Source organism: Dendrobium catenatum, unplaced genomic scaffold, assembly GCF_001605985.2.
Source record: "Dendrobium catenatum unplaced genomic scaffold, ASM160598v2 fragScaff_scaffold_1398, whole genome shotgun sequence".
NCBI classification, from domain to species: domain Eukaryota; kingdom Viridiplantae; phylum Streptophyta; class Magnoliopsida; order Asparagales; family Orchidaceae; genus Dendrobium; species Dendrobium catenatum.
Genome location: NW_021319860.1, coordinates 39,732 through 182,826, shown reverse-complemented (window position 1 = coordinate 182,826; position 143,095 = coordinate 39,732). Strand labels below are relative to the sequence as shown.

Genomic DNA, 143,095 nt, shown 5'->3' with positions numbered 1-143,095 from the left:
TCCTAAATGGTATCAGAGCATCGCCATGGGAGATTAAGAATCAACAGCATCCCTCCCATCTTCTTCCTCTACCTTCTCAACCTCCCTTTTTAATCTAGTTATTCCCCCATATCTCAAATTCTTGATTTCAAACATCAAGAATCTCGTTCCCAACCCACTTACCACCGACTGATCATATGCGATCTGGCATCTTCAACTGCTCCAGCATTTCACAGCGAATGGATTCACCAGTGTCTTAACAGGCGAAACTTCGATCCCCTCAAATCCCACAAGCTCCGACTACAAGATATGGCATTTAATCTGCATCAATCTCATCTCTGCACTTTTATCTACGATATCTCACATTTGATTCTTCCGTATGTGCTTTCCGCCAACACCGCCCGTAATATCTAGTCGGTTCTTGAACATCGATTGCAACCCACAAACCTTTCTCGAGTCATCCAACTCAAGAATGAACTTCACAACATCAAGGTGAAAAATTCATCTATGCAATAATACCTAGCTCAAATCAAGACAATCGTTGATAGCATCACCGCCTCCAACTCTCAAATCGATACGGAGGATATTATTCTCTACATTCTCAATGGGCTACCATCCACCTACAACTCCTTCAAATTAGTGATTCGAACCTCTCTTCATCCCATTGACCTCGACACTATCTACTCTCTTCTTTGCAACAAAGAGATAAACATCTAACAAGAACATCTTCAAGATTAATTCCGCTTCTTCCACTGACCCGATCGCTCTCTACACTCACAATGCTTCTTCTGCTCGGGGACGAGGCCAGCGACATTCTTTCAAAGGCAAGAACAATTTCTCTCGTCTACCTATTTCCCCTCCTTCGCAACCTTCCCATTACATCTCTGGTCGTCCAACTTGCCAGATCTGTGGAAAATTGGGACACGTTGCAATCAACTATTGACATCGGTGTAACTTTAAGTATGCTCCAACAATTTCTCGGTCGCCTTGTGCTCTGATGACTCAATTTCCTTCCAATGCTACACAAGACTGGGTTCTTTACTACAGCGCCACTACCCACCTGACTCCTGACAACACAAACATGTATCAATCAGCTTCTTACTTGGGCTCTGACACGGTGTCCGCTGCTAATGGAAGCTCTTTGCCAACTCAAAATTCTGGTCAAGGCTTGCTACCTTTACCAAAAATGACTCGTAAGTTTCACCTAAATAACTTGATTCACGTTCCTTTTCTCAAACATAGTCTAATATATGTTTTAAAACTTACTTCCGATAATTTTGTTTCTATTTATTTTGATGCTAACGACTTTATGATCAAGGACCTCAAGGACAATCAACCTCTTTTCTTGGTCATCTGCATAAAGGTCTGTATCAGTTTCGTCTACCTTCCAATAAATTTGAGACCAAGTTTCAAGCCATCACTTTGTCTCCGCAACTTTGGCATGCCAGACTTGGACATCCCCATCACAGACCTCTATCCATTCTTGCTCATAAAATTCTTGAAATTTCTTTTGTTTCTTCTGATTTTGTTTGTACGTCTTGTATTGTGTCCAAAAGCCACAAATTACCGTTCAATAAAAGTTACTATTTCTTCTAAACCATTTAGCTTAATTCACTCTGATGTTTGGGGACCCGCCCCTCAACAATTTCTTGCTGGGCTTAAATACTATGTTATCTTTATTGACGATTTTACTCATTTTTCTTGAATTTATTTAATGCATTCTAAACCGGGAACATGTGTGAAATTTCAGTATTTCTGCAACCTTATTCGGAACCACTTTAACACCACTCCTTGCTTCTTCAGATCCGATCGTGGTGGTGAATTTACCAGCAACATTTTTAAAAAATTTCCTTCACAAATGAGGAATCGTTCATCAAATCAGCCGCCCCCGCACTCCTGAACAAAATAGAACTGTCTAACGTAAACACATGCACCTTCTCGATCTCACTCGTACTCTCCTACATGCTTCCAATCTTCTCAATACTTTCTTGGCTAATGTGATAACCACAACAAACTATCTTATAAACCATCTCCCTTCCAAAACCATCTCTCTTCATATTCCATATCAACTTCTTCACGGCAAGCCCCCAACCTATTCTCATATTCGCATTTTTAGGTGCATTTGTTTTCCTTGGATGCAACCATATGCCTCTGACAAACTATATCCTTGTTCACATGAATGTATTTTCCTAGGATACTCATCGATTCATAAAGGTTATAGGTGCTACAACATAATCACTGGCAAAATTCTTATCTCTCGGCAAGTTGTGTTTCATGAAAACATCTTTCCTTTCAAATCTTCCCAATTCAATTTCGTTTACCCATCTTCGATCAACAATCAATACACTTCCCCTTCTCTTCTTATCCCTTCCTCCATACTTATTCATATGCCCATAACTCCCATTAGACCTCTCGCGACTTCTACTGCACCTAATATAAATCTTCCTAGCTCTCTATCTCCCACACCCTCTCATACAAGTCCTACCTCTACTTCTATCAGCATTTCGAGCTCGTCCACCCACATTCCAACTCACCCTATGCAAACTCGCCTTAAATCGGGGATTTCCAAACCCAAGCACATCTTCACTCTCTTAGCCACCACAAAACCTCCTATCACTCCCACAACTTACTCCCAAGCCGTCAAATTCCAGCATTGGCATACAATAATGATTGAGGAGTTTCAAACTCTTCAACGACATGGCACATGGTCTCTTGTGCCTCTGCGGCCTAACAAACCCATTCTCGGATGTAAATGAACATTTAAAACAAAAATGTCTCCCAAACGGTCAAATAGATCGCTACAAAGATTGTCTTGTAGCTAAAGGACACAATCAACAATTAGGCGTCAACTATACAAAAACTTTTAGTCCTATCGCAAAAATGCCGACAATTCGTGTTCTCATCACTTTAGCGCTTCATTGTAACTAGCCAATGCTTCAACTAGATGTGTCAAAAGCCTTCCTCCATGGTGATCTTTTGAACGACGTTTATATGCGACAACCTTTGGGCTTCGTGGATGTTCAATCGCCAAATTTGGTTCATATACGGTCTTAAACAAGCACCTTGTCAATGGTTCTAGAAATTTACCAATTTTCTTCTCAACCTAGGTTTTGGGTTCAGTCATTCTGATCCTTCCTTCCTTCTATTTCAAAACAAAAATATTCAAATTTACATACTCATTTACGTTGACGACATTCTTAATACAAGAAACGATCAAACAAAAATTCAGTCTCTTATCACCAAACTACAGTCTCAATTTTATCTCAAGCAACTTAGTCAAATTTACTTATTCCTAGGTAGACAGGTTCAACGTACTACTACAGGATTCTTCCTCAATCATACTCACTATGCCACCAAGCTACTCCAATTAGCAGGATTCGTCGACTGCAAACCCGCATAGACTCCTATCACATCGAAAACCAGCCAATGCTCCAACTCCATTCAACCGTTCTATGATCCTAACCTCTATCGCAAACTCACAAGCTCACTTCAATACCTATCGATTACTAGACCATACATCGCTTTTGCCACTAATTATATTTGTAAACATATGCATGCTCAAACAACTCAAGAATTTCAAGCACTCAAATGTCTCCTACACTACATCAAAGGTACTTTATCCTTCGGGCTTCCTCTTACCATAGGCGATCTTCAGCTCCAAGCTTACGCAGATGCGGACTGGGCATTAGACTTGACCGACCAAAAATCCATTTATGGTTTTTGCACTTCCTGGGTAACTAACTAATATTGTGGTTAGCCAAAAAGCAAGTTATTGTCGCCAAATCCTCCACGAAAGCTGAGTACCGGTCGCTCTCCTCGGCTACTTCAGATATACTATGGTTTTGTTGTATTGTTCAAGAACTTTAGATCCCCCAACACTCTCCTGCAGTTGTTCACTGTGACAATATATATGTTATGGCTATGGCCAACAACCCAGTCTTTCATGCAAGAACAAAACACATTAAGATTGACTATCATTTCATTCTCCATCATCTCAATTCCGAATAAATAAAATTTGTTCACATAAACTCCATCGACCAAACAGCTGACATCCTCACCAAACCTTTCTCTTCAGCTCGCTTCACCGAACTATGACGCTAACAAACCATTCAATAAATGAGTGCTTAGTTTGAGGGAACATGTTATTGAGCTGTCAACGTCATTATATATGACGTGTCTTGTATTTACTCATTAGCTCTATATATATGTGTATTTGTAACATGTATTCATTATCAATATACGACAATTATTTCCTTCTCGTTTCTTAGCTTCGCTCTGTCCACTTGCCCTTTCTCTGTTCCTACAAAATGAAGGTAAAATAGAGAAAAAACATATCTTATTTCACCACCCCATGTTTATACAATTTTGATGATCTATATATATCTAAAAAAAAAGAGCTTTAAGGCAATTTGAAAAAAAAGGTATGTAAATATGTTGTTGCTAGTTGTGTAGCTGATGTGAAGTTGTAATAAGACTTCTCAAAAGTCAAAGCCTTTTATGCATTCTTTCTCAGATATAATTGATTTTACTAGATCCTATTTATAGCCCAAGACTCCATTGTTAACTTACATACTTCACTTCATTTCCTCACATCTCATTCATTCTAGGACCATCAATTTATCTGAAATTTATGGACCTTATCGTGTGCGTGGGAAGAGAGAGAGAGTGACTCAGACTAATCCGACGAAAAAAGGAACAGTCGAGCAGAATTTGAGTAGAAAAAAATATACAATTGAATGACTAGAATTTGAGGAGAAAAATGATTGTTTGACTAATTATTAGGTGAATATATAAGTATTTTTCATGTAATCAACACGATACATGATTTTCCGTAATCAACTAAAATCAAAATACGTTTTTCGTGTTTTTGGTCGAAAAAGTGAAATGTTTTTTCCGATATTAGTTGATTATGAAAAATCACTTTATGTATTGACTCATTCTTAAATTAATACATTCTACTAATTAATTTTTCCATGATGCTCCGTTTTATTTGGCTTTGGACTAAGACCTAAAAAGACCTATGTTGAATTTTATTTTTTGTTATTCCCTAAACCCTAAATTTATAAAGTCGGCCCACTAAGAAAATCAAGATAATCATGATATGATTTTAGAAACATCTAAAGTGACGAACAATTAAAAATTATTATAAATTTATTTGAATTGAACAAAATTAATCCCCAAGGCAAAAATAAAAATAAAATAACATAAGATAAATCAAATAAAGCTAAATCAGCGAAATTAGTTCATTTTCAGTTTGTTTTTTTATTTAAAGGTTAAAAATATATTTAAATTTCCCTTGTTCATTTAAATTTTCAATAAGGTCGGCCCAGTACTGAAGATTATTAAGTGATCCATTATCTCAGCCCACTGGAAGTTCCACTTTGGCGCCAAAATTCTCATTGTTATAGATAGTCAGACTGTATCAGTTCTGCCAACGCCTCGAGAACTCCCCGCGCTCTCAATCTCTCACCACCGGGCGAAATGCAGCGTCAGAAATCCATCCTATCCTTTCTGCAAAAACCCTCACCGGAAGCCCACAACGCTTCCGGGAAGACGCCTTGCCAGATTCCGTCGACGCTGCAGCCAGCCCAGGCTTCAAACCTCGGAGGAATCTCCGCCAAAGTTCCTTTAGCGGATGATGTCAGAGGAACCGACACTCCACCGGAGAAGATCTGTCGCTCACTTTTCACTTCGAGATTTCCTGCGGCGGTCGATTTCGATGACGAAAGCGTGGCGCAGCCCTTCTCGAGCATACTCCATAAGTTCGCCAAGAATGACCAGTCAAATAGCTCCAGTACAATGTATTTTTCAGCTAGAGTTAGGATTACACTCAAGCTTTCTTGTCCTCGATTATGAGAACTTTAGCTGTTTTAAGGATGCTATCGTTTTATTCTTCTTTGATATTCGTCGATTTAGTCAAGTTAGTTGATATTACGATTTTTTGCTGCCATCGTCACCTAATGCAAGGGCATTTAATGATAAGAGATCAATTTATATTGAGCTAGGGGGAATGTTTAGAATGTGCCTAGACGGCTTGACGAGATGAGACTGTTTTTTTGTGTTGTTTTGATTTAGTATATGGAGTCTTCGCCGGTCCTTGTTCTTCTTTCGATGCCTGAGTTTGGTCCTAGCAACCGTAAACAGTTTTTCTTCTTCTTTCCATTTCTTAGAGTATGGACGGTTGATCTTGCTTCATATATTAAAATATTAAAATCGGAACTCTTGTTATCCACATTGTTTGTAAACACCTTCCTGTGCTTGCATTGAAATAGTGATTCATATTTTATTCATCATCTGCAGGAACCAAAACGACAGTGTTTCATTTGGTTTGCTATCTAAATCCTCTATGCTTGAGGATAATTATTCAGAAAAGAGAAATGGAATGTCCCTTGAAGATAGGGAAAATAATGATAATGATTTTGTTCATGGCGTTGATGAGAAGGCGCAAAATATAAAATTTGACTTGGATTTGCTGGGGCCAGAAACCCCTGCTGTGCGGCCACGTGTTCCTCACTTTAAGCGGATACAAAATACAAGTGATTTTGACCAGGTGACTTGCTCTTTCGTTTCAGGATTTAATAAAAGGCAGAAGCTAAATGAAGAACTCCCAGGAAAAGGAGTTCATGGTGATAAATCTGATATTTCTACTAGTAAATTCGAATGGCTTAACCCTTATTCAATTCGAGATGCAAATGGTAGACGCCCTAGTGATCCATTGTATGATGAGAGAACATTATACATACCGCCTGATGCATTGAAGAAAATGTCAGCATCTCAGAAGCAATATTGGAGCGTGAAGTGCCAATATTTAGATGTTATACTATTTTTTAAAGTGGTAAGTTACGCTGAAAATTATAGTTTATGATAACTAGCTATACTTTTTGCTTCATCGCTATATGAATAACAGGTGGTATTTTACCTTATATCTTTCTGTAGACTTTATTAAAAATTGCAATTCCCATTGTGTTATACTATATGACAATTTTGTTAGACCTGCCATTGTATGAATTACAAGTGATGTTGGAGTCTCAACGTAAATGAGAATATTAAGATGAATGTGTATTTAAACTAGGAAGGGCATAATGATAGCAATATAGAAGAGATTGTTGGAATAACACTTGTGAATGAAAATCTACATGGCTTAGTGGTTGTTTTAGAAAATTGTTTCTCCAAGGTCATGTGTTCGACCCGCACCTTTTGTGGTTTATCATTTACCATTAAAAAAAAGGCACTTGTAAAAGTTATGTTTATTGAAAATGGGCATAGGTTTAGGCTACATGTAGAGCAGCAGATGCACCAACAAGGTTTTGCTTGGGACATCATTTTGTTAGCTATGTTTTTCAAACCGCATCACATTTGATGTTTATCTAACTATTTTTCAATTGTTACAAAACGTTATTGTTATCTTGAACAACTTCTCATGGTTGAGCATATCATCCCGTGTTGGTGCAATTGTGTTCCATAGTTTATTAATCTAATATCTTATAATTTTTTTGTCTAGATTATAAGGATACCTTTAAAATATATTTTTCCTATTGTAGTTTCACAATTGATCATACAGATCATTTTAGTTGCCCCAAATAGACCTTAAGTCATGTAGATAGAATTAGTGTGAAGCTATGTGCACCGACACACCTTTTGAAGAAAGAATGCAGTGTCGGACATGGACACGTGCCCGATATGGCTGGAACATGTGTCGGACACGGCAGACATGTGTCCGATTAATATAATGTTTAAATTTAACCCGACACGGCAGGGACATGCGTGTTCTAATTTTTAATGATAAAATTATTTTAAATTATAAAATTTTTATATTTTTATATTTACTAAATAAAAAAATATCACATTCGCTCGTATATGCATCAACACGATTATTGAAAGGCATGATTATTAAAGAATGATTCCTTTTTTTTTACGGGCTATAATGATAATTGAAAATTTTTATGCCTATTTGTGTTTGCAATTTTTAGTAACATAGAATAAGAAGAATTTTGATTTTGTTTGGAAGATCTTTATGTGCATGCCTTATTGTAATTCTAGTTGATGGGTTTTGTTGAAATAGGTGAAAAGTTAGAATGACATAGAAAATATTTAGAATATAAAAGAATTAAGATTAATATATGATATCCAATGAACCATTATGGGAGAGAAGTAGAGAACTAGAGAAGTACATAAAGTAAATAGATACATTCTTTGTGGTTTAGATTAGAGGTTAAAGAAACATTATGTGAGAGAACTAGTGAACTAGAGAAGTTAATAGATACAAAGAAGAACCAACTTTCATTAGATGATGTCCAATAAACTATTGCAAATCTTCTGATGTAGGATGACGTGCATATGTGATGTTATTGAATTTGAAATTACACGCTTATGAATAGAACTTCAACAATTCATTGCTTCCCACGTGTTTAAACTAAAGATTAAAGCCAACAAGATAGTGATATGGTTTATGCAATCAATTGAAGACAAGCATGGACAACAATTAGGAAATTTTGAATTTAATTCCAACATTTAACAAAATTCTGGAATTAATTTCTTGTCTAGGTGGCATGCAATTAAAGACAAGAATCAATTAGGATTGATTAGGATTTAATGGCTGCTCTAAGTGGAGTGCATGATTGGGGGGAAATTGAATTTGAATGACCCTAAAAATAAGGAGAGAGCGGAGGGGGTTGCAAATCTTGATGGGGGGATGATTGGGGAACTTAAATTGGAAAGGTTATAATGGAGGCGAGAGAGGGAGGGGGCGACAATGGCTAGGGGAGTTGGGGTTAATTAGAGGATTTAAAGGAGTTGCCAATTTTAGGATGTTAATTGAGGAAAGGGAATTTCGGGCAAATCTCTATTCAAAATTCAAATTGGTATGAATGGAGAAACTTTCCTAACATAACTTATCCTTCCTTTGGAAAGAAATATCAGATTTAAGGGAATTAAAATTTGAATTTAGGACTTTCCAAATTTATGATGCGCTAAATGTGGAAAGTTTTGATTAGATGGTTTGAAATTTTGGATGCAATGGAAAGAGGTGGATGAACGGCAGTTTGGAGGGGAAGGGTGGCCGGCGGATTAGGAGGGAGTGGGGCAGGCTGACGGTGTAGGGTGAAAATCGGCCAAGGGGAAGTTGGGAATGGCTAGCGGCTAGGGGGGAGGAGTTGGGCCGGCGGCTAGAGGAAGGAAGGGAAGGAGGGTTGGCGGTGGAGATGAACCGCGAGCCCGAACGCTTCCTGCGGCTGACGGGCACTGCCTTGCCCTCACCTAGGGACTTCATACTAGCTCTCACAAGAACTATCACAACTCACCAAGAGACAAAGTGATGAAAATTTTCTTTTCATAATCATCATTGTCTCCAAAGAGGAGGAGATGTCTATAAATAGATGACTTACAATAAAATGTCCAATGATAGAAGTGCCCCCTGGGGTCATATAAGCCTGCTCCCTTAAGTGAGGGTAAAATGAAAAAATACATAATAAAAATCAAATACAAATAAATGCTCAGAAATAAAATGGTCCAATCGTAGCCGTAGATCTTCGGCCCCTTCTCTGATATACTTTCCACGATAGGATGCCCTTATCACTTTCTCTTGATGAACCAGAGTTGGAAGCAATGATATTCAATGATGATGATATTGAAGGCCAAAAATAAACTCCTGAAGCTAATCCTAGTAGTTGAAGCTTGAATGCTTGATGTTGTAGTAAATGATTATTTGCTTATATTTTTGTGGTTGTACTAGACATTTTGTAATTATAAGCTAGACAAGTTATGATGCCATTCATTTATTATTGTTTGTCATTTCTAATATGATGTTACATTAATATCTATACACTATATAAAAAAATGTAATGCCGTGTCTGCACCATACCCGTGTTCTATATTTTCTAAAAAAGCCGTGTCCCGTGTCCTTGTCGTGTCGTGCCCATGTCGCCGTGTCCATGTCAGTGCATCATAGGCGTGAAGTGATGATGCCAATATTAGTACGCTGATAAAGCTAGTGAGGATATTGGTGATGATAGAGCATTGATTGAACATGATTATATTAGTCATTTGCTATTTGATAGCTCAATTTGAGTTCTATGTCATTTGTAATGGATTTTTCTATAGCAACTTTTAAAATTATTAAATTGCATAAGAAAAGTTCTTAGCTTCCATGATGCATGTTCATCAAAAACATATTTCCATGTTACATTTTGTAGTTAAATTCAGTGAAATAAAAGAAATCGGTCATGTTCAAATAATAAATTGTAACAAAGGAACATATGATTTTCATGATGCATATTCCACTCATAATATGTTGCCAATTTAGATATATATATATATATATATATATATATATGTAATCTAGTTCCTATTTAGAAATGGTGAATGCCATGTTCAAATTATTCAACCAATATTCTTGACACTTACTAGCATAGTGGTCAACTTGTACACAGATACTACCTGCCACAGAGAGAGTAGGCGGTATATTAATATTCATCTATCTTGTTTGAGACATTTTTAACTTGATTTTATTTGATTGACTTGTCAATAATGCAACATGAAATGACAATTAGGACCTTTTACTTTAAATTTCTCTGTGACAGTAGCATGATGTCAAACGCTATGAGATAATTTGGTCCTGCACCAATTTTATTAAAATAACACCATACTAGATGGTTTAGATAGTGATAAAAAAACATTTCTCAATTTTATGTTGTATGAGTACTTAAATTAAATGCAAAAATTTAAGTATGTATGCAGTGTTATTAAAGGTGTTAGGTGCTTTCAGGGTGATATAACTACTTAATGTATGAGAAGAATGGTGCTTGCCTGAGCAAAATAAGGCACTTAAATGCTCATCAATTTAAATTATGAGGAATACTTTTTAAGGGTATAATATAACAATATTCTCATTAAAATAGTAAACTATAATAGGTAGAAGAAGTTTTTTCAAGTTTTATTTCAGTGTAAAATCTATAATAGGAATTTTTTTCCTTTTTCTTTTCATTCTAGATATCAAAATGGCAGCCTTGCCACTCGCACGCTTTTTCCCATCAGTAGATTTGTAGCCCACTAACTCTTTTATCTTCTAGTCTTATCCTTGTTGTCATCAAAATCTATTGCTGTGAACTAGAAGCTCTTGTACTTATATTTTGACTTGAAATGCTTCCCAATAAGCATCCTTTTTTACCTCCAACTCCTGATGCTCTTTTTACACAATCCTTTGTAAAATTTTTTTTATCGAATTCTAATTTATCTTTGACATTTGAGATATTATTTCCATTTCTCCAATCGACCATTCATTATTATCATCCATGTTATTTATATAAATTGGATCAATGGAATTCCACTTGTAATGATGAGTCTCAAATGTAAGTTTTGATGATTCAATATCTATCTTGAAGGGACTTATGTAGTTTCCAAATGTTTTATCATATTTATTACTTTAATATTTGTTTCCTCTATTTATTATGGTTGCGTGCTTTGCTATATAATAAAATAAAATTGCATTTAGGAGATCATCATTTAGAACCTTACACCAAAGTGCTTTTCTAGGTGGTACCTTAGTAATAACATTTGCTTAAGAGAAGTGCGAAGTGTTGTAGCCTCGCATGACCCCTCCTGGTTTTCTAGCGAGCATCTTCAATAACACCACACCTATGAAAATGCAGTTAGAATAATTTCAATAGATTTGAATTCATTTGATTTAAAAGATAGTAGCATGACTTTTAGTGAGTCGTCCATTTCTTTGCCAAGTTTGATGGTTTGATTAACAGTTAGATCATAACAGGTGATGAAACTTGATCGATAAATTATTCTTAGGTTGTAGATAAACTTTTATAGATTTACTTCAATAAATTTGATATTTCATTCAGTGGTAGAAGCATGGAAAGTAATTGAGATGCGACCGTAATACTTGTTGCGCATTTGATTCCATTATTCCTTTTATTATCTCTTTTCTGATGATGATGAAGTATTGTTGATTATATTCACTTAAAAGCAATATCTGGATCCATTTCTTCTTTCGCCAACCTTGTTATATTTAAAGTATTTTTTTCTACTTTATTATTATCAAAGCTATGAAAATGCTAATGATATTCTTACAATATTAGGGAAAATTCTATGAACTGTATGAGTTAGATGCAGAGATTGGTCAAAAAGAGCTTGACTGGAAAATGACAGTCAGTGGCGTGGGTAAATGCAGACAGGTAACTCAGTGGTGGTTGTTGTATTCTTCCTTTAGAATTGCTATGCTTTCTGAATAGCTTGATAAGAGAATCTACATTCTTTTGTCTTTATGTTGTGTAAGTAATATATATTTTTATCCAGTTAATTAAGATTTTTTGTAGGTCATTAGCATGGGTTTCCTTAACATGAAAGGAAAACCTGACCTAGTTCAAAATTTTATAGAAATGGTATTTGCTTTGAACTTCGAAGTAGGGGTATAAGTTTCAAATCTTTTCATCAGAAAAGAATGCTTTGCTCATCGCGAATATGTATATTTTTTGCGTGTTGCTGTGAAATGAATGCTGTGAGATAATTCATTGAAGTTTGCTTCTGTTGAAATCTAATAAAATTAATTAAATTAAAATTAATCAACTATAGAAAAAAAGGGAAAAGCACGGCGTTCTCACGCATGTCGCCTCCCACCCCACATTCTTGAAAATAACTTCTACTCTGTTCATTTAAAAAGGCACGAAGAAAGAAATGGAGGGTTACGCTCATGCCCGATTGCAATTGGAATCCTCGTATGTTGTTTGCGCTTCCTCTTGATCTTGATTAGGCTGCTTGTCTTCCGTTCGTTCTTTGTGCCCGATCGAGTACTCTTTCACAGCTTTGTTGGATTTCCCCACACGTGGACACCCCCCATGTACCGACGCCCGACCGCGTTTACACGGCCAAATCTTTTGGGCCTCTCATGGGCTTACTTGACTCCCACTCCATCTCCCTTTGCGCGCAACCTGCGCCCAATCTATCTGCTGGCGTCCGATCCAAGCCCAACGTGTCTGAGTCCGCCTCCCTGCCCGGTTCGCCTATTGCAGATCTACTTGAACCGCGGTCATGACCCACCTCCCATCCTATTCACATGAGAACAAAACTAGGCTCGAGCCGGCCTCTCAAAGCCTCCCGTTCGCTTTGTCTCACGCGCCAAGGTCCTGCAAAAAGTGAACGATATCAGCTGTTTGCTTCGCCTCCTGCACCAGCACCCAGTTCCGATCATACAGTAGGATCCCATTGCTTCCCAATCCTTCATACGACTGAAATTTCGATCTCTTCTACTTGCCTTATACGAATTCCTGTCGCACAATTTATTTACTTGATTTTAAACTATGAGTATAAGGGGGGAATTATTTATATATAATAAATAATAATAATGATAATTATTAAGAAATCATGTATATATATATATATATATATATATAATGATAATAAAAAAAATAATATATATGTATATAAATCAAGAGAGATGTCGCAATCATTAATTGAAGGAATCGAAGACGTATATCAGGGTCGATTCTTCGTCCAAGCGGAGAAGCCCTCGATCATCAATTTTGATTTGATCGAGCAGATCTAAAAGGGCGAGTGCCATCCCCAACCTCTCCTCGTGGGGAGGGATAACCAAAAGATTGTTGAAATTTCGGGGAAACGCCAAATTTTAAAATTCTCTTAACAGGTACTGCGATTGCCAAATTGCAAGACTCAAAAACCAATTACGGGGTTGATTCGTCCCCCGAAGCCCCCGACCATTGAGTTCTATCCGGCTGGGCTGAGTAGAAAGGGCAAGTGCCCTCCCGACCTCTCCTCGTGGGGAGGGATGCCGGGAGGTTGCCGAAATTGTCCGTGGAGGCTACTAAAATTGCTAAATTTTTTTAGAGCTTTATCATTTGAATTAATTAACTTAAAATTAATTAATTAAGGTTAATTAAATTAAAATAATTAAGCAATTTTAAACTATATTTAATTTTTGTTAAATATATTGACGAGCTGAGCGGTTAATTTAATTTAAAAATTAAGCTTTAAATTAAATTAAATTAATAAAAATTTAAAATGTAAGTAAAAATACAGTGAGGGGAGAGCCACTATGATAAAATGCATTTTGATTAAAAAAACAAACACAGAAAATTAATGTTTCCACTATACAAATCTAAGAACATCGCACACCAGCTAAGCCCCAGTATCCTAAAACTAAAGAAAACATACAACATAAAATAGAAAACATAAAGAAAACTTCAAAAGGTAACACAAGCAAACCCAATCCCAGCTCCTAGTAAGCTCCAACCTTGTGCAAGCTCTAGCTTCTAGCCTTGAATACTTACAAACAAGTAAACAAAAGTCAACGCAGGGCGATAAATAAAACTAGTATATAAGAAGAACACCGGTACAATAGGTAGAAACAAGCAGTGAAAACAAAGTGTTGAAAGTAAAAACTAGTATAAGTAAAACTACTACTACAGGCAAGACTAGTGCTAAAAAAACAAGTAATAAAAGCCACTATTGTGAGTTAGAAGCTACTACTATAAACAAAACACTAGAACATGTGCGAGGTGATGACAAACACAAAATTAAGTATATACTGTTAAACCCCGCTAAGCTAAATCCTCGCTAACCTAAGTTTACCTTAACAACCTCTAATAGAAGTCGTAAGACCTTTTATACGGGCTGTTGCAATTCGGGATCCCAAGATTGTGATTTTGATGATAACAAATATTATTGATTGTACTTTCATTTTTTCATATCATTTTGTATTGCGTATATGTTTGTGTGTACTAACATTTCAGGTACGTTATAGATGATGCAAGAAGATTCAGGGCTTAAGTTTGGGTAGAATAGGAATATGGTTGGCAAGAGTATGTAATTCTTATTTATTTTTAAATTTCTTAAGTCAAAGTCCTGTAAAAGTTGTATGCTATTTTGTCGACCGTGCACATACACACGGGGGAGTGAGAAAATAAATTTTAAAATTTTGAACTAATCATACAGTACGATCCAGATTGTAATGTAGGATCAATTATTTTTGAGACGATTTAAAACTAAAACTTTTGTAATCAATGTCTTTGAATTAATCGTACTGTACGATCCATTTAAAATAGAAACCCTAGCTGCCAATCATAACTAGATTTAAGTAAGTATTTTAATTTTTGATTTTTAACTGATCATGCTTTACGATGACGTTTGTATAGTACGATGTTTGAAAACTTACTTAATGTAATCCCCTTGATTAGTCAATCAAATTAATGTTTAATTAATATGTTCGATCATATTGTACGATGTTGATCGTCCTGTATCATAGTCAGAGGCGAAAAAAGGTCGTCTCGGAGATTGTCCTGGATGAAATTTTGATTTTTGAACTAATTATACGGTATGGTGTCAATCATACTGGACGATAGGTAGGGACGATTTTCAATTGTCTCGGAAATCATCCTATACAATCATATGACAATTGAACTAATCATACTGTACGATCTCCAAATTGTCATGTACGATCATTATGCCTATTTTGAACAGTTCATCCCGGGACTTTCATCATACTATATGACATCTAGTTTTTTGAACTAATCGTATTGCACGATCATTGACCGTATTGTTTGAACAGTTTCGGTTGAATTGAAATTTTAAGGTTTTTGGCGACCTTATATAAAAATATTTTCTTAATTGTCTCTAAGAGAGACTTTTGGCTGTTGAAGGAATTCTGCTAGAGAGTTGTGAGCAATCTTGAAGGGTGGAGAAGGAGAAGGTGAGTTTTATGAGAGGGAGAAGTAGTGTGAGAGTTTTCACACAGTCGTTCCAAGCAAGCTTGCACCTTGATTCCTCCATAGGGCATTGTGGATTGGTAGGGGTTGCTTTGGGAAGAAAAGCTTCAAGGTTTTGGTCGAGGTTCTCTGCCTTCATCAGAAGGGTGAAAAAGGATTGCAAGGTACTCTGCCTTCACAAAGAGGGTGAAAAAGCTTCCAGGTTCGCTGCTTTCACCAGGAGGGTGAAAAGAGCTTTCAAGGTTCTCTGCCTCACCAAGAGGGTGAAAAGGATTTCGGTTCTCTGCCGCATCGGGTTGGTGGAAGTGATTCTTGTAAGGATTTCTCTGCCTTGTTGTTGGGGTTAAAGGAGAGACCGAGAGACACTAAGAGTTAGTACAATACTCGGAGAGGACTCCGTGTAGTGAACATAAGTAATTGTTTGACCGAACCACTATAAAATTCTGGTGTTCTCGTTCTAATTTTATTTTCCGCATTTTACTTTTTTGCAATTTATTTTTTCGAAAAATGCATGTTGAAAATGTTGTGGTTAATATTAGATTGATCTAATTAAATTATCATCATCATTGTTATTGTTGTTATTTTTCTTAACTTTCGCATCAGTTGTTCAAAATGTTTAATTCAAGTTTTTGAAAATATCAAAAAGACTTTCTTTGTGTTAAAGAATTTTTTTTAAATAACCATTACACCCTCTCCCCCCCTCTTGGTGTGCTTGGGGTAGTTCAACAAGGCTTAACATCCTCTATTGAACTTTCACGGGCTACTTCTAATAGAAATAGTAAGACCCACATGTTAGAGGAAATCACTAGGTAAAAATAACCTAACACTAAATCCTCACTACGGGCTACTTCTAAGTGAGGCCGTAAGACCCGAATGCTAGGAAAACTTCTAAGCGAACAATCCTAAACCCAAACCTACAGACTACTTCCAAGGGAAGCAGTATGACCCTCGTTTCAAACATAAACATACGGGCTACTTCAAAGGGAAGTCGTAAGACCCTCTATCTGGGTTACTTTCAATGAAAGATGTTTGCCCCGACCCAAATCCAAATATATGGGCGACTCCTAAACAGATTCGTAAGTCCCAATCTAAATTTAAATTACGGGCAACTCCCAAGTGAAGTTGTAAGTCTCAACCTAAATCAAATCAACCTACATCTAATCACTTCAGTTTACTCGGGATCCCTGAGGAGGCAACTCATTACTGCTAATTAGATTTCATGGTCGCTACAATCAATCATTGATAGTGTTGGTAGACTGAAACCTATGATACTCCTCAGATGAATGTACCATGGGATCTTGATTGGGTTTGCCCCATCCCCCACATCCAAAATTAAAACTATTGCACATTTTAAAGATTAATTCATCATTGATCAAGTGTTCTCTTCTATGCGTTAGGAGGGGTAATTAATATGAGGGCTTGCTTTCATAGGAAGTAAGTTGGTACCACTCTTAGGGAAATCTGGTTAATTACAATATGCCTAAAGTAGGATGGAATCTTCTGGCTGCAAAGCGAGATTCATTGTGTCACAAGCACCATCTTTTATTTTGAGCAAGAACAGCTTTGTTTAGTGCTTTCAAGTTTGAGAATGTTTTCATGGGAAATATGCTAATTAGCGTCTGACCATAAGTGAATGAATAACTCAGGGTGGTTATGTAACCTATCTTTTAGATGCTAACTTCTTTTTTACAAAATTATCCTGTGAGATTCAAGCTCAAATGTGATTTTCATATTGAGCTTTTATAGAACTAAGAATAATTGAGTTAGTTCTTTTTGTTCGGCTTATTAGAAAATTAGTCTTAAAATTTTGTTAAAGTTTATATCTCATTTCCTTGCAATTCGGTCCAACTTGAGCAATTATTGTGCTGAGCATGTGTTATTGGCAAACAATGAGCTTTTTGGCACCCTTTTGTTTCAAATATGTTTCCTTGTATATTGGCGTGAAGTCGGTCATGTGATGTATATATACTTACCACTTACCAGCTGGAATGTTTGACTACAAGTGCATACTTTTTTGGATTTACTCTTTATGTTTCGTAGCTCCTCAAGTAATGATATATGTGCTTTTCTGAAGATGCATCTATTTCTGATCATCAATCAGACTCGGGCTTCATTTTTTTGTTACCCGTGTATATATTTTCCTGATGTAGTTTCATATGGCATTTTAACCTATATTTGTTCTCTGCACCTGTTTTTGGAATCTAGACATGTATTAAACAGACTGCACACATATAAAAGCAACAATGTGCATTTTGTTTCTAATTTTCTAAACTGGTCTGACACGTCTCTGAATTTGGATATATTAAGAGAAAATGTTCATTTATGTGTTATGGATGCTCAAAACAATAACCTATGGCAGCTATGGGGTAAGCTATACGTTGAATGACTGGCTCTAAAGGGATGTCATATCCATATGCCATGTCCAACTAGCATGCACGGATATATCACGAAACAATGTCAGATACTCTATTTGTTGACACATATTCAGATTTTTTGCACTAAACATACAAGTCCCATTCCATAAATTTTAAAACAATTTTATTAAGTCAGAAATAGCGACAAATAAGAAATGGTAGTTGTATATTCACCATATTATAAGAACTTATTTATTCATTGTTTTTTATTTTTTTTCTTGCCAACTTTGGAGGCCCGGGTATATGCTTTACATGTTTTTGCATAATGTGATGAAATTTTCATTTCTGTGCGCACATTTTTACAAGCATGAATGGGTGGTTGTAAACATATCATATATATATAGGTCTATTTAGAGATTTTCATAAGCATATGCATCTACAAACATATGATTCATTATACCCAAATGTCTCCATATCTTGCTTTTTCAAGGTTTAATACAACCTTGAGTTCGTGATTGTGTCCTTGCTTCATAAGACATAATTTCTTATTCGAAGAGAATAGGATGTGAGAATGCTTGTTACACTATCCAAATTATTGTTGAAATTTTCTCGCAATTCTTTCTAAGATCCATCTACTTTTTAGTTTTAACTACATACATGTAGTTGTCACGACCGACTTGGAGACTTGAATGAATGAGGTAGGAACAGACAGTCGGATGATTAATTTATTTCTTTCAATAAAATAAAACACTTAACAGATTAACATTCAATATATAACTGAAGAGGCATATATATATATATATATATATAAGTTCTTACCTATTTTCATTTGATCTCCTTCTACGAATTCTTCTCTCTTAGTCATTTATTTCTCAAAGGATTTACCTGAAATTTGAATTTATCATTTTGAGTTTTTATAATAAACTCAATGGATAATTACAACAGTATACCATTTAATCATACATAAATACAATCATGTTCCTTTACCTTTTTTTCAGTTAACATATACATAAATATTTAATATAAATATAAATTTCAATTATATGCCTTAATTAATTTATTCTTTTTTCTACTTCATTTATTCTTTTTCCCTTTTAATTTATTACAGGTGTACCGTCAAAATTTTGTACCAATGAATGTACAATCATTTTCATTTCCTTTTACATTTAACGTGCACGGTTGCATTGCGTCCTCCCTTAGTATCATAAAGGGATGAACTCCTGTATTTACATGCATGCACATTTTTTTTCTTTTTATATTTTCATTTACATTTTATGATTCATTACATGCATATTAATCAATACATGTACTTTCACACATATCGATATACATACATATATTTATATCATTTTGTAACTTTAATTGCTTACTATTCCTCAGTTTTGATGCATAATAAACACATAAATTATAATTAATAAACATATGATATACAATGTTTAATAATTGCAATAAAATAGAAGAACTTTAAAATAAACGTGAATCACTCACTTCGCTGCTTTCTTGTTGAAATCCTTTCCGAACTTTTATAGTTTCTAAACTCTCAAGATTTTTTGTTGGCTTTAGTACTTCACCTCCACTTAATGATTTAAATCCTTCACTGTTGCAAATAATTTCAATAACATCTTAATTAAATTAAATCTAACTTGAATGATTCAAATATTATCAAAGTAACATCAAGTATTCTTATATTGCTTAAAACAACAAAAACTACTTAACTATTTATAAGGTGGACTTTTAACTAATTGAACATCATTGAACAACATTGTATATCTCTGAATCATCACCACACAATTGCTATTATATATCTTCTTTTAATCTCTAACATAATATGAAATTAAATATTCCTTAAAAAAATATTAATTACCTCAATTAATCTTCTTTTCTATCAAGTCAAAGCATTCACCAACTACATTTATACATGTAGATAAATTTTACAATACAAGTGAAATGCAAAATAATATTTTCATCTTTCAAGTTTAAACAAGAAAAAGGAATCACTTACTTTTCCCTTCAATGGAAAAGAAACTCTCCACTCCTTCCTTCTTTCTCTCTCCAAGCACCATTCTCTTTCCCCTAAACTTTCTTCTTAACCTAGTTCTTTTCTTTCTCCAAATTTCCTTTTTATCAATGCCTCCTCTTGGTCGCAGCCTCTTTCATTCGTATGGTTCCACTGGAGTGAGCGAATCATAGTTATCTCACATGAGGAGTCCTTACTTTTCGCATTCAAATGTGTTTCCTCACTTAGTTTGCTCACCCGTACTCGCCCACACTCATACTGCTTCGCCCACTCGCGCTCTGGCTTACCAGCGGGCTGTCTACTTGCCTCCGCACTGCGCTTTAGCCTAGGGCCAGTTCAAGTGAAGTGGTCCAACTGGTTATTACAGTAGTTTATATATTTTTTTCCTAAAGTGCAGCCACTTTAGTTTTAACTGCATGCATGTGGTTATTTATTTTATTTATTTCAATACTTCCTTTGTGTTTTTTGTTTGTATGTCTTGCGAGTCTATCATTCTAGGTTCTATTGTGCTTACATGCATATGCATTTACTGCAGTGCACACCTACATTTATTTGGTAATTTGTATTGAGCACTCCTAGTATATATTGACGCTGGAAAATTATAAAGGTTATTTCAATCATCCCTAGAGTTGCTCATCATGATTTCTTAATGGCTATTGTCTCTCAATTTTATCATCAATGTTCTAGTGTATTTTTTGTAAGATCTTTGTTTTTTATTGTGAACATGTGGTGGTCAGGTTGGAATTTCTGAGGCTGGAATTGATGATGCGGTTGAGAAACTTATAGCTCGGGGGTATGGACATTGATATGTTCGATTCATTTTGTTTTTGTGTCCGCATCATAATAGTGCATGCTCACAATTGTTCATGAAATTGTGATGTGCTATTGAAAAAGGTATAAGGTGGGCCGAATGGAGCAAGTTGAGACCTCAGACCAAGCCAAAGCTAGAGGGAAAAATTTGGTGAGCTGTCATGACCTTAGATGCTGTACCCGTTTTTCCTGTATAGTTTGTAGATGCGTGGTTAAATGTTATTTATCTTATTCAATTAGCTAAAGTTCTTAAGAATCCATTTTATAGTATTAGAACTTCTTTCTAACTAATGCATATTAAAGCGTTTAACTTAAAGAATAATTTGAATTTAATATTATTTTCAAGATAATTTGGATGGATAATGCAAGCTTTGTCGGATCTTCCCTCTTAGATCATGTTTCAATAATGTGTATTGTACTGAGTGTGGTCTTTTTTTTCCCCAATTGTAGAGGATTTGCAAAGCTTCATTTATGCAGTTTTAAAGTCACTTGTATTTTCTTTTGTGCTTTTAGGCAAGCATTGACCAGAGGTTTTACTTTAAACTAAATATTGAAAAATGTTTTTAAAATTTAGAAGTAAATTTTTAAAATGCTCGGATCTTTCTCTCAGAAATTTTCATGCAAGTACCTCATTTTTAGGAGTGACTTGAAACCTTCTTTCATATTTTTATCTCTTCATGAGACTCATTTTTTTATTCGATTAGGCATTAATTATTGTATTCTTTTTTTTAGCCAGTCAGTTTTTTTTTTTGTGTTGGAGAAGCTGCTAAAAAGTTCGCCCTACCTTTTTATTAAAATTCATATTTTCACCTTAGTCATCCTTCAAATTGTCATTCTTCATTCTACTCAACTTCCCAACCTCTCTCATTTCTGTCATGTCTCACCCTTCCACCTGACTCAACGAACGAGGGGTTGAAATTTTTGCAGGAAGCATCTCTTATGTTGTCCTAATACAAAAATAGTTGTCTAAGTTAAATGGACAAATTTGCGTTGTTGTGTGAGAAGATGAAAACCCAACATAGGGAATTAAAGAAGCAAGGGATCTAATTCTACTTGTGCAAAAAAAGAGGGACCTATGCAAATTTCCCTTTCTCTTTTTCATGTTTAACTTGAGAGCTTCTTGGAGTTTAGCTATTTCACACCTTCGTATTTGTCTTTTTGTAACTATATGCGGTAGAACTTATTTGATTTTTTCTTATTTTTTAATATTCGAGCTTATTTTCCACTTTTTTCAGGTTATAGAAAGAAAATTGGTCCTTATGGCTACTCCATCCACTGTTGTTGATGGCAGTATGGGTCCAGATGCTGTTCACCTACTTGCTTTGAAGGAGGTAGCTTCTTGTAACCTTGATTTCTTATTTTTACTATCACTAAGAAGTCACCCATATTTATACTAAAACAACCAATAGTACAGTTTACGACAATGAAAAGAAAAAAGAGCAAAAAATTATAACAGAAATACTAGTGTCACACAACAACATTCTTGCTGGCTAGTAAGTGTCGAGCTAGTAAACAATTGAAAGCTAGAAGTATAAGTGTCAAGCTAGCAAATAATTACAAGCTAAAACATCTACGGGTACATTCCAATCTACTCTAAACACAACCATTAGGCTTCTTTCAAAAGGAAGTAGTAAGTCTTACAAAATTTATAGGCAACTTCTGAGTTGTAAGACATATTCATCTAAAACTATTGGGCTACTTCAAAAGGGAAATTGTAAGACCCGTTTTACCCAAATAATCAGACAACTTCTAATGGAGTCGTAAGACTTGTCAATCAAAGCTAAACATGGCAGCTCCTAAGTGGAGTCGTAAGTCTCAGTCTAGAAAAATTATTCTGTGCGGACCTTGAATGGCGTCCGGAGACTAATAAAAATGCTCCAAGTCACCCTTTTATTATACCGCCGCTCGGTACTGCTCGGTACCGCGACATCCAGACATAGAGCTGTGTCCGGCGTCTGCATAAAATAATTTCTCCCCACTCTAAATTAAACACATAGACAACTTCTAAGGGAGTTATAAGACTTGTTTAACTAAAATTCTTGGGCTACTTCCAAAGGGAAGCAACAAGACTCATTCTATCCAAATAATCAGACAACTTATAAAGGGAGTTGTAAGACCTATTCTTTAAGAAATTTCTAAAGAAAACATTAAACCCTCAACCTTTTTTTTTTAATTAAACCCTCAACCAAAACCAATGGCAGCTTAGCCTGTAGGGCTAAGTTGTAAGACCCGCCAACGGACAACTTCTTTGTGAAATCATAAGACCAACATGTTAGGGAAATTGCTAAGTAAATTGTAATAATCCTAAAACCTAAATAACCAAATTTAAAACTTACGGGCATCTTAGCTTATAGGGCGAAGTTGTAAGACCCACAAGTGGGCTACTTTTAATAGAAGCCGTAAGATCCGCTTTATGAGTTACTTTCAATGAAAGCCGTAAGTCCCGACCCAAATTCAAATACCTGGGCTACTTCTAATAGAAGCTATAAGACCCGCTTTACGTGCTACTTTTAATGAAAGCCGTAAAACCCGAACCAAATTCAAGCTTCTTAGGAAGAAGCCATAAGACTCGCTTCAATTCAAATTTTTTGGCAACTTCTAAACGAAGTTATAAACCCCAAATCAAAACTAACTTCTAGGTATTCTAATAGATGTAAACCCCAATCCCAATAAAACTAAAATCTATATTTAACCATCTCAGTCTACTCGGGATTCATGAGAGGAGGCAATCTTTGACTTAAAATTAGATTCCTTGGACACTACGGTCAATGATTGTTAATGTTGGTAGACTGAAACCTACGGTATATCCTAGACAACGAAACCATGGGTTCTTGATTGAGTTTACCTCCATTTTCCCCTACAATTAAGACTAGAACATTTAAAATTACTCATCCTTAATCGAGAGTTCTCTCTTACGCGTTAAGAGGGGTAATTAATTATGAGTACTTGTTCTCTTGGAAAGTAAGGACCCATATCTAACTAAACCTTGACACAGCCATCAGGAAAAATCTGATTAATTACAATCTGACTTAAGAGAAATGTAATCCATTATCTACAAAGCAAGATTCATGCTGACGCGCCATTATTCTTGAGCCAACAATCTAATAACAAATCTATTGAAATATTTAATTTAAAGTTCATATTTGGCCTTCAGAAGCTCATGAAATGAAAATCATCATAAAATATAAGCTCTCAGTTCTCAATGTTAATACAATAACTTACGAGATCAGTCCTCGAACCTAATCTTCTATTAGCAGCCGGACATAGTCGACAATGTTAAGACAACGAAAGATACTAAGTAGCTCATTACCTTAATGTTGGTGTGTTGAATCTTAATCTCAACCATAGGAGACTTTACTCTTTAAATGCCTCCAAACTTGAATGAATTATAAATATTTTAAGATGACTTTATTGTCGCCCTGATGATGGTTGTGCTGAAAGTTAATCTCAATCAGAGGAGAATATATCTTTTTAGATGCCTCCCAACAATTATAAAATACATACATTTTCAAATAACTAATGTCACCTTGATGATTGTCGCATTTAGGGGTGTAAGTGAGCCAAGTTAGCTCGTGAGCCGACTCGACTCGACTATATTTGGCTTGGCCAGACGGCTCCACAAAGAACCCGTGGCTTGGCTAGAACGACTCCAGGTGATAAACGATTATGACTGCAGCCCTTGATTTGTTGTCTTGGTTGAACGACTCCACTATATTATTGTCATGGCTAAAGGCTCGTATGTTCCCCAATGGTTAGTTACCATTAAATAATGAATTATATGGTATAATCGATAGGGCACAAAGCCTTTTATTAGCTAAGGTTGACTTGAATTCATCCCTTAGATAAATACTCACCTCAAGTCTACAAGGTACTATTGTATGAAGCAACTCATAGCTACCGACAATGATCGTTCCTTCATGTTGGGTCAACTACCTCCTCTGACTAAGTAGATTAGAGATCATGATGACTAGGATGATGAAACCTTAAGGTCTTGATTAGGTTTATCATCATTCCACCACCATCCGCTTTAAGCGATTGGTAGTAAATTTCTTACTTTAAATTCTAAATTTGTTTCTACTATACGGTAGGTACCAAGTGTATATCTAATGACTAGTCTTAATCGAAAGTTCTCTCGCTACAAGGAGAGATAATTAACTATAAGGGCTAGCACCTATAGGAAATTGGAACTCAGATCTTAAAGTCCTCACTAAGAAGGAAAAATCTCTGGATAATATCTTATCTTTATCTAATCGGCCTTCCAAAAATTTGCCCATAAACATAATTCGTTAAAACTATCCTTGAATATACGCATAGAGGCCGGGGGGCCTTAAAGCTCAAATTTTTGGAGCCCACACTTTCATCACATGTGCGAAGTTAGTGTTCATGGGATTGTTGCCAACATAATGTCTCACTTTGGTAGTCGTCGAGCAGGCTTTGATCCAATGGAAATCCTTACTACTACTGCTGGCTTGCATCTCAGTTTTATCTGTGCATGATCGTGAATTTCAGCTGGGAGGGCTGGAAGGAAGATTAAAGGATTTGGCCATTAGATTAATGTATGAGAGATATGTGTTGATGGCTGGATTGGAATAGTATGCGCGTATGATGCAAAATAATTGGCCTCAAAGAGCATCTTTCCGAATGTTTTGTAGTACACATGTATAATGGGAAATAATTGGCCTCGAAAAGCATCTTTCTGAAGGTTTTGGATGTAACATGCAGTCTTTTTTTGTTTATTTTTTTATTTGTGAAACTTGACTAAAATATTTTACAAGCTAAACATGTTAGTTTGTCATCCAACTGTAAATAATTTTTAGTTTTTTTCCTCCTTTGAAAGCTAATCTGCTGCATCTTTAGCTTATGTTATACTTGTAGGTTAAAAAGTTACATTACTTGTTCCTTTGTTTTGAAGGGCAGCATTAATTTTCCAACTTCCGTTTTATAGGGGGAAACAAATAATGGTTCTACTGTTTATGGATTTGCTTTTCTGGATTATGCTGCTTTAAAATTTTGGGTTGGCTCTTTTTTTGACGATGGTTCCAATGCAGCATTGGGGGCCCTGTTGGTGCAAGTAAGTGTCTTCTTTTTTCTATTCTATTAGTCATATGAACGTTTGTCTAAGTACTGGATCATTTTCTCAGGTTTCACCCAGGGAAGTTCTCTACGAAAAATCTGGTAAAAAAATGTGCACACTCCTTTATACTGATTATTTCTATTGTAATTACCTGCGACTTGGTTAACATTCATCAATTCTAATGTTGCAGGACTCTCTAAAGAAACTCACAAGGCACTTTTGAAATATGCTTCAAGAGGTGGCTATTTATGTGTAAAATGTGAAATGACTGCAGCCAGTTATATTTGTTGTATTTGATTACCTTGAAAACCATTTTTGCATTTGAACCAAACATGTGCTGACTAAATTACTGTGAGAATAAGAATTTACTTTTGTGTTCCAATTCCTCATAAAACATTGCTTTTTTGATATCTAATTTGCAAAGTAGGCGAATTGACTAGCTTACACTAGGCCAGCTGAAGCCATACCTAGAACACTTTGCTTTTGGGACATAGGCCCGGACATAACCTTCCTATTTGTGGGGAGGTTTAATTTGGATGTTTCTTTTTCTTTTCCTTTTCTGCTACATTATTGTATCATGTTTATGAATTTGTGGTCTCATGTTTGTGGTTGCATCTGTGATTTTGATTTGGTTCATTTTATGACACATGGACAGTTACTTGAGAAAGGGATGAGACGAGATGAAGTATCTTTGGAAAATATAGGGCATTGACATGCCTAGGGTTTTAAATTATAAATTTATGCATAGATTCATATATATATATATATATATATATATATATATATATATATATATAAACATAAAATAGAGTACTTAAATTAGAGTGCATATAAAAAAAAAAGAAAGAATATTCATAATCCTATTGTAGAGCAGAAAAAGAGAATATGAAAAAAGTTTAAAGAGGGAGAATGACTGGGATGTAAAATAATCTTCGTTTGATGTATAATCAAGTTACATGTGCATCGTTTGTATCTGTTCTATCAAATATGCATCTATATGTCTCTGCACCATGCCCTTTGCTTTTCAAAAGGTTCTGGAAATTTATTATACAAAAAGAGATGTTCCAATGTCTTTCTGATTATTTTTTATCCTATGCAGTAGCCCTGCGCCAATGTCTTTGCTTTTTTAGGGTTCTTCAATCATTTTTTTAGTAACTGCCTTGGGCTGAAGATTTATCAAGGGGTTCTTGAACATTTTGCTGCCATGTTTATTGGCATGCATCTAAAACGGTCATAAAATATTGTTCAAGTGATTGCTAATTTTATCTGTAATTCCAAGTTTAATTTTGTGATTTAGGAGGATGTCGCTAACAGATGAGTCCAATTGCATTATTTGACAGTTATGTGTAGTTACTAATGCGTGAAAACCATTTCAGTTTCTTCATCATCATTAGTCTTTCCCTAACCATTTGTGTTGCTTTTGTATTCTCCATTCCTTCTTGTAGAGTGCTATGTGATATGCTAATTCCATTTATATATATATATATATTTGCATAATTTCTAGCCATATTATCTTTAATATATCTTCTTTTTTTTTTTCTCTTCCTAATCTTTCCACAACTGTTGGGATATATATGATGTCCCTTACCCAAGTTATGTATACAACGACAACAACATCAAGCCTTTATCCCACTACGTGGGGTCGGCTACATGAATCCTTTTTATCTATTGTATCATTTTAAGAGGCAAATTCTCATTTAAATCTAATAGAAAAGGTTATTTCTAATCTTTTCCTAGTAAGTATTTTTAGGTCTACCTCTGCCTCTCTTAACATAAGCTAAATCTAATACATCTACTACGCTAATCGAGTAATCAAAATGCCAATATTTTATATGACCAAACCATCTAAGACGTCTCTCTCTAATCTTATCTGCCACTGGAGCTACTCCAACCTTTTCATGTATATGCCAATTTCACGTTCTATCTCTAAGATTAAAGCCACTCATCCACCCGAGCATCCTCATCTTTGCAACACTTAATTTAATTGTGTGCTTCTCTTTTAATGGCCAACATTTTGCGCCATTAAGCATTGCAGGTCTCACTATGATCTTATAGAAGTTTCCCCTAAGTTTGAGGGGTACTTTTCTATCACACAACAGGCTTGATGCATTCCTCCATTTCAACAATCCAAATTGAATTCTACTAATAATATCCCCTTCTATTTCACCATCACTCTAGACAATAGACCTGAGATAACGTGTACTCTTATTAATGACTTGATCACCCAAAGTCACAATATCTCCATTAGATCTATTACTGCTAAAATTACACTCTAAATATTTGATTTTAGATATACTCAAATGAAAACCTTTAGACTCTAACCTTCATAATTCAAGTTTACTTTTGACTCCCTCTCTAGTCTTATCAACAAGAGAATATCATCAGCAAAAAGCATACACCAGGGTACATCCTCCTGCAAATATCTAGTAAGAACATCCATGACTAAAGCAAAAAAGATATGTGATTTAAGTTGCTCCTTGATGTAATCCAACTAAAATTGGAAAATAATTGGTCCAACCTCCTTGTATTTGAACACAAGTAACAGCTCATGCATACATATTCTTAATGACTTGAGTATAAGTATTATTAATCCATTTCTTTTTTAAAACTCTCCGTAGTACTTCTCTTGGAATTTTATCATAAGCTTTCTCTAAATCAATAAATATCATATGTCAATCCTCTTTATTCTTCTTGTACTTCTCCGTCAAACCTCTCAAGAAATGTAGAGTTCCCATTGTAAACCTACTCAGCATGAATCCAAATTAATTCCTCTATAATTCGTACACTATGGTGCATCACCTTTATTCTTAAAAATAAGAATCAACACTGATGTGAAACAAAGCATGCGATGGAGTTACTTTAAGAAATTAAAGAGAGCAATTTAAACAAAATAATCCAAAATAAAATTGTCACTTATGGCAAAAGTTTGATCCTTGGAATTCGTAGTTTTTAATTTGCTTAGGCAAAGAAGAGCGAGATCGATTAACCAAACAATTCAAGAAAACGCAAAGAATAATTGTACGCTACGACAATAAACAAGAATCCACGATTTAATATTGAGAACTGTCACCTTTGGAGCCCATACGCTCAAATAATCTAGGCTTTAGCGGAAGAAGAGTCTCCACATTAGAATCGAGGTCGCTCCGAGGAAGAAGGAACCTTGGATCGTCGTTCTTGGATAGGTGGCCGGAGTAGGGAATTCTGGACAGCGGTTGGGGCCTCGCGGGTGAGTGTGTGGTGCAAGGAAACCTGCAGAATTGTTGGACAGAAGCTACGACGTCATCCCGGACAATTAGACTTGCTGAATTTGATGCTAGTGGACAGTGGGCTGCAATGGTGATCTCTCCAATTCACTGTACAGCATTGGTAATGGCAGAAAACCTGAAACAGCCCTTGGAGGGCTTCGGGACAGCAACCGGGGTGGCTTCTGGCCACAGAACGGTGAGGAAACTGGGTTGGTTCTTCTTGGCAGCAAGCTGAGAAGGGAAAGACCAGCAAATTGGATATCTTGGACAGCTGGAACGTGGAACTCTTGTGCAGGAATTTGGTGGCTGCATGAGGCGTTTGGGAATTTTCCATTGGCACTTTTGATGAGAATTAACTGGGTGAACAATAGGGAAGGGAACGGGTGGGGCTAAGCAAGAATTAGGTTGGGAAATCTGAAATTAATTTCCTGGGGAAGGGCTGGCCGGTTGCTGTTGGCCGGCGGTTGGGGCTGCAGGCCGGCGGCCTGGGCAATCCAGGGAGGGGGGCGGCGGCAAGAGCAAGGGAGGGGAGAGTGTGGGGGAAATTCTTGGGATCCAAAACCTGAAAATCCAATCTTCCACTAGTGTCTTCAATCCAAATCCACGCAACGATGACTTGATCACGATAAACAAAAGAAAAGAGAAGGACAAGAAAACCTAGAACTCACAAAGAGATCTAGCTTCTCCTACGTACTCACTAAGAGATCGTGGAGGTTTGCACTCACAAAGAGAACATGAACTCTAAAATTTTCATTCATCAAAAATTAAACTATTACATAAGAAAAGGGCCATATAAATAGGACTCAAAATGACAAAGAAAGCAAAAGACTAAAATGCCCCTTGGGCTACAATAGCTACCAAATACCCATGAGGGCAAAAACAGAAAAACATAAAATAAAAATAAACTACTACAGAAAATGATGAAAATACAGATCATGATCATGGTCGTCGATCTCCGGCATCTCCTGAAGGTACATGTGTCGAAATCGCTGCTGATGTACCCATCAAACACACTCCTCCACTCATCTGGCATATTTTGTCTTCAAAATTATATTAAAAAGTTACATGAGCCAAGAAATTCTTTCACTTCCTGAACATTTTCACACCTCTATTAGAATATCATCAAGTTCAACAGCTTTTTCACACTTTATTTTCTTTAAAGTATCTCTAACTTGGTTTTGCTAATATATCGATTAAAATAAATTTTTTTTTTAATTTAGAGTGCTAAGGTCATTAAAGTTAATTGTATCCTCATAAATTTTATTAAAAATATTATCAAAATATCTCATCCACCTTTATTTAATATATTCTTCTAATAAAAGCACTTTTTGATCTTCATCCTTAATGCACTTCACTTGGACTAAATCCTTCTCCTATCTCTAGGCTAATTTATACATACATTTTTCTTCCTTCTTAATATCTAATCTATTATATAAATTATTAAAAGCTAAATTTTTTGCATGACAATTATATAATTCATATGGCTACATTTAAACTCTATGTTTTTTGCTTGGTACGTAATTGTATTTATTTGAACGAAGAATTTATTTTTTGCATTCATTTATTTTTTTCTTTTGACTATTTTTTATTAAATCCTACCTAATTTCAAATTTCAAATTTCATAGTTTATCCAGTAATTATTTGTGATTTCAGCACCATTTGCTCCTATTGTTTGTCTATTTCAAGCGGCCCCCTCTCATCTCTCACTCGATTAATCTAGTTATTATATCGAAGCATCTAATTGTTATTTTCCTACGTATGCTTGTATTGTAATAATTTGATACAATTACTATTAATTCTATCTTGTTAGATTCTAATCAATGCCTAGTAATGACTAAGTCTAGTTTTCCAATATCTTGATGCTACCAAAAAATAATTAGATTGAGTGAAATATGAAAGAAGTAAGAAGATTGAAAAACAGATATCTTGTCTGAAAGGGACAATAGATATTTTGAAAATATGCGTAAAAAAAATTAATGTAATTAACTCAAGGACCTCATAATTGTTACCCCTTACATCATTCACTACCTTTAGAAGCTTACGTTTTTTATATTCATAAATATTGGTAAGCTATCTTATTCTCACTTTGTTTGTTCGAAATAGACAGCAGTGTTTTAACCATCAAGTATTGAGTATTTTTGTTTAAGCGTGGGTTTCTAACAGTGATCATAGAGTACTCTTTTTATGTGATGTGTGTTCATCTTGAGGAAGACTATATCCTCATATCATTTTATAATATTACAGAAAAAAATCAAAGACGTTTATATATGTTGGTTCATATCATCAGAAAATATTTGAGAGCATAAATTTTGTCAGTCCCATGCAGGAGAAATTGAGAATAAGGGTGATTTATGCACATGTCACTGAATTTTATCTTATTTACAAAATTATCAACCATTAAAATGAAAAACTGGCAAAGGCATATCTTTACTCGTGCTATAATCAAAGCTTTGGGAATTTGATTAAAAAAAAAAATGGGTTGTAGTGTTATTGTGAATTTAGATATTTATATAAGAATTTGAAGAATTGAGGAAGGATTGTGGTAGTTTTGATATATTTCTTCAATAATTAATTAATAAGGTTGATTGATTTTTTGCCAAGTAAATTAGTTATTTTGTTGGTGGCTTAATATGTTAATCTCTCCCTGGATACAGGTTCGTCAACAATGCAAATGACTCCCATTGTGCTAGATCTAGGATTTTTGGATGCTAATGAAGTTAAGAAAATGATAAATAGCCATGGATATTTCCGGGGAACTTCTAATCTATGGACTACAGCGATTGAGAGTGAAATGCACTATGATCACGTTTTATCTGCTCTTGGTGGACTTATATGTCATTTGAATCGGTTGAAGGTTAGTGGAGAATTGTTTTCTGTTAAGAAGTTTCTTTTCATAGTTTTTCATACCCTCTTTTCCTCTTTTTTCTTGTTTTTAGCATTAACAACTGAGCATTTTCATGTAGTTTTGCAAACATTAATTATGTTCCGTTCATTTTGCACAAGTTAATTACAATTAGCGTTCTGGTTTTTGTGATAACAATGCCAGTTATTAACGTATCTCTACAATCCCTTGCTCTTTTTCTCCCACATTTTGTTCTTGTTCTTATGCAACTCAAGAGTGCCTTAACTCGTGCAATGCTGTATCTAGAATCAACTTGTGGTATCATAGGCTCATTTGTTAAAGGATTAAATTCATCTTAATGCTACTCTAATTGATGGGGACATCAGATTTCGACACATGTACCTTCAGGAGATGCCGGAGATCGACGACCACGATCATGATCTTTACTTTCATCATTTTATGTAGTAGTTTAATTTTATTTTATGCTTTCCGTTTTTGCCCTTATGGGTATTTGGTAGCTATTGTAGCCCAAGGGGCATTTTAGTCTTTTGTTTTTATTTGTCATTGTGAGGCCTATTTATATGGCCCTTCTCTTGTAATAGTGGATTATTGATGAAGAAATGAAATTTTCTATTGTGTGTTCTCTTTGTGAGTTCAAGAAGATCTCTTTGTGAGTTCTCTTAGTATTAGCATCCATTGATCTTCTCCTCATCCGCAAACGCCACCATCCACATCAACAAGTTGGAAGAAGTCGGCCTCCTCCACATTTGTCGTCACCTTAGAGCCCACCCGTCGGCCACCACAATCCCGCCGGCCAACCACTTCTCTCACCCTCCCACCACCACCCCTCTCTCCCCTAACCCCTTTTAGTAATTTGAATTTCAAATTCAAATTATTTCCAAATTTGGATGTTCCAAATTAGGAAAGTTTTAGAATTTTGAATTCAATTTCAATCCAAATGAAATTAGATTCATGAAGAAATTCTTTCCTATTCATCATCCCCATTTGGAAACCTCCTCCTCATTCTCTAATCTCCTCCCCATCACCATGATGCCGCCGGCCACCCTTCATTGGGCTTCCCATTAATTGCTCAATTAATCCCCCTCCCTATTTTGAAGTTCAAATTCTAATTTCAAAATAATTCCCTCCAATTTCACTTAAAACTGAAATTTCCTTCAGTTTTCCACAAACCCTAGCCCCTATTGATGCCGCCGGCCCCCCCTATTGGCTCTCCCATTGAATGATCAATAATTCCCCTCTTTAATGTGGGATTTCAAATTTAAATTCCAAAATTTTCCCTCCTAAATCTTTTGAAATTGAAATCAATTTCAGTTTCGCAACCTAATCCCTCTCCTCTCCCCTAGCTCCACTGTCGTCCCCTTCCTCCTCTCCAAACCGGCCCCTCTCTTCTCTCTTGGTTCATTGAGGGGATTGCTCGTCTTCAAGTTCATGGTGCATGGCGGATCCCGCCGTTGACTACGGAATCGAACTCGACACCTACGGCCACATTCACGTCCTTAGATCGCCTTTCTTTAACGTGGGTTTTGGCTTCGACAATACCGTCGAAGATTACTTAGATCGGATCTTACCGACACTAGTGGACGCCTTCGACGACCAATTCTCCGACTACACGTGGATCATCGAAAGTCATCCGCCCGCTTCTCCAACTCCCACTTCCTCTCCGGCGACAAGTCCTCTTGGCATCACATGTGTCTTAGTGGTATCGCTAAGTTTTCTTGCAACCCTCTTCCGCTAACCTCCACTTCAAAGAGAGATTGTCGGACCTCAAGGTGAACGGTCTAAACTTGAAACGTGTGGCTTTAGTGAAAGCTATTTGCATTATTTAGTTATCTTTTGGTTATCTTTTGCAAGACTCTTGTAACTCTCAAGTGTAGTCAAAGCCTACCGCTTAATCTCTCACGAATTTTCTTGAATCCTAATTGAGTAAGCTAAATTTTATTGTTAATGTTGCAAAGTTAAAGTTTTCACTAATCTCTAAAGTGTAATTCATGTTTCTCCATGTTTGTATCACATCACTAATGCTTAGTCAATTTTTTTAACCAGCTACAGGATGCTTTGCGCAATGGGGAGCTTTTGTCTTATCATCTGTACAAAGATTGCCTAAGGATGGATGGTCAGACCCTCTTGAATCTTGAAATTTTTGGAAATAATTTTGATGGTGGCTTATCAGGCAAGTATTGAACTTTTATACTGCCATAAATAATATGCATCTGCCCAAGCGGATCTCTCCACTTAGATGAAGATCTACATGTTTCTTTTTAGTTTCTAATGAGTTTTTATTTTTTTATTTTTAATAATAGGGACATTGTATAAACATCTCGACCATTGCAGAACTACTTCTGGTAAACGACTTTTAAGGAGGTGGATCTGCCATCCACTTAAAGAAATTGATGATATTAATGACAGGCTTAATGTTGTTGAGGGCTTAATAAATAACCCAGAAGTGATTTCTGTTATGTCCCAGTATCTGTGTAAGCTCCCAGATCTTGATAGACTGTTGGGGCGTGTCAAGGCATCTGTTGGTTCCTCATATGTGCTTTTGTTGCCTTTGATTGGTGCAAAGATGTTGAAACAGCGGGTAAGTCTGCAAGCTTATGTTATTGGAAGCGAAAGCATTCTATTTCTGATACTATAACCAACATTCTTCCTGCATTTAGTAATGAATAATTATAAATATATATGGCCTAATGATTGTATGCCTAGATTCATTAATTCCTTCAGTAACATAGAAATACATTATTTGGAGAATTTTGAATTTTCTTGGCATATTGGTTTTTAGACGCAGCATTGATTTCTTTGAAATTAGACCTAACGGTATATGAATATACAAAGTTTGTCTAAATGAAGTGTTTGAGCTAGATACCGTCTGCTATGATTTAAAAGACGGAGGCTGTTATATTTCAACCAGATGTCTTTATACTTCATAATATGACCTTGCTGCTTCTTTTTCCGTTCCTTCCCATGATTTACGTGCATTAATAAGTGCATGGTATGTGCTTATTTTGTTGTATCTCCTTTTTTTTTTTCCGGGAAGTACCCCTGCTGTGTTGATAATGTTTGTATTGGCTATAAGAATTTTTTTTATTTGTATGCATGCGGATGAACGGTTGTGTTGGTGCATGTGCATCTATCCCTGTGTATATGTTTAAGTTCACCCATTTTTCGATATGTCTGCTTGGAATCACTTCATTTATATATTTCATAAGTATTTTAGAGACTACAGAAAGCAGCATAAGTAGTTTTTCGTTTGTGGGCTGCTGCACTTCATCAGGTTTCAGAGTTAGGTGCAGTTTGGGCGCCTTTAATGGTGATTTAACTTTAATTCATAGTTGTTTTGCTTCTTATGGGTAGGATGGGTTATGACAAAAAAATAGAGTAATAGTCATCTCTATTTTTGTTACAACTGAATTTATAAGACGTAGACCTAAAAGACTTGGTTAGAAAATATTAGAAATGTCATTTCTTTATTAGATATAAATAAGAATTTGACTCTTAAGAGGATACAGTGGAGAACAAGATTCATGTAGCCGACCCCACGTAATGGGATAAAGACTTGTTGTTGTTGTTGAATTTATACACATCATCATGATTCCTAATGCGAGATAAGTAATTAGCTCAAATTTTATGAACTTTATTCTGGCTTGATTTATTTTTTCCACATTTCAAACCGCATGTTACTGTAGATTTACTTGGCTTTAAATCTAGTTTTTTGATTCAGTAGCTAATTATGTGGATAAACTTGATCTCTTTCAGATCAAAGCGTTTGGTTTACTTATAAAAGGGCTTAGGATGGGGATGGATTTGTTGATGATCTTACAAAAAGAGCATAAAGTTTCTTTCTTGTCGAAGATTGTGAATCTACCTGTGCTGAGCGAGCTTAATGATCTACTTAAACAGTTAGAAGCAGCTATGAGTGAAGATTTCCCTCACTACCAGGTTTGTTTGCATGTGATTTTCCTTATAGTGACAAACTAGCCACTGCGAAAATAGAAGGATGCATTTGGTTTGCTCTTCTATCAAAAAAATTCTGAGACATATTGGGTTATGAGCAGCTTGTTTAGTTCATGTTTTGTGATTTACTTCAGAATGTCTACTGCTAATTATAATATTCTAAGCTTTCCTTCTCGTCTTCAGTTCTTTAGGATTATCACAAATAACATTTACTTTCCTTCTTCACATACCATAGTGCTGTACGAAATTATGTTGCAAATTTCAAATTAAACAATTCACCAACTCATGTAAAAGGACATGCCCCAAAAGTGCTTGCAGATAATTATTAGTTATTTATTGTTCATTTAAATAAATGTAAATTTATTGTATTTTGAGTTATGGATCAAATGTTTTTGACTGGTAATTTAAATTTATCTCTGCAAATAGAAAGATCTATAATTTTAAAAAATCATTTGTTATTTTATGGAAATAATTTGAAATGTCCTGAAATCTAAGAAAGAAAATTGCAGATACTAGTGAACTACACAGTAGGTGATTCAAGCCGTTAGTAGAGATGGGGGTTTCACTACCGGTGATGGTAAAGAAATTTGAAATCTTGATTATAAGCACATGTTTAAATATACGCTTCTTTGCCATAAACAATTTCAAAACCGCCACTTTTACATTTTTCTCAAGTAATCTTGTTCTTAATCTAGTTGCCAAAGAAAGCGTGTGGTTGAGGTGGGCAATACATCAATTGCTTAAGGAATAACAAGCATGCAAATGAGCCTTAGGTCCTTCCCTTTTCAAGATGGATTTGGATTTGCTCATATATAGCTGAATTGGTCATTCCTTGTATTTGAACCATCATCTATCATGTCAAGTGCCTTTGAACCACTGTTGACTATGCCATGCTTCTGAGCCACATTTTTCATATATATTGCCTGTAAATCACTATTGACCATGTTCCATACCTTTGAGCCTTTTCACTTAGTATAACTAGCTTTGCCAATAAAGTGAGCCATAGGTTTCAAAACGAAAAGTCTTGTACCCTGGCATGTTATTATACTGGATTCTTAGTGAATTGCCTTAATGAGGTAGCCCATGCTTTATAATTAGGCTCCTAATAGTTATGGTCAGTGGTGGAGCTAGTGGGTGGCTTTTATCGTGAGATAAATTGTCTTATAGTTATGTATAACATAAATTTTTACTATCCTCTTGTAGCTACGTGTAATGTGGAAGTTTGGCTCCAAGTTGTAACAAGCTTGTTAACCTAATTCTAGTAATTTCACTATATAGTTTCTAAACTTGAAGTTATATTGTTACAATCAAAGCTTGTTGTTTCTTTATATTTTGGGGTTTAGTTGTAATATCTTAGACAATAAAATCATGTGACCATGTTAGAGTTTACTTATGTCCCATTAATGACTTCCCTCACATTAGTTGTAGTATCCTACTTTTTTTTCTTACCTTATGTTTTCCTAAGCCTTTTCACCTTTTAAAGATAAAATTGACTGTATATATATTTTTGATAAATAAACTCATCTTTTGATTGCAATCCTCACAATTATCAAAATAAAATAAATAAATAAATAATATTACTTTGAGGATTTTCCTTTTAGATTTAGATCCCTTATCCATTTCACTCATATGACCTAGCATTTGATATCATATGTAGAATATGAATTTAAGTGTTTGTTTCTCGCTTTTTTATTTTTCATATTGCAACTGCAGTTTTGTTTGATTACTGTTTTTTTTTTCTTGTTGCTTTTTAAAAATTTATGTGGTGGGAAGTTATTTTTTACACGCAAAGTTACTAATGTATGATAGTTTTAAGAAAGGAGTTCAATTTTTTTAAAGAAGAAATTTATAATATCCATAGGTTTTGAAAAAATTATTTTTCCCATTTTTACAAAATGTTGCAGCAATCCCAAAGAAAACTTAAGCTTGTTGTTGATCCCTTTATATAGTGTATTCTCCACTAGAAAAGGGTATTATACTATTATGTTTTGAGGTGAAGTCTCTCATACACCTCTATGTGAAGAAACTCTAAATTCAAGCATGCTTTTGATTTTTGCTAACCAATATGTTTCTGCAGCGAGATATTTACACATCGAAATCGTGAACTGAAATTTATCTGACCCATAACAGGACCATGACGTAAAAGAATCAGATGCTGAAACATTGTCTGCGTTAATTGAGCTATTTGTTGCAAAGGCTGCAGATTGGTCTCAAGTCATCCATGCGCTCAACTGCATTGATGTATTACAGTCTTTTGCTGCAAGTGTAATCTCATCGGCTGGTTCTATGTGCAGGCCTGTTCTCCTGTCAGCAAAACCTTCATCTAGTTTCGTCCAGGGAAGTTGTGGACCCAGGCTTTGTATTAAAGGTTTATGGCATCCATATGCTATTGGAAATAATGAGAATGGCCAAGTCCCCAATGACATTAATCTTGGTGAAGACGCTACTGAGCAACAGCCATGTGCATTGCTGTTGACTGGGCCAAATATGGGTGGAAAATCAACACTCTTGCGTGCAACCTGCCTTGTGGTCATACTTGCTCAGGTAATTTTTTGGTTTCATTATTTATAATGATTTAGGCAGTTTTCTACCGAGAAAAAGATTAAAATGATCTCTTGACTCTTTATAAAAGATCAAATTAGTCCCCTATTATATTAAATGATCATTTTAATCTCCCAACTTCTTATAGAGGAATCAAAATTAGTCTTACCATGGGACAATTTTAATTTTTTTTAAAATACTTGAGGGATCAAAATGATCGTTTAATATAGTTAGGAATCATTTTAATCCTTCATAAAGAGTCAACGGACAATTTTATTTTTTTTTTTCATTTTCTGCCTATTGTTAAATTGATTTTGTCCAACCCCCTTTTTTGTGCCATTTTGATGCAGTTGGGCTGTTATGTGCCTGGTGAAAAGTGCACACTCAGTCCTGTGGATGTTATTTTTACACGACTTGGTGCAACTGACAGGATCATGTCAGGTGAAAGTGAGTGTTCCTCTTATCTTTTAACAGTCATAAACCCTGTTATTGTTCTTTTTTTTCTGAGAAAAAATGAATAAGGCGACGAGTCGAAGCATTGAGTGTTTAAACAAAAGTACAAATTAAAGTAAGGCTAGTGGAGTGGTGTTGCATTATTTGGGGAACACAGAGAAGTGGTGGATCATTAAATACATTAAAGACTCCGAGTGCTAAAGACAAGCATGAGATGTGCTGTTTAAGTATGCTCCAATTAGTAGAAAACATGCACACTTAAAATCTCACTCTGAATGTTTGTGGCAATTTCAGTGCCACCTTTTTTCCGCTTAAATTTAGTACACACACTTGCTTATTTGTGATTTTTTCGGAATAAAAAAACTTGTGAAAATGTTACTGTAACTTGAGGTTTTCTTTTGTAGGCACCTTTTTTGTTGAATGCTCGGAAACAGCATCAGTTCTTCGAAATGCAACTCAAGATTCTCTTGTATTGCTTGACGAGCTTGGTAGAGGGACGAGCACTTTTGATGGATATGCAATTGCCTATGCTGTGAGTGCTCTTATTCCACTTTTTTCATCGTGCAGCTTCTGGACTTTCTTTTTAGTATGATTATTTGTGGCATTAAACTAAATTTTTTATTTTTATGGAGTTACATTTGAATATTTATTCAGGCTTGCTTATGTTAGACATAGAAGTGGGTGGATGAATTGTACTAATATGCAGCGAGCGGAAATTATAGTTACTATTTGGTGACTTATGTTTATCTAGGTTCCTAGAATAAACCCTTCTTATCTTTGGTCTCAGTATTCAACCATGCAAAAGTTGCCTTAATAAGCAGATTAAAACCTTGAATCAAATATAGCTGTTTTGTTGGAGAGCACATTTTATAATTTCTATCACTCCATGTTAAGGATTGATATCATTTACTTGTGATAAAATCACGATTTTAAATTTCAGTGATTTTGATTGTTTGAGTTTGATTTGATTGAAATATATTTGAACCACATCAATATTTTTTGTTTTGATAGTTTCAGTCAGAACTTAAGATTTTGGGTTTGAGTTTTGACAGTTTCATATGAAACGTCAAAGTTTCATAAAAAATTCATAATTTTTGTAGCAAAACAAAAATTAAATAAATTTTTTATGTATTATAACTTGAACTTTAATTAAAAAAAATTGTGTTTAGTACTTTTTTATTATTTTTTATTTTATTTTTGTGTCCTACTTCAAATATATATGTATGGAGGAGTTGTTACTTATGTTCAAATATATGGTAATTTGAGCAAGTATTTTTTCTATTTTGAGATTATATTAAGGATCAGCTTTAAGCACATATCTTTTTACATTAGTCATGGATTTTCTTATTAGACTTTATAAGAGGATGTACCTTGGAGTATGCTTTTTGCTCATGATATTATGCTTGTTGATAAAACTACATATGGAGTTGAAGCTATGATGCATCGACACTTCTCTTAAAAGAGGCGTGCAATATCCGACACGTATTTGGGTCATGTGTCAGAGACACATTGAAAACATATCCGATTAAAAAATATTAAATACAAATTAGACATTTGTCTTAAATATTTTATGAATTTTTTAAAATAGAATTTCTTGTATTTAAATTTATTTATTGTAAATATAAAAACTTAATTTCTTATTTTCTATTCACAACACCAAATCAATTGCCCGCACTCAATACCACATTTATCGAATATTCTCATTTTCATTTCTTTTTGGTGGGCCATGACTTTGGTTTCACAACAATGCCCTATGTCATCTCAACATCGAAGTCTGACGTCGTTACAACATTGACATTTCAAAATCATCTCAACATCAAAGTCTTATTCAATTTTTATACACTAGTTTTAAATATAAAAATTATAATACCGTGTTCAACACATATTCGTGTCATATTTTTTCAATAATTAGCGTGTCTTGTGTCGTTGTCTTGTCGTATCCGTGTCGTCGTGTTCGTCTATGTGCATCATAGAGTTGAAGGAAAACTTGAATTATAGAGGTTAAAGTTAGAGTCTAAAGGTTTTCATTTGAGCGGATCTAAAATCAAATATGTGGAATGTAATTTTAGTAGTAATAGATCTAGTGTGGGTATTGTGACTTTGGGCGATCAAGTCGTTAAAATGAGTACTCGTTTTAGAAATCTCGAGTATATTGTTCAAAGTGTGTTGAAATAGATGGGAATATTATTAATAGAATTCAAGTTGGATGGTTGAAGTTGAGGAATGCATCGGGCTTATTATTATACAGAAAAGTACCTCTCAAACTTAAGAGAAAATTTAATAAGATAATGGTATGACCTGCAATGCTCTATGGCGCAGAATGTTTGCCTTTAAAAGTGAAGCATAAAATTAAATTAAGTGTTGCAAAGATGAGGATGCTCGAGTGGATGAGTGGCTTCACTATAAGAGATAAAATGCGAAAGGAGTATATACATGAAAAGGTTAGAGTAGCTCTAGTGGCAGATAAGATTAGAGAGTCTTCTTGATGGTTTGGTTATATAAAACGTCGGTCTGCTAATGAATTGGTTTGGAGAGTAGGTGTATTAGATTTGGCCTATGTTAAGAAAGGTAGGAGCAAACCTAAAAAAATTTAGTTAGAAAGTATTGTAAACGACTTTTTTTATTAGATTTAAGATTTAACTAAGAAGTTGACTCTTAAAATGACACAACGGGGAAAATGTATTTATGTAGCCGACCCCATGTGGTGAGATAAAGGTTTATGTTGATGTTGTTGTTGTTGTAGTACTTCAAATATATATGTTCAATATGTTATCATAAAATATTAATATAAATCACAGCTGAAACTAAATGCTGAAACTGACGAAACCTTCAAAACTAAATTTTTTTTTATAGGCTTAAAACCACGACTTAAAACCTTTGGATAAAATTGCAGCTAAACGTATATTTGAATGTTATTGTTCTGAAAAAGTACTTAAATTTTCAAATATCCATCTTATTTTATGTGTCCGCCTTTGCCCAGGTACTGCGCCACCTGGTGGAAAATGTTCACTGCCGGTTGCTCTTTGCCACTCATTACCATCCCTTGACAAAAGAATTCGCTTCTCATCCACATGTGAACATGCAACACATGGCCTGCACTTTTGACCGGAAGATCAACGGCGAACAAGAACTGGTTTTCCTCTACCGCCTCGCATCAGGATCTTCTCCTGAGAGCTATGGCTTGCAGGTTGCTCTCATGGCAGGGATTCCCAAATCAGTTGTTGAAGCAGCTTCAACTGCTGGTGACCGAATGAAGCTTATGATTAGTGAAAATTTCAAGTCCAGTGAACTGAGAGCTGAATTCTCCACTCTCCATGAAGAATGGCTGAAATCCATATTATCTCTTTCAAGTAGCAGCAGAGACTGCTGGGATGAGGATACCTCTGACACGATCTTGTGCTTGTGGCATGAAATGAGAAGCTTATACAGGTATGATTGTTTTAATAAATTAGCTTGATATTACCATATTTGCTGCAACTTTTATTTTGGGTTTCGGTCTCTTCATAGGATAGGAAGAGAAAGCTTTTGCTTTTTAGAACGCAAATTTGCATTTGTTTGTATATGGAGGAACATATGCTATTTGGCAAAAGCTAAGGCTATATAAATGAGTAGGAGATAAGATATGTTGGGATATAGCTGAGAGTAATAATGATCATGTGAATTAGGAAATAATTTTCACTTTGGGCACCAAGGAAAGAACACAAGAGAGTTCATATGGTAGGTTTGATGCCCGCTTAGATTTGAGTCGTTTAGAGATAAGTTACCCCTATGATAATTTTGTTTATTAAGGTAATTTGCGATAGAGGATAGATTATTGCCAATGACCCAATGATAATCATCAATTTCCTTTTGAGGTCTCTCGCTTCTAATTATTAGCATATGACTTTCAATGATTGTTGTCTACTATCTAATAAATAAAGTAGTGAATTCTGCTTCATACTGTATGACAGATCGATCTCCTTTGCACTAGTTTTAAAAATCTATTCTGCATTTTCCTCCTCGCAGAAATAGGCATAAACCAGTCTTTGAACACTCGAATAAACTCATTTCACTTGATTTGCATGCTAGGTATCCCTCCAAATATATCCTAGTGCTGACTCCACTATCTTTCGGCCCACCATCAAGTACAAAATATTGCCAATGAAACTTTTCTTTCATATGGATAGAACATACCCTCTAATATTTTCTCAAATCATAGTAACTAAATATCTGTCTCAATTGGTTCTACACCTGTCGAATTCTCTCGTTTGAAACTTTCCCATGTGTTTTGTCCTTACAGGCGTGAGTGAAACAAAGATATTACTCACAAAGAGTCGTTAGTTTTCACTCTAGCATGTGATTCTTCGCTTAAATGCATGATCTGAATCCCTTCAGTAGCCGCACGAATGCATGCGGCTTGCTCGGGTCGCGGTTCTGCTTGCCTGCTTCAGCGTAAGGTACGGTTCTGCTGAACCGGACCAGCTGATTCTTACAGCAAAATTCGTTGGTTGTTTGGCCTTTTAAAAGATCTCATGAAGGCTTCGTTTGAGACGGCTTGCTTGTTGCTTCTTAAAATAGCTTTTTAATACAAAAAAAAATTATTTTTTGTAGTAGAAAGTAGCTTTAAGAAGTAATAAGAATGTTATTGCAGACGAAGTCAAAGTCTTAAGTGCTTTTGTTTAATGGCTGTTTGGACTTCTTGATATTTTTGGGCTCTACCTCGTTGCTCATTTTGATTATGTTTATTCAAATTAGAGTTTATATGATTTCTCAGTTTAGGGTAAGGTTTAGAAAGTTTCTATTTTGAATACTTTGTTTATTTATTATTATATATTTATGCTTGTTATAAAATATTTTGGTGAAATTAGCTCTTGAAATAGCATTTGACCCAAATATATTCATAATTTTTCTACATATAAAAAAAAAATGTTATATGTTCATATAAACTTTTTTCATGATAGGTTCCAAAGCCATTAAATTTATTTTGAGATTAGTGTGATATAAGATTGACTATAGAGGAATGACCTTTCTTTTTTAGATTTAAAAGAGAATTTGACTTTTAATAGGACACAATGGAGAAAAAGGATTCATGTAGCCGACCCCACGTAGTGGGATAAATTCTTGATGTTGTTGTTGTTGTTGTTGTATTAGTGTGATATAAATTCTTCATATAAAATATTTATGCCAGTAGTTTTAATAATTTTTAATATGAGTATAATATAAATTATGTCTGAATATATATATATATAAGAACTTTACTCTTAAGTAGGTTTATGAATTTAGTTTTGGTGTAAGGCCCAATTAAGTCGTACTTAATCCTATGATGGGCTTTTATCAGGAGTATTTTTGTAGCCTTTAACTTTGAAGCCCAAAATTAATAACTCTCCTTAGTGTCCTTAATACCATTCTAAGAAAAGCCCATTATAGACGTGCTCCAAGGAAGCTTCCCTATGTTGAAGTTATAGAATTGACGCAAAAAATACATTGGTTGAAGCGTGTTCATTGTTCATATTCAATTGAAGGTCAAAATTATATATGTTTATTAAACATACATGTCATAAAAAATTATCTTGATTGGCAATCTCTTGATGTGTATTTGAATTGAAAATATTCAAAATTAAATCCAATATCATATGAACTTTGGTTTTAGAAAATTTGTAGTAGAATTGAATGTCCTTATAAGATGAATCAAACAAAATCAAAAGTGTTTTAATCTACATCAAAATGAGTCAATTAGTTGAAATGTATTTGAAAACTTCATAATGTTAATTGGATGACCAAATGATTTTTAATTTATGGATGTTTGTAGTTAAATCTAGTGTCTCGACGAGATGAATGCAACTGAGTCTTGTGATTAAGGAAATCAATACAAGCCGTTTGATAGAGGTTCCATAGAGGATTCTTTTTTTTCATATTTATTTGGAATGATACTAAAAAATCAGAAAGTTCAACCTCATTCTTTACGGGAAAGTAGAATTGGAGTTGGATCTTCGACTTGGGCTTCTGATTCAAGAGAGTTAAAGGTTCTAAAAATCTTAGAGCACAACTTAAGAACCACTATTGGACCATTGCTTGCTTCTCTTTATCCTAAACACCACTTGAGCACCAATATTGGATCACTGATTCACTGCTCAATTGTCATCGTCGAACCAGCACTTCACTTTTGTCGTTAGACAACTATTTGATTATATATATATGTATACTTATGCCCATCAAAAAATTTTCAATTACCACAAACATCACACATATGCGACTATATAGTCTTCAAACCAATTATAAGCATTAGATTCAATGGGAATGCTTATGATTTTCAAGGTAGGTAGGTAGCCACTGTACGTAATATTTATTTGTGGCTAAAGTATAATTTTCATTGATCAAATGTTCTCAGTAAAACATGTGAAATTCAATAGTGCTAATTTACTATGATATGTGCTTTTTTACTCTTGGAAGATCATGGCAATCACAATCATGAGCAATCTAAATTTATTGGAGATATGATTCATCTTCAAAAGTTTCCAAATTTAATTTAAATATTTGATTTGAGGTCATTTGGAGTTAGATTGGATCAATTCTATTATCGACATGTTCGTCTCGTCTAGACGTTCAGCTCAATTATAAATTTATTGAAATTAGAGTCTGAATGATTTTGAAAAATTTTGAATTTATTCAAACCGGTTTTGACCGGTTCGTTGTCAGCCCGGTTCTTAGGAAAGACCGAACCGGCCGTAAGACTGGTTCACGGTTGAACCGGTCGAACCGGCCGGTCCGTTCCGGTTTTCAAAACCATGGCTATAAGTATACAACTAATCCACCCTCTTTATTTTGTCTTCTATTGGCAATTAAAGCTACTTTTAATTAAGATTAGCATAAGATATTAGGAGTGATTTTATTCCCATTAAGGACTACAACTTGCTTATATAATATAGTGATTATTGATTAGCTCTAATTAAGATTATTAATCATAACAACCCAAATTATGCTTTTGATAGAATGATGGAAGACAAATGCATTGCATATAGACTATAATCAAAAGCTAACCAACTCTATACTTGATTTGCCTATTTATTTGGGTTTTTTTAATTATATTTGTGGTTGGAAAAGCTGTTTATTTAAATGAAAAAATTTATATTTTATTTCTAAATTTGCTTTTGAAAAAAAAAGTAAATTTGTTATTGATAAAGTAATTTTGAGTAAGAGATTTTCATAATTAGCTATAAATTTACTTTGTACTTAAATATATATATATTAAAAAAACAGAATATCTAATTTGAAACAATTAAGCTCACATGTTCTTTAATGTGATTAGTAGCACTATTTTGATCTGTAAAGTGATTGCAAGTACTGTGTGAACAATTGGTGGCCTGAAATTAAAAAGTAAAAAAAAAATAAAAATATTTTATTTAACTTGTTCTTGTTTTAGGGAGCATTGTCATGAGATAAACACCTTAAGCTATGCTATAATAGTTTGTATGAGTAAATAATTGACAATAGGCCCCCTCTATAATAGCAATAATAACATGGCTAGCTAAGGGCCCACCAACATATTTGCAATTATTTACATTTTTGTCCAAATATATTGGTCTAAAGATTGATAATGTCAATCAAAGTAACATGCACTTTGTATGTATAAACCAACCTTGTTTAATTTAGAAATAATTGCTTTCTATCATTTGAGCTCTTCAATAAACAACATGGTTTGTGTCAAAGGATAAAAAATTGGATCAAAATATTCTTTTTTTTTTATTTTAATCATAAGAAAATTTGAAGTTGGTGAATTTAGTTTAAAATAAGAGCAAATTTTAGATGATATTTTATTAGGAGTTCTTCATTTAAATCTTTGTGTAATTACATTCATTTTTGTTGTTTATTTTTTTGTAAGTTTAGGGTTTAGGACTTAAAATATTTGATTATGTATCAAATTGATTAATTCTTCTGAAGGATATCAGTTTGCGAGTTGAAAGTGAAGTTTTTCCTCGTCTTAGGCTTCGTATGAGACGACTTTCTTAATACTTTTTAAAATAACTTTGTGGTACAAGATTTAAAATTTATGTACAAAAATTTACTTTAAAAAGCATGAAAAAAGTTGTCTCAAATGAAACCTTAGGCTTCTTTTGAGACGACTTTTTTATTCTCGTACAAAAATTAAAAATTTTACACTAGAAAGTTGTTTTAAGAAACAGTAAGAAAGCCGTCCCAAACGAAGCCTTAGACTTCATAAAGCAATTTTTTAGTACCAAAATTAAGTTAAAAAAAATTTTGTACTGAAAAACTACTTTAGAATGCTGGAAGAAAGTTGTCCCAAATGAAACCATATTTTAACCACATCATGTTCTAAACTCTTTTTCTAGTGGCTATGATATAGTTGGATGTTGAATATTGACTTCTATTATAATTTTTTAAACTGACATCTTCTGTTAAATTTTTTGAATTTCCTATTTTAATATATTTTTATTATTCTTTTACACCTCAAGCTCCTCAACTAAACTCAATTTTATAAATTAATCTCATCTTCTAAGAGCAATTTAAGCTCAATATTTAGAAATACATAAAATAATATTTAGAAATATATAAAATTAGTATAATTAAACTTGATTAATAAGTTAAGCTTCATTTTAAGCTCGAGATGCTGGTGACTCGGGCTCGGCTTAGCTTATTTACACTATTAGGTTTCGTTTGGGACGACTTTCTTACTGCTTCATAAAGCAGCTTTCTAGTACAAAAATTAAAAATTTTATACTAAAAAGTTTCTTTAAGAAGTTGAAAGAAAATCGTCTCAAATAAAATCTTAATTTATATCAATTTGATATCAATCAAGCTTTTAAATATCAATATTATGCACCATGAAAAAAAAAATGTTGGAAATAATTGCAATTTATGATTGAATGGCTAAGGGGGTTGAATTTAAGAAGATTAGGTCAATGAAATTTATTGCAAATGTAACATATTATCCAAAATAAAGTCGTTGAAGGGACCATATTATGTTGGAAACTTAGCCAATTGTCTTATCCAAAATAAATATTATTTATTTATTGTTTTTTTTAAATTATTATTGATTTATCTTAAATCAATGGCATTTTTTAATCTGATGATGTCAGTTATATCTCTTTAGTAAGTTTCAAAAAATATATATATATTCTTTTTCTTTTTTTTTTCTTTTTTATAAGAAGATAAAGAAGTGAAATATAATATACAAATAGAGCATATGCCTTGTTTTTCAAAAAGCCCCTTCATAAATTATAAATGATAACTATTGCAAATACGTTTAAACTATTTTAATTACTCATTGTAATTCTTTGTTTATTTGATGTTGATATGTCATGCGAAAATTTTCTTGATCGGACAGGAATCTCAAGGCAAAAAGCTAGTTGGAAACTTCAAAATTTAATTTCGGGAGCATCCGAACTCCGATTTCAGCGAGCTTACAGTCAAACCGAGTGTCTCGGAAATACGAACCCGACGACACCAAGTTCAACCCAATCCGAGCCCAAATGAGTCCAAATCAAGGGGTCAAAGTGCAGTCGGAAGGTTCAAACAGCAATTTGAGTTACCAAACGGTCTCCGATTTTGACGAGCTTATACTCGAATCGAACGGCTCGACGAGACGAATCCAACGAGCCCAAGATCGCTGAATTCCGACATCATTAAGGCCTCCAAATGTCCAACGAACGGTGCACGATCTAAGGGTTCACTATCGGCCGTCCATTCGAACCACTCCCTATTCGCCCTTGATCTCACACCTATTTACGGGCCATGCCACTCCAGAAAATCTATAAATAGAGCCCTCATTCTTCACAAGAGATGATCTAAGCAAAAGAGAGAGAGAAGAAGAGAATATAAGGAAGAAGAGAAGGAAGAAGTTCCTCCTCGACAGCCGCCGGACCACCGCAGAACCACCGCAGGACCACCGCCGGATCATCACAGAAGCATCGCCGGACCACCGCAGGAATCTCGCCGAACCACCACCAGAGTTTCATCGCACCACCGCCTTTAGGCCCGACACTCAGACCCGACGTCCTACTGAAGGCTCTTTGTTCTGCTCAAGGCCAGACTGTCAACACCCGAACTTCCAAGTGACATTGGGTTCAAGACTCCTATCGAATAGTTACTAATTGTAAATCTGATCGCCCTTAAAGGAGATTCAGTCCTTTGTAACCAATTCAAAGCTTAGTGGAATCATTTTCAACTGGGTTAGGCCTCGTGGTTTTTCCCTTTTTAAGGGTTTTCCACGTAAAAAATCTTGTGTTCTCTGTGTGTGAGCTAGTTATACGTACAACGTTAAGACGCAGAATTAAATCTCTATCGCCGCGTATTTTCTAGCCCGCAACAGATGTAATTATCATAATCTTATTATGGACACTTTGTGTAATTTTGATATTTCATAAGATTATAATCATGTACTTGTCTAGTGAGATTACTTTATATCATTGCTTCATAGTTAATATTTCATCATAAATTTCATTTGTTCAAGCAGGAATGTGATTTAAAAATTTTAGAACTAAATTTTGAATCATCCAAACTCTAATTCAATTTTCATGCATTAATTCAATTATTAATTAATATATGAATCTTACGTGCTTATAGGTCTCGACGAGAGAAAACTACTGAGTTCAAGTTGACTCAATTTTGATGTTATCAAAATGCTAAAAGAATAATCTATGACCAATGAAGTTAATTGTGATATCAGATGGTGTGCCCTGAAAAAATTATAAATAAGGTCTCATTCTCTATCTGAAAGTGAGTTTTGAACTAAAATTAGAATTAGGGTTTGAAAGAGCTCTATTATTTTATAAAGCAACTTTTAGTATAATTTTTTTTTTATGTCAAAAAATCTTTATGCTAAAAAATTGCTTTTAAAAGCATTAAAAAATTCGTCCCAAATAAAATCTGAGTTTAAATCATTAAATGTCAATCCTTGTCATCCCATGTCTTATTTAGAGAGTCATTCTCTTACCTCTTGAGGGACATATGTTACCTCCGAATGATAAATCAATTATCACAGTACATCCTCATAAGAGAAGAAAAATTTATCAATATATAAACATTTCAAATTTGCTTAATCTTGAATAATTTGATCCTTAATTATATTCAAGTTAAAAAAAGGGAAAGTTTATTGATCACAATTTGAAAGAAATAAAATTTACTATTATTGTGGACTGGAGCATTTGCGGCGGTAGAGATATATAGAGTTTAGCATTCAAGTTTTGGACAAAATCAAACACACATACAGATAAGAGAGAGTGGTGCATGAGTCATAAGAGACAATAAGATTTTTACGTGAAAACCCCAAAAAAGGAGAAAACCCATAGAGTATGACCCAATTGAAATGGTTTTACTAGTATTTATTGTTGATTACAAATGAGGCCCTTTCTTTGGGAAAGGGCCTTGGATTGATGTAGCAAATATACATCATATAAAGCACATTATATGGTGGGAGATGGAATAATTTAGTGAGGTGGGAGTTGTTCTCAAGAAAGTGTAGGCATGTTCATTCGGTCGGAAGAGCTGTAGTCGGGCAATGGTGGTCAGAGAGATCGTAGTCGGTGGGCGACGAAGGTCGGAGAAATCGTAGTCGGTAGGTGATGAAGGTCGGAGGGATCGTAATCAATCGGCAACGATAGTCATAGAGACCGTAATTGGCGGGCGACGGTGGTCACAGGGACTCTAATCGGCGGGTGACAGAGGTCAAAGGGACATTAGTCGACAGGCAACTATGGTCGTAATGACCCTAGTCGACGTGCAACGGTGGTCACAAGGTGTCACGACCCAACCCGACCAGGACAGATCCCGCTCGCATCGGGTCGCGACACAGCCTTTGAAAATCCAGGATCTGGTTTTGGAATTTGCTTCAGAACTTTCTTTCAAATATAACACAGACAGAAAAACACAGAGGTACTATAAACATTCAAATACAGCGCAGTTCATATATCTTTTCTTTCACCAAAATAATCATATACATATACAGTACATGGCTTCCAGACAGAAAGAACAGAACATAACAGAACAGATAAGCCATGACTGTGCAAAAAATCAAAAGTACAAAATACCTAATCACAGATCAGACTCTGGACCGCTAATCCACAACTTCCTTCCCTTTCCCAGAACCTGAAAACTACGTAGAAAACAAGGATGAGCTAACAGCTCAGCAAGGCATCAATCATCAATCAAAATCGTCAGAAACTCACATCAGAAATAGCCGTATGAAAATCATAGAACAGATGCTTATTCAATCATAAATCACATCAAATACAGAAAACGAAGTCATGTCGAATCGGCGTTCAGTACAGATATCATAAAGTTTTCAAGTCACAGAGCAGACAGAATCGTACGGAATAACCAGAATCGTACATATATCGGATGATTCATAAAACAGATCAGATAAGTCATATAACAGATTTCAGATTTCAAACATCATATTCCAGATAACATATCACATATCAGATTTCAGATTCCCAGACCTTTACAGAATCTCGACGGATTCTGGCCCCTTATGTCTCCATTCCCTGACACTTACAAAATCTCAACGGATTCTGGCCCCTTATAGCCCCTTTTCCTGACACTTACAGAATCTCAACGGATTTTGGCCCCTTATAGCCCCTTTTGATATCACACAAACACTTTAAATATTCAAATCATCTTATTTCAGAAATTTCAGAAATCGTACGAAAATTCAGCGGCATAACGGCAGTATACGGAATTTACACAAAACTCAAAGATTCAGAAAGTTACCAAATTACCACAGAACATTCACAACAACATTGTAAGACTTTCATTGTACTGACAAAATATTTTTTAACATCCTGATAATTTGCAGTTCACTTAAAACACCGCAGAATCCAAAATATTCGATAAAAATCTTCCAGAAAATACTCAAAATGTGCATAATTATCATCTCAAAGACATACCAAAAGTTACGCGGTAAAATCTTTGTCAAAAGAAAATAATACCCAAAATTCACTTACGGAAACAAAATACAAAACAGAAAACTCGTCAAAATCCTCATTTTTGAAAATTGAGAAAGGCGGAATGTGCCTTACCTCGAGTCGGTCAACTTCTTTAACTACAGCAACGGACGAAAACGGACCGGAGTCGCCGAAAAATCACTTCTCCTTTATTTTCCTTCGATTTTCTCTCTCCTGAGCTTTTCTCTCTCTTCAAAGTATCTCATTTCTATATATATCCAGACGGATCGTCCCGGACGATCGAAACTTTGTCCCGGGACGATTTGGCTCTGGGCGAATTTCGTCCATACGAGATTAATTATCGTCCCTGGACGATTTGGCTCTGTAAAATTTTCATCCAGACGATCCAAATTTCGTCCAGACGAACCATGCAGCCATAAACATTTCCCGCACAACCTGTACCGATCGTCTCGAACGATCCAACTTCGTCCCGGACGATCCTGGGAGAAAAATGGCCTTTACACAAGGACCCTAGTCGACGGGCAACAGTGGTCGGAGGGATCGTAGTCGGTGTGTGATAGTGTCGAAGGGAACATAGTCGACAACGACGATGGATGACAGTTGGGCGATGGTCTAGAGGAAGTCCGACGACGGTCAGCGGCCAGGCAATGGTCCGACGATTGTCAACGGTCGGGCAATGGTCCGACGATGGTCGACGGAAGTTCGCCGGCGATGGTACTTCGGTGGAGCTCTATATTTTTGAAGTCTCATAGTTTTCTTCAATCTCCAACAAAAAGCTCCAAGCCCTCCTCACCATGTGAGTTGGGGTCTATTTATAGATTTTTTAGAATGATATGCATTGTAGATATGGAAAAGACCCAGGACAAATTCGGAGTGCTCCATCGGTCGGCTCATATTGATCCCCTCAATCATAGAGCATTTGTTAAGCATGTATATGCGCAAATGATGTTGGAATTAAGCAATCTTGGGCTTGTTGGATTAGTCTTGCTACGCCGCTCGATTCTATTATGAGCATGTCATATTTGAATATCATTTGATCATTCACTTTATGTTTTAAATTTTCTAAATGTGCTTCGACGCTCCAATTTGGACCCATTTGGGGATCCTACTAGACAAATTTTGGTGACGTTGGGTTCTTCTCTTACAAGCTCGCTAAAATTAGGGTTCAGATGATCCAACAATTTTTTATTGATAATCAAATTTCTCAACCAATAAATCAAGAAGAGTTGTCTTTCAAAATATATCAAGGTACACATCTCACCTTTGCCTTTTGGTTGAAAGCTTAGATTTCCAACTAAGAGGTTTCGGATTTGAATATTTATGAATATATTATGTGTATGAATTTCCCTATCTAAATGTCCATATATATATATATATATAAAGGTAAGCTGCTTAAATTTGCATCATCACATAGAAAGTCGTACGCATGGGGACCACATTACTTACTGTCCCTCGCACGACTGTAAGAGAACTCTGACCTCGCTACTAAATCCTTCTCCTGCAGCGCCGCCCCCACACCCTGCTCTGTAAAAGCTCCGGTAACCTCACCGTCACCGTGATCTAATCCACTTCTATAATTCTATTTCCGGGACCCACGTGTCGGGTCGGCCTTTCTGAAGTGGGTGCGATAACCTACGTGAACTTACAAAATATTAATTCTGCTAATTCTCTAATTTTTGCTTAAAAAGAGTAAATTAGTACTTAAATAATGTAATTAACGAATGCTATATTTTTTAATTAAATGTTAATTAATTTTAAATATTATTGTGTTGGTGACCCACTACTAATGCATAGAATCTATAAATAAATAAATAGTTTTTTTAATTAAATAATTTTTGCGTCACGGAATATTTCGTATACTGCGAGTGTGAGGGTGGGGCTTCCCAGAATTATTGCATTCCTATAGAAATCTTATCCACATATAAATAATTAGCTCAATGTTTTTAACTTAGATTAATTAAGCTCAATTAAGGTTAATCAGCCGACTTAAAAAGGTTTTCGATAAGATTTTAACTTAGCTAGATCTGAATGTAAATAAAAAATTATTAAGTTTTATATTGTTTTTATTATCTCAAAATAATTATGACCATTTTAAGATTTATGTTGATAGTAATTTTGAAAAGAATATCTTGACTAATTTTTTATATTTTTTTTACTATGAATGACTATATTTAGGGTTGCAAACAAATTGAGCCGATATGAGCAAATGTTTGTTTATATTTGAGCTCATTTATTATCATGTTGTTCAAAGCTTTGTTGGAGCTTGATTTGAGCTTTTCTATTTGCATATAAGCTTGGTGCAATTAAAATGATAGATGATCATGTCTGATTTGTATTTGGTTCATATTCAATTGGTTCTGTGCTTATCGAGTTTTAAAAAAATATTAAAATAAAATTTTATAATAAGATTTAATGGATTCTTAACCATTCACAAGTTTTGTTTTAAATATTAATCAATCTTCTTAAAGAGTTTTATATCAGGCTTATTTACGAGTTTTAATTGTATTGATGAACATAAATAAACATAGTACAATATGTTTATTTAATAGTTGAATATATTAAAAAATAATTAAATTTATTTAATTACTTGAACAAATGATCATGAATGAATTGTAATTTATTTAATAGTTGACTAATGTTCGATTATTTTGAAGCTCTAAATATATTTATTTACATTGCACTATGAAATTGTCTAAAAAAATATTTCTATTGAATTTAATTATATTTTATTTATTCAATAATTTTATCATAACTGAATTTAATTTTTTTTTTTCTGCTTTTTTAGTGAAATTTAAATTTCATGATTATTATTCTCGTTGATATGTGAGCCTTTTTTTGTTTCGTATCTAACGGTGCAGTTCGTGCCACATCAGGTAGTCTACACGTGCGATAGGTCCGCCTTGGTCGGACTGGCTGGATGTACGAAAAATAGATCTAGACCGTTGGTTCTAAAGGATCTCTCGTTCTGGACGTCCGATTAAAAGAAGCATGCGCGCCTGGTGCGGGAAGCGTGTCGGCCGATACCTGCCGGACGAAATCATCAAAAGCCGAATTTCGCTAGACGACACGACGTTCTGTACCGGAAAGTAAGGATGAAGCCTTTCATTGAATTTGTTTGTAAAATTCCGATTTCTTTTTGTAAAATAAATCGTAAAACTGTTGCAATAAATTTGTTTTGAGAAATAATTTAATAACTCTATTTTAATTATGTAAAATACTTATTAAAAGTCAATTGAATAACTTTAATTTAAACAAAAAATAAGGATTTCTCGAGCTCATGAATTTTTCTTCATTGGGAGTTCCAATTAAGCTTGAATATAATCTTAGATTTAAAACTATGATTAAATTTCTTTATTAATTTATTTAATCAAAATTGAGTTATAATTGAACTTTAATGAAGCTTAATTTATTTTTCTATTTGATACTACTCATTTAAATAAATATTTTTATTTAGATATGTGAGAGAGTATATGTACGGAGATCTAGCATATAAATAGATAAATGAAAAAAAAAGTACTAGTGACACTAATGTTTTTTCAGTAAAGCCTATGAAAAGGGAAAATTACAAGATAAGGCCCAGTAGAAATGATTTCACTATGTGAAAGTTGATTATGATGTTTGCATGCATTTTAATTTAAGACGGCAAAATTACAATACTATAAGGAGCTGATTAAAGATACTATAAAAATGATATAGGATGAAGGGCATTCAAATAGATGTGGCTAAGTGAAAATGATTTGACTGACTAGGTCAAGCAACAGAGACCCTAAGATGGTGATTGGGCTGCGACAGTCCAATGACAATGATTAGGCTGTGGTTGATTAGAGGTGGTTCGACGATGGTGGTTAGGTGATAGCGAAAAAGTGATACCGGTTCGATGATGATGGTTGAGTTGCAAAGGTCCAATAGCAAATATCAGGATGTAGTCCAACGATGATGGTCAAGCAATGATTGTACAATTAATATCCTAGAGTTTTCAAATACAATTAAGGCTTTGTTTGGGAATGATTTTTTATTGCTTCTTAAAGCAGCTTTCAAGTACAAAAATTTTAACTTTTTACTAAAAAGCCATTTTAAGAAGTAGTAAGAAAGTCGTTCCAAACAAAGCCTAATTTTTTTATTTGGGCTCTTTTTTTTAACAAGAGATTTTATTTCATAAAAGGGAAAATATAGCCAACCAAAGAAAAAGAAGCAAACATCAGCTAAGGGAAAAAAAAAACACAGTGGAGCAATCGTCCAAAAAAAGAAAGGGGGAATCACTAAACACGGGCCCAGTTAGTGGCGAAACACTACAACCACCCAAACGATAAGCTGGGGTCATCCATAGGGCAAGCAACATGCCAGAAAAACCAAAAGACAAATATCTCGCACGAAGGGCAGCAAGAAGTCACCAACTGTGGTTGCCAACAAGCCTTACGATTAGATAGCTCGCAGGTTCGCCTCATCATTGCCCAAACAAAAAATCTCCGCCACACCTACCAAACTAACGAAAAACAGTCGCAAATTAAAATCCAAAGAGCCATACAACCAATCAGCCACAGCATCCAAACAAAGGAAACGCCAAAAAGCTTATTTGGATTTCTTGCGACGACGATTTTCCCCAACCAAGATAAAATCATTTTCTACGAGAGGATTCACCTGCACCATATGCGATTCATGAAACCCACATATGAGACAGGAAAAACCGCCAAATCCCCAACCAGACTAACAGGGGAAACATTCAACCCATCCGAGTCATCTACGTAATAATCTATAGACTTGCCTAATTGAGTATGTAAAGCAACATTGGAAATTAGAGGCACTGTCACATCAACAAATTGAGCAGACATAAGAACCCTCATAGGTGTAACTGAATCAGTTATAGGAGAAATAGTTGTTGACCAATCCAAATCAATGGATCCATCATCCACGACCATATTAATTCCACATTGGCCCTCAACAGTATCCACCAAAATTTCATCAGAAACACAACCACTATGAAACTTCTCAACAACAATAGGTGAAAGACCCCCAGCAAGCGCACTAACAACCTCCATCACAAAAGCATCAGCATTAAACTGGGAGCAAACCACAAAGTAGAGGAACTTCCTCTGAAACTCCAAAGGAGGAATCAAAACATCCACAGCTGCTGAAGCATCCGTTACAATCTCAGGCTCCAAGACACGAGCCACAGGCTGGAGGCCATCAACAAGGTCAATCGAAATATTAACATTATCCAAAACATGATCAACAGCCTTAGTCAAAGATGTATGAGTTAAAGCTAACTGGGGATGGAGAAATTTGCATTCAAATTTGAAGTGTCCCAAAGACTTACAATGGGAGCAATAATAAGGGAAATCTTCCATAACAACCACAGCCTAATCATATACCCTAAAGTTTTTGGACCAACCACCCCTATCAGGATAGGATTTAGTAATATCCAGCTCAACCAGGACACGAGCTACCAAAGGCCTAGAGCTAGCCGACGTAGCATGATCAATCTTAAGAGGCTGACCAAACATAGATCATAAACCATGCAAAATCCTTGAGGAAAATATATGGCAATGCATGTATGGAAAAGAAATCCAAATGGGAATAATGGATGATTCAATTTCAACATCAAAGGATGGTGTCCACTTGAAAATTTTCATATAACAATTATTAACAAAGTAAGAACGGTGAGCAAAAACACGACAGTAGTCTAGGTCATTGACAAGTTTTATTAACACATGCCTGGGATTCAGAACAGTAACATAAAACTCACCATTGAGCTTAAGATTAAAAAAAATTTGCAAATAGCCTAGAGCGGTGGTTTATGCAAAGGGAATTTACCGATCAAAGCAAACTCAAAAGGAGCCAGTAACGGTAAAATTTCTGCTTTCAAAATCCACAACAACGACAAACCACGAAAGGAAGCAATTTTGAGATCCAGAAAGAGGGAGGAGGAAGAACCACTAGATAGAGCATCACAGAAAGAGTTCGAAGAAGATTTACCAGCCAAAAAAACATGAACAATAAGCGCTTACCTGCCATCAACCAAAATCGATGTGGAGAAACCAGTCGAGAACAAAGCAAAAAATAAAATGAAGAAGAAACCATGAAAGGAGAAATCAGAACTTCCCTGAGAAGCGAAAAGCCACCAGCAGCCACAAAACAGGCATAAGACAACAGAGCTCCGAACGAGACGCAAACCCTAGCAGAGCACCCGGCATTTTTGGCCCTTGCTGATATAACAGTGTAATAGCATTCAAAGGGATCTATTTTTTTTATTTGAGCTCATTTGGATTCAAATCATCTTATTTTTAGTGTCAATAGTTCAATCTCATTGATACAATTGATTCAATTATAAGTTTATTGAATTGGAATTTGGATGACACTAAATTTAATTTTGCATATTTTTATTTTTTTAATATATATTGAGATTCATGATCAAATTGTTTTTCTTATGACTATCATCCAAATTAACAAATAAAAAAAATAAATCCAAATTAACAAATAATGCTGAGATTTATTCAACTATCTAAGTAAATAAATGTAAACATTTAATGAGTGCACCAATTTTAAATCCCAAACAAAAAAGTATTTATTTTATAATTGTTTTTATGCCACTACAAAATAGATTAAAAAAAAAAGAATTAGCAGAATTGTCAGAGAAAAAGTAAATAAATAAATAAATAAATAAGTTGTTATCAAGTAAATCAGTGGGCTCTAGGAAGGCAGTACAAGCATACAAGCACACGTTAAAGCTCAGTGGTTATCAATTTATAATTATGATTAGTGGTCTTAATCAATCATTAAAGTGTGATTTGTCAAATAAACTTCGATCTTATCGGCGGAGGAACACTATACGAAACTTCTTGATGTGAATAAGCATTAAAGTCAAATATAAATTCACATATTTCACATCAACATTTAAAAATCATGTAATAAATAATAATTATTAAAGGCAATTAAGTCTTTAATTAATAATTAAGATTTTTTAATCAGTAAAGAATTTTGCTAATTACTTTTAACTTTGACTAAAAACTATTTGTTAAATGACGATTTATAGCTCATCAGGCGATAGGCGAGAGATATATGCAATTATGTTAATTACATTATTAAAAGAATTTAATAAGAAACACAAAAGGAAATGTAAGTTTATAATTCCATTGGGCTTTGGTGCAAATTTATCTCATCGTTCCGTTTATATATCTAACCTTAACTAATAATTAATTGGATAATAATTTTCGTACTTATTCAAAATGGGCCAATATGTCGAATTTTTAGTAAAAAATTAATTATAATTAACGCATAATAAAGTGAGATATTTTTATCAAATGAGGGTGTCTATATTTATATCGCTTTATCTGTCAATCTTGCTAACAAATACTTTTTTCTCGAGCATAAAAATGAATTATATACATATAAGAAAACATGTGTTTTACTTGAAATCTTTGCGGACTTGGACATTTATGGTAGTAGAGAAACATAATTTTTTTGTCTTAGTTTTATACAAAAATTTAGTATGTATACAGATAAAAAATAGGGGTTTAGCATTCATAAGGGACATCAAAGTTTTTACTTGGAAGCCCCTAAAAATGAGAGAAAGCCAGAGGACTGGCCAGTTTAAATGAATCCACTAGTGTTTGCGGTTGATTACAAAAGGCCCTTCCTTGAGGGGGAAAGCCTTGGTTTGAGGCGGCAAATACATCATATAGTGTGCATTACATGGTGAGAGATGGAAGAATTAGTGTTGATATGTTCGTTTGATCGGAAAGACCATAGTTGACGAGTGATGTAGGTCGGAAGGATAGTAGTTGTGCGACGGTGGTCGGAAGGACCGTATTCGAGCAATGGAGGTCGAAAAGATAAAAGTTGGTAGTCGACGGAGGTTGGAAAAATTATAATTGGGTGACAACAATCAAGGAGACCATAATTTGGAGATGGTAGTTGAAGAGAGTGTAGTTGGCATGCGATGGAGGTCGGAAATATCGTAGTCGGCTGAAGGCGTTCAGAAGGATCGTAGTGGCGTGATGGAGGTCGAAGAGATCATAGTAGGAGGGCGAAAAGACATTAGTCGTGCAAAGGTGGTAAAAAAAAACTGTAGTCGGGAAACGGATGTTGTAAAGACCATAGTCAGACGAAGGTGGTTGGAAGGACCATAATCAGTAGACGATGAAGGTCATAAAGATCATACTCAGGCAACGGAGGTCGGAAAAATCATAGTTAAATGAAAGTGATCGAAAAGACCGTTGTCTGAAATAATACAATACAACAATATAATTTGTTTCAATTGTTTTAAGCAATTATAATTGGTCTAAAATATTATATTATAAGATAGACATAACAAACTGAAAACCAATGGTTATAATAAAGTTAAGTTCAATTGATCAAGATATTCAAATGCATAGCATTACTAACTTTAAACATATTATAAATTGTGAGCTAGTTGACATGAACTTACTCTTTGTGATTGTTGAATACAAAGGTGTTAAGAAAAGGACAGTTAAAGAACTCCTATGATCAAAAGGCCACTAAAATGTTTTTGTGAGAGTTTTGACATTTATTTGTAAAAGTTGGAGTAATTTGGTTCATTATAAATTAATTATGAGTCATATATTAAGTTATGATTTTCATTTAAATATTAGAGTATTATATAAATAAATATAAAAATTAAATATTATATATAACAAAATATAAAAACTTTAGATTTATGTAAATTAAAAATGAAGTGAGTTGAGATGAATTACAAGCACGTTTGAACTTGGCGTGCTAATGAGCTAGCAAGTCAATCTTATCGTGTTGTAAGCTCAAGCTCAAACTCAAATTACAACTCGTATAATATACAAGTTTGAGCTCAAGATCAATCGGATTTGACTCGTTTACTTACAAGAAGCTCAAACTGAATAACATTTCTCTCATGTTTCATATTTTATGTAAATTCTAATGTATGGTAACTCTCATTGTAGTGATTTAAGATTTTACGGTATTCAATAATTTCATTTATCTCACTTCTTATGCTAACGATGCCGTCACACAATCATCTTTTGACTCTTGTTGCATCTCGTGGTGGCCTTCTCTTCTTCTTCTTCACGCGTCACATCTTTCATCTTGAATTCTCTTTCTTCTCCTTCAAACGTTGTAGAGAACAACTTTGATGAGCTCTCCCCATCATGAACTCTTCTTCTTCTTTCTTCAAGCTCGGTGGGTCTCGTCATGACTTGCTCTTCTTCTGTTTTAACATCATTGATTAATTCTCCATTAAGCTCTCATATTGGCTTCCTTGTGAAGCTTTCTTGCAACTTTAAGCTCACAAATCGAGCTTGCGCTCCAACTAGCTGAATTTGAGCTCCATAAAGTAAGCTCTACTTGAGATCTAGCCTATGTTAAGATTAAGGAGTCGAATTCGAATTTGATGCAAGTCATTTACACCCATAAATAAATCCTTGAATAATTTTATTGAAAATTTATTTTTTCAGAAAGATGTGCCGGCCAATTTTAAAATTCATTGATGAGGATCTAAACCCATCAAAATCAAATATAACCATTAAATTTCATTAACTATTCATAGAAATTATTTATTAATTTTTGATACAGATCAATTTGACTTTAAATTGAAAACTATGACTGAGGGCGAATTATTACGTCTGGTCACCGAACGTCCGGACATCCAATCCAGACACGTCACATTACCAAAATACACCAGAGCCCGGTGTATTTGGATGATGTGACATTTCTGGATTAATTTCCGGACGAATCTGGACACTGGACGTAATAATTTGCCATGACTGAGACCCCACTATTGATTTTTTTTGTATTTGGTTTTTTGGGTTCAGTTAGACCGAACCGGATCATCCGGCTGGCTCAACTGATTTAAATATGCTTTAATAAAACTTTGAAAAATAGAGGAAAAGAAAGACTCATTAGCTTTGTGGGTCCCACGTGTCAGCTTTGTCCTTTTTTTTTTCTATCAGTGTCCTCTTAAACGAGAGCAGAGACTCCTTTCACTGCTCCACACACTTATAAAGATGCCAACCCACGCTGGACCACCGGTCCGAGATCTCGACCGTCCAATCTGTTGAACGCATCTCGTCTCTTTATCTTCAGGTCGACGGCTCAGATTCCCTTCCTTTCTCGGCAATTACACTCCTTTGATTATTTTTTAAATTTTATATCATAATTTTTTTTTGGGGTCAAATCATAGCATATATCAAATTATTTTTTTAATCGAAATTATTCCGTTCATGATGTTGGAATCTATCAAGATCTTATTAGGCAGTAAAGCTTTGAGATTAGTATTGCTGCTGAATTTATGCCAAGGATCAATATTGGTTCCTCTATGATATCTTGTATTAAAGATAATGGATTTGCTAGCACAAATCTTAAGGTTATTGGACGACTAAAAACATGAAATATCATAATAAAAATCAAACAACACTCTGCCTTTTTAAATTGACTTAGTTTTATTATTATTTTTTAAACATTGTTTAATATAATATCTATAAAAAAGTTTATTTTTCAGAGAAATAAAATATTTATGAATATATTATTAAAAAAAATTTATTTAACATAGTAATTTAATTATTAATTTTACAGATTACTTTCGTGAAAGAATTATTAAATAGTAGTAATTATGCATTCAAATAAATGTATGCGTTAAATACAATGCCATACTCTTCAAATCATAATGATTTGCCCAAAATAAAATTTATTAATGGAAAGCAATTAATTCAATGGTGGAAAATAAAGTTAAATAAGCAATAATAACCATTTGCAAGCTACAGTCATCATTTCAGATCATATTTTGCAGATCTCTTTATTCTGTAATTTTTCCTTCTAATTATTTATCAGAATAAGAAGTAAATGGATTCAATGGAGCTTTGGTGCAGGCTCGAAATCACCTTAGAATGCATAGGATACCTTTTATTTATTGTCTATGTTGTATATTTATTTCTTACTGAATAAATGGAGGAGTATTTCAGAAGCCACACTGCTGCTCTGATTTTGATGCTTGCAGTAAAAAAGATAAAAATATAGAAAGAGAAACTAATGCGAGAGAGAGAGGACTGAGGAGTACTGCGTAAGCTTGATACCTATGTCAACCTATTTTTACTCTCTTGAGCTCTCTTAAGCCAGCTCAATGTAAGTGGCCTCTAAGAGAGAGAAAGAATAGTGTGGAACTTGATAGAGAACTTGAGAGAGGAAAAGGGGAAGGGGAAGAAGAAGGTTAGCTTTCCCATTTCTCTTGTAAGATTTCTTCTGTGCTGCTCTCTACATCTCTATCTAATGCAAATTCGCGTCCTTTATTTCTATCAAGCATTCTCTTATTTCTTGAGACTCGAGATTTTTCCCTCTTTTGGTATGTTTTGTTCCTGAGTTTCTGTGTGAAGAACTAATTCAGTTCCTTTCTGATTGATTTGATCCTTCGTTTCTTTCGATGCCCCAAAAACTTGATCTTGCTTGGATGCAAGTTGATTTCAGGTTCTGATATTGATCTTGCTTGGGTGAAATTTTTTGCTTGGGCGCTAAAATTTTCGGGAAAAAAAATCATATCTTTCTAGTTTTTGGCGATTTACGAGTTTGATTTAATGCACTGATGTCAAGTTTTAGGTAAATAGGTAGTTGTAGGTCTATTCCTTCTCCCCAACTAGCATGCATGTTATCCAAGTGGCTTCAGGTCTCTTTTTTTTTTCTCTCTTTTTATGGATTGATCAATCTAAAGCAACCTGTTCTGCTTTTCCTGAAATCTGAAATCTTTAATGTTTTCTTATGTTGCATTTACTTAAAGCTTCCATCTTCTCAGGTATTTACGCAGGAAGAAGATATAATGCTGAGAAGGAGAAGCAATTTGGCCTCAGATTCCTGCTTCTCTTCTAATTCTATGGACAAGATAAAAAGCTCTACCTTGTTCAACGTTCCTGGTCTCTTTGTCGGCTTTACAGGGAAGGGATTACAGGATTCTGATTCTGCGAAGAGCCCCACTTCTCCATTGGATCACAGGCTCTTTTCCAACTTCAGTTCTTCTTTTGTTCGATCTCCGAGATCGCCGGGAAGAAGCTGGGATTGTAGTAGAGTTGGCCTTGGCTTGGTGGATTCTCTCAGTGATGAGAAGGGACTTCTTAGTCCTGAGAGAAAGAACATTCTTTTAGGATCACAGATGAGAATTGTCAACATACCAAGCTCCAAACCAACAAATTTGAGCCCAAATATGGCGAGGTCTCAGTTTTCCCCTTTTGGTTCTTATGAAAATATTGAATCTTGCATAACTGATAAAGCTCAGCAAATTTATCATAACCCCAAGCCAAGTTCGGATGTTTTTATTTCTGATTCAAAGAGCTCAAATCTCTGCTCTCTTCCAAATTTATTTTCTGGTTCTCTTCCCGTGTCCAGTGGTTCAATTAATGGATTCATGGGTTCACTTTCTGCAAGTGAGATTGAGCTTTCAGAGGATTATACTTGCATTATCTGCCATGGGCCGAATCCAAAGACTACTCATATTTTTGGAGATTGTATCTTAGAGGATTACATGAACGAGTCTCTGGATTCTAAGAATAAGCAAGGAGAGGAAGAAGGAGGCTCTCATTGGATTGTTAAGAGCTTGGAGAGTTCGCCTTCTTTCACTTCTAATGATTTCTTGAGTTTCTGCTGCTTTTGCAAGAAGAAGTTGGAAGTAGGCAAAGATATCTATATGTACAGGTTAGATATCTCTTGTTCTAGCATATCTTAGTGTATTTTAGTTGTTTGTTTAGATAACATGTTTAAAAAAATCTAAATTATATTTAATTCTTTTTTGATGATATCTAAATGTTGATCAAATCTGTCGACATGTAGATGTTAGCATATCAAATGTGTTAAATTTATCAATTTAAATCAATTTATTTTGTTTTAGATAACATTTAAACAATTTGATAGATAGATTTGAGTTGTAGAAAGCATGGTAATTTGATGATTTAATTCTTGACCTATAATGAATTAATTTTGAAACTACTCATGGCTGTCATACCTTATTTCTAGCAAATTTTTTAATCAAACTCATCAACTCAAGCATTCTTTCGGACTGATTTTCTTACTGCTTCTTAAAGCAGCTTTCCAGTGCAAAAATTTTAATTTTATTTACAGAAAGCTACTTTTAAAAGCAGTAAAAAAACCGGCCCAAGCAAAACCTTACTCATCTATTGTATCTTAGAAGAGTAATTGGAGCTATTTAAGGCTATGGATTTGTTTGGGGTAGCTTTCTTACTATTTTGTGCAATCACAATTTTTGTTTGGTTATTATTTTTTTGTTGCTTTCAGAAAATTTTTATAATAGAAAGTTGCTTTATACAATAGCTTTAAAATATTACTTTCTCTATAGCTGTTTTACAGTACAGTCAGAAAGTTGTCACAAACAAAGGCTAAGGCTTCATTTGAGACAGCTTTCTTACTGCTTCTTAAAGTAGCTTTCTAGTGCAAAATTTAATTTGTTGTATTAGAAAGCTGTTTTAAGAAGCAGTAAGAAAGCCGTCCCAAGTGAACCCTAAGTGTCTTATTTGTTACGCTAGTATAAGATTGCGCCTGATATATGAAGTTATGCTATCATGGTTACTAGATAGTTTAATCAAAATTTTTGCAATTTACATGTTGGATATCATATGTTCAATACATCTGGAAGGAAGGCAATGATATTTTATTAGTAAAACTTTTGCAATGTGGATTTCAGAGGTGAGAAGGCATTCTGCAGCTTCAACTGCCGTGAACAAGAGATGCTATTCGAAGAAGAGCTGGAAATGGAGAAACCTGCAACTGGTCCTTTTGATTCTCCCAGTTCTTCCTCCTTCCATGAAGATCTATTCCTTTGAAGGAACAGCGATGTCTCAGCTTAGAACTACATCACTGACCGTTGAACCGTGACAGTGAACCGTTTGATCGTTTGTTGACAAAGAGCTGTCTAATGTGAATTCTGAAGCAGCCATGGACGATCGATCTTCCTGTACATTAATTCGTTTCGCTGGGATTGTGCTCATGGTCAGATTGTTTGTAGGTATTTGCTGGGCGTTGCCTTCCATTTTGAATTCTATTTCCTATGGATAGAAACTTTAGTAGATTTATATTATAATTATTATGATCTAAAGAGGTTTTTTGCTACTAAAATGCCTCCCTTTTTTGCTTGTTCTATTCTATGCAGTTATTGTATAACCTCATTGTAGACTTGCATGAGTTCATTAATGAATATGAGCAGTTTAAATATGCTCTTTTATATGTTAGTTGTGTTCATTTGGAGTTTTAAGAGTGCTATACTTATTCAATAATATTTATCAAGTTATGGAGCTTAATTTGTTTGCAAAGATTTAGGCTTCGTTTGTGATAACTTTCTTATTGCTCTGTAAAGCTGCTTTTTAGTTAAAAAATCTATTGAAAGTAGAAAAAAAACTGTGGTCTAAAGCTATCCCAAACTAAGCCTTAGTTGTGGATTGTTTTATTATCGCTATTTAAAATTTCCGTGATAAGAATTAAAATGATTCCCTGACTATTTATGAATGAACAAAATAGTGTCTGATTATTTAGAAGTCCATTTAAGTGCTTTGATTTTTGTGACGAGGAAGCACTGTACATAGGCCAGTGTAAACCCCGGTCGACCTAGCATGCAACCCACACCAATTTACACGGCCAACATTTAAGGCTTTCACTGCTTGCCAAGGGATTCAAACCAGAGACCTAGGCTTTGCCCAGCCGGCTCTTCACCACCCAGACAAATAGTGGTGGGTATGCTTTGATTTTTTAAATATGGATATAAATAATCCCACATAATTACTATTTAGTCCCAATTTGAAGAGTTGAGAGACCGAATAATTTTTTTTTAATTCTCCAAAATCATGTAGCCGACGACAGCCTTCCGATGACCTAGTTAGGAGAGTAGAGGTATTAGATTTGACTTATGTTAAGAAAGGTAGGGGTAGACCTAAAAAGACTTGGTTAAAAAATATTAGGAATGACCTTTCTTTATTAGATTTAAACGAGAATTTGACTTTTAATAGGACACACTGGAGAAAAAGGATTCATGTGGCCGACCCCACATAGTGGGATAAAGGCTTGTTGTTGTTGTTGTTCTTGTTCTCTAAAATCAATTTGGTGAATTTGTATAAAATTTTATATTTTTGTGTTAAGGTTTAGTTTGGGATAATTTTTTATTATCTTTTAAAGGAGTTTTTTAGTATAAATTTTTTTTCAATAATTTATTTGTATTAAAAAATTATTTTAAAAAGTAATAAAAAAAAAAACTGTTTCAAATGAAGGTTATATATTCCAAAACTTCCATTAAAGAACTGGTCATGATTTGAGATCTGATTCTGCTAAAATCTGTGTATTCTTCTGTTTGTTGGCATCTTAATACAGAAATTCTGGAGCATATGCAGTGTTGCTGCTGTTACCTAATTTCAATAATTTTGGAATCTATGAAAATTTATATTCTCTGATATATAATGTGTTGAATTAAGAGTTTGCATTGTAAATTTTTAGAGTATTAAAAGGGCAAAAGTGTGAATGTGATGGTGTGAATTTTTATAAATATTAAAAAGATTGTAGATCTTATTGCACACATCATTTAGCTGATTCTAATTATTATTATTATATTCTTAATTAGGATCATTAGCAGTGCTCATTTGCATTTGAAGATATCATTAACCCTAAACTAATAATTAAATGGCTTGATTGGGATATAATAAGAAGAATATTTTTCAGATTCCCTTTTGACACATCATATGAGTTGTGCTGTTCAACAACCAATTATCTCATGCAATTACTCCTTCAATGTATGATATATTTAATAAGCAATTAAAGTATTAAAATATTATTGATTTTAATGTGTGGGTGTGACTCCACATTTTGGCAAATAATTTGAAATATTTAGGTAAGATTTAATTTAAAAGATTTTAAGTAAATAAAATAAAAAAATTAAATTTATATAAAAAAAAAACATTAAATTTTTTATATGAATTTGTTCAATTGATGAATATATTTTATTGTTGCAACTATAACTTTAAAGATCATAGAGCTTTGTAACTCACATTCTTAGGTATATAACTTAATGGTCATGATGTTTGTTGACCTCTAACTAATCACAGCCCAAGGGACACGACCGCACTCACATAAGATCTCACAACCGCTCTTCTCACGACACAAAACACCCTACCTCTTCCATTAGAACAAAAATGCAAACAGAAACCCCAGGCATTCAAACTCTTACGTACACAATGCCTCACGATCTCTCGTACTCCCGCTTCTCTGTTATGCGCATACCCAGAACTGATTGAATGAGCTCCTCCTCCCGTCCATTCTTCCGCACACAAGCAAGAACTGGTCTGTTGGCAGCACCTCCTAGCTGCCTCCTCTACTTTTCCTGCAACCAAATTAGGGGTGTCAATTCGGGTCGGCGGGTCGGGTTCGGGTCGAACTGGAAACTGATCCGGCACTGTTCGGGTCAACCCGAATCCGACCCGATTTAAAAAACAGGTCAGTTATATATATATATATATATATATATATATATATCACTCTTTCTTATTTATAATTCTCTCTCTCTCTCTCTCTCTCTCTCTCTCTCTCTCCCCCCCCTCTCCCTCTCATATCAAAAAAATCATCTATCTTTGACCAACCCAAATAAATTTCCTAAGATCAAATTAAAAAACTAACTCTAATGATTGATTCCTTAATCATTTAGATTCATGAAAAAAATAAATTAAGACTAAATAATTATTTGAGGAGAATAAACCTCAGATGCAATAACATAAAAATCAAATGCAAGGTGTCTTGATTCATTTACAAAATAATAGAGAAATCATATCCCATGTCCTCCTTAAAATCATAATGCACTTATTAAAATATTATGCTTCTTTCATACATTAAAGTGAAGACCTATCTAATAGGAGATAACCCAATGTTAGGAATAGAGGTCGTGTCACTTTCAGGTCAATTTCGGGTCAATTTCGGGTTACTGGGTCAACCCGAACCCGAATTTTTTCGGGTCTAGTTCGGGTCGGGTTTCGGGTCGTGTCAAAAATTGACATCCCTAAACCAAATCATGGCACCCATCCAATCTCCAAACCCCATTCCCGCGGCTTCTCATGTGCCTGATGTTGAGATTGTTGCAAACTTGGTTTTTCGATTATTGATATTCTTGCAAAATGTATGTTTTTTTATGATTCCAGATATTAGTGTTTTAATTATAATTTATTCTAACATATTTTTGATATACTGTTTTTATTGTTTGTATGTACTAACATTTCAAAAAAATCATACAACAGACAATTAAATACTTCAAATCAGATTGGATTAGGTTTTATTGTAATTGGAAGTCTGTATTTTTCTTTTTATTGAGTCTGAGAGAGTTTGATTATAATTGAGTAATTGTGCACACACAGACTGGGAGAGTGTTTAAAAGCTGCAATTTTTAAATTAATCGTAATGTACGATTTTGGTTTGTTTGGGATGATTTGGTTTGTTTATTTCCTCCAAAAAGCAGTTAATCAAAAAAATTGGTGATTTTTTTCTACGTGCTATTCGTACTGTACGAAGTTATCTTCGTACAGACGACGTCTAGAGTACGAAAATGTGGGGAACATTTTCATCCAGATGAACATGCAAAATTTTTGAATTGTTTGTCCGGGACGATCTGAACTTCGTACAGACGACGTCCAAAGTACGAAAATGTGGGGAACTTTTTCGTCCAGACGAACATGCGAAAATTTTCAACTATTCGACCGGGACGATATGGACTTCGTACAGACGACGTCTAGAATACGAAAATGTGGGAAACATTTTCGTCTAGACGAACATGTATAATTTTTTATCTATTTGTCCGAGACGATCGAGACTTCATACATATGACATACTGAGTACGAAATTGTTGGGAGCATTTTCGTCCAAACGAATGAGAAATTTTTTTACTGTTCGTACTGTACGATATGAATATCGTACGGTACGATCTGCGTGTATGAAAACATTTCGTATAGGATTGTACCAATATGTTTTGAACTGTTCGCCCGAGATGAACATCGATCTTATTATACAATCTTACACGCTCAAAATGAAAATTTTTTATTTTTTTGGACAGTTTTCATATCTTTCATATAAAATATCCTTAAAAACTAACGTGAAAAGTGTTGTTCTTCATGATTTTTCAAAAGCAACTGAAAGAGTGAGTTTGGGAGAGCGTTTGAGAGAGAGTTCTTGAAGTGGAGTGTGAAGAGTTCACAAGGTTACTTAAATGTAAGAATATCTTTTGGTTTTTGGTTATTACTCTTCCTTTTCTTCTTTCTAGTTGCTCGAGAGAAGATCTTTGAAAAAGATCTGATTCTCTGCTGACACTTGGAGAGTGTGAACAGATGATGGTTCTCTATCGACACTTGGAGGGCGTGAAAGGACGAATTTTCTCTGTCGACACTTGGAGAGTGTAATTAGACGATAGTTCTTTGCCGACACTTGGAGGGTGTGAAAGGACGACGGTTCTCTGTCACACCAGGAATTGATGAAAGATAGGAATTATAAAGGCTTTTCTGCCTTGATGTGAGAGCAAAAGGAGAGTCACTTTGGTAATAGTGTAATACCTGAAGAGCGAGTCTTCAGTGAGTGGATGTAGGCCGTGTTTGACCGAACTACTATAAATCTTTGTGTCATTTTTATTTTATGCAATTTTGTTATTGTAGTTGAAAAGCTCATTTCAAAAGATAATCAAATTTGGAAATTTGTCAAAACAGTTTTCTATTAAAAATCTAAGAGAATTTTTTAAATTACCAATTCACCCCCCCCTCTTGGTTAGCCTTGGGACAATTGCTTAGGTTAAACAACCTATACGGAATCAACACCTGACTCATTCTCTGTAATATCAAAAATCTGCTCCAGGATTGTCCAGGACGATCTGGATCGTCCTGGGACGATCAGTTGTAAATCTGCTCCAGAATGTGCCGAGTTTTTCTCCAGGTGATTTTCTGTACATATCGTCCAGGCCGATCGACACTGTAGAAAATATCGGCCTGAGAATAGTTCTGGGAACCGTCCAGGACGGTCGATAAAAAAATCATCTTATGACACCCAAATAAATTTCCTAAGATCAAATTAAAAAACTAACTCTAATGATTGATTCCTTAATCATTTAGATTCATGAAAAAAAAATAAATTAAGACTAAATAATTATTTGAGGAGAATAAAACTCAGATGCAATAACATAAAAATCAAATGCAAGGTGTCTTGATTCATTTACAAAATAATAGAAATTATATCCCATGTCCTCCTTAAAATCTTAATGCACTTCTAAAATATTATGCTTCTTTCATACACTAAGGTGAAGACCTATCTAATTGGAGATGACCCAATGTTAGGAATATAGGTAGAAGAGACCATCTTAATTGGAATGTTGATGACTTCAGTGATCCCTTCAAAAGAGTCAAAGTTAAAGCTCCCATCTATGATGACATTCATGACCCTAATAGGTTCTTAAACTGGTTAATCCATATAGATGACCTTTTTTTTGCTGGTATAAGATAGATGACAACTAAGAAGCTAATTTTGCCAAAATAAAATTAATTGAATATGCAAAAATCTATTGGATAAACGCCTTAACCAAGGAATCACCCCCACTTGGATATAGATGAAATAAATATTATATCAAATGATGGTGGTTTGGCAACGATAATTGGCGACGACAATTGAATAATGACGATTAATCAATGATATATAGCTATGAATATTGAGCGATGGCGGTCAAAAGATAATGGAAGACCTATAATGTTTTAAGTGATAGTGGCTGGTCGACGACAATCACCCAACAATGGTAGGAAGACGACGTCCTAGCAATAGTGGTCACAAGTGATGATCTTTGGTGTCAAGTGTCCAATATGGATCTAAATTTCTTCAAGTATTTAAGCTCTCTCCAAAATTTAGTCTACCTCATATGGATAATGATGTATATTTTTGGATTTTGCTTAAGATATTTTGCTAAATTAAAATAAAATCATTAAACACTCCATCAGATGGTTCATGCTGATTCTTTGATCATAAATAATTTTTCGAGGAATTATCTTAATTGGTTGATATTGGGCTTGTTGGATTCTTTTCATTAAGACACTTGTTTTGACTAGAAGAACATAAAATATGAAGATTGATTGGTTCTTTAACTAATGTCATACAATTTATGACTATGCATAAAGTACATTATCTAAGTTCATTTGGAATCAAATCAAATCATCTTTGTTGTCCCTCAATTATCTCATCAAAATATTTGTTTTAATTTTTTCTGCTGTAAATGGAGTTTCGACAGTCTTGAATTTAGTTTTGAAAATTTTTATTCAAATATTTCATCAAGATTCTATCTCTATCATATAGAATTTCTAATAACATATCACTCATAAATATTTTGTTGATTGCAAAATAAATTGAGGAGATTATTTTTACTATTTTTGCTTAGAAGTGAAAATGAATAAAAAATTGACCAATCTTAGTGATAGCGACAACTATATCATAATAGGTGAGGGTGGTGATGATGGAAGATGGTGGGACGGAGATAACAAATGATTGTCGCGATGTTGAGGATAGGGCGATCTCAGAATAAACAAAAAAATGGAGTAATTATTATGTCAGGTCACCTGACCGTCCATAGACCAATAATCACGCGTCACGTCACCTGAAACTCGGTATTGAGCACTCGGTATTGGTCGGTATACGTCTGGATTTATGATTTTTTGTCCAGACGTAATAATTACTCCAAAAAATGACCTAATGGTATATTTCAAAGTCCTCATAAAATTACTTTTACTTATTTTTTTCTCAGATCAAATACCAAAAAATCTCAAAAACTTATATTTCTTTTACTCAAAACTCTATAGGACTATTAGGTAGCAAGATTTACACAATACTTAAATCAAAATATATCATAAGTTTTCTTAAGTGTTGTTTTATGTCTATCCCCATATAAATCATATAGATTTACTAAATAATGGAGTTCAACAAATTTAAAAATTTAAGTGAATCAGTCGCGAGCTTTGTTGCTATTGTCGCTAGCGAGTTCCCATTGCGACTTTTGTGCTTCTTTTTCGTTGAGGGTTTTGGGTAGGAGTAATTGAAGAAATGATATTGCCATCAAGCTCCAATGCGACTTCCTTGCATCTTTTTAGTCAAGGGATATGGGAGGAGTGTTGCGTGCTAGAAAATATGAGTAAATAGATTTTTTATTTTATGTCAAAGAGTTACACAAAAATTCAGCATACACATGTAAAAGTAGTAAAACAAAAATATGAAAAACTCAAAAACCGAAAAAGCCACGAGACCTAGCTTTGTTAAATAAAATCCACTGTAGAGCATGGGATTCAAGAATCCTCCCTTCCTCACAGAGTAAAGAAGAGGGTATTATTTAAACACAAATGTCTGATTTTTCCTAAGGGGATTATATAAATCAAGTGTCAATAAATGTACAATTAATACCCAACAAAAAGACTTGATTTTCTTTATCGGTATTATAGATATATGATGCCCGCAGTCAATAATTATATATAACAGGAGAATTAAATTTTGTTTGAAATTTGGATATGATGATAATGGTTGATGGTGGTGTTCGTCAGCAGCAATATTTAGTAGTGGTCTTCGACGATGATAACTGAAAATGCAATAGATGTTTCTAGTTTTCTCCTTTCTTTAGTCTATGAGGAAGGGAGGATTTGTGAATTTGGTGATTTAATTTGATTAAATAGACATTCTCATAATTGATATTATTTTAATTCTATTTGACAAAATAGAAATTGTTTTTCAATCACCTTATTAAATTTTTAATCAACAAATAACTAAAACAGTATTTTATAATAATTTTAACATAGTTAATTAATTACGATTATATAGAATTAGTTAATATTATTAAATATCAAAATAAAATAAAAATTTAAGTCATGGAATATATCCGAGCAGTACAAAAAAAAAAAGTCCCAATATATTTTTTATTTTAGTTTATTGAATGAATTGAGAATTTGGAGATCAAAACTTTAACTTCAGATTTATTTAAAATAATTTATTGATTGCTTTATTTTTGAAATTATTATCGCATATATTTTTTTATTATTGTATTTTTTTTTCTGTTTTTAAAAATTTATGTGATGTAAAGTTATTTTAAAAAATAAAATTTAAAAATTATGTAACTTATATATATTAACTTTAGAAAAAAAGTACCGGGTCGGGTCAATTTCGGCAAAATGGAGTGATGTCCACGAGAAGATCGACCCGACCCGACCCGACCCGACCATAGCGCTCTTCTAAGGATGCCAGGTCCTGGTTCTCGCCGTCCAGGCGCTGCTCCGCTTGGTTTTCATTTGGTTGCTCCCCAGCATCCTAGCTATTCTTTTTTCGCTCCTTCAATCGTTCTGTACCGAAGGAGAGATTCAGCGGATCACATTCTCTACTCCGCCTCCATTTTCAAAACCCTAATTCTGATTCTCGAACCTGTGGATCTATCCGTTTCTTTACTCTACGCCGCCGCCATCACGATCTGCAACCGGGAAATATGGTTCGTCATTTCGAACTTCTTTCGTTTAACCTGTTATTCTTGATAGAAAGTTTGTATATGGACGATTTGGGTTTAAGGAAAACCACTCGGTACACGATCTATTCTGTGTTTTATCAGTCCTGCCCTCTTAATGATAGAAGGCAACCATTGCATTATGTCGTTTTAGGTTATAGTTTGATGAGGTTTGTGTTAATGCTGTGGACTAACTACCTTTTGTTATTGTTTTGTTTTTTAATTACGCGTTTATTGCGATGGTTGCAGCCTCTCCGATTGGAAATCAAGGTATTCTTTATTTCCATCCTGATGAATATTTTAGTTTTTTTGAAATTAATTTTAGTAATGCAAAATTGGTTGCTCTTGATGGTTTGTGCCGGAACAGAGGAAACTTGCGCAGAGGTCTGAAAGAGTGAAATCGGTGGACTTGCATCCTACAGAGCCATGGTAAGATAAATTATTCCGATAATTTGTTTACTTTACTTACTAGCAAATTCTGTCGGGATACAACTTAGCAACATATGAGGATTTTATTCGTGAAGCTTTTGTTAAATTTTCTTATCCCTGATATGTCTCCTACAGGATTCTTGCAAGTCTTTACTCTGGAAGTGTGTGCATTTGGAATTATCAGTCACAGGTACGTAATAATTGTTAGATTTTTTCCCCCATTTTTTATTCTTTTGATTGCCTGCCTTCGTGTATTTGGGAAGGAGTTCTTCAACACCAATTACAGTAGTATTTGCTAGTTTTTGAATTGTGTGCATGCAATTCAGATATGCTTAGTTGCTGCATTTAGTACTTCAATTTACCTGCTACATTTTCTTTGACGGATTAATTGTGGTTCCGATCAATGTTGTTTCAGACAATGGTGAAATCTTTTGAAGTATCTGAATTGCCAGGTATGTACATATTTCACATGGTAGGCTTCCTTTTGGTATTCCAACACTTATACTTAGATTATCCTTTCATTTTTCAGTGCGATCAGCAAAGTTCATAGCACGCAAGCAGTGGGTTGTGTCCGGAGCAGATGATATGCTCATTCGTGTGTACAACTACAACACAATGGACAAGGCTAAAGTGTTTGAGGCGCACACAGATTATATTAGGTGTGTGGCTGTCCATCCAACATTGCCTTATCTGCTGTCATCATCAGATGACATGTTGATCAAGCTTTGGGATTGGGATAAAGGATGGACATGTACTCAGATTTTTGAAGGACACTCCCACTATGTTATGCAAGTAACTTTTAATCCGAAGGATACTAATACTTTTGCAAGTGCTTCCCTTGATCGCACAATAAAGGTTTCTTATATGCTAAATTTAATTACCATTCGTTTTGATATATATATATATATATATATTTCTATGGAACTTATTACTGTCATCCCTCCCCTTCTCCCATTATTCTTTTAGATTTGGAACCTTGGTTCGCCAGATCCAAATTTTACTTTGGATGCTCATTTGAAGGGAGTGAATTGTGTTGATTACTTTACCGGCGGTGATAAGCCATATTTAATCACTGGTTCTGATGATCACACTGCAAAGGTTGCCTTGATTCATGACTTTCAAGCTATTTTCATTTTCTCCCTTGAGTTTTTGATAATGAATTTTGGGAATAGGTATGGGATTATCAAACTAAGAGTTGCGTCCAAACTCTAGAAGGTCATACGCACAATGTATCGGCCGTCAGTTTCCATCCCGAGCTTCCAATAATAATAACTGGATCTGAGGATGGAACTCTTCGGATATGGCATGCTACCACTTATAGGTAAAGCTCAACATATTAGTTAATTATGCTATATTATTTAATGATTTGGTAAGATGGTTAAAGTTTTATTAGCAATAGTTTTTTCAAACTTATCCATGCTTGTTGAAGCTGCCTTGCCATGCTATCCATTTAATTGATATTATAATTTTGATACTCTAAATCTCTTTATATGAAGCTTTCTTCTTATTCATATGCATGTTTATTTATGATTGCTAGACTTTAAAACTAAGTCTTGTTTGGAGGATGCTTTTTTATTTTATTACAACTTTATCGATTTGCAGCAATTATAATTGCAGTTGTATTTTTAATCATTTACTGACTTTATCTTCCAATTCAATCTATTTATTTTAATTGTTGAATTTCTAATCTCTCGCTTTCCTTCCCCTTATGAATTTGATGTCACATGTAAAAGGTGTACCCAAGCTAGTTTAGGATTGCATTAAACTTTGAGCATCTTGTTTGTTAGGGTATTGATGCATTTGTAGTATTATGCTTATTCTGTGAATTGACACCTCTATCATAATTTCAAGCTTACTATATATGAAATATCATATAATGCTTATTTTTTGCCTTTTTGTTGTTGCAAACTTTATTTATTATCGGGCCAATTTGATATATTTTCAATTCATTTTTATTTGTGCTACATCGATAAGAGCATGAAGAGCTAACATGAAAGAGCATATCAACTTAGCTTGAAGCAGCTTTATATTAAAATAATTTTATTTTTTTTGGCTTTATAGGCTTGAGAATACGCTAAATTATGGTCTCGAGCGAGTTTGGGCTTTAGGATGCATGAAAGGCTCAAGAAGGTAAGCAAAGATTTTCAACCATACTTTCATATGACAATTTAACACAATTATTTTATTCCTAATTACAATTTAGCATAAATTAATAATGATGATGATGCAATATTTTACTCCTGAATTTGGGGAGAACTTTGAGTTATTAATATTAGTCTATTCATTACTAAATTTTGGTGGATTTATGTGTAAAATATTTTGTCAGCTTGCTTTGTTGTTGAGACTTAATAATCTAAGCTTTCTCCATTGATGGCTTATTCGAGTATTCATATGCATCTCTCTATGTTTATTTTCGGTCCAACTCTTCTATAGGGTTGTAATTGGATATGATGAAGGAACTATAATGATAAAGCTTGGGCGCGAAGTGCCAGCTGCCAGCATGGACAATAGTGGAAAAATTATATGGGCAAAGCATAATGAGATTCAAACAGTGAATATCAAGACAGTCGGATCAGACATTGAGGTATTATTTTAGTCAATCATACTCTTTTTTATGTTATTGTGGAGATATGAAGATTACTTGAACCTCTCAGATAAATGACGGTGAAAGATTGCCCTTGGCTGTGAAAGAGTTGGGAAGCTGTGATATTTATCCTCAAGTAAGTATGCTCCCTTGAAGATGCATCAAGCATTACTATTATGATGGCATCCTAGATTTTTGCATTGGCCTTGCAAATTGGTCATTGAAACTTTCGATGCTGATGGTTGGAGCCCTACTGGTTTATGTTCGTATTTGGGCAGTCTTGGGAGTGGGCTTGCAATACCAATGGTTTGATTCAGTTCTTAGTTTTAATTATGTGAATAAAAATAAAAAATGGGTATATCCCCATAGATATTCTTCTTTATGCCCTCTTTGTTGACATACTAATGATTTAAAGCAATTTCATTCAACAATTGTTCAACAAGTAGAACCTTTAACAATATGTTTTCCCTATCTAATACAAAATCAACTATTTGTCTTCATTATTTTAGATTAGGACATCCATCTTTTGATGTCGTAAAAAATATGCATCCATAATTTTTTTATAAGTTGAAAAATGATTTTTTTTCATTGTGAAACTTGTGAGTTGGTCAACATAAATGAGTTTCTTTCTCAAACAAAAATGAGAGATGCCATACTCCCTTCTACCTTATTCATAGTGATATCGGGGGACCTTAAAAAATTACTAATATTTCAGGGGTCTGATGGTTTGTATTCTTCATTGACGACTGAACTCAAGTCTCTTGGATCTTTCTCTTAAAAAACAAATCCGATCTTACCACTATCATCTCCATTTTTCACACCATGATCCATAACCAATTCGGGGTAAAAATAAAGAAATTTTGTTCCAGCAATACCAAAGATTACTTTAATCAAATTCTATCATCCTTTTAAAAAGAAAGTATCATTCATGAGCTTCTTGGATTCACACCCCACAACAAAACGAAATTATAGAAAGAAAAAATGGCCACCTTCTTAGCATTGCCTATGCACTTCTATTCTACCACAATATATCCAAATCTTACTAGGGAGAAGCCCTTCTGACTGCATATCTCATAAACCGACCACCTTCAAAAACCTTAAGACTAAAAGTACCAATGGATATCCTGCCATCTTTTTATCCAGAAATTTAAACCCATAATAACCTCACACCTAAAATCTTTGGGTGCACTGTCTTTGTTCACATTCATAGTCAAAATAGTGGAAAATTAAATTTAAGAGCATTCAAGTGTATATTTGTTGGATATTCATCCACGTAGAGAGGTTATAAGTATTATGATGTAGAACGGAGGGGGTTCGGCCAAAAGAGGGGAAAAAGGGAAGGCGTCCACATACGTTGAATGTGTCCACATACAATGAATGTGTCCACATACGATGCATGTGGACTTAAGAAATTTCCAAACTTGAATTACTAAGATAAGGAAAGTGGAGTTATGATAGGTCTTTAATTAAATTCAAATTGGGAGAATTAAGGAAAGCCTCCTAATATAATTCATCCTATTTTAATAAAGAATTTCAAATTCAAATTAATTTAAATTTGAATTTAAAAACTTTCCAAACTTAAGATGCATCTAATAATGAATGCCTTCAATAATCAATTTGAAAAGTTGAGGGAAAGAGGAAATAGGAAGGGGGATAGGGCCGACGGCTAGCATGATTATGGGTGATTGATATGAGGGGTTAAAGGTGGCTATATTTAGAATCTTAAAATAGAAATGTGGATTTAAATCAACTCCTATGTAAAATTCAAAATTGCATGATTTGAAGGACTTCCCTAAAATAGTTTTCCTTATTTAGGAAGTAAAATTGATGCGGACATCCAACCGTCCATGCTAATCCGAGGAGGAGCTGAAGATCGATGACCGAGATCACTTTATTTTATTTTCGTTTATTAAGTGTATTTTAATTTAGTTTTGCAATTTCCCTTTTTACCTTCTTGTCTTATGTAAGCCCAAGGGGCGAATGTGTCTTTTAATTTCTCTTGAGGCCTATATATAGAGGTCCCTTCTCTTGTATTTGGATGATGGATTATTAATAAAAAAAATTTGCGTTTTGCACTTGAGTTCTTTGGGAAGAACGTTAGTGAAATCCCTTTGGGAGGGAGTCGGAGTTTCCACCAGCCGCAGGATGGGTTCAGACTCGTGGCGTGAAGTCCCTTGGAGAAGGGCAACGTAGTACCCGTCAGCCGCAGGATGTGTCCGGGCTCACGGTTGTATCTTTGATATTTTGTTTATTTGCTTTTGTTCCTTCTTATTACTCTTCGTCGTTATCTTCATCTTCTTCCTCCCCCCATCTCCGTTTGGCCGCCGGATTTCTAGCCTCACCCGAAACCCCATCTTTTCCCCTCATGACGGTAATCTCAATATCTTCATGGATTTCCATAATTCACCCTACGAGAAATTAGAAAGGATTGATTCAAATTTGAAATTCAAATTTTGAATTTCAATTCTTTCCAAATTTGGAAATTCTTATTTAGGAAAGTGTTATGCATGATTCAAATTTAAATTCAAAGAAGTTTGGATCTAGTCATAACCTTCATAATACATTTTTCTTCTTTGGAAGCTCCCCAAACATTGCCCAAATCCCCTCCCTCTCTCTCTGCATGCCGCCGGTCACCATGTGAGTTTTCTCCCATTAATGCCCCAATTAAAGCATTGATGGCCTCTTAATTTGAAATCAATTTTCAAATTAAGCTCCCCCCAATTTCAATCAAAACTGAAATTAAATTCAGATTTTGAAAATTTTTAAATTCAAATCAATGAGCCTTAAATCCCCACATTAATTGCTCCTTGGTTCTTGCTTGGGATCACTCTTTTATTACAAATGATAATTTTAATTTGGATTACTTTGTTCAAATTGCTCTCTATAATTTCCTAAAGTAACTCCATCGCATGTACGTTTCACATCACCCCCCTCATGCCCCACCTCTTGATTTCCTTCCTTATTAATTCCCTTGCCTTGCTCTACTAATTAATTCCCTAATCTAAGGCGATTAACATCAGGAATTAACTCCCTACCCTTTATCTTTGGAAAGATTTCCCAATTTCAGGAACCAGAATTTACATGAGCTCCTAGCCAATTTATTTCCTAAAACCTGATTTCAGGATTAGGAAATAAATTCATAATCCTCCTAACACCACATACGGCCTGGCCCATTGCTGGAATTCCTCTAAAATCTTTCCCACCTCTTAGATCTTTCCAAAACGCCTCCCGTTACTTTGGGAATTAATCTCCACCATAATTTCCTGCTGGCCAAAACTTTCCCTGACCCGTATACTTTACTCCCCTCCACAGATCTCTTACCAAACTCCTTTGGACATTGAGTATTCTGCCTTCTAAGACTGCAGCCATAGAATTCCAGCAACGTTTATTGTTTCCCAGCAACTTGGCGCTTCAAAACTGCTGTTGCTCTGAAAATTCCTGCAAAGGATCCTCTCCCTAGCAGAGCCTCCTACCCGTTCTACATAAAAAATTCAAATTCAATTGAATATGAATTTAAATAATTTCCAAAATTAAAGGGAGCTAATTTAGGAAAAGATTTGAATGCTAGATTTTGAATCTTGGAGCCAATGGATGGATGATGGCTGGTGACTTTGGGAAGGGGATTGGGCCGGCGGTTCAGTGTCTTTTGGCCTAGGGTTTGGGTGGAGTTTTCGGCCAATAGGAGAGAGAGATGGTAAAGTGGCGGTTAGGAAAATAAGGAGAATAATAAAAAAGAAGAAGAAAAAACTGCGAGCCTTGGACTCTTCCGAAGACTAACAGGTGATACGTTGCCCTACTCCAAGGGATTTCAAGTCACGAGCCTGGACCCATCATGCGGCTGGTGAAAACTTTGATTCCGTCTCGTAAGAATCTCACTAACGTCCTCCCAAAAGAACACAAGTGCAGAACATAAATTTTTATTATAATTCCATCATACCTAATACAAGAGAATGAGCTTCTATATATATGCTTCAAAAGAAACTAAAAGTTAAATTTGTCCCTTGGGCTTACATAAGACAAGACTCTTAAATAAAAAGGATAAAAAAGGAAAAAATGTCAAATTGAATCAAAATACAACTAATAAACTAAAATAAAATGGAGTGATCTCGGCCGTCAATCGTCGACTCTTCCTTTGAATATCATCCATCGTCAGATGTCCGCATCATTCTCTCGGGGTGGAAAAGAGCTCGACTTCGTTGAGTTCGCATCTCGGGCAACCATGCTCTGATATCAAACTGATGTAGAATGGGAGGGGGGGGGTGTCATGTAAACTTTTAAATTTCAAATTAATTGAAGGAGGGGTGTAATTAAAGCTTGCCTATTCAATAGTCTTAAATTGAGGGAGAGAATTTTATTCAAATCCAATTTGGAATTGAATTGAAATTGATATAAAGACTTTCCTAAAATAGATCAATTAATTTAGGAAATTATTTGAATTTCAAATTGTGGTGGATTTGAATTCAAAACTTTTTCAAGATAATCATTAATCTAATTTTGGAAAGAAATTTAAAGAGGGTATGAGTATGGGGCCGGCCAAAAGAGAGAGGGGGGACAAGGGGTGTCTAGGTTCAATGTATTTTGACTAGGGATTAATTAATCAATCAATTTCAGAATTGATTAATTAATTAAATGAAAGAGGTTTCAAAACATAAGTTAATTAATGAGGATGGATTTGAAATTCAAATTATATTAATTTGAATTTAAAATCTTTCCAAATTAATAACAACTTAAATAAGGAAAGATGGGTTTTTTTTTTTCGAGGGAAGTGGGGCTAGGAAAGGAGGTGGTTGGCGGGTGGGTGGAGCCATTGTGGATTTTGGCCAAGGGGAGGGAGGAGGAAGGGAGGGGTTGGTGTAGGCCGATGGTGTGGAGGTGATGGGGGTGAGAGGATCGGCTCTTTGGTGGAGGGCTTGAGGAGGTGGTGGTTTAGGAAAATAAGAAAAAACAAAACAAAGAAAAAAAGAGAGAGAATCGCGAGCCTTAGACTCTTCCGAAGAATGACGGGTGATAAGATGCCCTTCACCAAGGGACTTCACGCCACGAGCTCGGACCCATCCAGCGGCTAGTGGAAATCACAATTCCCTCCATAGGGATTCCCACTAACGTCCTCCCAAAGAACAAAAGTGCAGAACAAAGATCTTTTCTTAATAATCCATCACGCTAATACAAGAGCAAGGGCCTTTATATATATAGGCCTCAAAATAAAAGAAATTAAAAAAAGAAAGACAACTTTACCCCTTGAGCTTACATAAGACAAAACTCTTAAATGCGGGTAAAAACGAGAAATGCAAAATTAGATCAAAATACAATTAATAAACTAAAAAAAGGAGTGATCTCGGTTGTTGATCATCATCTCTTCCATTGAGTAACGTTCACCGTCGGATGTTCGCATCATATTATCAACTCTCCACCAAGAAAACTCTTGTATCTATTGACTCACTTTTGACGAATAAAAATTTCATTTCATTAAACTTGATCTTCAGGGGGAGGCTGAAATAGAGAAAGATGAGAAAAACGAGCTTACACCTCTTGATCTTCGAGCTCCACTTCAAACTGATTCACTTAAACTTGAAACCAAAGTTAGGGATATTGAGGGCAAAGCTATTAGGGATATAGCATGAGATTTGAAAAGGTATATTTCAGATTTATTAATCCAAACTATGTTTCAGAATAGATCTAAGAATCTGAACCGTCTCCCGAAATTGAGGTAAAAAGAAGATCACCTAAAAAACCTCCTTTGTACCCCATAACCAACTTTGTATCATTTTATAATTTCTCACATTCAAAACAAAAATTTTCTGGTTATGCTAAATGACATTCATATTCCAATTATATTTATGAGACCTTATCTGATGAAAATTGAAAATGTGTTATGAAAGATGAAATATAGGCCTTTGAGAAGAACCATAGCTGGGAGATCATCGACCTACCAGTAGGAAAAGACTAGTCAGCTGCAAATGCATATTCTCTATTAAATACAAAGCCGATTGTATACTGGAAAGGTACAAGACAAGATTGGTAGCGAAAGGGTGTACTTAGATGTTTGTCATTGACTACTAGAAAACTTTTGCACCTATGTCTAAGATGAACACCGTTAAGATCATGCTTTCCCTAACAGCTAATTATAAATGACATTTGGAACAACTGATTGTCAAAAATGCATTCCTACATGGGGACTTGGAGAAAGAAATATTTATGGAGATTCCACCATGATTCAAAAAGAATTTTGTGGGTGACAAAGTGTGTAGGTTAAAAAAGGCTTTATATGGGCTTAAGCAGTCACTGAGAGCTTGGTTTGGAAGATTCTCAAAGGTTATGTTACTCAATGGATATCGACAGAGCCAAATGGACCACACACTATTCTTCAAGTACTCAGACTTAGGGGAGCCACAACTTTGTTAGATTATGTGGTGATATCATCTTGATTGAGAATGATAAAAAAAGGAGAAATTGATTCTATGGAAACATTTTGTCAAGAAATTTCACATGCAAGCTATAAGAACATAAATAGATAGATTGAAATATTTGCTAGGAATTGAAGTGGCCAATCTACTAGAGGAATCTTTATTTCATAACATAAATAGATTATTGATCTTCTTAAAGAAACAAATAAACTAGCTTGTAAACTGGCACCAACATCAATATAATCAAATCTCAAATTTGGGGATGCGAAAGAGGATCCAAACATATAGATAAGGGAGCTTACCAGAGACCTGTGGGGAAATTGATCTACCTTTTTCACATCAGACCAGATATTGCCTTTGCTTTAAGCATGGTTAGCCAGTTCATGCATGATTCAAAGTAGACTCACATGCAAGCTATAGATAGAATATTGCATTATATCAAGGGAAATCCAGGAAATGAGATTCTCTTCAGAAGAAAATGTGGAATAACCCCAGAAGCTTTTACTAATGCAGATTACACAGGATCATCAGTAGATAGACAATCTATCTCTGGATACTTCACATTCCTTGGAGGAAACCAAGTTACATAGAGGAGCAATAAACATAATATAGTGGCAAGGTTTAGTGTAGAGGTAGAGTTTAGAGCTATGGTCTTAGGTATATGTGAGCTACTTTGGATCAAGATGATTCTAAAAGACTTAAGGATCAAGTTGGAAGGATCCATGAAGCTACACTGTGACAACAAATCAATAATCAGTATAGCTCACAATCCAGTTCAACATGACAAGACTAAGCACATGATAGTGGACAAACATTTCTTAAAGAAGAAATTGGACAGTGGACTTATTTGTATTTATTATGTCTCATAAAAAAACTAGCTTGCAGACATTCTTACCAAGGGACTTGATAACCCTACCTTTATGGGACTGCTTACCGAGTTGAGAACGACAGATTTGTATTCTCTAGCTTGAAAGGAGTGTCAAATATCGTCCCAACCATCCCAGCTGTCCCTTCCCTCTTGATCCTATGGCCAGTATGGGGATTCGTGGGAGGTTCAGTTGGAGCACGCCAATCTCGTTCCATATTTGGGTGGCTAATTATGAAGGATTATATTAGTACAATTATGTATTATTTTGTAAATATTTTGTTTTCTTATTAAGATATCTTTTATAGATCTATAAATATGGATAGTTTTGTGTAATAAAGAATAATTTTCCCTCTCCAATTCTCTGAATTTAACAAAAATGTTATTTGGTGATTTGCATAGCAATGATTAACCTATGATCACAAATTCTCCTTCGTACCTTATAACTCAGTACTTTTTTTTTTAAATTTTCTCCTACACATGGCCTTCCTTACAAATATTAGCTGTGATATCATTAAATTTTCATAAATCATATTTTAGATGTTATAAAAAACAAGAATTGAAAGGATGACATTAGAGAAGAGATGAATGCCTTGGAACAAAATTACACATTAGGGATCATTGAGCTAACAAGAGAGAAAATACCTATAAGATACAAATGAGTTATTTCATTAAAATATCAAGCAGATAAGAGCCTGGAGCGGTATAAAGCAAGGTTAGTGGCAGAATGATATACTCAATCATAAGGAGTAGACAACCGAGAGACCTTTGCTCTTGTTGGTAAAATGAATGCAATTCACCTTCTAATTTCTCTGACTGACGGCCTATGCCAAAGATGCTTTCTTAAATGGGGATGTTAACAAAGATGTTTATATAGATACTCAAGCACGAATTAACAATTATTTCATTGAAAATAAGTTGTGCATATTGAAAAAAGGCACTTTATGATCTTAAGTGATTCCCAAGAGAATTGTGACATATTTAATAAAGTCATATATGGAGTGTGCTATAAATAAAGACGAGAAAAGGACCAAAATGGTCATTTGACTCTTTATGAAATAAGGACCAGAATAGTCCCCAACTATATATAAAAGACTATTTTGGTCCCTCAATTCTTTAAAGAGGAACAAAATATTCCTACTATGGGACTATTTTGATTCTTTTTTAAAGATTTGAGAGATTAAAATGATCTTTTAATATAGTTGAAGATCATTTTGGTACTTCATAAAAAGTTAAGAGATCATTTTGATCATTTCAAATAAAGCTAATGAGATCATACACTAATAAATATTCTATTGAAGAAAAAATTTCAATTTTGATTATATATATTGATGTATTAAAAGATTCATATTATGATTGTTCGATAAATTTTATGCTAGCTGTCAACTACCTAATACAATCTTCTATTTTCTCATCCAAGGTTTGGGACTGACAACGACAATGTTAAATGTAACAAACCTATAGATCGAACATAGAACCTCTAGTTCTTGAGACCAAAGCCCCTATGTGTAGGGAATAATGGAGGAAAAAAGATTCATGTAGCAAAACCCACATAGTGGGATAAAGGCTTGAGTTTATTGTTGTTGTTGTTGTATTATATATATTGATGATATAATTGTTATAGGTGAAAGGGATTATGCTGAAAAAAACTTGCCATCAAATTTGAAATCAAAGAACTTAACAAACTCATACTTCATGGGTATAAAAATTGTTTGGCATAAAAAAGAAAATGATGTTATGGATTTTTTTATATAAAAAAAATGATTGATTACAAAACTATGTAAAACTCTAAATGAACCAGCTAAAAAACTTGTCACAAATGAAGAGGGAACTGAAGTTGCATTGGACAACATTAAAGATTTGTTGGAAAGTTACTCTATCTATCTTGCACTCGTCAGACATTGTCTTTGTAGTCAGTCTCATAAGTCAATTTATATATAAATCAAAGGAATCTCATGTTTAAGCTGTTGGCAGAGTTTTAGGTATCTAAAATCAAATATTAGAAAATGTATTTTATACAAAAAAAACATGAAACTCTAAATTGACATCTACATTGATGTTGACTGTGTTGGATCACCATTAGATAGGAGATCCATTTCAAGATATTGCACACTTTTGGGAGGAAATCATATAACATAGAGAAGTATTAAACAATTTATTATCTCTCGTTCAAGTGCTGAATCTGAATTCAGAACAATTACCCGAAGTGCTGAATCTAAATTCAGAACAATTTCTCAAAGTATTTGTGAACTCTGTTATGCCGCCGACCCAAAGTGCTGAACAGCCCTTGTGCTCCCAAGCACTTAATGTAATGAGTTTTAGGAGGGAAAATTTGAATTAAGGGGCTGTTTAGGGATTTTTAATTAGTCCTTTTTGCTTTAATTAGGAGTTAAGGTGTGAGTTAGGGTTTCATCTTGAGATTGGCTGAATTCTTGAGATCTCCTTTTGGTTTTGGGCTCTAGGCTTTGCTAGAGAGTTTTGGAGGGTTGTTCTTCCTCTCGAATTGAAGAACAATTGTATCTTTGCTATTTTACTTCATCGTCTAGTGGAATACAAGTCTTACTTTGAGTTTTCCTTCAGTTTTACTCCGGATTTCTGCTGTTTTCTGCTGTAAACAGCAGTTTGCTATTGTTTTCCTGCTGTGGACAGCAGTCTAGTCGCTGTTTGTTCACCGAATTTGGTTAGGTTTGCTTGCGAACTCAAGTATTTCCTATCAAACTCTTATTGATGTAGAACAGGTACGAGGATTGAATCCTATGGGTCTTGAAGAGCAAATACAGAAGTCTAAACAGCAGCTTTTGGGTTCTTAGAAGTCTTGGACAGCAACTCTTCTTATTGGAAATCCCTGGACAGCAATCCAATAATGTCCAGAAAAGCCTGGACAGTAATGGGTCGAATTCCGGGGCTAGCCAGCTGGTGTGGGATTGCAGAAAAACTGCTGGACAGCAGTTTAACAGCCTCCAGAATACGGGACAGCAACCCTGTTCAGGGAAAAATCAGGCTCTCTAGCTCCGGTGACCATTTAGTTGTTTGAGAGGAAGCAGACAGCCACCACGAGCTCTCTGGATGCAGCTGGACAGCAATCTGTAATTTAGAGACAGTGGGACAGCAATAGGAAATTGCCAAGATTTCTAGATAGCAGCTTTGGTACTTGGAAAATTCTGGCCGGCCACCTACAATTGCTTAGGAAAGCTTGGACAGCCACTCAGTTCATGGGAAAACAAATTTTGGCTGATCCGTTGAAGGGAAGGAGGTGGAGTAGGGATCAAGAGCTTTCCTTAAAACTCTCTCCTCCCGTGAATTAATTCAAGAATTGATTTAATTGGGGTGAGGGAAGGAGATGATTTGGATTTAATTCCAAAGGGAGAGTCCTGATCTTTGGAAAGAAATAAAGGAGGTGGGGCCTTGGGAATTTCGGCCAGAAGAGAGAGAGAGGGTGAGATGTCTAGGTGCAATGAATGTGGGGGAATTGAAATTTAATTGAATAATCAATCTCAGATTTGTGATTGATTACTAATTAAAGGGGCTTTCCAAATTTATGCGATTTTATTTATGAAGGTGTTAGAATTTCAAATTCATTTTGAAATTTGAAATTCAAATTCTTTCCTAAAATATAAGTGGCTAAATATGGAAGGATTTGAATCTTGAATTTTAATTAATTTGGATTCCAAATTGATTCCAAATTAATTCAAACTAAATTAGGAGATCCAAAGTATGGCAAGTGGAGTGGGGTCGACGGATTTAGCCAAGCATGGCCGGCGGCTAGAGGAGAGATTAGGAGGAAATTAAGGAGGCTTTAATGCTTCCTTAATTTTGGGGGTTGGATTTAGAATGAATTAAGTCATCCTAATTAATTCAAAATACAATGGAGTGAAAATTTGAAAATTTTCCTAAAATAGATTTTATAATTTATGAAAGAATTTGAATTTCAAATTGCGGAAATTTGAATTCAAAGACCAACTAAATTATGGCAATCCAAAATTAGGAATTATCCAAATTAGGCAATGGGGAATGGGAGAGGGTGTGGCTGGCGGTTTGAATGGGGCGGGTAAGGGGCCGACGGCAAGGTGGAGATGGAGATGACGTGATGGTGGAAGTAGGGGGAGGATGAAGATGACGACTAGGAACAACAAGAAGGAACAAAAACAAAAACAAAAGATAAAAGATAAAACCGCGAGCCTTGAACTCTTCCGAGAATTGACGGGTGATACGTTGCCCTTCTCCAAGGGACTTCAAGCCACGAGCCCGGACCCATCCTGCGGCTGGTGGAAACTCCGACTCCCTCCCATAGGGATTTCATTAACGTTCTTCCCAAAGAACACAAGTGCAAAACACAAATTTTTTTATTATAATTCCATCATACCTAATACAAGAGAATGAGCCTCTTATATATATGCCTCAAAAGAAATTAAAAGATACATTTGCCCCTTGAGCTTACATAAGACAAGAGGGTAAAAAAGGGAAATTATAAAATTAAATCAAAATACACTTAATAAACTAAAATAAAACAAAGTGATCTTGGTCGTCGATCTTCAGCTCTTCCTCAGATAGGCATGGACGGTTGGATGTCCGCATCACTTATGGATTATAATTATATTATAAGATTTAAGATTAAATGGGAAGAACCTAAAGGGATATACAATGATCATAAGTCTATTATTAACGTGGGCTATATTCCAGCACTATATGATTGAACCAAACATATAGATGTGGATAGATATTTCATAAAAGATAAATTAGAAACTGTGTTAGTTTATTTCGTATGTTCCATCAGGAAGTTGACTTGCTGATATATTATCGAAGGGCTTTGCAACCCTACGTTTTAAAATATTGTAAGCAAATTTGAAATGATAGATATCTATTATCCAGTTTGAGGGGGAGTGTTGACTGACTGATAATATTGGCTAAATAGGAAGAAATAAGCCACATATTCATGAATTATATTAAGTAATAAATATGCCATAGATCCATGTGCACATAAGAAAGAGGTGGGCCACAGATGCTCCCACCAACTGAAATTGGAAGGCTAAAGTGTTCGAACAATAGTTTTTAATTTTAACATTGTTGTAATTAGTATTTCTCTTTAAAGATTGTATGGTTTGCCTTTATTCTCTAGGTAGTTTTAAATACCCAATGAAGGAATAAACAAATCAAACTTTCTAGCCACTTCCTAATGTGATTTAAAGTATACAACTTAATGGTTTGTGCTTGAGAACTATGAAGTATAATACTTCTAGAGATATATTATAGTGTGCTACGCACATTTTCAAACTCTTAAACACTTCAGAATACTATGCTGAACAAGCTATTTGACATATCTAAATTTTTACTTAAAAAAAAAAAAAAGAATAGAACTTCTTGGACACTTTGTTAGCGTGGACATGGATACATGTTGGATGCACATTATGCCAATCCAACTCAGTTATATATAAAATCTATCTCATTCACAAACATAAACTTCATGTATTTATTTATTTATTTATCAAGTTATTTTGGATTGTCATATGTGTGGCCCATGACAATATTTGTGCTTTATAGATAACAGTTCATGCCTTGCAGCCCTTGTTAATATTTGTTCTTCGTAGTTAATAGTTGGAAGTCTTAAGGTTTAAGAGTTTTTATTGTTAGATTTAATATGAACTTTGTAAAATCATATAGCATGACACACTAAATTTGTTGTTCATAAGCTTATCTCTAAGAACTATTTTAAATTGAGAAGAAATTTGAGAAATAAAATAGAAATAAATTGTGACGCATTTAACTAGAAATTCAGGATTAAAAAAGCTACCTATATGCTTTGATTCACGCACTTATCAATAATAAAATTGTATCAAATTTGATTAAAATCAATTACAAGCTAATAAAAAAATATATAAGAAATTAGGAAAAGAACAATATTCACTAAAAAACAAGCCTCTTACACAATTAGATAAGCTCTAGCAAACAGAATTTAATTATGAAAGTAGAAGGAATCTGCGATCCAATTATAATTTTATTGAAGAAGCAATTAATACTTTTATATTAACAATTTTTCTTGGAATTCCTTGTCCTTTTATAACAATAGAAAAGAAATCATAGAAGAATCATCTTAAAGCTGCTAAACTTTAATAGGAGAGTAGAAAATCCTACTAGAGTTTGATAACAAGGGTGAAAAATTGCTGAAGTCCAATGATAACATAAAAAAGACACAAAGACTACAACAACAACAACAACAACATCAAGCCTTCATCCCACTACGTGAGGTCGGCTACATGAATCCTTTTTCTCCATTGTGTCACATACAAAAGACACAAATACTACAACAACAACAACAACAACAACATCAAGCCTTCATCCCACTACGTGGGGTCAGCTACATGAATCCTTTTTCTCCATTGTGTTCTATTAAAGGTCAAATTCTCATTTAAATCTAATAAAGAAAGGTTATTCCTAATATTTTATAACCAAGTCTTTTTAGGTCTGCCTCTACCTTTCTTAAGATAAGTCAAATCTAATACCTCTACTCTCCTAACCGGGTCATTGGAAGGCCGCCGTTTTATGTGACCAAACCATCTAAGGCGACTCTCTCTAATCTTATCTTGTACTAGAGCTACTCTAACCTTTTCACATATATGCTCATTTCGTATCCTATCTCTAAGGGTAAAGCCACTCATCCACCTGAGCATCCTCATCTTTGCCACACTTAACTTAGTATTATGCTTCTCTTTTAATGACCAACATTCAGCATCATAAAGCATTGCAGGCCTCACTACCATCTTATAGAATTTTCCCTTAAGTTTGAGGGGTAATTTTCTATCACACAACAAGCCTGATGCATTCCTTCACTTCAACCATCCAACTTGAATTCTGCTGATAATATCCCCATCTATTTCACCATCACTCTGAACAATAGATCCAATATATCTAAAACGTGTACTGTTATTAATGACTTGGTCGCCCAAAGTCACAATCCACACAAATAGTGCAAAAAAATACATTTGTATCATCAAATTAGTTTACTCTTAATGTTTAGGTTAGTTGAGGTTGAAAAAATATCTTGAACTATTAGACTCTTTCATGCACCTTTGATCCTCTATAACTGAAATCATTTGGACTTAAGAGGCCTTTGTCTTTGAGGTTTTGAGTGTTTTCGGTGTAGAAATCATAATATTCACTTGTTTGCTTCAACTATAGATTACATTTGATACAAATCTCTTTCATTTGTGTCTCGGAACATTAATGAATCATAGCTTGAAGGGCATGCATTTTCACACAGCTAATGTTTAACATTATCCGAGAGGCCCTTATGATAATGATGGGCTAATTTATTGGTGTGAAATGATATTAGTAAAATATTATTGACATGGATATTGCAAGTACTTGTAAAAGTAGGGCTAGTGAACCGCAATGGCGCAATGTATTCAAATTGCTAAGCCTAATGCAATGTTGAAGGATTATTTTTTGCTTCAATATGCAAAGTGCAAAGCGAAGCGACACTTCTATTAACTAGAGAGTTCATGACTTTTATATCATTTATGTATATATTATATGCATATAAATTGTTAATCAACTAAAATTAAACCACATAGGCAATAATTAAAAATAATATATATATATATATATATATATAATGAAATATTAAATGAAAGTAATTTCTAGCGATTTACAAGTAAAAAAAAAGTTAGAAGACAAATAATAATGTGATGTTGGAATACTTAAAAAAAAAGTCATGAGATTGAGCAACCAACTAGGGAATAGGGATCAAAGGGAGACAATTTGAGGCTAGAGAGAGTGCACATGTGGCATCAAGAAGCATTATTGAGAAGAATCCTATGAGCTAAAAATGGCTAGTGATAGCAGTAAGTGCCAACGAGAGGTGTATAAGAAAACAAGTGGGCAGGAGAGTGTGACGAGAAGAACCACCTAGAAGCGAATAGCTCTGGTAGGATAGAATGGAGAGCCAATAAGCAATTGCTCGATGACTATGAGAAACAATGAGAAGCAAATGTTTGTGCTTAGTTATTGATGTAGATGCTAAACCAAACTATGGAATTTGAACTAGGATATCATTATGATACGAAGAGAGTACAATGATACAATGCAAAGCAGTGAAGCAATGCAAAATGCGCATTTTGTTGCGAGCTTGCATTTTACTGTCAAGTGATCTACAAGGCCAGCACTTTGCTTTGCTTCAATTCACTTCAAAATGTGCTTTTAGGAAATTTGTTTGTCCAGAGCTAACACCTTTAGCACTCAACAAGAACAAATGGAAAAGAGCAATTCTTTGTTGACTGAAATAGTTGCGGTAAGGCTAATGATGATGTTGATGATGATAGGGCACTTGTCATTAAAAATTAGTGTTATTGTGACATTGTCTAAGTGATTCTTGAATGACTTTCCTATTTTTCCCCTGCTGCGAGATTCCTATGAAAACATGTCATCACTCACAAATTTTCTTTTCTTGACGAGCATTATCTTTTTATAATCGTACTATTTAATTCTGCTTTCAATTAGATGTATGCTTTACTTGTTGAACTTGTGTAAGGAGTCCTGCTTCAGTCTGATCTGATAACTATCAAGTTACCTTTTTTTTCAAGGTCTTAATGCTTCTACCTTTTACTATATAATTAGTGATTTTTGCTTGCTCAGAGCCTGAAGCATAACCCGAATGGAAGGTTTGTTGTCGTTTGTGGAGATGGAGAATACATTATATACACTGCATTGGCTTGGAGAAATAGATCCTTTGGACCTGCTTTGGAGTTTGTTTGGTCATCAGATGGGGAATATGCAGCTAGAGAAAGTACATCAAGAGTAAAGATTTTTAGTAAAACTTTCCAGGTCGGTTATTGTTTCTATCTCCAGCAATCGGCTTTAAACTTCAGATTTACAGTATTCCTTTTTATATTTATTATTGAACTTAATTTAATTGCTTGCTCTGAGCTTAGATGCATCATTGTTGATTATGAAATTGTAGTTTTTTCATATTGTTTTTCACCTCCCTTTTCCTATTGTAAACAGTGGAATTCTTATTTATTCCTGATCATTTTCATATTTTCAATTTAACCATACACGTCTTGGTATCATGAACTTCATATGTCCTAGATCGGTTATAACTATTAATGATAGTACACTACGCTATTTTTGTTAGTCATTTCAGTGTGCCGGATAAGATGCGTGCAGTACATTTGTGTATAATTCTTGATGTATCATTTTCATTTATGTATTATTTGGAATATTAGAATGGAAATAAATTTTGAAAACCGTGAATATTTAATATGTCGCAGTTATAAGGAACATATAATTCTCTTTCCTGATCACATTTTGCAATAGAAAACATCTATACTTGCATTAGATATATCAATTATTGACTTTATGTTAGATCGGTCCCTGGACCAGTCTAGCCGGTCCATCATGGACCGGGCTTGGTTTATTAAAGGTGGAACGGGAGTTTCGCCCTGCAGGGGGTCCGCTTCTCTAGCGTGGGGTCCAGCAGCTTCCTTAAGAGGGAATTAAGGTGGGATTTGGGAGGAAAAATTCAAGAAGGGGCTATTTTGGGATTTACTTAATTATTGTATGCTTTAAGTAGGATTTTCCCCTAGGGTTAGGGTTATCTCTGTTTTTGCTAAATTTGGAATGTTTTTAGGGTGTATTGGGCTCTACCCGTTGGCTAGAGAATTAGGAGAGCCGGATTCTCCTGCCCAATTGATGATCCATTGTATCTTATTGTTTTCGTCCCTATTTCATCAATTACAAAATTCTCCTATTATTCTTCTTTGATATGCTTGTTGAATTGATGTGGGAGATTGCTGAAATTAAAATTTAACCAATGTCTAGTTGCTTTCTACAAGCACTTTCTATCAAATTGGTATTAAAATTTAGAAGAGGGCGAAAGGACTTTGCTTCAAATGTGATGAGAGGTATACACCTGGGCATATGTGTAAGGATCAAATTCTTTAGGTTCTCACTGTCTATAATGATGAGGAAGCTGAGGAGGGAGGTGGGAGTAAGGCAGTGGTAGAGGAGGAATTGCATCTAAACACGACAAAGGTCTCCTTGAACTTAGTGGTGGGATTTACACCAAATCACACCATGAAAGTGAAGGGAGAAATAGCAGAGAAGGAGGTGGTGGTGTTGATAGACAGTGGGGCTATCCATAATTTCATCTTCAACTAGGTTGTAGATTAATTGGGGGTGAAACTGATAGACATATAGTACTATGGTGTGATGATGGACACTAGAAAGGTGGAGTATGTAGGGGAGTGATTTTGATTATATGGGGAGTCCATGTGAGGGAGGACTTCGTTTGGAGTTGGGGAGCACTAATGTCATCCTGGGAATGAAATGACTACAAACCTTACGAGATATCAAGGTTAATTGAGGAACACTAGCGATGGAGCTTATGGTGGAGGGAAGAAATGTGGTGATCAAGGGAGATGCATGGTTATCCAAAGCCATGGTGTCTCTTAAAACCATGAAGAGGACCTATAAAAGGTGGGAGAAGGATTTTTGTGGAGCTTTAGAGATTGGAGGTAGTGGGAGACATTTCTCCTTCAGTACACCCCCTTATTCAGCAATTCAACGAGATTTTTCAGCCACCACAGGGATTGCCACCATAGAGGGACTAGGGGCACGCTATCATCTTGAGGCAAGGGTGTCACCTATAAGCGTTCAGCCTTATCGCTGCATTAAGATATAGAAGGATGGGATTGAGAAGCTGATCAGTGAGATGTTGGAGGCAGGAATAATGTGGGCTTCAAAAATTCGACCCCGGCCTCCGCCCGAAACTATTTTATTTTTCTTCAGCTAGGGAGTTTTAATGGATTTAAGTTCCGGGATAAATTTTGGGAAGACAGATGGGTTTATAAATAAGACACTATCTAGAGATTTCGCCCTCATTTTGTGAGGACTTTATGATTTGAGTTCTGGTTTCCTATAGGCGCAAGCCCCTATAGTTAATTACCCCTCCAAATAACGAGAGAGAACTTTCAATTAAGGCTACTCGTCAATCAGATACGTATATCCGTAGATACTTAGTATCAAGCGTATAGTAGCAGCAATGGGCTTGGATTTAGAAATTTGGGAATTTGGAAGATTTGATATTTAAAATTAGAAATTTCACCACCTTGCACTTAAAGCGGATGGTGGGGGAATGGATGATGGACCCGATCAAGATCCCATGGTTCCGTCGTCCCGAGCCATCGTGGTCCCTGGTCTACTTAGTCAGAGGAGGTAGTCGGCCCAACTTGATAGAAGGATCCTTGTCGGCAGCCATGGGTTGTTTCGTCCAAGGGGACCCTGTAGACCTGGGTTGAATGTTTGTCTAAGGGGACAAATTTGAATCCACCTTAGCTATTAGAGGGCTTTGTGCCCTATCGATTATATCCTATTGATTCATATCTCAAGGATTTGATGTCATTAAGGAGCGTATTGGTTCTGGTCATAACCGGTATTTCGTGGTGCCATTTGGCGGCAAAATCACTCGGTTCAAAGGGCCCCGGGTCATAACCATTTATCCTGCGGTGCCATTTGGCAGCAAAACTGCCGGTCAGGGGACACGTACCACGTCTTTACTAGCAGGAGATTGTTTGAGAATGGATCCTAGTGATATTTTTGACTAGGCATTTAGCTCCATGTGAGCTGAAGTAAATTTTAATTTGTTCACCTTGGCAAACTGTTGCAAATGATGGATAAATTTTGCTTTAAGTATTTTGATGGATTTATTTTAATTTTAAATATTTTGGACTTGGATGATTTTGTAGAGTTTTGAAGTTTTAATGGGCATTTGAAAATTTGGGAGGCACTTGAAAGTGTTTGTGAACCCCTCCTATTTGAATTTTGTGGAAGTTTGAGGGCATTTTAAAATGGTTGGAGTTAACCCTTTTGTGTACCTATGTGTATACAAGCTACGGTGCATGTGCAGGGGTATTTTGAAATATTTTAGTTGTGCAGGTAATTGCCATTTGAATGCACACAACATTTCATTTGAGAGCTTATATACGCATTCTCTGCTAATACGAGTGTTACAGATCCGGTGGCGTAGCGTAGCAGCTTCTGAATTGAATTGTTTGTTGCTTTGTACATGTAGACTGTCGTGCACTACTTGCATGGTTTATGCAGGTAGATTGTAGTGCTCTAACGAATCATCTGCCTTTGCATTTGTAAATGCTCGTAGATGGTATGTTAGGTGCACGACCATCATTCATCAGGAGGCTTGCAAGCCTCAATAATCTTATCCAACTAAATATTCTGAACCTGGTTGAACTGAGGTTCATCCCATCTTTGAGATAAGTGGAGGTATATGGATGCTCTTATCATCTTCAGTTTTCCTAGATATCAGAACGGTTTTCTCCCCAAGTGTAGAACAAAGAAGAAATTTTGGAACACCAGGAAGTTTAGTTCGAATTTGCTCAAACATCTCTTCCATTATGCTAGAAGGTGTTCTCTTTCGTACATCAAGTTGTCTTCATACCCGACACACTTTGTAGCATTTTAATCACTGCTGTTGTAGGTGATATCTGCACTAGTGTCCACAAGGGTTCATTGTACTTACAATTATCCACTGTTGTTATCCACAAGTTGCTTGTGTGTATTTACGGGGGAACGTTGTATCCACTACGACCTCTTGGAAATATTCGTAGAAGAGCCATTGTTCCTACATCATATCCACATTTTACCAATCTCAGGTGGTTTGATGTACTTGTTTGCAAGGACGAATTTTCCACTATCAAGTGCTAGTATTGTCATCTCAATCTACAGGCATTGGTAGAGATTGTCGTAGGAGTCTATTACACCTGCATCATGTCCACCTTTCATCAATCTCAGGTGGGTTCGATGATTGCACTAACAAGCCCGTTGTGATTGTGGCGAATTTCCCTTCACCGCGAACAAGTATTCATATCTACAATAGATCTTCTTGCATTTTTTGTATTCCTCCTTCACGCATATTAACCAACGAATAATCACATTCGTCGTACATCTTTACTTGTAGGAGGGCGGGGTATTCAATTATAACCAAATGATATTGATTATAAAAAGACTGCATTTGCTTCAGCCTCTTCGAACACACCTTCACTGTTGGATCATTATATGTTGGGTTCTTTTGTCACTCGTAAATGAGCTGCATTGAACACAACAAGTCCTTTGTAGCTTTGAATTGTCGCTTATAAGTGCATTACCACATTTCCCCAACATTCATGTTGCTCATTACTTATGAGTAGAATGTATAAATAATTTGCTCATCATCATTTGCAAAGATTTGGCACATTAGTGGGTGGTGAAGTGGCATCGAACTAATGCGTCATTCCACTTGTTCATTTGGGCTTGATTCCAATAAAGTTCAAGTTCAAATCAATCACAGTCCCCTGCGGTTTATTATCATTTGCTTAGATTTAAATTCAATTAAGCTTGAGTTCATTTAAGTACAAGCTCAAATCAAATTTTATGTTGTTCATCTGATTTGAGTTCATTTGAGTACAAATCCACAAGTTCTCTTGCATATGATTCAAGTTTATTCTTTGTATATATTTGAGTCTCAGTTCAGCTGCACAAGTCTAAGTGCTCAAGTTCACAGATCCTTATATTCAATCCGGTTTGAGTTCAAAGTACATGTTCAAGTGCTTGTTCAGGATCTTCTGAAGTCCTTGCAAGTTCAATTTCATGTTCACTTGATATGAATTTGGTTCCAGTTTGATTTTATTTTATTTGGGTTTGAGCCTTGATTAATCGTTTTGATTTTGTTCGAGTTCAGGTCCTCAAGTCCACAAGTCTACTGTTCTTTCTCATTTGAGTCCAGGTTCTTGTTCTTTTGAGTTCAAATCAGGTCCGAGTGCGGTCGTATATTCACCCAAAATTTTGACAGCCTCCCGGCGTCTCCCTCTATTTAGGAGAAAACAACAGAAAATTGGGCCTCCCGTCACGCTAGAGAAAAGCGTGCACAGTAGGTGCCCTCGGACGAGGATACCGCGGCCATAAAATCTTTAATCCCACCACGCAAGAGAAAGGCGTGCATGGGTCTTCGGTACATGTTACAAGAAAAGCAGTTGTTTCCCCGCAGGTACAGAGCCGCGTACGGGTACTTAAAATTGTCCCGGCCATGCTAAGAAAAGCGTGCACCAGGCCTACCCGCCTCGTCGTAAGCGTCGCACCGGGTTCCCTCCCACCACGCTAGAGAAAAACGTGCATAGGGGGTTTGTCGACTCGACACGAACGCCGAGAACAGGATTTTGGGTCAAGGGTCGCTAACCTACCTCATCGTAGGTGTCACACCAAGTTCCCTCGCACCACGCTAGAGAAAAACGTGCATTGGGGGTTTGCCGACTCGACACGAATGCTGAGAACAGTATTTTAGGTTAAGGGTCGCTAACCTACCTCGTCGTAGGTGTCGCACCGGGTTCCCTCCCACCACGCTAGAGAAAAGCGTGCATAGGGGGTTTGCCGGCTCGACACGTATATCGAGGTAGGAGTACACGAAAATCAAGACAATACTTTTTTATTTCTTTTCTCTTTTCTTCTCCCTTTTTTACTTTCTTTTCTTTCTTATCAACAAGAATAATAATAATAATAAACTCTCCCTCTCCCTTTGTTTACTGAAGTCGGCCGCAGAAGCGCGTGTGGGGAGAAAACTACCTTCACAACCACGAGCTTCCGTTTTGCTTCTGTCCGACAAAAAGGGAGTGTCATCGAGTAAGTGAAGTCGGACAACAGCATGGGCTGAAGAAGCGTCGGACATGGAGAAAGTTATCCCCCACAGCTCACGAGCACACATTCGCTTCCGATCAAAATGTTAACTTCCGATCCAAAGGAAAGGGAAGTCATCGGAGCAGCGAAGTCGCACGGCCACAAAGGGGCCGGAGGAAGGAGCGCACGCAAGGGAGAAAGTTATCTTCACAGAGAGCGAGCTCCCGTTTTTGCTTCCGTCAAAATGTCATAACTTCCGACCCGATTGAAAGGGACGACGTTGGAGGAACGAAGTCGAGCAACCAAGAAGGGGCCGGAGGAGCCACGCGAAAGGGAGAAAGTTACTTCAAAGCCAGCGAACTCCCGTTCCTGCCTCTGATCAAATTGTCATAACTCTCGATTCTTCATGGCTGGAGAGCTCCCGTTCTTGCTTGCGATCAAAATGTCGCACCTTCCGATCCGACCAAAAGGGAGTGTCGTTGAGCGAGCGAAGTCAATCGGCCACGAAGGAGCCAAAGTAATGATGGGAAGGGAGGAAGTTCAAGAGAGAGAGAGCGGGAGCAAAGCAGCCCGAAGGCTTCATTCTCGTGGCCTTTTAACAACTCGAGGAGGAGATTGTGGGGAGAAGCGATGTCGACGTGCGAGCGGCGTGCGAGGGGTGCGGACAACGTGCGACGTGGGACGCCAGAGCAGGTAAGTTTTTTTTTTGGTTTGTCTGATTTGGGCGTGAGTCCTTGTTCTAGCCCAGTCTTACTGGTCAAGAAGAAGGATGGAAGCTGGAGATTTTGCATAGATTATCGGGCTATGAACAAGGAGACTGTGCTAGATAAGTTTCCTATTCCAATGATAGATAAGTTGCTGGATGAGCTTTGTGGGGCAATGGTGTTCACAAAGATGAATATAAAGTTTGGGTACCATCTGACCAGGATGAGAGAGGAGGATGTCCCAAAGACGGTATTCATGGCATAGGAGGAACACTATGAGTTCTTGGTGATGCCATTTGGCCTCACCAATGCTCCTGCTACCTTGCAGTCCCTCATGAGCAAGGCTTTTCGACCTTACCTTAGAAAGTTTGTATTGATTTTGTTTGATTACATTCTTGTGTACAACAAGTCGGGTGAGGAGCATTTGGAGCTCTTAAGGGTGGTATTAGAGATATTATAGGGGTATCAACTGAGGGCCAATCTGAATAAATGTTGTTTTGCATAGGCCAATGTAGAGTACTTGGGGCATGTAGTATATGAGGAGGGAGTGGCTGCTGATTAAGTCAAGAACGAGGCAATGCTGAAATGTCCTTTATTTAGGAATTTGAGGGCTGAAGGATTTCCTAGGGATGACTAGGCACTACAAGAAATTTGTGAGGGATACATCATCATAGTCTGGCCACTAACAAAGCAAAGAAGGAAAGTTTCTTTTAGGGAGAGGCAGCTAACCATACCCTTGAGAGATTGAAGCAGGTCAAGACCACAGTATCAATCTTGGCTCTATCATATTTCAACCAGATTTTTATTGTAGAGACTGATGCATCAGGGTATGGATTGTGTGCCGTGCTTATGTAGAATCAAAGACCCATAGCTTACTTCAGCCAGGTGTTGACTGTTAGAGCTAGGCTGAAGTCAATCTATGAGAGGGAGTTGATGGTCATTGTGTTAGCTATTTAGAAGTGTCAGTTTTATTTGTTGGGCTGGCACTTCATCGTCAAAACAAATCATAAGAGCTTGAAGTACCTGTTAGAGCAAAAGATGGTGATCGATGAGCATCAGAGGTGGTTGTTAAAGTTGTTGGATTATGACTTTGAGATTTAGTATAGGCCAGAGTTAGAGAACAAGGTGGCTGATGCCTTGTCCAGATGCATGGGGGAGTTCTAAGAGTTAGCTTTATCGATACCACTGATGTTAGATTGAGTGGGCTATTAAAGAGGAGAGCGGGCAGGATGAGGAGCTGGGGTGGATTAGGGCGGATCTTCTCAGGGAGAGTAGTCACCCTAGTTATTTCCTAGAGGGGGAGAGACTATTGTACCAGTGGAGGTTTGTACTACTATAGACTTTGGTCCATATTCGACACCTATTACAGGAGTTCCATGTGAGCGCTATTGGGGGTCATTCTGGCGTGCAGAAGACATATAGGAGATTGACAGCAGGGTTGTCTTAGAAGGGGATGCACAAAGATGTGGAGGAGATGACGACTAAGTGTGAGGTATGCCAGTGGAACCAATACATGGACATGACTCCAGGGGGATTACTACAACCCTAGCTCTTCCTGACAGAGTGTGGGAGGAAGTCACCATGGATTTTATAGATGGGTTATGCTGATCTGAGGGGTTTATAGTGATTTTAGTGGTGGTTGACAGATTGAGCAAGTATGCTCATTTCATTATCCTACGACATCCTTACACAATAGTGACAGTGACAACAACGTTCATCAAAGAGATGGTCATATTGCGTGGGATACCAGAGTTTATATTGTCCGACTGAGATAACGTGTTTCTTAGCTATTTTTGGAGGGAGCTGTTCAGGCTGCAGGGAATAATGCTGAAGATGAGCATCACTTACCACACAGACTGGCTAACATAGATGGTAAATAGGAGCCTGGAGACATAACTGCGATGTTCTGCTTCAGAGACACCTCGACCGTAGGCCAAGTGGCTAGCATGGGCGGAGTACTGGTACAACATTTCGTATCTTTCGTTTTCCTAATGACTCCTTTCAAAGTGTTGTACGAAAGAGACTCACCTCACTTGGTGCACTTTGGGCAGAGTAGCACACCAATTTCATCAGTAGAGCAATACTTGGAGGATAGGGATAGGGTGTTGGATGAGTTGAAAAGGCACTTGTTGAGGGCTCAATAAATCATGAAGAAGTATACAGATTAGCATAGGAAGGACATCTAGTTTGAGATAGAGGATAAGGTATACTTGAAGCTACGTCCCTACAGACAAATGACGGTAACTACCAGGAGGAATGAGAAATTGGCTTCAATGTACGTTGGCTCTTATGAGATAGTAAAGTGATACGGACATCAGTACAAAGATTTGGCACATCTATCACAGGAGGCGTCATAAATCGACAGCTATCATTTAAACCTTCAATTATGATTTATTTTTCTGAATTTTAGTTCTAAATTAATGTATTTCCTGTTTTACCCCTATGATAGTTTATTTGAGTGTTGTGGCCCAAGGGGCAATTTTGTAATTTTGATTTTTTCATATTGGGGCCTATGAATAAGGGCCTTAAGCTATTGTAAGCGGGATGGTTAATTTGATATGAAAATTTTGTGTTCCACACTTGTGTTCTTCTTGAGAGAGGACGAGAGTGAGATTCCTATGGGAAGGAATCAAAGTTGTCACCAGCCGCAGGATGGGTCCAGGCTTGTGAATTGAAGTCCCTTGGAGAAGGGCAAACGAATCACCCTTCAGTCTTCGGAAGAGTCCAAGGCTCGCGGTTTCTATCATTTTATTTTCTATCGTTTGTTTCTATCTTTCGTTTTATCTTTATTTTTGTGTGGTTCTTTCTTATTTCTCCCCGTTGTCATATTTATCATCTTCCTACATCCACCTTCACGTCATCTTCTTCCTCCTCCCTCAACTTCACGATCCAAGCTCCATACCGAGCCCTCATACCGCCGGCCCAATCTTTAGCCGCCGGCCACCATCCACCACCTCATCCCCATTGAAATCCTTGCCTAATTTGGGTGTTCATATTTTGGGCTGATTTCAATTCAAAATCATGTATTTTGAATTTCGAAATCTTTCATAATTTATGAAAGCTATTTTTGGGAAGTTTCCATTTGTAAATCCGATTTGAATTTCAAATTCAAAAGGAATTTAATTGGTTCTTTTCTTAATTCCCTAACATTAAGCAAATTCCATTAAGTCCTTAATTTAAATTCATTTGAATTCTAAATTCATTTGAATTTTAAATTCAAATTTAAGAAGCCTTAAATACTCTCATTCAATGCTCCCCTTATTCTCCTAAGCCACTGGTCCCTGTATGAATAAATGGAATTTATTTCATAATTTCATACTAAGCCTCTTTGGAAAATAATTCCTCCCTCTTGCCAACCGGAATTCTCTAAACCCAAGCCTTATCTCACTTTCCAAAATCTGCTGAGAGAAATTAGGAATTAATTCCCTAATTTCTCTTCCATAATCCCGTCAACCTCATTATAGATTTTCTGAATTGAAGTTTGCGAGACTTGCTCCCTCCTCTTGCTGAGCCGAAATCCCCTCATTTTGATTAATTCCAAAAGGAAAAATCCTGTTTGGAAACAAATCAATCATATTCCCCAATCTCAAGAACCGAAGTTTACAATAGCAAAAGCCTTAATTTATTCCCGTGGACAGCTCACCTCATTAACGGAAGAAATCCCCTCCTTTTCTTAAATCCCATATTAATTGAAATCTGCATTTAATTTCAGATTTCAATTAACCTCCCTAAACCTATTTTACTCCACCGTCAACCTCTCTCTTACTCGCTGCCCCCTAGTTGTCAACTTTCTACCTACTAATACTGCAGCCAGAGATTTCCAACAAGGATTATTTGCTTCCCAGCAACTTGAAGCTTCAAAATTGCTGCTGTCCTGGAGATTCCAGCAAAGGAAAGTCAGTGTAGTTTGCTGCCAGAAATACTGCTGTCCAACGCTCTCTTATAGCTGCTGTTTGGATTTCCTAAGCCATACAGCTTGCTGTCCACGTATGCCAGCAAAGATACCCTGCTGTCCAGCACTGTGGAAGACCTCAATTTGCTGTTAATTTCCCCACAGCTGACCACGAGATTCACCAAAATTCTATAGCCTTATTTCCTCATATGTTCTCCCTATTTCCTAAGCTCAAAACTCTGAGAATTCTCACAGATTTTGGGATGAAAATCTGAGAATTTTCCAAATTCTTCCTTCTCCCTAGCAAAGCAATTTTCGTTCTACATCATAAAGAGTATTGGAGCAATGGCTTATTGATTGAGATTACCCCCGACTGTTACTATACACCTAGTGTTCCATGTGTCACAATTGAAGAGAGCTATTGAGGATCATGCATCTAGATCAGAGTTACCGGGACACTGACAAGGGATTTGGAGGTAGGGTTTTAACCACTGGAATTGAAAGGAGTTTGACAAGGAGAGGAGGGGCTCAAGGAAGTGCTGATAAAGTGGAAGAACCTATCTAACTATGACGCCACATGAGAGCCATACGAGAGAGTGAAGCATCAGTTTTCGTCCTTCTACCTTGAGGATAGGGTGAGTATTTGGGAGGGGGCCAGGGGGTATTGTTAGACTGGTCCCTAGACTGATCCAGTTGGTCCATCATGGACTGGCCTTGGTTTATCATAGGCTCCTCTGGCGTGGGGTCCAGCAGCTTAGTTAAGAGGGAATTAAGGTGGGATTTGGTAGGGAAAACTCAAAGGAGGGATTGTTTTGAGATTTACTTAATTATTGTATGCTTTAAGTAGGATTTTTTCTCTAGGGTTAGGGTCATCTCTGTTTTTGCTAAATTTGGAGTGTTCTTAGGGTGTTTTGGGCTCTAGACGTCGGCTAGAGAATTGGGAGAGCCGGATCTTCTTCTCCAATTGAGGATCCATTTTATCTTGTTGTTTTCATTCCTATTTCATCAATCACAAAGCTTCTCTTGTTATTCTTCTTTGTTCTGCTTGTGGAATTGATGTGGGAGATTGCTGAAATTAAAATATAGCCAAGGTCTTGTTGATTTCTTCATGCAATTCCTATCATTTTCCTTGCTTGCACTTCATAAAATAAGTTATAGATTGATCTCATGTAACCGACTCCACATAGTGGGATAAAAGCTTGTTGTTGTTATTGTTGATGTATTGATCCCATGTAACATGTTCCTAAAAAGAATTTAATTATTTTTTTCTTATCATCGCATAGTGTATTAGATCTATCTTTTGAAACTTGATTTTGTTACTTAGGATCTGTTTGAGATGAATGCAGAGTTTTGTAAAGGTGATTGTGAAGCTATTGTGGGAAAAGTAACTTTTTGGAAGGCTTATGTGGATTTTATAAATATATTTTAAAAAATCAAATAATTGCTTTTTTAGAGCTGCCACATATTAGAAACTTTAAGAAGGAAAGGTAAAATGGGTGGTGATAAACTTACTAATGATTATTTTTATGAGAAATTCACTCTTACCATCAAATTGGATGGAATAGAGTTCAGCTATACTTTAGTCAAAAACACATTGGCATTAAGTTCATATTAAAGGGGATTATATGTGCATTATGATAAAGTGATGGGGTAAAGTATAATTACCCGTAGAAATTAACAAACCTAGCTTGTGGTTTCAAATGTACATTTTAGTGCTAACTACCTAACATACCCCTTCGTCCTATGCGTGGTTGGGCACACTCACTCAAATTAATACTCAAAAGTTCCCTTTTTTTGCTGTCCGAAATTTCTAAAATCAGATCGGATAGGTTTTATCTCGGTTTGCAGATGGATTTGGGCTGTTGGCTTTACTGATCTGATATGCATTGCAAGTTGTCTTATGTACCTCTCGGTTATGGGTATGTATGTCTTGCACAAGTGTAGTTGTATTTATGTACATCTTAATCTTTAGAAGTCATTTTGTTATCATTATATTAGGTTGTTTGCTTGATTTTTTGTGCTTGAATGAATTGGAGGAGCTGATTAAGAAAGTTACACTATTTCTATAGCACCTGTCATCCTTGTTCAATCCTACCTTGTTTCGAACCACACTTGGACAACCTTTAACATCACGACCAGTTTCCTATATAAAAATGCATACGTTATGCCTAAATATTTGAATATTCTTCATCTATTATTATTCTTTGGTTAGAGGCTAGTTGGAACAGCTTATATAAATTTGTCAAGGTTATGATTTTTTCCCTAGGAGAAGAAAAGTGTTCGACCAACCTTTTCTGCAGAACGCATTTTTGGGGGAACTTTATTGGCTATGTGCTCTAACGATTTCATTTGCTTCTATGATTGGGCTGAATGTAGACTGATACGCAGAATTGATGTGAATGTCAAAGTGAGTTTCTTTATCCTTTACATGCTTTTTTTTTTTTCCCGTAGCAGACGTATATGTTTCAGTTTTCCATTTTGCTTGAATCTCAAACTTCTAGTTTTCTGTATTAGAACCTCTACTGGGCAGACAGTGGTGATTTGGTTACAATTGCCAGCGATTCATCATTCTATATCTTGAAGTACAATGTAAGTTGATGAACTTACCATCAAAGTAATTATGATTTCCTACTCTGTTTCTTTATGACATTCCTATGAATTTAATTGTGTAGGATAATGGTTTGCATTGTGCAAGTAGTTGCTTGTATGTATAAAAGTGGATTCAGCTTGATTTTTATCCTTGCAGAAAGATACTGTTTCTTCACATGTTGAAAATGGAAACCCAGCTGATGAGCAAGGTGTTGAGGATGCGTTTGAGCTACTTCATGAAATAAATGAGCGTGTCCGAACTGGAATTTGGGTTGGAGACTGTTTCATTTACAATAACTCCTCTTGGCGACTGAATTATTGTGTTGGTGGAGAGGTAACATTCCATTGAATCCTTTGACATTGAAGATGCATGCAGCTCTATGAATGACCTAGTTCATAGATATAGTTGTTGTTGAAGTTCAGGTTACAACCATGTTCCACTTGGATCGGCCTATGTACTTGCTAGGATATTTGGCTAACCAAAGTCGTGTATATCTTATTGACAAGGAGTTCAAGTGAGTTATCTGGAGATATTCTGAAGGTTGTCTTGTTTTGCAATAATTGATACACATCTAATACTCTCTCTTATGCAGTGTTATAGGTTACACGTTGCTTCTTAGCTTGATTGAGTACAAAACTCTTGTGATGCGTGGGGATTTGGACCGTGCAAAAGAAGTTTTTCCATTGATTCCAAAGGAACATCTTAATAGGTATTGCTTGTTCTGCCATAAACTATTTAGTAGAGTACAATAACAACAACATCAAGCCTTAATCTCACTACATGGGATCGGCTGCATGGATCATTTTTCTCCATTGTGTCTTGTTAAGAGTCAAATTTTTATTTAAATCTAATAAAAATATCATTTTTAATATTTTATAACCAAGTCTTTTTAGGTCTACCTATACTTGTTTTAACATAGGTCATGCCTAATAGGCTAATACATCTACTCTCCTAGCTGGGTCATCGAAAGGCATACATTTTATTTGTCCAAACCATCTAAGGCGACTCTCCAATCTTTGTTGCCACTGGAGCTACTCCAACCATTCACTTTTATATTCATTTCACATTCTATTTCTAAGAGTGAAGCCACTCATCCACCCGAGCATCCTCATCTTCGAAACACTTAACTCAATTTTATACTTCTCTTTTAATGGCCAACATTCCGCACCATAAAACATTGCAAGTCTCACCACTATCTTATTGAATTTTTCCTTAACTTTGAGGGATATTTTTCTATCACACAACAGGCCCGATGCATTCATCCAGTTCAACCTTTTAATTTGAATTCTACTAATAATATCCTCATCTATTTCACCATCATTTTGAACAATAGATCCAAAATTTTTAAAACGCGTACTCTTATTAATGACTTGATTGCTAAAGTCACAATCCCTGCACTAGATCTATTACTACTAAAATTACACTTAATGTATTTGGTTTTAGATCTACTAAAACAAAAACCTTTATGCTCTAGGGTTGACCTCCATAATTCAAGTTTTCCTTCAACTGCCTTTCTAGTTTATCATCAACAAGAAGAAATTATTTAGGGGCTGTATGGTTAAAAGTAAAATGGGTGTAAAGTAAAGTGATTGCAGAGGTTTTGAAAAATTTGGTGTTTGGTTGGATGTAAAAGAAATGCAAAGTAAAGTAAAGTAAATGTAGTATAAAACAATTTAACTTATTTTTGAGGTAAACGGTTCTCGCCCAATTTTGAGCGAGAACTGTTTACACCTCAAGCAAGCTCAGCCGCAACTAGCCATCGCCGCTATTCGCCACCCTCCACCGGCCGCCACCTCCGCTGCCGGCGACCACCACTGCTAGCTGCCACCCACCGCCGGCCACCACCTTCGCCGACGACCGCCACCCACCGCCAGCGACCACCACCGCTGCCACCAGTTGCTGGCCGCCGCCGCCACCACCTCTGCCCACCACTACGGTTTGCGCCCGCCGCCGCCCTCTGGTCGCCGCCATCTTAAAACTGTACACTACATTCATTTTACTTCAAACCAAACAAAAAAAATTCATTCTCCCAAATTTACTTTACACTCATCTAAATAACTCTAAAGTTTTCCTTTTACACTACATTCCTTTTTTTAGCCAACCAAACAACCCTTATCATGGTAGAACTTTATTACTATTAATAATTTGTCAAGCACTCAAAAGCTAATTTGAAAAAAAGAAATTTTCTTGATTTGTTTTGCAATGATGGAGATTATCCTCTCTGGTTTACTGATGTGAGCCTTTTTAAATTTAGAGGGTATTTGTTGGCCAATATTGCACCAATATGATAAAACCCTTTTAGATTTTCTATCTTTCTGATAGGTCTAGTTAATTAAGTTTCTTGTATGTGCTAGAACTTATCAAATAAACTTTTTTATGAATTTATTTAATTTGAGGTTAATTTGAGCCAGCCATTGTCGTTGATGAAGTTTACTGTGAAGGTGTAAATCCTAGTTATAAATCTATTGTTATTGAAACCTTATTTTTTTTGTTTGGCAAAAATAATTCTTGATAAATTTTTAAAAATCAGGAAGTTATTTATGCCTTGGTTAAGCTGCTGTGGTTGTATTGTTTTTTCTTCAAATGATTGAAATTCTCCCTGCTAATATTGAAAAAGCTCTGATGCTCAAGTAATTTATTCTATGGCAAAAACATTTAATTTATACGATAATGACCTAGCCTCGTTGCCCAAAGTTAATTTAAAAAAATTGTTTAACAGAGTATTTTTCATAATAATTGATGCTAATGAACCTGGTGCATTTCTCATATTAGAACTCAGATGATGTAGAACGTCTTAAAAGCTCAGATTTTTAATGCAGATTTAATATACGATGCAAAATCCATGAACCATTCACACAAAAATCACATATAACATTAGATTTAATATGTGATGAGGAAAATCATGTAACATTCACACAAACTTCACATGACACGAACTAATAAGTCAAAATAATTTGTTCCTACCTTTGATGAAAACCAGAAAATGGTAGGAGTCAACTCCTATGAAAATTCTATGGCCCTACCAAAATTTAATGACTTGCATTCAGATTAAAGAAAGCCATGCACATTGTTAAAATTCATGATGTTCATGTGCTTCTAGGGGTATGAAGGCTTTGCTAGCATCACCCAAATTAAACTCTGGGTCATAACTAGATAAATGATATGTAATTATGGAGTGCATTTATTCATATAACTTTCTTCCACTATTTTTTGTATATGGTGTCAGCATATCTAGTAAAATACCCTTTAATTACCCTTTTTTTTTTCTTGTGTGAAGTACCTTTAAATTACACTACTAGTGATGAATGGTGTTTATTGAATACCTCTTATTTAATCTAGGAGGATTTGAAGTTCGTCATTATTGTGTCTGTGAAGCTTGATGGCTGAGACCTCTAGGCTAGAAATTGAGTATACCGCTTGAGCAAAGGCTCTTTGATCAATAAATTAACATTTGTTCAAGTTTTTCTTCTATTTTAGGGTTAATGTGAGAATACCTAAACTTCTTTACTTTTGGGACAACTTACATTCCAAATAAATCTTGTCAAAGACACAATACAGATTAAATTCTAAAGTTCACCCCTATCTTGCTTTCCATTAATAGCTTGATGTGATATTGATCTATTTCCTTAGATTCCAAACAAGTCTAGTCAACTATTGTTTGTGCTCTTTTGATAAATTTTAGTCCCCTTCAACTTGTTGCACTTGTTCTTTAACTGCCACCTTTCACACTTTGCCCCTTCAATATATCTAATTAAAATTTGCCTCCCTTGTTGAAGAAATGGGGGCTGTAGTAGCTGCAGTAGGGGGTGGCCCTCACCTCCCTAGGCTTGGGATAAACATACCATCTTGCTTAGGTTGTATATAGTTTATAAACTTCATCACCTAGGTTATTTTAGGTCAGTACATTTTAGTAATTTTTTTTATAAACACTATTGTTGCCAGTTGTTAGCTTCCAAGTTTTAGATGAGAAAAATGAAGGGTTGCATTAGGTAGTCGACAACCAGCATAAAATTTATTGAATAATCATGAAATGAATTCTTTATTATATTGTGTTAATGCTAGAGCGCATTGCATGACCTAAATATAGTGACAAGTGTGCAATGGCTACTACATCGACGCCTGGGTACAATGTTAAATAAGCAAGAGTTCACACATCACAGACGAATGTGGGCAAAGAAGCTAGTCCATGAAAATAGATTTAGGATAGTAATTTGGAATATAGGTTCTTCTATAGGCAAATTAAAGAAGTTAATAGATATCATGATTCATAGAAAGATAAATATTCTATACATTCAAGAATTTAAATGGGTTAGACAAAAGACTTGGTAGATTGATAGTTTAGGATTTGAACTATGGTATTTAGGCGTGAGTCATACTAAAAATTTGGTATGTGTGATTATAAATAAGAGTTTGAAGGATATGTGGTTGAATTTAATAGAATTGAGAATATAATTATAGCTTTAAAGTTTGTTGTTGATGCTAAGATTATTAATATCATAGGTACTTATTGCTCTTCAAGTAGGTTTGAATATATGTTTAAAATTAAATTTTTGGAATAACGTAGAAAATTAATACAGAAGATATATTTTGAAGGGAGTATTTTTATTAGAGGAGATTTAAATTGACATGTTGGTAGAGAGGTAGATGATTTTAAAAGTTATGGATTTGGAGCTACTAATGAAGGTGGTAGGACTATATTAGATTTTTTCTAGCTTATAATTTTATAATTGCGAGCACCTTATTTAAGAAATGAGAGGAGCATTTCATCACTTATAAGAAAGGATATAGTAAAACTCAGATTGATTATTTTCTTATAAGAAAAATATATCATTTACATTGCAAAGATTTAAAATTATTTCGAGTGAAAGTTTATATATCCATGATCGCTTATTAGTTTTTTACTTTAAGATAAAAAAACTGAATATGAAAAATAAAGTAAAATGTTGTCCTAGAATTTGATGGGGGTATTTAAATAATACCAACAAAAATATTTTTATTAGTAAAATTCAAAATCATAAGATTATGACTATACATGAGGAAGTTAATGTTATGTGAAAAAAATAACTAATGATATTAAGATTGTTGCAAATGATATACTTGGAGCATCAAAAGAAAAATTCCTCATAATAAAAATAGTTGGTGTTGGAATCAAAATGTGCAAGAAAAGATCAAAAATAAAAATAGATTTAGACGTGAAAAATCAAGAAAGATATAAAGAGGCATATAAGGAGTCTAAGAAAGCAATATGCGATGTAAAGAATTTAGTTTTTAATGATATGTATAATAGATTATATATTAAAAGGGCGAAAGATGTATGTATAAGTGAGCCAAGCAAAGAGATAAGAGAAGGATTTAGTTCAAGTGAAGTGCATTTAAGTATGAAGATCAAAAAGTGCTTTTATTAGAAAAGGATATTAAACAAATGTTGATGAGATATTAATAAGTTTTTAATAAAGATTGTGAGAATACGATTGACTTTAGTGACCTTAGCACCCTAAATGAAATTAGATTTTTTTATTTTTATGGGTGTATTAATAAAATCAAAGTTAAAAATACTTTAAAGTAAATGAAGTGTGAAAAAGCTATTGGATCTAATGATATTCCAATAGAGATGTGAAGATACTTAGGAGATAAAGGAGTTTCTTGACTTACAAAACTTTTTAATATTATTTTAAAAACTAAAAAAATGTCAGATGAGTGGAGAAATAGTGTGTTGATTCCTCTTTTTAAAAATAAAGGTGATGCATAAGTGTGTGCGAATTATAGAGGAATTAAGTTAATGTGTCATACTTTAAAACTTTAGGTTAGAGTTATTGAGCATAGGTTACGTCGTGATACTAATGTTTCTCTAAATCAATTTGGATTCATGCCGGGTAGGTTTACTATGGAAGCTATATATTTATTGAGAGGTTTGATGGAAAAGTATAATGAGAATAAGGATGATCTACATATGATATTTATTGATTTAGAGAAAGCTTATGATAAAGTTTCAAGAAAAGTGCTATGGAGAGTTTTAGAAAAGAAAGGGGTTAATAATGCTTATAATCAAATCAATAAGGATATGTATGCTAGAGCTGGTACTTGTATTCAAACACAAGAAGGTTGGACCAAGTATTTTCCTATTTCAGTTGGATTACATCAAGAATCAGCTCTAAGCTCATATCTTTTTGCTTTAGTTATGGATGTTTTTACTAGACATTTGTAGGAGCATGTACCATAGTGTATGCTTTTTACTAGCAATATTCTTGTTGAAAGACTAGAGAGTGAGTTGAAGATAAATTTGAATTATGGAGGTCAACTTGAGAGTAAAGGTTTTCGTTTGAGTAGATCTAAAACAAAATATATGGAGTATAATTTTCGTAGTAATAGATCTAATAGGGGGATTGTGACTTTGGATGATCAAGTTGTTAATAAGAGTACATATTTTAAATATATTCGATCTATTGTCTAGAGTAATTGTGAAATGGATGGGATATTATTAGTAGAGTTCAAGTTGGATGGCTGAAGTGGAGAAATGCATCAGGCCTGTTAGGTGATAGAAAAGTATCCCTTAAACTTAAGAGAAAATTCTATAAGATGGTGGTAAGACTTGCAATGCTTTATGGCACAGAATGTTGGTTATTAAAAGAGAAACATACAATTAAGTGTTGCAAAGATGAGGATGCTCAGGTGGATGAGTTGCTTTACTCTTAGAGGTAGAATGTAAAACAAATTTCCTTTGATGGTTTGGTCACATCAAATTTCGACCTTCTAATGACCTAGTTAAGAGAGTAGTTGTATTAGATTTTACCTATATTAAGAGAGATAGAGGTAGACCTAAAAAGGCTTTGTTAGAAAATATTAGAAATGACATTTTTTTTTATTAGATTTAAATAAGAATTTGACTCTTAACATAACACAATAAAGAAACAAGCTACATGTAGTCGACCCCACATAGTGGGATAAAGGTTTGATGTTGTTGTGTATCCCTGTCTTTTTTAAATATAGGTTATACCAATGGGTGGTTGATTTCCCTAAATGCTAGTCATAATATATATATATATATATATTTGCATTTGTCTCACAGATAATCGATGCTCCACAATCCTTGGGCTTTCCTATGCTACTATTTAATTGTGGGAATGGTAAGTACACAAAAGAAATAGCAACTACTATACGCACAACATGATAATGTATACATGATGAAAATAAAGGGCACTATGAACAACAGGAGTAATCATTAAAAATCAGTCAAAACATTTTACATATTTAACTTTGACATTCATTTGATGATAAAGCTTTTCCAACCCAATATTGGTTATGTAAATTGCATAAACCTATAGTTGTCATTCAAAAATAGTAAAAATAGTGTAGAAGAGTGAAATCATGGAGCATTTGAGGGTTATTTTTATACTTGGATCACAAGTAGCTCAATAGGAGTCGGATGATATTGAGGCATAGGTTATAAGATGGCATAGGAGGAGGTTGTGAGAGTTAAGATGACATTTCTTTGTTATCGATTATCAAAATAACTAGGGCAATTTCATATGTAATCACGTGCCAAACCGAATGCTACATTTCTAAAAGCAGGCAATGGGGAATTGGGGAAAATTCTTAAGTTGACAAATTTTCATTTGGACAAAAAAAAAAAAATTGTGAAAGAACCTAAAAACCAAAGAGCCAAACATCCTTGCTGCGCAACAATAAAAAAGCAATCCTAAAGAAATGTTTGAAATGGAGAAATGCCTTAGAAGTAGTATATTATATGAGAATATCATTGAGAACTGAAGGTAAGTTTTCTATGGTTGCAATCAATTAGGTTTATGCTATATTAGATATGAGTGTTGGACAGCAAATAAGTTATTTACTGTCAGGCTTAGTATGTACTCAATTAGATTTAAAATATATATGTTGCAGAACTAAAAATTATTGAGCGAGAATTATTTATATTAGTGATTTTGTGCCGGTTTAGAAGTATAACATATTGAAAATAAGGCAATGGAATTACACTTGGGGAGCTCGAGTATGTACAACTCAAGGTAGATAAATGTAATTAATGTGAAAGATCATCAAAATAAACAAAGGTATACTAAGCAAAATATGGCTAGAAGTTGGGTAGAAAGACATGCACAAATCAGAATAAACCTCATCTAGCGGTTAATAGCAATGCACACTAGACGAGGCTTCGGAAAGTCTATCCTAAATAGTTCGATAAGATTAATAATGATGATAATAATTTTAATGTCTTTTTTTATTATTATTATGTTGTGATTATCAGTATGTCTTGGAATTCCTTTCTTAAATTTGTGTTTGTTAAATTTATTTGGCAGTGTGGCTCACTTCTTAGAGTCTCAAGGCATGCTAGAGGATGCTTTAGAAGTGGCCACAAATCCTAATTATCGTTTTGATTTATCAATTCAGTTGGGAAAGTTAGAGGTTGCAAAGGTATGTCTTTAATGAAGTTGAATAGAGGATAATTCGTTTGGAATTTATTTTAGAGGACATGTCTGCATCAGATTCTCCTTCTAAGGCACTTGGTTATGCAGGCAATTGCAGTTGAATCACAAAGTGAGTCCAAGTGGAAACAGCTTGGAGAATTAGCCATGTCTACCGGAAAGGTATCCTGCATATTTTAAAATTTTTGGACATTTCATCTTTTCATTTTTATTGCTTTTATCAAGATACCTTTGCCGATCTGCCTTAATATTTGTTTGTTTTTTGCTGGCTTTAAGTAGATAAACATCAACTTCTATGAAATATATTTTGATAGAACAAGCATGTTGATGTAGGACTAAATGCATATGCTGATGTTTTGCTTTTGAAATTATGTCTTTGAAAGAGCAAGAGCAATTAGTCAACTTTCTTGATTTAAATGGTGATTGAAAACAATAAAGCAATGATTTAGATCCGGCAATAGTTTATGGAACAAAGATTTAGAACACAAAATAACCAATCAAATCAGATTTTGCTTAATGTGGGGTTTTCGAAAGAAATCCCTTAATTACCATTTAGAATAATCACTACTTAAGATCCCTAACTCTCACTATTTATAACTGGTTAAGCGAAGAAAGCTTGCATGATCGTTGTAATGCCACAATTGAGAATGACTTGGAAGGAATGTGATTCGAGAGAGAGTTCACCTTGATCAGGAGTTGGAAGAAATTTGCGATTGAATAGGAGGTTGTCGTTGATCGATAGCGGTTGCAAGGGAGAAGAGGATTCTTTCCACGTACTCTTCAACGGAGTGGTCGTTCTCAAAGTCGATGCTGAAGAACGGAGACCGAAGGATGTCAATCAACCCTTTAGAATTATGTTGGAAGATCATAATGAACATTATAATGAGATATATTATAAATTATTCTAAAAAGGTGAAGTAGATTTAGCTCTAAAGAAGATTCATAAAAAGAAGGATTTAGTTTCACTTGGGATACCTATTGTGATCTAGAAAGTTGCGTGGATTTTGTAGTTATTTGGTTAATTTTTTTTTTATAAACTTTTGAATATTGAATGGATGCGAAATAATATGGGATGAAACATTTTGGTCTAAATATTTAAGGGCAAAGATCGTGTTGAAGATTGTGTTGAAGATTGTGCAGACAATAAAGGAATCAGTTATGAGTCATATGATGAAACTATGATAGAGATAATGAAACATAGGCTTGTTAAAAATTACTTCTATTTTATAGAACAATTTTGATTTCATGCGAGGAATATCTCTTATGGACCATGGTAGTAAATTTTGTGTTGAGGTAATTAATAACAAATTATAGAGAGTAAATAAATGATATTTATATAATATTTATTAATCTTGAGAGGGCATATGGTCAAATACCACAAGAAATAATTTGGTGCACATTATGGTGCCTATTAGCAGAGTAGATAAAATTAGTGTTAGAGGATTAGAAAGAAAAAGTGGTAGACTTAAGGTTACCTGGGACAAAAGTTGAGCAAAATGATTTGGGAATAATAAGCTTTAACTCGGACAACAATTACGTGGAATGAATGGAAAATGAGGATTTATAAAGCTTGCACCAAATAGTTTGGATAAAACTAATGATATTGATGAAGCTTTTTTTTAATGCAGTTAGAGATGGCTGAGGATTGTTTATCAAATGCTATGGATTTCAGCGGCTTATTACTTCTTTATTCTTCTCTTGGAGACGCTGAAGGAATTAGAAAACTTGCAAGTCTCGCTAAAGAGCAAGGGAAGAACAATGTTGCCTTCATATGTTTATTTATGCTTGGTAAATTGGAGGACTGTATTCAATTGTTGGTAGAGAGGTAGTTCTCTATATAGTATATGCATTTGCGTTTACTCTTGTACATGCTCGATAGCTTTATAAAAAGAAAAAATCTTTTCAACTTTTCTCTCTGTGATTTTGCAATTTCTTGGCAGTAACCGTATACCTGAAGCTGCACTGATGGCGCGGTCCTATCTTCCAAGCAAAGTCTCCGAGATTGTGGCAATATGGAAAAGTGAACTCAATAAGGTTTGCTAATGTTTATTGTTTTATCAGATATTAAAATTTGAAAACTTCTAGTTACTTTGTCTACGTCTAGCTATTTGAATTACGCCAGTTGAAAAATTTTCTCATCTTTTCCTAGATTACCTGAAATAATTCTTTTCATAGGTTTCTTATGTTCCAGAACCTTTCATAATTTGTTGTTACTTCCTATATTATGCAGGTCAACCCCAAAGCTGCAGAGTCATTGGCAGATCCTGAGGAGTATCCAAACTTATTTGAGAATTGGCAGATTGCTCTTGCAGTTGAGTCTAGCCTTGCCAGTAAAAGGTGCCTTCTCCTTGATTCTCGAAATTAAGTTCTCATGTTCAAAGCTCTGAACTTTTTGTGATGATGCTGGAAGATGGTACCATTTATAAGATTCTATTGGCGATTGTGGTTACATCTTACTTGATTGGTGGGTTTATAGATGTAAAGAATTTTGAGGGCTGGATACTTTCTCATTCTCATTAAAATTGTATGGCAGATTCTACTTAAGATTAGGAGAAAATGGAAGACTTTTCACATTTTTTTTTCTTTTATTGTAATAACTTCTGGTTGAAGCATAATATTAAGTTAAGTGTTGCAGCGATGAGGATGCCCAGGTGGATGAGTGGCTTTACTCTTAGAGACAGGATACGAAATGAGCATATACGTGAAAAGGTTGGAGTAGCTCCAGTGGTAGATAAGATTAGAGAGAGTCGCATTAGATAGTTTGGTCACATAAAATGTCGGCCTTCTGATGACTCGGTTAGGATAGTAGATGTTTTAGATTTAACCTATGTTAAGAAAGGTAGAGGTAGACCTAAAAAGACTTGGTTAGAAAATATTAAAAATGACATTTCTTTATTAGATCTAAATGAGAATTTGACGTTTAATCGGACACAATGGAGAAAAAGGATTCATGTAGCCGACCCCACGTAGTGGGATAAAGGCTTAATGTGTTGTTGTTGTTGATCGTAATAACTTCTGGTAATTTCTTCTTATTTTTAGAATTAATATTCCTATTTCCTTAGTATTATTCCACTTGTACCAGCTTGGCATAACGTTGTTAGTAAACTTTGTTCTGCGTCAACGCTTGCCTATACATGGATACGTCTGGCATTTTATTTTGCAATTATTTCTGTTTTTACTATTTGCTTTTGGGAAAAAGTTCAAATTATTGGTCATTAAAACTTAAGCTTCATTTGGAAATTCAGTTCAGCACATATTATTGTTGGCGCATTTTTTTTGAATGTATTGTGATTAAAACAGGGGTGGATATCCTCCTGCGGAAGAGTATTTAAATCATGCTGAGGAGACAAATATTAATCTAGTGGAGGCTTTCAAAAACACTCAAGTTGATGAAGAAGGGTTGCTAGGTGAATACGGAGACTCGGATTATGCGGTATGTGTGCATTAAAACAGTGATTGTTGATTACTGCTATGTGCAATTTGTCCTTACTACCATGTATATCTTTTTATTTAAGGTCCTTTGAAAGCATTGAAAGAAGTACTGGGCTTTTTATGGATCTTTTTATTTTAAAACTAACCAACTGGGTTGCTGACGTGACAATGAGCAGGAGATACTAACTTTTCTTGTGGTGTTTTTCTTGTGCTGTTGGCTGTTTGAGGGTAGAAGACCGAAAGATATTTGAGTGTTGTTAATGCTATAGCTTGTGTAATGAAATTTAAATGTAGGTTTATTTTACCATTTTAAAATTGTGAATTTACATACCTCGTTTTCTCTTGTTACGCTACTGATGCCCAACTTTTCATGCTTTCAATTCCATTTTTCATTTCGTAACATAACAGTTTTTTAACTTCAATAGATGTTTTTTAAATTAATTTATATCTCATTGTATTTTTGAGATTTATGTTTCAGCATGCACAATTTGATATTCTTTAACTTCTACAAAGCTACATTTTTTCAATTTGATAGAGCTTCTATCCTTTTTATAGGTATTTAATTTGGTTGGACAGTCGCTGCATTGAAACAGCTATAGCTTAGGAATATTGATGTACCCATTTTCTGAAGTCAATTTCGTGGAAGCAACTGAATTCTTAATCATAGAGTTCTTTTCGTTTTATATTTGCACATAAGATTACTTTCTCTTTTTTATTAAATCTTTATTGTGTATGTCGATTGCTTTCTGGTGCATAAGCACTCTAATATTTGACAGCCTTCGTCAATTTTTTGTATGTGCAACGCCTTAAAGTCAACTCAGGATCCAATTTTGTGTTCTCCAGAACTTTTTTTTTCGCGTTCTACCATGGTATTGAAAAAATTTTCAAGTGTTGGGTTAAGAAAATTTATTGTACTGTATACAATTTCCATGGCGCTCTTGTTGGAAATATAGGTGGTATGCAATTGATTTTTACATAATACCTCATCGTTTTGATGAGCCAATTGAGGGATGGGGAGGCCTGGATACTGTTTCTGGCATCTCGAATAATCAATTCATATAATACAGTTTCGAGGGAGGTAGATGTGTTATCAGCACTTGTTTGATTGCGTCATTTATCTGGGAAAGATTAAAAAATACATTCATCTTCATTCATATGGTAAAATTAAAATTTCGCATTTGAAACTAAAGAAGTTCAAACTTTATGTTAAAAGTGTGCGTGGATTTCCTGTAGAGATGAATCATTTGTATTTGAACTTGTTCTCCATTAATGTTTCTGCATTTCAGAAATTTTGGTAGTTCGATTTTGAGATTATTTATTGATGAAGAAACATGCAGGGAAGGGTAGAGAATAAAGAGCGTGCAGAACAGGAACAGGAAGTTGAAGCAGATGATTCTACCAATGGTGCTGTCCTAGTCCATCTGAATGATGATGAGGAAGACGGGGGTACAAATAACAAAGGAATCCCAGCAGTGTAAATGCAATTTTTGGGCAAATGTAGAGACAGTTTTTTTAACTGAGTAATTAGTTGCTATATTCTTTATTTTAGAATATTATCATTTTTTTGGCTTGTTTGCTACTGCTATACATATTTGTATTAGTAACCAGTTTGTAAAGTCGAATTAGTGCATTTGTGAAATGAGTAAATTAAAACTGCATCCATATCATCTAATTCAAATTCATGGTTTCAGGTATTAAGGATTAGATTTTAGCCAATCTTTCTTATATTTTGGCTTCCAAAAGTTGGTACCTTAGACTATTATTGAAATAATATATGGTTTTCAACATTAGATGCTGTAACTAACATTAAATGCTCTCACTGACATTGTCTTTTTAATTATGGCAGCTCTCACTCCAATTAAGTAAAACGACCACCCAGGATGTCCAGTTTCAAACATTCTGCCAGTATAGATCCAAGGTGACTAATACCTTCTGTTATTTCATCCGTTATCTTTTGTTGAGGCCTGTATTCTCAACTTGCATGCCTTAAATTAAGTTTTTTTGTAATATTATCTTTTGATCTCTAGATGGCGTGTTGCACTACTAGGAATTAATGAGGTCCTATGATGCACCGACATTTCTCCTCAAGGAGGCGTGCAGTGTCCAACACCGTGTCCGACACGACACTCACCCGATACTCCTCCGACACGTGTCGGACACGTCGAAAACGTGTCCGATTAAAAAATTTAAATACAAATTGGACACTCGTGTCCGACACGCTTATCTTAAATATTTTATGAATTTTTTTAAATATAATTTCTTGTAATTGGCGGGATTTAAACTAAATTTCTTATTTCCTATCCACAACACCATATCAACGTCCGCACTTAATACCAATCATCGAATATTCTCATTTTCATTTCTTTTTGGCAGTGAAGGTATTTTCATCTCCTCTCTCGGTGACTGATAAACGGCATCGACGTCTTACTATCAACATACTAATAATAATCATTTTAAGCACAAATTCTAGTTAAATGACTTATTATTTTCAAATTATTTTTAAAATTATACTTATTTAATTTTTATACACTATTTTTTAAATATAAAAACTATAATACCGTGTCCAACCCGTGTCCGTGTTCTATATTTTCAATAACTGACGTGTCCCGTGTCGTGTCGTGTCGTATCCGTGTCGCCGTGTTCGTGTCTGTGCATCATAGATGAGGTCATGTTTAGTCTCAAAACCTTTATATTTGCTTTGAGTTAGTGCACCATACGAATAATCAATCAAAATTTATGATAGACTAATCTCAAAGTAAATTTGTCAGCTTAGTAACCATTTTAACCAAAATTTGATCCAGATATGCTGACGCAATTTTTTTTAATTAATTAAGTAATTACATAGCCTATCTTTGAGTGCCAAATGCCTTTTTAGTTTTGGAGTGACAGTGTTATTATTATTATTATTATTTTTCTTCAGTTTATAGTGGTGCATTATTCTTATTATTTTTCCAGTGAGCTCTTGGCCTGTGTAATTCGCTTTAATTGTCGTGAAAATATGTTTTTTTTTTGCTTGGATCATCCTAAGCCTGCTTGGCTACTCACCCAATCCATCTCTGTTCTTGTTGGCTCCCAGAATCTACTTAAGCTGCATATTTGGTTCACAATATTTGAATATCCTCCTTTGCCAAACATTCTTTTTATATAACTAAGCATTTTAATTACATTGCAAGAACCAGCTGTCACCAACTTCCTTTGCTGGAATGATTTGCATAACTTATTCCTTCAAAGTAATGGTGCTAATGGAATGCTGATGAGTTCATAGCACCGGAAAATTTTTCTTATAAAACCAAAAGATGCTTGACAATTTATGAAAGGTGGTTTGTAGCCGTTGGATTTGCTTTGCGATTCACTTAACTTTAAGATGTTCTGCTGCATAACACAAATCTCGAAGCATATTCGAGGGCTTTGAACAACCTTTCATAACTTTTTTTTTCTGATCTGGAGTTTTATTTATTTTTTCCTTGGTAGGCCGGTTGCTTTAATTCAAACTAGTAGAAATATATATAGGGTTCTAGTTCCTTATTCTCGTTGCTTTATAGCTGGCACACGGTTTTTGGTGACTATGGTGGTTGAGAAATGAGATGTTCTCCCATAGAAAAGGTCTGATTGCATGCTTCCTTTAGGCCTTATGGTTGTCTTTGTTATCTTTGTATAATTATTTATCATTATCAAATGATTAGTTGTAGGTTTTATTTGGGACGGTTTTTTTATTGCTTCTTAAAGCATTTTTTTAGTACAAAATTTTTAATTTTTTATTAGAAAGTTGCTTCAATAAATAGTAAAAAAACCGTCCCAAATAAAGCCTAAGTCCATAATTTCGCAGATCTCTTGCGGTCACCCTTTTTTTTCAATCTTTAACAATAGACTTGCAACAAGATCACTGGTGTATTGATGAAATTTATCCAGTTAAGTTTCTTGAGAGAAATTTTTGTGATAGATACATATAGCAAATAAAGAATTTGTACACAGCTGTGTATAAATTTTTGATTTACTGCCTACATGTTCAAAATCTATATGCATATACTTATTTCCTTAAAATTTTATTTTGGACATTTTTCTTATTACTTTCTAAAAAAAGTTTTTTAGTAAAAAAAAAATTCTTTTGTTTGGAGGATAATGATATTTTAACTTTACTTCTTCCTATGTCTTGCACTTTATCCTCCAAACAAGTTGGTATGGCTCTTCGCCAGTCCTTACCATTAAAGATAATCACTTTACAAAGCTCATCTTGGCCTGTTGGTTGAGAGCTTAGGCTTTCAACTAAGAGGTTTTGGGTTCGAGTCTTTGTGTATGCGTTGTGTGTGTGAGTTTGCCTTAAATGACCTAAATATCTAAAAAAAAAATTGATAATCACTTTGAAAACATTGCTGCCAAACACTAAACTTAGCAAAATTGAATGAAAGAGAAGATTTGGTGATAGATGTTTGACATACTTCTTGCATACTCTTAAGTAGAAAGGAGAGGCAAAAAGTGGGGGGCAAAAAGGAGTGGTGGTGGTCTCTTTAGTTTGAATTTGAAATAGGAGAGCCCTAAAGAACATAAAAAGGGGAAGAAATTGAAAAAAAAAAAAAGTTATTACATGCAATTCCCACCTAATCTCTATTATCGTTATTATTTGTTGATTTCATACCACAATTAATTGTATTCCTGATTAGATTGATTGCTAATGGGTAGAGTTGAGCTATAAATGGGCTAATTAATGGTCATTAGCTGGCTTATTTATTATAAAAGAAAAGATTATTTTAATTTATATAGTTATTGTAGGGAAATTATTAAAAAAGAAAGTTTAGGGGAAGTAAGAAAATAAATATTTTTAATAATTCTGCATATATATAATTGCAATGTACTTTTTTTTTTTTTTTGCGTATATAGCATCCTCATTTTAAAGCTAAATAAAAAATATCACTAATATTAATCTATTCAAAATAGAATAATTATAATATATTTTGATATGATTTAATTATTATAGTGTTATATAAGTAAATATTAAAGTTTATGTTAGATTTGTGAATGTATAAGAATTCAAAAGCATTTATGGAAATCCTCTTAATATTTCTGAAATTATCCAAGTCACAAGTTGGTTGACAAACAAGTTAAATTTGCTTTGAACTTTGTTTTTTAATTAATCCAAATTAAGCTTCGTTTGGAATGGTTTTTTTCCTACCTCATAAAGTTAATGTATATAAAGTAATTTTTAAAACTGTAGTAGAAAGCAGCTTCTTAATATAAAAATGTTTTAAAAGTTAAAAAAAATAGTGGCCGAATAGGAATTACGAAAAAAGTTTATATCAAATGAAGTTTTGGATGGTTTTCTTATTGATTTTTAAAATAATTTTTTTTTGATATATTTTTTTTAAACTAAAATTTTATGAGAATTTTTTCTAATCATATATATATATATATATATATATAAAAATATAGCAGTTCTAATTTTTCAAAAAGAAAAAATATTATCTTGCTCTTAATAATTTAAAAAAAAAACTTTCATACAAAAAATTCTACAGTAGCATTCATGGACAGCTATTAAAGTTTTTTAATAATTAAAGTTTCCAATGATCAATCATTTATTATAGCTAAGATCCACTAAACAAAACAATAACAGCTCACTGAACCAACTCCTTGATCTAATTTTTATTAGTTCGACTTTTTTTTCTCATATTATTTGTCTTTTTATTATTTTATGCTATCCCACACAGACATGCATCAGACTAACTCTCTGTGAAATTAAAAGCTTCAAATGATGCTCTGTTTATTTATTTAATTTGATAGATTCCCCACTCTTCTTTTTACATTACAGGAGTAGTCGCCCTCCACGAACTCAGCAGGTAATAGCTGGCAAAGAACTCTTCTACTACTCTTTTATTACCAGACCAGAACCAGAACCAGTGGATCCCATCTCAGCTCATTCTGCCGACGATTGTATTTCAAAATCACAGTAAGCACTAACAAATTATTGGAGAAATCGTCTGGAGATCAATCAGAATGCGTCACGTCAACGCTTCGCTCAGTACCGTGGCTCGATTTTGCTCGGTACCGCTGCTACCACGGCTCGGTACTGTTGATGTGACGCATTATAGTTTATCTCCGAACAACGTTCTGCGTTTGACCTCTACATAAAATAATTTCTCAAATTATTGACATTCTCATCTTGCTCTTTTCTTCTACCAATCCCATAGATTGTTTTACATATCTATATTAAAAAAAAAATCTGATATATAAATTATATGTTAAGGGTTTGAGATTAAGTGAAAAATTAGTTTATGAATGCAAAGAGAACTGGTAACTTTTTTATAATTATTATTATTATTGTGATGATTATTTTATCATTAGAAGTATTTATTAGGACAAATGGAGATTAATGGAGTAGTTTTTGTCCTAATGATTGCCATTATGTGGGTACCCACTCCCATTTTTGTATTATTCCCATCATTAGCGTGGTCCTTTGAACAGTATTGTTTATTCCTTTTTTTTTTAATATATATTTTGTTTTGGTTTTGTAAATATAAGATCAAAGATCATAGTCAAATGATGCACTTTCTTTTTGGTTTTCATTTTGTTTTTCTATTTGCGATGAAAGGGGTATTTTTAATTGAAATGAATAGCCGCATACCTTTTTTTTATATAATTTAAACGAAATATTTTTGACTTTATATTTGGGCATGATATATTTAAGAAATATTTTGCTGAGTCAAGAAGATTGGGACTGCTAAAACTTGCCGCAAAGGCACCATCACAGCTATGTTTGATATTGAAATATATTAGAGATGCGAGTGAGATAAGCTGGCTCGATCTCTACTTGTTAACGAGCTCGCGAGTCGAGTTTATCAATTTTTCAATTCGAGCAGAATTTCGAGCTTGTTCGATTATCGAGCTCGAGTTCAAACCGCGGAATGTCGACTCGATTATTCGTCGAGCGGCTCGGAAACAAGGGGCAGGCTGAGATGCGGAACGGTAGGGGTCGGACTCGAATCCTTACATGCGGTAGGTTGAAGTCGGAACGACGGGCCGGTCAAGGGGTAAACCGAAGCGTAAGCGCGTTCCGTGTGCGAACGACGGAATGAGCGACACCTGCTTGTGAATTGTGAAATGGAACGCTCGACGAGCCGCTCGTCGAGTTCATTATCATCGGCAAGTTGAGCTTCAGCTTGACTTTTGGGCTCAACTCGAGTTTAAGCTCGAGATTTGGCTCACGAGTCAAGCTCCACTCGACTCATTTGCACCCCTAAAACGTATATATGAGCGAAAACAAAATAAAAGTTTAGTTGTAAGTGTTTAATTCATTATATGCTACACTTGATTTGATCCTCTCCGCTATTATTCAATGTGTGTTGATTGGTTCAACTTAAGCGTACAAACATACAATCAATCAACTGTTATTTATTGCATGCATCTTATCATCTTCATAGCATCCTGTCCCCTTACAATTATTGAATTTATTAGGGTTTTGGTGTGACTTTGAACACTGTAGATTCTCCTAAAATTTTTCTATCTCTCAAACAATTTTAACATTTCATTGACCAATTGTATTAAAATAACAATAGCTCTAGCAAAAATATCTTAGTTCATCCTCTTGAAAACAAGAAGGAATAGCTATGGCTAAAAACAAGCTTTAAGCATAATTTAATTTAGTAAAAATCATTTCTAGTCCTAATTTGGATTACTTAGGCTTATAATAGCTAGATTTTTTTCTTTTAGAAACATGAGTATTTATCCGCTGCCACTCTAAAGGGAGCGCTTGGCGGCATAACTAATCCCTCGGCCGAACCTAGCGAGGTCACCCACGGGATCGGGCTAACACTTATTTTGCCCCACTAAAGAGGCGATGCCGTAGTAGAGGGGATTGGGGACATCCGATAAGATTGAAATGATACATAAAAGATTAGCATTTTTTAGCGGAAGGATGACATGCGTAATAGCTAGAGATTAATCCACCAATATTTTGTCATGTTGTGTGGAGCCCACACACATTAAGAGAAGTTATTACTCTTGGCTTGGGTTGGAGAGGTTATTAGGATGTATAGTTAATAACTAATGAAAAACAAGTGGTCCTTATAATAGTTAATCTTAGTATCTTAAGCACTAATTAATCTATTTATAGTCTATAGTTTTGTCTTATTTTTAAACTCTTTCATTAGGAGCTTCAACTAATCATAAAAACCACCTAGTCATTGAATAAATAATGGGGGATTTACATACATACCACTTTATTTTATGCTATTTACATATCTAATACCTAAAATTTTAATATTATATATTTATCACCCATATAACAAATATATGTGCATGAAATGAAGTATTAAAGTTTATTGGGTGGTATGGGTGATAAGAATGAAATATAAGAGTGATATATGTGATATTAAAATTTTATATGCGTTGTAAGAATATAATATTAAAATTTTAGGTGTTAGATATATAAATAGTATGAAATAATGTGGTATGTACGTAAAATAAATAAATCTTAAAATTTATCTCTTTTTTTTAAAGGTGGTGGTCATATTTTATATTTTCTGATTTTTTTTTTCAAATTCTAAGGAGAAAAACAATATCTTATAATCACATTTATAAGGGTGGTATACATAAGAAAGTTTTTGTCCAATACTAAAAAAAATCTCATAATAACTCTCAAAAAATCTATTTTTTACATAATATCTATTCCCAATTAATTTTACAAAAAAAAATATATTTTTCTCAAATTAAATCTTATCTGATTTTTTGCTTTAAAATTAGCCACAAACCGATGAAAGAAGCTTCTAAAATAAAATTTCTATCCATCACAAAATCTTTAGTAGAAAAAAAAAATCATAATCTCCACCAATGAAGCTACAGATAGAGTTGTCCTATTTTCTTCATTAATTATATAAATATATAAATATCTATATATGTTGAGCATCAACATTTCATCTCATTCATTTAATATGTCACAAGCAACAGTTATGGCTCACACCAAACACCAAAATCCTTGCAATTAAATAAATATTATTTAAAATACTAATATGGTCTTCTATGTCTTCCCTAATGTTTTATTTATTGCAATTTGCTTTGAATTTAATAATCATTTATAATTTATAATAATTAATAATTATTTTATTATACACTGTGCGTTGTGATTATAATGGTAGATATTTTGGTCCCCTATGCACATATGGACCATACCTCTCAATGGAAGGTATTGAATTATTGGCCTAACATAATATTTTCTCATCATAAAATTTATTGAATGAAAAAAAAAAGTCAAATAAATGGTATACTTTGATTCAAGAGTTTTTTTTTTTATGAGAAGAAATTTTTTGTCAATAGAATTACTCTTAAAAATTATTAATAAATATTTAAATAAATATTATTATACTATAAAACATTCATATTGTTTCTTTATAATAATTCTACAAATTTTTTTGGTACAAATAAATTATATTGAATGAATTAACTAATTCAATTTTTAATTGTTATATGAGAAATAGCTAGAAAAAACAAAATGGATTTGAAAATTAGTACTTTATTTTCACAATTTAAAAGTACCCCTCAAAATTAAGGGAAAATTCTATAAGATTGTGGTGAGACCGATAATGCTTTATGGTGAAGCATAATACTAATTAAGTGTTGCAGAGATGAGGATGCTCAGGTTACTCTTAGAGATATGATACGAAATGAGCATATTCATGAAAATATTGGAGTAGCTCTAGTGGAAGATAAGATTAGATAGAGCCGTCTTAGATGGTTTGGTCGCATAAAACGGCGGCTTTCCGATGACCCGATTAGGAAAGTAGAGGCATTAGATTTGACTTATTTTAAAAAAGATAGAGGTAGACAGATCTAAAAAGGCTTGGTTAAAGATTATTAGAAATGATCTTTCCTTATTAAATTTAAGCTAAAATTTGACTTATAATATGACACAATGGAGAAAAAAGATTCATGCAGCTGATACCACCTTGTGGGACAAAGGCTTGTTGTTGTTGTTATTGTTGTTGTGGCATATTATATTTAGGGCAGATACATGTTTTATAAAGTTGGTTGTAAAGTTTTTATAGAGAAATTTATTTAGTTACTCTGAAATTTTTTACAACAGACTTTTTTTTTTAAATAATAAAAATAAAATTATCATTATTATCTAAGAAAAAAAGCAGATAGAAAATTATCTCAAATAGAATCTTAATTAAAACAGAAAATAAAATTTAGGCTTCATAAATATATTATAAAAATTATAAAAAATCACAAATCAGATATTAAAAAAATGTTTTATGATAATAGCCGATAAGTATTGTCTCATTTTTTTATTCCCTGATGGCGAATTGACGATGAAGAACGCCGGCCAGTCAATAAATAGGATCCAAAAAAAAAAACAATAAAAAGGGAAGGCCGATCGAATGAGAACCATTGGATCGTTATCGTCATGTTTACAGCCGTCCGATGCGCCGCGCTGTAACAGTTAGGATGTACGAGATTAGGGTGGAGCAACACGAAGGGCTACATGTCAAAAAGTGATGACGTGTCATTTCCTTTTTCATTTTCACGGACGCGGTGTGGCTAGGCGCCGACGGTTCAGCCGCACGGGACGTGACGGGCGGGTCCCACTCACATGGCTTCTCCAATACCAACTCTCTGCTAATGTGTGGGCCCTACCTCTTCCACGTGTCTTCCTTCACCCATACGCTCATCGTTGGATCGTTTTAATTTTGGTGATCCGTGATATTAATCATATATTTCTAAAACATTTTTTATTTTGTTTCTGATTTTCATAATTAAAAATTTATGAGCAAAGCCCTCTGTATTGAACTAAAGGAAAAGGTTATTTAAAAGATTGATTAGTGTAAAAGAAGTAGAGCTGAAGGGAAAAAAATAAAGACAGCTCAACACTATAAAAAAAAAAATTCAAAAAAAGATAAATAAAATATTGGGTTATCAGATGACGTTCGGAGACTAATGAGAGGGTGCATCACGTTATTTTTTTCTCTACATCACTGCTATGTATCGTTCGGTACCAGGCGGCATCGCGCGCTCTTATTCGCCTCTGGATGGTTCGGTTTCCGCACATAATAATTTCTCATGGGTTGCTCCAATAACAACAACCCCCAAAAATACCAAAAGCCTGCAGTAAGCATTGCGGGAGAGCGTAATGCGAGAAACGACCAGCCATGCCAATAAGGACTTAGGTAGGAAAGATCATTCAAAGGTAGGCCAAAACACCGTAATCCCTGGTTGTCAACATTTTTTTCTCTATTTTCAAGATATTTTTATACAATAAAGCAGATTTATAAAGCAACAAAAAGGTCGTCTCAAACACGAAACTTAAAACAAGTTAACAACAAAATTACTTCCTATAATAATTTTTTTAAAAAAAGTTTATATGAATATTATAAACATGCACTTCTTAAAAAAACTAATACCTATAACCCTAAATCATATTAATAATTAAGAAAAAAATAAATAATTAAGCTTATATAAATTAGTAGCAAATCATAATATTTGGTAGGACCAAATAATTGGATATCGGATCGGATATTGGCCGAACGCGCTGCCTTCCAAACTCGATAAGTATAACGATAAGACAAATATAACCCTTCATTACATATATCTCACCAGAAGCGGAACCGAAGCAGCTCGGTAGGGAGAAAGGCGTGTCTTTCTCTTTCCATCACTAAATTCTCGCTCACGCTTCTCCATAGCTGTGGTTTAGCTGTATTTGCGCTCTCTCGCTCTCATTCTGGTTCTCTTTCTATCTCTATAACTTTCTCCGTTTCTCTCCCTAAAAAAAACCCTTCGCTCGGCGCTTCTCTCCCTCACCTCAAGGATGAGATGAAGACTGGCAAAATACAATTTCTTTCTCATCTTAGCCTCCTCTTCCTTCTCTTCGTCGCCGCCCGTGGATTCTCAGGCCGAGAACTGACATCGCCGGAGGCGGTGTCCATTCGGCAGCGGCAGCTCCTCTACTACCGCGATGAGTACGGCGACCGCGGAGAGAAGATAACGGTCGATCCATCACTAACCTTCCCAAACTCCCACCTCCGTAATGCCTACATTGCTCTCCAGGCATGGAAGCAGGCGATCGTCTCGGATCCGCTGAATCTGACCGGAACCTGGGTCGGATCAAATGTCTGTGCCTACAAGGGCGTCTTCTGCGCCCCGCTTCCATCTAACCACAGCCTTACTGTCGTTGCCGGCATCGACATCAACCACGCCGACATCGCCGGATTCCTCCCGGAAGAGCTAGGCCTACTCACGGACCTCGCCCTTTTCCATATCAACTCCAACCGTTTCTGCGGCACCATTCCTCACCGATTCGACCGTCTTCGCCTCCTCTACGAGCTCGATCTCAGCAACAATCGCTTCGCCGGAAAGTTTCCTACTGTTGTTCTTCGCCTTCCATCTCTCAAGTATCTCGACCTCCGTTTCAATGAATTCGAGGGAACGGTTCCGTCTGAGCTTTTTGACAAGGATCTTGATGCTATCTTCATTAATAGTAACCGATTCCGCTTCGATATTCCTAACAACATCGGGAATTCGCCGGTGTCGGTTATCGTCCTCGCTAATAACCGATTCGGCGGATGCTTGCCGGCGAGCATCGGCAACATGTCGAAAACCCTTAATGAGATTATCCTGATGAACAATGGACTCAGATCTTGCTTTCCTAAGGAGATCGGGCTTCTAAAGAAGCTGACAGTTTTGGATGTGAGCTACAACGAGCTCGTCGGCCCGTTGCCGAATGAGATCGGGAAAATGCGTAGATTAGAGCAGCTTGATGTGGCTCATAATCTCCTCTCTGGTCAGATCCCGGCGTCGATCTGCCAGCTTCCGCGGCTCGAGAACTTTACCTTCTCCTACAACTTCTTCACTGGTGAGCCGCCGGTCTGTCTTAGGGTATCGTCGTTTGATGACCGGCGAAACTGCCTGCCTGGCCGTCCGTTGCAGCGAACGCCGAAGCAATGTGCCGCATTCCAGCGTCTTCCGGTGAACTGCAACTCCTTCCACTGCGCTCCGTTTGTTCCACCGCCGCCGTCATTGCCACCGCCGCCGCTGACACAATCTCCTCCGCCGCCAGTATCTGGGCCTCCGCCCCCATCTCCACCTCTAATTTTGTCACCACCGCCGCCTTCCCAATCTCCGCCATTGCCTCCAACAACATCTCCTACACCGCCACAGGTATCTCCTCCTCCCCCTTCCCCATCTCCTTCACCGCCGCCTCCATCTCCTCCTCCACCTTCTCCACCACCCCCATCTCCTTCACCGCCGCCACCATCTCCTCCTCCACCTTCGCCACCACCACCTTCCCCTCCTCCGTCATATCCTCCTCCCCCTTCACCACCGTCTCTACCACCACCACCGCCATCTCCTCCACCCTCGCTACCACCTCCACCTCCCCCTTCACCACCTCCTCCTTCACCCTCTCCACTATCTCCTCCACCACCATCTCCCCCTCCCCCTTCTCCTTCACCTTTGCCACCATCACCTCCTCCGGCTTCCCCATCACCAGCGCCTCCACAACCCACTCCACCCTACTGCATCCATTCACCACCTCCACCACCCAATTTCCCTCCACCACCGCTAATCTATTCACCTCCGCCACCACCCATTCCACATTATTCTCCTCCACCAGCATACCCATCTCCTCCACCCCCACCCAATTCTCCGCCTCCACCCAATTCTCCTCCTCCACCGCCCAATTCTCCGCCTCCACCCAATTCTCCTCCTCCACCAATTCATTATTATCCTTCACCACCTCCCCCACCTAACTCACCTCCTCCACCACCTCCTTGCATCGAACCACCACCACCACCTCCTCCGCTTCCTTGTATAGAGCCACCTCCTCCTCCTACACCATCATCACCCTCTCCACCTCCACCATCGTTATCACCGCCACCGCCACCTTCTCCATCACCACTACCGCCTTATCATTATCAATCACCACCACCTCCACCACCATCACCTTCCCCATCTCCATCGCCACCTTATCGCTATATATCACCACCCCCGCCATATCGATATGAATCCTCACCACCGCCACCCCCAATCCACTACAACTCGCCACCGCCACCTTCTCCATCACCGCCTCCGCCTTATCATTATCATTCTCCACCACCGCCTTCTCTATCACCGCCACCTCCAATCCACTATCATTCGCCACCACCACCTTCTCCATCACCGCCACCCCCTTATCATTACCAATCTCCACCACCGCCACCCCCAATTCACTATAATTCACCACCACCGCCATCACCATCTCCTCCACCTCCACTTCCTTGCGAAACTCCTCCCCCGCCGCCACCAGTGTATGAGGGACCATTGCCGCCAATAACCGGCATATCTTACGCATCCCCTCCGCCTCCTAGTATCCCATATTACTGATTCTTTGAGAATCACCCTCATCTTTTTCCCCTTCTCCCTTTGAAAAATTGGTGCTCGTTAAATAGTAGAGCCAACTAGATCATTTAACCCAGAACTTTTTGTGATGGTGAGACCATTGAAGCAGAGATTGGATTGGGAAATGGAGAAGATGAAGGAGATGAATGTAGAGGGTGGAAATTAAATGTCTGAAAATTGATTGCAAATTATAGATATTTGCACTGTGAATAAATTGGCGGGAGAGAGAGACAGAGAGACTTGGAATCGATTCAGAGCTTCTTAGATGCAGAAAGAAAATCAATGTATAGAGCATGATGAGATTTGCCAGTAGATCATCAACTGTGTTCTTAATTGTTATCTTGATCTTCTATACTAGATTTATTTTATTTCATGGACTCTTGATTTTTAATTCTTATTTCTTATACAAATTCGTATCATGACTGTTTGATCATAGTAGAAGATGAAGGTTTTTGTTTGGGATGACTTTCTTATTGTCTTTTAAAGCATCTTTTTAGTACAAATGTTTTAATTTTTATACTATAAAATTGTGATGCGGAACATCATAGCAGCAGAGGCTTTTCTAGAAGATTTATAGATAGTTTATATATGTATGCATTGTAGTAGGAAAGGCATTATTGATGAAATATTATATGATTTGAAGCTTTAGAAGCTTGTTGTATGTATTTGTTCCTTGGATTGAGAAATTCTTTCTTGCATCCTCTTCTTCCAACGATTCAACGATAGAATCCCTATATCAAGCTGCTTTAAGAAGCAGTATGAAAGTCATCCCAAACAAAACCCGTAGTTGAGATTTATCAAGTTTTATTTATTGCTTATTTGATTGTTAGAGCAAGAATCCATGATTGATATGGCATACAAATTTGATATGCTTTTGGAGATAAATAATGCCTTTTGTCATTTCTAATTCACATTCATAGAATCGTTTCATATTGAGTCAAACTGTTTTTCCTCTTTCCAATATAAATCTATTTTGGACTATTTAGGGTTTCAATGTTTCATGGAGGAGACGGAGAGAGGGAAATTAAGCATTTAATTTAAATACTTTAAAATTATATTTTAAATATTTAATCAAATTTTATTTAATTTTAAAAATTCTAAGTAACCTTTGAATTATATTTTAATAAAGTTAATTTCAAATATTAAAAAAAATTAACATAATTTATATTGAATATACTTTAAAATATTATTAAAAATTGATATATTTAATTTAATATTTAATCTTTCTCTCCCGTTCCTCTCTCCCCCTTAAAATAGTACTAAATAAAAAAAATCGTTTGCAGATAAAACGTAATAAAAAATCGACTTTGAATGAAAAATGCAATAAAAAGCTGCATTTTCTGTAGAAAAATGAGAAAATGCAATTTTTTTTTGTATTTTGTCTTAAAACATAATTTTGAATTAGGTGTATGATTCTTTTTAGGAGGATTTACATACATACCCCTTTATTTCATGCGATTTACAAATCTAACTTCAAAAACTTTAATTTACATGCTCATTATTTATAAAACAAATATGAGTGCATGTAATGAAATATTAAAGTTATAAGATGGTATGAGTGGTAAAAATATATGACTGATATATTTGATATTAAAATTTTATATAAGTGATAGGAATATAATATTATAATTTTAGGTGTTAGATCTGTAAATAGCATGAAATAAAGTGATATGTATATATATTTGATATTACAATTTTATATAAGTGATAGGAATATAATATTAAAATTTTGGATGTTAGATATGTAAATAGTATGAAATAAAATAGTATTTACGTAAATCCCTCGTTTTTTTATCAAAAGTTATAAAATTTTCAGCACACAATAACAATTATAATTTCGAGCTAAACTTATTAAGAGTAGAAGTTCGTGCTTTCTTTTACTAATGATCTCATTATATCATTAAAAAAAATATTATCAAATATTAATATAAAAATGTTACAAATATATGAAATTTTTATATGTTTTTCTAAGTGTTAACATTTTCTTCTCATTTGAGGAATAAATTAATAGTTGCGGTAATCGGATCATCCGAAGGTCAATCAGGATGCTCCACGTCACCCGATACACAACAATAAACAGTAATGTTACATCATAAATAAGTGATGTGACAGGTCTTGATTGACCTCTAGACACATCAGATGACCGCACGTAATAATTTCATCATTTGAGGCCCATTCCTTAAAATCCCCTCTCTTCAAAGATAACAAGACTTTAAAAAATGATTAAGGTCTCTTTTAATCCGTTAATTATAGTTAATTAACTTACAATTTTCCTAATCACGCGTTTTGCCCCTTTCATGCGGCGAGATGTCGGATAATAACGTCTTCGAAGTTGATTGAAATTAACGTTATTCTTTTTAATTTAAATGGCATCATTTGATTGGCTGAAGGCCTAATGATGAGGTTACTATTGTAATTATCGAGATTAGGCTTCGAGATTTGGACTGCGTCACACGTTGACGAGATGAGCTAATCTCAGCCGTCCCTTTCATTGATCGTCCATTGGCTAAGAGGTTAAAAGCCTCTCCTGCTATTGGCTGCGAATTTAAAGCATATTGGTCACAGGACATTGGATGCACCGACAAAATAAGGGAGGGGAGGTGATTTTAATGATATTAAATTAGTAATATTGGCTCTTTTTTAAATATAAAATTAATTTATGAATTAATATATTTATTTATTATCTTTATTTTGATTTAAGGATATTTTATAATATTAAAACATGTAAGTTTTGAGACGTGCTCTGACACATAATTAATACATATTATTAAAATAAAAACAAATAAACAAGTAACTTTGATGAATTAATATAATAATAATTATAAAACAATATTTTCATGTGAAATTAACCAAAAAGATAAAATCATCCTTACAATAAAAAATATGTAAATCAAAGTAGGCGAGTACGGTTGGGAACCTCTCAATCCGTGTTTGATTCCCATCGAGCGGCAGTGCCCCTTAAGTGGGGCATAATTAAATGCGGGTCAGGAGGTTTCTGTGGTGGATGTCTTTTCTAGGTGAGTCGATAATTAATCACGTTGTCAAACGTCTTTTCGGAGCTGGCAACAGATAGATATCCTTAGGGGCGGAACCCAATGGGTGTCAGGGGGGCAATTGCCCCCCCTCAATTTTTTTTAAAAAATTTTTTTATATGGTTTTTTTAGGTAATTTACCCATTTTTATTCATTTTTTTGTATTAATTACAAGAATTTTTAGGCAATTGCCCCCCCTAAAAATTTTAAAATACAATGGTCTTTAGATAATTGCCCCCTACAGGTCGAACCCCGATAGGGGACACTGCCCCCTTCGACCCCCGATATATATGTCTTATAAGTTTGCCCTACCCTAAAAATTAGGGCTGGTTCCGCCCCTGAATATCTCGATCCCAAAAAAAAAAAAACTATTTTTGCAGTTAGAAAAGTCAACGCTGAGCCTCCCCTATTTATTGGCCTGCAATGTCGCTTCCTCTTGTTCCTATTTCATTTTAATAAAAGGATAAGGCTTGGAGTATTCACAATAACTGATTAATCATTAATGAAATATTACCTTTAAAGAAATTCATATCTTACAATTTTAATAAGAAATTAGCATTTAATATTATGCTACATACTTTTATTCTTCTTCAAAATTATCTTCAATAACTAAAAAATCATCAACTTGTGATGACGCCCTTCTCTTTAAAAAAAAAATCAAAATAAATAATAAAATAATAATAATTTTTATTTTATGCATCATGTATGGGTAGATCCATAATGACATTAGAGAGGTCGTGCTAGCCTCCACTGGCTTAGCCCATTTATATTATGGCACAGACAAACAAAATTTTGGAAAATTTTTTTTTTTTGGGGGCAGGGAGTGTCAGCCTTCGGCCACTAATCTTCCTGGTCGACCTAGCATGCAACTCACACCAATTTACAAGGCCGACACTTAAGGCTGTCACGAAGCGCCGAGGGGATTCGAACTTGGGAGGCCAGACAAGTCTCCACCACCAGGCCACCCCGCGGTGGGTAAAAAAATTTTGGATTTCAATATGTATTATCTATCCCGCAATCATATTACCTTACTACAAAATATATCTTTTTTTTTAGACATTTTAAATCAATAATTAAGACAAATACTTACACATCAAATACTTAAGCTTTGAACATGAGATCTCTTTGTTGATAGCCATAGCACCCAACCTACAGATCAAGATGAGCTGCCTTGCACAACACATCTCGCTGGTGTCTCTCAACGGAAGCAGGGGTGGAAGCAAACTTAATTTTTAGGGAGGGCAAACTTATAAGTAACTATCGGGGGTGCAAGGGGTCAGCGCCTCAGAACAAATTTTGATTGTAAAGATGTTTTTGAAATTCGAATTAATAAATAAAATGATGAATATATTTACTATTTGTTGGGGGCAATTGACTAAAGACAGAATGTCATTTAATCATTTACCATTTCTTTCGATTAACATGCTGTTATATCTTGCACAGATTTTGATGACCAGATGGATTAAATCACAGCCAATGAAGTTAGAACAGACACAAGGATGAATGTATAAATAAGTCCTTATATAATTCCTACTTGTGATCACAAATTTGAGTAAATATTAACAATCAATTTTTATCCCGTCTCTTTTCGGAATACATACATTGGAATAAGAATTTGATTACGAATTATTTGAGACGACTGTAATTTTTTTTATAAATGTGATTGTAAAAGTATTGTGAAGAAAGCAGTTTTTTGAAAGCTACAACTCAAAAAGTTTTTGAAATTGGTAAAAAATTTTACATGGATCTATTATCTCACTTTAAATAACCTTATAATCAATCTTATACTAAAAATACCCACTGCTGCTTGTCCGAGTGGTGAAGAGCCGGCTGGGCAAAGCACAGGTCCCTAGTTCGAATCCTTTGGCAAGTAGTGAAAGCCTTAAGTGTTGGCCCGTATAAATTGGTGTGGATTGCATGCTAGGTCGACCGGGATTTTCACTGGCCTAAGAACAGTGTTCCTCGTCACCAAAAAAAAAAAATCTTATACTAAAAAAAAGTTGATGAATAAAAAGTAAAAGAAAAGAATGAAAAGGACAGTTGAGCAACCAGCATGCCCTCACATGATAGAGGATTAATAGCAATGGCCATTGGTTGGGAGTAATAAATAACCCCTCACACCACTTGTCTCAATTTTTGCCTAAAAGAGTCATTAATCTCAACTACTACTAAAAGAATCTTCTTCTTTTTTTTTTTCCGGAGGAGGAGACAATGAGGTCAATTAAGGCAAATTTTTACATACATCAGATATGCAAGCTTCGAATTCAATACCTCTTGTTTGAAAGTCAAAACTCCTGACCAACAAATCAAGATGAGTAATTACGTTGCTAAGATAAAGTAATGGCCACCTTAACTTAGTACAAAGATTGCCTAAACGATTTGGTTAGCCAAAACTCTTCAATTTAATGATGTGGCATGATTTGATTTGATGATACTTTTTTATTTTATGAAATTTATTTTATTAACAATAAAATTTCCTTAACTTAGATAGTGGTGCATAATTATGCTTGGAAAAAAACGATTTGGTATATCCTAATCCAAATTTTATAAATTTGTTGAAGTTATCATGCAAGTAGGTATATCACAATCTTGCTAATTAATTAAATTTTTAATCCATCAACTTATTTTTAATATAAGATTGATTAAAAGGTTATTTAAGCTGGGGTTTTTGCTGGCTTGGGTTCTATTCATAGCTCCAAGTCCCTTAAAAAAAGAATAGATTCATGCATGTTTTGTGACGATATTGCAGGAGAGAACTTAATGTTTCAAAAGATTAAAAAAAAAAATACAAAGGTCGTCTTATTTAATAGCATCTCTTATATCCCATTTCACGCCTCAAAACGGAATGTTCTTCTAGAGAGAAAGACGCTTCCACATCTTCTTAACTCAGAGTGGATGAAGAGAGAAAATATTGCTTTTTGAAGGTACTCCTAAGAACAGATTCAATGTAGACAAGGTGGCGGGGCTTATAGCTAAGAAGATTAGAGCATGTGGCTATGAACCATGATGTCGGGAATTCGAATCATTTTGGAATGTTAAAACAACTTCAAAAAGATGTAGATGGAAAGATAAGAGATGAAGATTGATCTACAATACTCACTCAAATTTGTCATCACAAATGAGAATTATATCAATGAAATGTTGTGCAAAGTAGCTTCTTCCACATATGCCTTTAAGTTACACCGACAACTTTAGCAGTGCTAGTTTATCAGAGGTGAAGGACCTACGTGCTTCAGAAAGAAAACAATATTCTCATGGTGGTCCAAGTCAAGAAGATCATTAATGGCGGTCATAAGTTTTTATTGAAGTTGATGGAGACACTCTATCATAGGCAAGAATACTGAGGTACTATTTAAGGTTGTGATCAAAGCAGCTCATCGAGCCTGATATTTGGCTTTATGACAAATCTCTCACTGTACTGAAATTTGACAATCAAAGATAATAAGATAAAATGCAGATCATTGATTGCTCACGAATGGAGTCCACCATGGTGATTGCTTTGTAGAATGCCTTGGGCATATTACCTTGTCGATCTCCGAGGTAAAGTAGGGAGGGAAGGAGTACTTTGTATTACTTAGGTCTTCGACTAGCTAGCTAGATGACTGAGTTTACCGTGGTGACTTAGGCTTTGTTTGGAACGGCTTTCTTACTGTTTTTTTAAAGAACTTTCTAGCACAAAAAATAAAATTTTGTACTTGAAAATTGATTTAAGAAGCGATAAAAAAACTGTACCAAACGAAGCCTTATTCTACCTAATCCTAGATTTTTGGAGTCTTATTGCTTTGCAATTTTAGTTCAAGAGGTTTGTGACACTGACTTCCCATAATCAGCCAATATGACTTGAACTTGGTTACTGTAATTTTGGGCGTACACGCTCAAAAATGAGATTCCACTTCATATTGCATATATAGTCTATCAATTTTTTTTTCTTAATGCTTCCACAGTAAATTTATTTGTATGTCTTATTAATATATACTCTATCCTCCATAGCGCCTTCCCAGTCCCTCAAAATTTAGGTCAGATTGTCGTGAAATTATTACGTGCGGTCGCTGGACACGGTTCGGAGGTCAATCAGGACGTGCCACATTACCAATATGTTGTGTATCGTTATTGTGCACCGCTATGTTCGAGTGATGTAGCGCGTCCTGATTAACCTCCGGACAGTCTGGTAACTACACGTAATAATCTCTCAGGATTGTCAAACCATCCTATGTAAACCCATATGAGTATCAAATGGTGAGACATCTTAGGGAACAAGGATGAGCGGAGGAGTTGATTATCTTTGTTTAAATATTGATTTTATTATCTTCAAAAAATTTTGTACTAAAAAGTTGTTTTTAAAAGTATTAAAAAGGTTGTCTCAAATGAAGCATAAATATCTGTAAATGAAGTTGTTTGGTAATGGTAAGTTGTTTTTAAAACCTGTAGCAAACTAAAAGAAAACAGAGAAAGAAGGAAATAGGTGAAATATTTTCATTTCATCTTCGCTATCTTGATAACCGAGATAAGCAAATATATATAACAAAGGATAAAGCCAGTGAATCATTGCTGCTCATAGTTAGTCAACAATTTACGGTCCTGATTGAAGCTTGAGATGATTAACGGTATGGATTCAGCAGGTAACAAAGGTTGCAGCATTTAGCTCCTCCACTAAGACTGCTCCATTAATACAGCACGTTAATTAGCATGTCCTTCAATTCAAACTGTTGCAGTTGTTGCTGTAATCATCTTGTTAGCAATTATCATGTGTAGAAATGTTATTAACAATAATATGATTTGCTTTAATGCAGTCAAGAATTAAGTGACAATCAAATTCAACATATTTTGTGTGAGCGAGAAAAATTAGATTGATGGCTAAGGAAATCGTTGAAGTGTCGTCACAAAACAATGGAGCAGGAGAAGATGATGCTCTATGTTGAAATCATATATCAAGAAACGCAGCCAAATAATTTCAAAAGCTGCAGATACTAGATCTCGATACTTGGCTTCAGTAGAACAACGAGCTACAATGATTTGCTCTAGGATGAGCAGGTAGATAGTCATAATGAATCGAACTGATGAGAGTCTCATATGCTTCTTCATGTTGTTGAATTTGGTGAGAATGATCACATGGGAGAGAACGAGTGATTGAAATGTGATCTAAGCACATGGAAAATGTTGAGCTACTAACTTTGGAGTGAAGATCTATCCCATGCAAGGTGATATTTTGAGAAGGCCTGTGCGAGTGACATCAGTTGATTATTTTAAACAAGTTCTCCATGACTTTCTAGATGCTAAATACCTATAAAGACATGAGAGTTTTCTCTATGAGATTATTATATTGACATATGATATAGTAATCAAAGGTCTTAATTAATAATTAAATATGTTATGATATTGGTATATTGTAATTTTTAAGGGCATATATGGTTACAGTTCATTTAATTGTGTTTTTGTAAAATTTTATATTTTTAAATAATAAGGTTATAATAATGTTAAACATAGAATATCATTAGCTTATTTTATCATATTTCTAATAAAAATAGATAACTAAAAAAATTTGCTCAATATGTTTGACACATCATCTAATCTATCCAAATAAATATATATCTAGATACAAACATGTGAAACAAAAAATTTCAAAATCAACTCCATGGTCATCTTTTCAGCAAATTTATAATAAAAAAAAATGATTTGATGGGACAAATCCAATAACACCACCAAGAGTGTTTTAATCAAAATCTAAATAATCCAAAATCAAACACTCTAAAATATAGTCGATGCTAGTTAAGAGATGAAATAATCCTCGTATCTTACATACTTACAATTAAAACTAACATATTGAGAGAAATTCAATGAACTAAATAGTAATCAATTTAGATGTCAATAAGCACTTAAATGTCTAATTAATGATCTATGATCACAGAGATTAATATGGACCATCTCATTGATATTCTTCATAATCATGCTATTTAACGTTAAGTTTTTAATGAAATTATTCACAATTGTATACTACAATAAAAAAAAAATGAGATGTCATATATTTTGCTTGAAATTTTATAGGAAAGGCTAGAAATCATAGGGAAAAGGTCAATATGAAAAAGAGTAGTAATGCAAGTCTCGGATTATAATGAATAACTTCTTAAAAATGATGGCGGTGGATTAAAATAATCTCAATTATATAAGAGTTGGAAACTGAAGAAAGGAGATGGAGGAGGTTTGAGGTTCATTGAATCAGTTCAATCCATGCCAACATACTCTCAGATTTACATCATTTTATTATCGTTTGAATGAAGTAATAGGTCATTTTCACTATAATCTACCAAAGTAGGAATGTTTTAGTATTGAAGTTCATCTATACATGGAGTTTTGTTGTTGATGTTTTAGTGTTTGACAATCAATCAACATTGTTGAACCACCATAGTTCGATAATCGCCTATGGACCATCGCCAATGAATCATCATTATCCGACTATCATTGTTAGATCATCATAGCTTGACACCCATTATCAAACTACTATCGCCCAAATACGATCCTCCAACCACCTCGCCATACTACAGTTTCTTAACTTCAGTTTTCCGACAACCATTCATCATCCTAAATATGGTCGTCCGACCATCTTCACAAGACTATAGTCTCCTTATAGTCTTCAATTGATTTCGGTCCTCAAATTGACCTCACTTGACCTAAATCATCTAACAACCATTGCTAGACTACAATCATCTAACCATCGTGTGGTCTTCTGACCACCACCACTTGGTCAATATCTCCTAAATAACTTAACCTTATATATTCTCTTGATCTCAATCACCATCTCCCAACATTAAACTATGACTGCATTGATGCCCATCGATTTGTCACACTTAGTCACCTACATCATCAATGCGTGTCATTACTTATAAAGCTAATACATGTCATTGATACCAATGCCAACGTTCATTTATTTTGTCATCTGTCGTCGATAACAATGTAGGCTCCATTGCAAGTATGACCAATATGCACACTGCAACACCAACACTAATGGGCGGTGACTTGGATGCTTGTTGCCGCTAACAACGTTATGCATCATCATTTATAAAGTGGATGCACACCTTAATCATAATGGCTGACACTCATCGACTTCATCACCGCTAACATCAACCCATATCATCTCCCCTATCATATTGATGTATGTCTGAAAGCATAGCTGTAATGAGATTTTTAATAAGAGATTAATGAAGTGATGGGCTACTTTATCACAATAAAACTAACACCCATTAGATTGGATGTAATCCCCCAGGCCTTTAAAATTTCGGATTCATGGGCTTATCAATTAACCAGCCCACTAACTTGACAG

General features: G+C 35.1%; 4 protein-coding genes across 12 annotated transcripts; all 4 read left to right on the top strand.

Annotated features, from left to right (window-relative positions):
• Positions 1 to 5,444: 5,444 nt before the first annotated feature.
• On the top strand, positions 5,445 to 42,645 carry LOC110107080 (DNA mismatch repair protein MSH7). The gene is made up of 17 exons (XM_020837223.2): positions 5,445 to 5,780; positions 6,280 to 6,814; positions 12,066 to 12,161; positions 20,813 to 20,868; positions 20,970 to 21,036; positions 22,121 to 22,216; positions 25,831 to 25,956; positions 26,027 to 26,060; positions 26,150 to 26,197; positions 31,859 to 32,058; positions 34,111 to 34,237; positions 34,368 to 34,645; positions 35,821 to 36,003; positions 38,149 to 38,562; positions 38,910 to 39,006; positions 39,417 to 39,544; positions 41,993 to 42,645. Exons 1-17 carry the CDS (start codon positions 5,461 to 5,463, stop codon positions 42,467 to 42,469), a joined length of 3,282 nt encoding a protein of 1,093 aa, XP_020692882.1. The 5' UTR covers positions 5,445 to 5,460; the 3' UTR covers positions 42,470 to 42,645.
• Positions 42,646 to 62,947: 20,302 nt separating this feature from the next.
• On the top strand, positions 62,948 to 66,110 carry LOC110107095 (FCS-Like Zinc finger 10). 4 transcript variants are annotated; one of them, XM_020837251.2, is made up of 3 exons: positions 62,948 to 63,098; positions 63,676 to 64,568; positions 65,572 to 66,110. In XM_020837251.2, the coding sequence occupies exons 2-3, from the start codon at positions 63,700 to 63,702 to the stop codon at positions 65,708 to 65,710; spliced, it is 1,008 nt and encodes a 335-aa protein (XP_020692910.1). In that variant the 5' UTR covers positions 62,948 to 63,098; positions 63,676 to 63,699; the 3' UTR covers positions 65,711 to 66,110. The 4 variants fall into 4 exon arrangements, with proteins under 4 accessions (XP_020692910.1, XP_020692909.1, XP_020692911.1 ...); XM_020837250.2 differs by having other exon boundaries at positions 62,964 to 63,119; XM_020837252.2 differs by lacking the exon at positions 62,948 to 63,098 and adding an exon at positions 63,118 to 63,231.
• Positions 66,111 to 74,163: 8,053 nt separating this feature from the next.
• Positions 74,164 to 124,536, top strand: LOC110107091 (coatomer subunit beta'-1). Of its 6 annotated transcripts, none has more exons than XM_020837240.2 (26): positions 74,165 to 74,391; positions 74,653 to 74,673; positions 74,771 to 74,832; positions 74,968 to 75,022; positions 75,248 to 75,284; positions 75,362 to 75,687; positions 75,799 to 75,930; positions 76,005 to 76,153; positions 76,894 to 76,962; positions 77,266 to 77,416; positions 77,487 to 77,552; positions 93,314 to 93,502; positions 106,203 to 106,343; positions 106,451 to 106,525; positions 106,683 to 106,859; positions 106,949 to 107,040; positions 107,119 to 107,235; positions 114,836 to 114,950; positions 115,052 to 115,123; positions 116,590 to 116,786; positions 116,902 to 116,995; positions 117,192 to 117,298; positions 118,262 to 118,394; positions 119,731 to 119,867; positions 120,240 to 120,311; positions 124,194 to 124,536. In XM_020837240.2, the coding sequence occupies exons 1-25, from the start codon at positions 74,389 to 74,391 to the stop codon at positions 120,253 to 120,255; spliced, it is 2,733 nt and encodes a 910-aa protein (XP_020692899.1). In that variant the 5' UTR covers positions 74,165 to 74,388; the 3' UTR covers positions 120,256 to 120,311; positions 124,194 to 124,536. The 6 variants fall into 6 exon arrangements, with proteins under 6 accessions (XP_028555662.1, XP_020692905.1, XP_020692899.1 ...); XM_028699828.1 differs by having other exon boundaries at positions 119,731 to 119,913; XM_020837239.2 differs by lacking the exon at positions 124,194 to 124,536 and adding an exon at positions 120,421 to 120,573.
• A 5,447-nt stretch (positions 124,537 to 129,983) lies between these two features.
• LOC110107090 (leucine-rich repeat extensin-like protein 3) lies at positions 129,984 to 133,189 on the top strand. Its single transcript, XM_020837238.2, has one exon. The coding sequence runs from the start codon at positions 130,187 to 130,189 to the stop codon at positions 132,731 to 132,733; it is 2,547 nt and encodes an 848-aa protein (XP_020692897.1). The 5' UTR covers positions 129,984 to 130,186; the 3' UTR covers positions 132,734 to 133,189.
• The last annotated feature ends 9,906 nt before the right edge of the window (positions 133,190 to 143,095 follow it).

Coding starts and splice junctions, on each gene's coding strand:
- LOC110107090 (XM_020837238.2), top strand. CDS start 130,187: ATGAAGACTGGCAAAATACAATTTCTTTCTCATCTTAGCCTCCTCTTC.
- LOC110107091 (XM_020837240.2), top strand. Junction 75,285..75,361: donor TGAAGTATCTGAATTGCCAG/GTATGTACATAT, acceptor TTCATTTTTCAG/TGCGATCAGCAAAGTTCATA. Junction 77,417..77,486: donor CAGTCGGATCAGACATTGAG/GTATTATTTTAG, acceptor TGAACCTCTCAG/ATAAATGACGGTGAAAGATT.
- LOC110107080 (XM_020837223.2), top strand. CDS start 5,461: ATGCAGCGTCAGAAATCCATCCTATCCTTTCTGCAAAAACCCTCACCG. Junction 26,198..31,858: donor TTTGAAATATGCTTCAAGAG/GTGGCTATTTAT, acceptor CCCTGGATACAG/GTTCGTCAACAATGCAAATG. Junction 39,007..39,416: donor CAGGATCATGTCAGGTGAAA/GTGAGTGTTCCT, acceptor TTTCTTTTGTAG/GCACCTTTTTTGTTGAATGC.
- LOC110107095 (XM_020837251.2), top strand. CDS start 63,700: ATGCTGAGAAGGAGAAGCAATTTGGCCTCAGATTCCTGCTTCTCTTCT. Junction 64,569..65,571: donor AAAGATATCTATATGTACAG/GTTAGATATCTC, acceptor TGTGGATTTCAG/AGGTGAGAAGGCATTCTGCA.